The following is a 143,672-nucleotide window of genomic DNA, read 5'->3' on the forward strand; positions in this document are numbered from 1 at the left end:
CTCATTTTATTCAAAGAGCTACAGAACAAACCAGGCCAGAACCCCAGAGGAGCACATATGAGCCACTGCAACAACTGGTGAAGCACAGCCTCTCCAGCATGATACTGGTGAAATGGGGTCCCCACCTCAGGATAGAGGTCTGGAGAGTGACTCAGTTTCTGGTTTTCCAAGAGCATGATATTTGTTCCTGCCAGGCTGGAAGCAAAGGAGATCTCCTATTTTGCTGGGAGGAACATAGTGAATCACTTCTGAGCTATTCATTATCTCTAAATATGTGTCCGTGCACGTGTTGGCAGGTATTCACATCTCAGCGAGTGAAACCCACCACCTGTCTGTGCTTGCAGACAGAGAAAGCACCTATTTCAACCAAATTATACGAGGTGAGCATCCATAAAGTACGATGTACTGCTATGAAGGACGGGTAGATATAATTTGCCTAGTTATATTTTATAGTTGCAAATTTAATATGCAGGGTTGTTAATTATGGTATAATTAGAGCATTTTAAAATGCCATGCTAAATACTTAATCTTCTTCTGATCTATCCTCCAATCAGTTTGTGCCTTTTTTTGTGCAGATAGAGATGTTTGCCATTCTAGATGGGGATAACTAGCAAAGATCATGCCAGTGTCTCCAATCAAATGGTTAAGTTTTTCAAATGAATCCATATTATCTGAGTTTTTATTTTTAATCATACTTATACTTCAGTTTGAATGTGTGTTGATTAGTTAGTTGTCATCTTAGGGAAACAAGAAGTGCTTATATTTACCCAGATATATTATGCTAGTCATTATTCAGCACTGATTGGTTTGATGGAAAAATATACATTACCTCAGCAGATAAGCTGCTTAGTCTTATTCATCGTGTTAATTATATACTCAAACAGCTATTGCCATTTCATTTTTTTTTTTTTAGTTTATTAATAGTTGTTTATCTGTGCAGTGATTATGTAGTTTATTCTTCCTTGTCCCGTCGTCCCCCCCAAACGCCTGTTCTGAAAGTGGCAAACGTATGGCTGTAGTCATGCCTTGAGGGTAACTTCAGCCTGTAGTCACAGTTGTTTCCACAAGGTAGCTCTCCTCAACAGGAGGATGATGAATCCTCAAGAGTTAATTTAGGCTTTGCAGGGACTGATGGATGCCACTGCTTCAGAAGAGAACGCCCTCCTCTCCCAGGCAGAGGAGGTCCACTACTCCCTTCTTTGTCGTTTGTTGTTGGAGATGTTGGGGTTTTATTTACATGTGAGAGGTAAGATTGTCTCTGTGTCCATTAAAAGGTCCGAGTAACTTTTAGCCCAAATGAGGAATAGGAATCTGCACATTCTAGCATGGGAAACAACTGCACCGAATTTCTGATTGTAGTACCTATTTGATAAGGTACCACACTCTTCACTTCTCCGTGTAGTTATGTGCGGTGTTCTGTTAAATAGCTCATTTATGAGAAAACAATTTATATTCTATAAGGATGAATAGATAAGGTTCACAATCTACTGTCTCTAGATGATTCCAGGCCAAAATCATTCATTCACACAATAATTCATTTCAATTCCTAGCCCTTCACTCTAGAGTCTATGAATTTAGGAGTTATGGGAATAACCACTAGCATTTGCTTCAGTTTGTCATTCTGTGATATTTTCAACTTGCAAAGTCCATCTGTGTGAACACTCATCAAAGTCCCATCCAAGAGGAGAACAGGCATAAAGCATGTTTTTAACCATGAAAAAGAATTGCAAAAATGATATGCAAGCTAATTATTAGTAAGATTCTGCACAGGCACAACAGTCTCAGTTACACATACGTGTTAGGAACTGTTAATTTTCACCAGCTTCAAGCATTAGTGAAAACAGGAGGTGTCCAACATCTCACTACGGTCTATCCCAAGGGAAGACAAAGTAAGTTAAACCTCTCAGTATTTTTGTTTATCTTCCATTTTCTCTATAATTATCCTATTTTATACGGTTGCTGGCTACTGTGAAGTTGAGAATACCAGCCAGATTCCCATCCATTGCAGCTGTGAGTTCCCTGTTACTTGTTTTTCTCTGATGGTTTGATATGGCCCCAACTGCATGGTTCCCTTCATGCTGTCTGCTATGAGTATCTTTTCTTACCTCAGCATCTATTCCTGTAGTTATTAAAAAGGAATGTCTCCAGAGCAGAGCATGCAATGAAAACAATGATTCCTTCAATTTTTGGCTATTTTAGTAGCTCCTTAAAACTATGAACATTATACCCTGTGCACTGGTTATTCAACTGCAGATACGTTTAATGTGGATGGATGTGATTTTATAAAGATCTCTCACAAGACTGAAGCCACTCTAATACTAAATATTAATCTTAGGCAAATTCTGAATGCTTTGTGTGCTTTTTTTCCCCTTTGGCTTTTGTTCATCTTTATTATGTTTGTGAGTATACTGGAAACCTCTGGTCATAAAAAGTACAGGAATGCTACATAAGTTTTAACAAGCAATGTAATTTTCAACAAGTAACCAAGTATTTGTATTGTTTGTCTGCACACAGCTTAAACAGGTTGGGGGCAGCCCTAGTGAAAAGATATGCATACACATCTATTAAATACATCATCAGTAGGAACACGGTGGTAAAAAGCTGCAGTTGGCAAAATGGATATTTGGAGAAATTCCAAAGGATGGTGAGCAAATGCCTCCTGAAAAAAATGCCTCCAAAACCTAATAGTAGCAGAAAGAAATGATAAATCCCAAGCTACCTTGTGATTAGGAGAGTTCACGTACGGGCACAAAAGAAATTGCCTCTCCAGGAATGGCATCATCGTTTCAGAAGTACCCAGCTCTTTGGCACTGCCCCTCCTATTCTCTCTGGATATGAACATAGGACCTGGTTTGTTCTTAGATCAGCAGGGTCAGGGACAGGCTTGTGACTAGTCTTTTCGCAAGAGTTTGCAGCTTTCTTGCTTAACAGCTGCTCTTTTACTTGCATATTGGCACCAACTCTCCTTCTGGAAATCCTACGGAAGAACTGACCATACAAGTGCAGCGTAGCTGAGCCAGAGAGGCAAATGGAAGGACAGCAGCCACGTTTTGTTTCAAAGATAACACCTGGAGCCGCTGCCCTCCACTACTGTTGCTCAGGGATGCTGCCCTGGATGCTGCGCCTAGGTTGTGACCCTTCGTTTATCGGTGCCTCTCTCCATTCACTCCAGGAGCTGCGGAGCCGCGGCCATACCCCATTTCCACCGGTGAGCCTACACTGGCCTGTCCACAGCTCAGGAGCAGTAGATGCAAAGAATAAATCTGTCCTGCTGCAAGGAGAATAACAACAACAAAGGGGTTTGAACAAATGTGCCGGAGTGCTATTTCCAATAAAGCTTATAAACGTAATCATCTGTGAACAAAGGGGTGGGAGCAGAGATATGGGAAGACTGAATCATCCCTCAAAACACAGGGCTCTGCAAACCCTTCCAAGTATCTATCTGGTTTGCAGTACTGTGTTGAGAGATTCAGCAGGGAAGAGGTATTGCCATTCAGCTCTAGTTTTCTCTCCCATCCTTCTCAGAGGTTAGTCAGAGTCCATCACCAGCTCCTGGTATATGTGGACCTGCCTGGAGATACGAAATCGCCCACAAAGAGTTGGAAAGGTGGCAGGGCAGACCTCTTGTGAAGTTAGCTTTGCTGTGGATGATGGGAACCGGAGCACTGGGACTGGTACATTTGCTCTCAGTCCTGTCACCTACACAGATTATCAGAAGGGCAGACCCTCACGGGTCACCTAGACCTGTCAGAAACTTTTGAAGATTTCACCTTCCCTCTTCCCTGTAGCCTGTTCCAGTGCTTTCACTAATAAAACCTTTGTTAATACCTAACCTGTCTCCCCTCTTACAGTTTAAACCCTGCATTAATTCTCCAACCCAATGGTTACTGAGGACAGCTTATTAACAACTTTGTGATAGTCCTTAACTGATACCAAGACCTTCATTATTTTTTCCCTGGGTTTTCCCTACAGGAAACGATCCCCTCAAACACACCCTTTTTTCTTCTGGCGGGCCCAGGTTACATTTAGAACTGATCGCTCTCATCGCAGTCTCTCTGCAGACTCTCCGACAGGTCTCTGTTTCTATTTGACACGTGGTAGTTGGAGCGGGCATGCTATTCTGCCTGATGTCTCATCAGAGTCAAGCACAGCAGGAGGAAACAACAGTGTATCTTATGTACTTATACATATTCCAGATTTTGTCTTTTTTCACAGCCACATATTACCTTAATTTACTCAAACGTCCAGAAATGATGCACTTATTTTACTGATGCATTTGGTTATCACTGTTTCTATGTAGCATAACAGAGCATTGTGTAGAATGATGCCTAGTGTAAATCACTGCTCCACTTGGGCAAGAGCTGAATTCCAATCCCACTTTCTACAGTGCTTCTAGCCTTCCCCATCATGTCTTTCTTCCATCTTCCTACCAAGTATAACACATGATTCTCAAAACTTTGCACAGTCTGTGACAAAGCTATTCCTGGTCTTGGAAGAACAGGCACATATGGCCGGAACCTAAGGATGCAGTCAATCCATCCGAATTTTCGTCTCCAAAAGGACATGGATTATCCATCACATGTCATGTCCGGTAGAAAGTGACTCAATCCTTGATTTTTTTCCCAACACTGGTACTGACTCTCTACTGGACAAGTTTTCAGACACCTTTAGTCTTAGCTTTCCCATTTAACAAAGAAGAAATAGTATTCTTGAAATGCTATCACTAGAAACTGGTTATGTATGTTCAAAGTACAATGTTGCTTTTCTTTGACAGACGAAGCAACTGCTACCCAGTCCTTATTTAAACATTGTGAAATCCCTTGTCGGATGCTTGTATCACCTCCTCAGGCCTTTTGGTATCTTAGTGGTTTACAGCATCAGTTATCAAATCACTATGTAGACATTATATTACATAGAAATAGGCATTACAGACTAACTCTTATTTAAAATAACCCTGAAACAATGAACTGAATTCACGATCCAGGGAAACATTTCTGGGGATGTCAAATCCTTAAAGCATAGGGGGATCCGTAAGCAAATTCAGTAACGGAGTTAATTTCTCTGTTGTCTGCTAACTTAGAAAAAGAAAAGCAACACTTGATTAACAATTGCTTTATATCTTTGAGGAACAATGTTGTAGTGGCACCCATCCTACCACTGTAACCAAAAGGGACTGCAACGAGGATGTACTTGTTTTAAATGCTTACTTTTCAAGGTATTGTAACTTGATGTAGGTCTAAGTGAATAACAACAATAAGAACAATGAGGAAGGCACAATATAGAAATTATGGAAGGGAATTATTTTGACAGAGCTGTAACACTTTAATTTTAATAAATAAATAAAATAATGGAAGAATTGGCTTACTGTCTCTGCAGATATCAAAGAGATTTTATGCCCTGTTCTGGCTGTGTACAACAGACAGAACATTGTTGCAAGATGAAGATGTCCGGTGTCTTGGCACTGTGCAGGGGTAAGCAACCCTACAATGACTCTTTTGCAAATCCTGCTATTGGGCTGCATGAAAGAAGTTGGTTTGGAAATGGAGGGGGGTGATATCACCAGTGGGAAGAAGGGCTTGGAATGAGACCTGTGGATGAAGGGAAGCCAACAGGCAGCCCAAGAAAGGATGCTAAAAAGTAAAACACTGGCAAAACTGCTCTGACTTAAAGTGGGGGCTATTCAAAACAGAGGTCAGCCCAGAACTCTAAGGACCTAAATAGGACCTCTGTGTTCCTGCAAATGGAGGCATTTATTGATGTGTGTGACTTTATTTGTAGTTTTTACGTTCAGCTTCTGGTTACAGACACAGATTCTGGTTGACTCTTTTCCACTAGGCTGAAAAGCCCTCAAGTATTGAGGATTTTCTCCTGTGAAATTAACATAATCAAATAGTTTGTTTCCTTTTTGCTCAATTAAAAAGATCAAGGGTTTGAAGTCTCCCATTGCAAAGCACTCTCCTCAAAACTTAGGTAATTTTTTTTCTTGTGCTTTCTCTGCAAATGTCTCTGTACCATCTTTTGAAGAACTGGATACAGTAACTTTATTTTGGTCTTGTCAATGTCACAGAAGAAATTTTTTCCCTGCTGTCAGCGTACATCTCATTCTTTTGCTGCAGTACCTTACTGGCAGCACGTATGTAATTACTTGCACTTTGCCTCCCACTTCCTCTACAGAGCCTTTGTTTTCCAAGATAATTTCCCATTCTTTGCATATGACTCCACCTCTAGGAGCATGAATTTATAACTTTGCGTTCGGTACAGTTAAATGTGTTTTGTGCTGACTAGTTTAAAACAAGCTGACTAGCTTATGAACTTCCCCGTGTGGCCTCCTCTGCCTTACGTGAGCATACCATGCTTATGAGACACCAGTATAGCTCACATGGATCTCTTGGCTTCTTTCCAGGATGCTACACGTGTTATTAACTACCTCTAGGACAGATAATGCTGTAAAGTATCAATATGGGGTTTCTTCATGTTTTAAAGGTTTACTAGGTCAGGACGAGAAGACTAGAGGATGCAGTCTGGTAGGAAGGGAGGCAGGAGGACTGAGCAGCTCTTCGTAGTGAGGTTTTTTTCCTTTCCTTCCCAGATATTTCTAAGCAATGTTGCCACGTCCGCGGCAATGCTGTGTTTTCTGACCCGCCTGCCACGGTGAACGATGGGTGTTTGCCAAAGAAGGAGGGAGGGAGGTGTATGAATTGTACCTTTGCCCCTGCAAATGTACAGGTAGTTGCCACTCAGTTGACCGCTACTGAAGCTCAGCAAAAAACAAAGGCAGAAACAAATTCTGCAGTGCACTCGGTGTCGGCCTTGGGGTAAGCCAGGTAAGGAAACCATTTTAATAGAGAGATCATCACTGCATCCCATCCTTTTCCACACAGGGATCATCAGGGAACAGCAGAGAGAAGAACTGTGTTTTTCTGAGATGAACACGGCGGGGTCCCCGCCAAAGCCCTCCACCCTCGTGGTGCTCCAAGGTTGCGATGAAGTGCTGGACACTGGAACTGGCATGCGGTTGTTTCCCGCAGATCCTCACAAACAGTAACGCAACCCTCCAATTCTTTTTAAAAAAAAAACCCCTTTCTTCGCACCGCGGAACTCAAACCGCAGATTTACGTCCTCCCGCCACCCCTCTGGGCAGCGCACGGATCCCAAGTGGAAAACCTCCCCACGCAAATCCTGAGAAAGGGCTCATTAAAACCGCACGCACCCGCAGGCCCGCGGGGAGCGGTGCGGGAGGGCTCCTTCCCGGCTCACGGGGGACCCCCGTGGGAGACCCCCGCCCGGGGTCTGCAGGGAAAGGCGCCCACGGCCCCCCCGTGCCTGCCTGAGGGCGGCTGGCGCCCCGGCCACGCCGAGGGGGCTACGAGGACCCCCCTCTCCTCAGACCGGCGGCCTGTCGGCGGGGGCTTTTCCCCCCTTACCCCCTCGTTAATAACCAGAGCAGCCCCCCCCCCCCCCCCCCGCGAAGCCCTGCCCGGCCTGAGGAGCGGGCAGGCGGCAGCGCGGGAGCCCTGAGCCCGCGTCCGCGCCGGCTGCGCCTCAGCCCGTCAACCCGCCGGCGGGCCGGCCGAGGTGCCGCCGTGCCCGCACCCTCGCACATGCTCACTGGGGCGCCGCGGGAGTCTGGGCATGTGCAGAGCGGGCCGGGCCGCTCGCCGCGCCCGCCGCGCCCCGGGGCTCCGGCCGCCGCCGCCGCCCGCCCGCTGCCAGGTGAAGCCGCGCTAGGTGGGGGCGGAGCGGGGGCAGCCGCTGGCCGGTGGTGGTGGTGGCGGCGGCGGCGGCGGCGGGGCAGGATGAACAGCTCCGACGAGGAGAAGCAGCTGGAGCTCCTCGCCAGCCTGAAGGACCAAGGTACGGGCGGGCGGCGCCGTGGCCGCCGCCTCCGGCGTTGGAGAGAGCGGCTCCCCCTCCGCGGGCCCGGGCTCGGCCGGCGGGAGCGCGGCCGCCGCGGGGCGGCGTGAGGCGGCGTGAGGCGAGGGCTCGGCGCCCGGCGGACGGGGCGCGTCAGGGCGGGCGCGGCCTGCGCCGGCGGGGGGTGGGTGGGTGGGCGGGCGGGCTGCCGCGGCCTGGGCGTCCCCCAGCCCGGCCATCGGGTCCGCTCTCCTTCGCAGGCCCTTTTCTCTGTCCGCGCGGAGAAGAAAGAGCCTTAAAAAAAAACAACAAAAAAACAAAAAACCAGGGGAGTGAAACGTTTTGGCTGTTCCCCTTGCGGGTTCCCCCCCGGCAGCCGCCTCGCCTCCCCGCAGGTGCTCTCGGCTGAAGCGGGGTGAGCACGGGCGTCGCGGTGGCCGATGGTGGGTCGGGGTGAGGGCAGGAGGCTGAGGGGCCGTAGCACATGGGCTGTGGCTGCTGTCAACCCGGGCCTTCCCGCCCGGCGCCCGGCCTCGCCTGCGCGGCTAACGGCTGGCGTCGATCCCCCGGCCGGCGGTACCGGTGAGCCCGCATGTCTGGCCGGCTCCAGTGAAAGCCCGTCTGCCTTGCTGTCTCTCTCTGGAGCTGAGCTTCACGCGGAGTGCCTGGCCGTCGCGTCCCATCTCCCGCTCTGCATCACACGATCCGATGCTAACCCAACCCATCAAACACGCTCCGTCCCGCTCTCCGTCAGCGTGCAAACTTCGCGCTGATAGCTCGGGGCTCGCCCTGGTGTAAGTTTCTGTAGAGCCTTTGTAGTTCCAGTGTAAATAAAAGGAAGCCCTTGTCCTGTGCTGGTTTGGTTCCCTGAGTGGTTGACTTACGCACCCGGTGCTTTTGTAGAAAAGTTCAGTGCTTCAGCTTTGTAGGTGTTCAGCTTCGTGGGTGCGTAGTTTGCCTAGGAAACTAAAACATTGTAATATTACATCTTCTGCAAGAAGGGGTATGGAAAAGAGCTTGGATGCTCAAAAGGCAGCCCATTTTTTAACTTTCCTGGTCAGTCTATCCCTGAACCAGGTTGGCCCAGCAAAGTGTCTACCTTGGTCAGGTAGATAGGCAACATCTGAAGAACCACCATTACCATTTGAATTGTGGACATCTGCTTGCAAGCGTGCATCAAGTGATGGGCGTGCCTCCTGTCTCACAGCTTCATGAGCAGTAGGTGCAGAGTACCAGTGCTCTAATTCGCAGTTGGTAATTCCTGCAGCTGCGTTCTCCTGGTCTCCTGCAAGCCTGGGAGGAGCTGTGTGGAAAGGTCCTGTGGCATAAAGTTGTGTAAAAGAGTGAAATTATGGGGGTGTGATCAGCACCTCTTTTTCTGTCATTCATTCTGGCCATGCATGCGCTTGGTCACCTTTGCTGGATAGCAGAAGCTTTTCTTAATCTAATTTCAGCTGGATATTTAGGAACTACTTATGGCCTGCTTTGGCACTTCTTTTTTTGGTTGTTCCTGTACACTCAGCATTGTAAATTCATGATTACCAGCTGCACTGGCTAGATTCTCACTTACAAGGATTTCAATGGGTGTAAAATTCATGATAATCTTATAGCTGTGTGTTTTGATAATACAGGACCAAAAAATAAGGCTAAAAATCTGGGTTTTTTTGCTGACTGACTGTTTCCCTCCAGTACTGTTGGCTCTAGAGGAGCTGTCTGTGCCAAAAGGACAGTTGCTAAAATGACAATAATCAGTTTCAAAAAAAGGCAAGTTTGGGTTATTCTTTAGAAAAATCGTAGCCTCTTGAAATTGGTTAGATTGGGGCTTCAGTTCCGATGTCTGAAAGTCTTCTGCTCTAGTAGGCTGAGTATCCTTTAATGGCTAACGAAATTTTCCGGGACTGCAGGAATTAGTTCAAGGGAAAGTTACTGTAACTTGAGGACTGGCTGTCTCAGATCCACTTAAGCTGTTGAAATAGAAACTGTACTTGGCAGACCCTGTCCTGTAAGGCACTGTTCTTGGTGGATGTTCGTCCCCAAACGTAGGAGTTGTAGTATGTTGCTGTGAGGCTAACAAATGGTTTTTGTAATTGTATGGCTGGTGAGAAAGTTGTTTTATATGGGCAAAAAGTTGTCTAATGGAAGACTTCTGAAAATACTCTTCTGTATGCTGTTTTGCCCCTCAAACAATGCAAAAATATGGTAGCACACCGTACTTAAAATATGTTAACGGGCAAATCTGAGGTGCCCAAAGTAAAGAGTCCAAGTGATGAAAAGCTAACGAGGTACATAAAATTATCCTAACAGTAATGACCTAAATATTGTTATTGTAGGTAAGTAAGTTTGCTTCCTCTTTATATACTGTAAGTTTGAATATATAGTTTCCTCTCCATTCTTATTGATAACAAAAAAAGACTGTTTTAGATACTAACAACTTTCCTCAAGTAATTTTAGGATGCTCTGTTAAACAGAGACAGGATAGAAAGAGGAGGAAAAAAAGTCTCTTAATTTTTCCTCTTTACTGCTTCCAGGTGTAGATAGCAGTATTACTCTGGAAGTAAAAGCAGTCGGTAGAAGGATCTGCTGTCTCTGAATATTTGGGGTAATGGGTGTATGTACTTATCTTGTCTTACCTTCATTGCATTCAAAGTGGCATGTCGCTTCAGATCACCGTAGTATTGTGGTCTGTAGTCAGATTTCTGAAAAACACCCATTGATTTGGAGGGGTTTCAGAGAACAGGTGTTCAGTACCCCTTGTTTGGTTTCTCTTTCAGGATGTGTTTTTCTAGGCTTGAGAAACTTGCCTGACACCAGGTAACTGAACTGGCTGAGAAGTGATACAAAAGGTAGAGGGGAAGGCAAATAGCAGCATACATGGTTGGTTGCTGTCATATTTCAACTACTGCTTATACCTTTCCTAAACAAGGTCAGTAGACTGAACCTGAGGCAGGCATTTTGAGGCAGCTGTGACACTGACTGGTGTCTGGGCAAATTCACTTGGCTGTTTGGCAGAGCTCTGAACGGCGACAAGGACACTGAAGCTGTGTGCAAGTTATGCTTATCTTTCACCAATGCTGAATTTTCCAAGTCCTGTGTGTTAGACTCAGATACCTGATACTGATCATTCTTTGGCTTGCTCCATTACCAAGTTTAAGGTGAGCATCATGAAGAAACGTGATCTCTATATTGACAATATTTAGGACTTAAAAGTATTGTTTAATACTGTGACTAGCTTTCTGAGATGGCTTGGTTTGATAAAGCAGATCCACTATAAATATTACTATTACCTAACTGTACCCTAAGTGATACTTCCAGCAGGGCACATTTCAATTCAACTGGCCCTTATAATTCCTGTGGGTAAGACTTAAAATTGAAACAAAACCAAATCAAGTGGGCAAAACCTTGCGTTATTAATGGTTGGTTGTAGAACCTGAGGAACTGTAGCAAACTGACTAACAGCTACATCATAACAGTAGTTGATTCCAGTACCTGCCTGGAAGACTACCTTGTTTGGTTTTATTGGCACTGCTGGTACTTTGCCCTTAAAGACAGAGTCATCTTCTGCTGCGGTCACTTCTTTGTTCAGTTGAAAACAGGAGTCAGCAACCAAAATGCCTGGAGTTACAAACTAGGTAAAATTACACTTCATCTGCCACTGTCATAGTCACATTTCTGGTTACTTTGCTAAATTACAGTGGTTAACAACTACTGTTAACTGCATATATACTAAACATGTTTATATTGCTTGGATTTTCTTCATCGGTTTTAAAGGTCTTATCTTGCTCTGTGTTTGTTGGCTGAATTTAATGAAGTGTGATGATTTCCAGGCTGTAGACCCAAGCACTGTGGCTCTCTATGATTTTTTTTTTTTTTTTTTTTTTTTTAATAAAGGTCTATTTGAAAGTGCCAGAAATTTTGAATAAGGGAATACTGTGTATCTTCTAAAGAACAGACTGCCAATCTGGCATAAATATCTCATAGTAGTACTTTTTAAGTATATTGACAAGCTTTTAATGTGATTTGACAAATTTATTCTTCTTTGTGGTAGAGGAGTAATTTTTATGGCCAGAGGAATTCCTTTGTTTAGGGTAGGATATCTTGTTGGCTGCTGCATTCCCTTCTGTAGTCATCTGCTCTATAGGTTATTTCCGCCCCCCCATGTACGTGTGTATGTGGGTTTTCATACACAGGAATTGTCATTCCCCAGCAGAACCCATCCTGCTTGAACGTTTTCTTCATTCATTAGAGTTTAAAAGTGTTTCCCACTTCAACTTCTTGTGTTGAACCATATCTGTTTTTCAGAAACTTGTGAAAGCAAATCTTCTGGTGTAAGCTTAGTGGTTGGGCTTTATCAGGCAGTGGTATGTTTAATTTCTCTGTCCAGTTTCCAGGAAGCTGTAAGATTACAGGATGCAAATTTGAGGTCTCATTAAAAAAATTCTTCTTACACACTTTTACAGATTTGAGTAAAATCAAAGCATGTGGGAACACAGATGCAGTATCTGACTTACAGTATTTGTACTTAATGCTTACCTTTGTATACTTACATGAATGATTTTTATTTGTTTTTTTTTTTAAGAACTGTTTGGTAATTGAACCTTGTAGGTATCAGCTAGTGCAACTGATGTGTGACCAAAAGCTTGGTTTGGCCATGTAAGCTTTAGGCCTCATAATAGGTTTATATATTCTGACTCAAGATTTGGAGTCATTGTGAAGTGACAGGTATAATGCCATCACATACATTCACCTTTACACAAGCCCATAAGCGCCTGTTCCTCAGCTCCATCTCTCTTTCATGGAGGCTGAGGAGATATTAAAAATGCTGCCCAGGCATCAGTTAGAAGTAGTTTGCACATGGCTGGTGCTGCCGATGCCACACCGTGTCCTATTGAAATAGAGATCACCTGGGTTGACCAGAAGGGATCTTTGAGCCTACAACTGGGAACAAGAGAAAAATTGAGCCCTTTTGACCCTTCTTTATACTCTTGACAGCAATTCACAGGTCTTGTGCATGCTGTGCTTGTAGGGAGACTGTCGCTATTTGAGAGATGGTTTGTACAACAGACTTGGCCTGACTTCTTATTCCAGGTATGCTGGGATGAGGAGGGTGGTGGTAGCAGCTTCTGGTGCAGTGTTGCTGTCAGGGGTAATTCTCTCTCTAGTAATATATATCTGAACCTGCAAAAAGCCAGGTGTTAGTTTACTTCTACCAACAAGAAATGACTTCATTGGGATAGCTTGTTTCATCTGGAGCGAAGGACTTCTTGCACTGTAAGCTCTTTCTCTTGCCTGTACCAGCAAAGACATGCCTGGTCTGTAGTCTAGAAGAATAAATAGTGGAATGACACTTGCTTCCTTTGACAGCTCTACTTACTTTTTAATTAAATAAGTAGGTTTGAAATGCTGAAGTGGCATTACTCGTTGATTTGTCATGGAAGGGCTCCCAATGTACTTGAAGGCCACCCTGGTTTACAACATAAATGCTAAAGTATATGCATGTAGCATTTTTAAGGTTGGTTTTTAAATTTGTATTTTTTTAATACACAGCTTTAGAAAAGGGGTTGGTGAATTTTTTAATAAAAAGAGTAGGAAGAGTCTCACCACCTCACTGTGTAAATGAAGGTGTCTTTTCTGTTGTTCACTATGAATTATAGTTGTTACACACTTTTACCCTTTTGACCTTGTTTTACTAATAAGTGCTTTTTAGCCATAATAAGTACCTAATATATAAGCCATCTAATTTAGATAATACATATCTTCTGTTAGCAAATTCAGGTTCTTGACTAAAAATCAAAAGACTAAGATATAATTAAAGGAGCTTCTATATACAAAATAACCTGCTTAATTTAATACAGATAAAGTGCATTGATACATGTTGACAGGATAGTCTCTTCTGGCCAGTTGAGCTGAGGAGTGAGTAGTTGGTGAATGATCATGGTCATGTTATGAAGGAGCATGCTGCATTCACTCATGTTGGCTATTTTGTGGTTTGACTGTTTTACAGTAAGAACAGGGTGGGCTGGAAATATGTTTTAGGCAGGTTAAGAGCTATAGCCCAAAATGTTCTGTTCTTTTCTCCTTTTTCCAGCTTTTTTCTTTCCGTGGCCTTGAAATTAAGTTGTAGTATTGCTTTCAGGCTATGTGAAGGTAGCTCGAAGCAAAGCAACATGATTTGGATCCTGATAAATTGTTTATATAATGCTGCTGTATATTAGGAATAATTCTATTAAGGATAAACTTAAGTTAGTGTCAGACAATGACAGTATCTCAAGAGGTCTCTGATATGTATTTATTATACTTCTTCAGGATTCACCGGAGGCTAATGAGTACAACCTAGGCATTTTACTATTGATTCATTGAGAAAATGATGTATAGTTCTGGAATTTTAGTTGTACCTTTAGTAAAGCATCTTTAATTGTTTGTTTCATTCACCACTAATTTATTGGAAAGAAATATCTTTATTCCACAGTGAATTATATATAGCATAATCTGAATGAGTCAAGGTGAGGTGTAAGAAGTTTTGAGATGCTCAGGTGCTGTTGTCATGTATATTGTGTGAGCACCTTCATAGGTTAAGGCGAAAAAATAGTCCTGTTCTTCAGAGAAGGTTTAGGGAAGTCCTCATACAACAGGATTTATTGCTTGTCAACCTATAAATGAGTGATGATGATCTCTCCTAATCTACCAAAGAGGGTTTTAAGGCTAAATAATCTACTTGAGGTTTGGAACATGTAAAGTGTTGTCTAGTGCTGCTGGTAGTATTTGTTCTAGGGTAGTTTTAGAGCAAAGAGATCATTGTCACCTTTATGCCATTTAGTGCTTCAGTGAAGGTTATGTAGACTCTTGACTTTTTTTTTAGATAGCTTCAAAACTTTATTGTACATAAAACACTTGAAAAACTTGATATAAAAACTTCCCAATAACACTCCCAATGTTAAAAAAAAGAAAAAAATCCACCAGCTTTCATCTTCTGCCATTGCAGAGAATCAGATATACAGCAGAAAATGCGTGTCGTCATTTTTTAATTATTATTTCTGTTTCCAGGTCTGACGAAACCAGCAGTTTCTTCCTTAGTTTTAGCGTTTAGTAAATCCATACGCAGAAATCCAAATGATGGGATCTGTATGGGAGCATCATCTAGCGGTTGCCATCCACAAAGGACAATCTTATTTTAAGATATTGGATCCTTACAATGCATTAGCTGTATTCGAGGAAGAAGTAACAGTTTTGCAATGACAGTAAGGGGGTGGGCACTGTAAAAAGGTGCTGAAGAAAGTTGCTGCGTGAGTGCAGCATGAAGTAGCTGATGATTTTGTGTTTGCATTCCATGACAAACATGCTGTGGATTACCATCCACAGTAAAAGAGGAAAGGGCTACCCTGAACAGGCAGTTTATTTCCCAGTCTCACACAGGTGAGCCCTTACTGGGGATTGCTGGAGCGTTGTGTAAGTTCGTATCCTTGTTTTTGTTAACTTGTTCTTGTATCCATGCCTTAAAGGCTGATGATTCAGAGTTCTAGGTTCACAGAGCATGTGAGGAGAGCTGCAAGGGTGGGGCAAATCCGTATTTACATTTTTCAGTCATTTATAAAATACTGAATAGCAAGTATGAGTTTGCATTAAAGGTGAGCAAACACTAGCAAAAACTAGAAACTTGAACTAGTTTTCAAGTATGAAGAGGCTTGAATTGTGTCTAATGATATAGTCTTCATTTCTTTTCCTGCATATAGGATACTAGAAATCTCTTCCTTTGACTTCCTAAAGGGAATTTTCCTAAAGGGAACAGGGAGGTGGCTTAGAAGTGGAACAGTGATCAAGAAGCATAGCTTTTGTGTTCGTGATGTAGGAAATATGTTTCACTTTAGGTGCTCTTTCTTAGAGCAACTGCATCAGCGTGGTTTCTTCCCTGTTCATCTGCCTGTTGTTTTTTTCTGCTTCTTGAGTATGGGAGGTGGGTAGGGGTCTCAGGGGTGGGTAAGGAGAAGTGGGGACAAAGTAAAGGGGTGGATGGGAGACCTTGATTTTACTGGTGTGGGAATGCAGAGCACATTTTTAAGAAACCTGTTTTTGTTCATTCCACTCTTTAGATACACCTTTTTATTTGGATGAGCAGGAGTGAGGATTTTTTCCATCTGTTTAAATTATCAGATTTCCTGTGAGTTTGCATGTGGACTGTGACTTTGTTTTCAGTGATTTTATTTAACTTTTTTTCTTTGCGAGCCCTGGAACTTTTTCAACACTTGCTGGTCACAGCAGAGCTGAGATTCTGGCTAAGAGATTTCTAGCGTTCCTTCATTTCCCTTTCTAGGCAGCATGGTCTTGCCATTTCCCCATTGCTGGTCAGGGCACACAAGGAGCAGAGCCCTGTGTTTTGAGTTACTAGCCCAGGAGCTAATATTGTTGTCTGTACCCCAGACTTCATGTACCTCAGTCACGCATCTCTGAAATGAAGTGACCTTGGAGAAAAGAGGAATTAGGATAATTTGAGTTTTTTACATCTGAGGTACTTCTGTGCTGCTGCTGAGAGTAATAGCCATGCTGAAGGCAAGTAGAACAGTGATGCTGTGGACCTAGCTTTCAGGAGTGAGTTGAATTAGTTTTATTTCAACAGATTTTGAAATGCTGGGGAGCGGGAGAGAAGAGGGATGTCACAACAGTGTAAAGTGTAACTTTATTTGTAAGAGCTGCTTGTTTGAAAAAGTTTAACTATCTAAAGCTAGAAAGGGCTAGTAGGTTTTCAGGTGGCTAATCTACCAGACTGCATGTTCATGTCTTCAGACATAGGGTAAGACATGTTAAGTGTAAGATGAAATTCCAACATCTCTGCTATCATCAGCTGAAAACTATATATTCATACCCTTTATCCAGTTTTAATTAAGTTGGCTTGAAATGAAACCTGTATGCTAGTGTAGCTTCTCTTAGGAAGATACTGAGGGACTGGAATGAGATGCATAGTGATGACAACAGCCCTCATTTTATTCTTGCAGTATGCATCTTGAAGACTGAAGAGTGTTCCTTTCTAGCACGGTTTGTTTCTCTAAGCTTTGGAAGTGTATTCAGCTGCTTTCTAGTGACAATAAAATTTCTATGGTCTCAACAGCCAAACAGCCCACATGGGACAAACTGAAAGAACAACAGAATTGGGAAGTTGTGGCAGTGATGGCACGTCCCTAAGGTAGTAAAATAAAAGGTTTAAGAAGGGCACAGAAAAATACACAGTAAACTAGAAGTTTAATTGGTAGCTGATCGATTGGTTCTGCATATTATTTACTGGTTTGAAACAGTGGACCTCCAGCATCCTGGAGGTTTATCCCTTCCCTGCTGATCCCTGCAGCTGAGTTCTTCTGTGATCTTGGGTAAATCATACAATCTTTTCATGTCTCCACTGTGGAGTTCAAAGAAAAAAATCTCTCATAGGAGTCTTGTTGGAAGAAAATGTTAATAAATAAATAAATAAGGGTGCTCAGCTACTCTGGAGGTAACAGTATTGCATTAACCATGCTTTCTAGCATTGATCTGTAACCTGAGCCAGTGTGGGTTTAAAATGGTGACTGCAAGCCAGTACATTCACCTTGTAATTTTTGAACTCAATCAATAAGATTGTTTAACTCTCCATTGATCAAAAATTGATTGTTTTGGGAGCCACCAGCTTTTTCAGACACTTTCCAATTACTTGAATTCTAGAAGGATATCCAGTACATCCATAGGCTATTAATGAAGTTTATGACCCATGTTATTTAAGAAGTCTGTGTAGATAGCCAGAAGAGCTTTAAAATGAATGAAATGGAGAACTAATTTGGGTAAAGGAAGTGCTGCAATATTAACTTTTTTCTTTTATTTTTTTTTCTTGTATAGCTATTGGCGAATATGAAGAGCTTAGAGCAGAAAATAAGAAAACAAAAGAAGAGGTTTGTATCTGTTGATTACTTCTTTAATGCTAAAATGCTAAATATCAGAATACCTTATTGGCTATGGCAGGTTGTTGTCTGCTGTTGTAAGCTCAGCTGATTACTTACAAGTATTAAGTATTAGTTGTACCTGTATGTATTAAGGAGCAATGAATGCAACTGCCAGAAGCTATTCTAGCTGTCCCACTCCAGAAAAGTTGCTATAAATATATATTTTTTTTTTAAATGATTGCTGCTGTAGCCAGTTTGCCTATGATTACGATGTGAGCATAGACCAACTCAAGTGTTCAGATATTCTTAGGAAAACTTGTTTCTCTTGTAATAAAACAAGGCTTAGATCCAACTTAATTTGTACAGTGGAACTTACTGAAAAGAAAATAGAACAAATCCCCTCACCCAGCCCTTCTGAAAACTCAGAATGTAGGAATATGATTTCTGAAGGAATATGAAGTACCCCCCTGCCCCAAAAAAAACCAACCCAATTTTTAATAGGAGAGCAAGATGTGTTATCTCAACTTGCAGAATGGTACTGCAGCATAAAACAGAGTTGCAGCGTATCACACATACTTCTGTGAAATCTGTGTGCCTGTCCAACTTGAAAAGAAGCTTTGAATGTATGGGCTGAACTTCATACGTTACTGCAGACTTCTTTTTTAATGTTCATAGATACTGGAGTAAGGAGTAATGACCGCTTTCAAGCTTGTTCATTGATGAACTGTCTTTCTAGTAGTAAAATTAAGCACATTCCGTAAGGTATCCCTTCCCACCTAGGATTCTTGTTCATTCAACACACCTGCTTTCTGCAAGGAAGCCAATGGGAACAGAGAACTCTGAGAGAGATTTGATGGCAGTGTTGTGTTGCATAAATCCATGTCAATGTGCAAAAGGTTTTTAGCAGATATCTGCCAAAAGAAAGTGTGGCCACTAAAAGCCTCTTATCAGCTCTAGATAGTGAGGAAGGCAGAGGAGTCAATGCTACACTGTATTGTAAACAGAAAATTCTCCTTTCTCCATTATTAGTGAGCTGAAGATGCAAGAAACATGTTAGTTTTCAAATCCCTGTTAGCTGCCAAGGCATGTAGGTTTAATTTAGCTTTTTGTGAAGTCATTTCTGAAGGGTCACTTTTAGTCCAGTTGTTACAAACGTTGTAATTCAAGGCTGTATTGGGAAGACTGTGTCCCTAACTACTTTCTCATTATTAAAGAAAACTTGAAGCTTATCTTCACATTACACTTCAGCAATGATTATGTGTATTTTCACTGAGCTCAGCATATCGTGCTTCGCTTGCTCCTACCCACTGACCTCCTTGTCTTTTTTACTGTGCTTGTTGCTGCATTCCCATTCTGCTGTCCTACACCAGAGCCTCAGATATACTGGGAAATCTGTCCTCTATTTTCGCTGTTTGGAAGACTGTGGCAGTTCATCTCCTAGTGTTCAGAAGAAAAGTAGAATGAAACTGAGTTAGACCAAGAGTCTGTCTAGCCCAGTATCCTGTCTCTGACAGCACGTATAACACCTACAGAGAGTACTCTTCTAGTCTCCAAACCACTTGCAGCCTGGGGATGTCCTCAGCTGCATGTGGTTTCAGTGTGTTCTGCCCTCCACAGCTCTCTTCCTTGTATTTGTCCCATTACCCCCAAGCCCGTGCTGATTGTTGGCTTCCATCACATGTGAGGAGTTCAACACCAGGACTGCCCACTGCAGGAAAAATGGGCTCCCCAGCTTCGTCCTGAACCCAAGTCCTGCTAGCTTTGGTGTTTCTTCAACAAAGCTTTGTTGGGGGGTGGTGAGGAGGCTTTTCTTGAGTTGCATTTTTATGTAGAAATTTTTTTTCTTCAAAGTCAAGTCCAATGAAAAATTTTGTCACCAAAATTGAGATGAAATGAGATGCTCTGAGGTTGTTTCTTGCATTCTGCTCTTCTTTCTTCCTTGCTTCTCTCTCTCACAAGGCTTTTTTCCTATAACTGCATATCTCTAGCCACTCCTATGTGTTACTTCTGAAGGTTGGTATGATGTTTTTCAGAATACTTGTGTAACAACTGAAAATCTTCCAACCCTGAGCACATGGGGATTACATCCCCAGTCGGCAAATTAGTTAAGCACGTGCTCAGGGTTGGAGGATTTTCAGTTGTTACGCAAGTATTCTCCATCCGAGAACCTCCATCCTGCAAATTGGTGTGCTTGTGTAAGCAGTCCTGCTTAATTGTTTAAGTGCTTGGACTCAAGTGGTTAAGTGTGAGGCCCTAAGTGCATTTCTTCTACAAAAAAAAGAATCTACTGATACAGAGTTCATGGTTATGTTTGCTTACAGTGCCAATACTGGAAGAAACTATTCCTCGTGTTATTGCAGGGCTGGGTAATCCTGAAAGCTCTTCAGCGTGTCTCTAACTTTTTATCTTAGTTTATGCTTTGCAGGATCAAACCTGATATTGACAGGCTATCTCTGCCTGTGGGTCTGGGAAGTTGTGGGTGACTTCTGTTCCAGTTTCTGCCACTGTCTGTCAGTATGAGTGGAAGCACATGGCTTCCTCTGTATCAATTGTGGTCACATAATTGCGTTGAAAGGAGGAAGAGGAGAGAAAATTAATTTTTTTAGAAGAAGACTTGCAGACTATTTGTGGAAAGTAACCACACAGGACTTAGATAGCAGTCTGTATGTATGTGCTTTTGATGCACTTGGTGGAATTTTTTTCTAAGTCACCACTACACTTCTATGGCTCTGAAAGATGAGCTGTGTCATGGAGAAATGATCCTAGTTTATATTAGAAACATGGAACTTGGTGGATAATGGGCAGCTAACTTAAGATGTAATTTTAAATTTTGAAAATTTATTCTCTTTGTTCTTTATTTTTTCTTAAGATTAGAAAGTAAATTGACTTGTACGTAGGTTACTTTGTTCAAAGCACTGCTGCTTAAAAGGATGCTAATAACCATGAAAATTCAGGAGCAAAGTATAAGAACTTTGATCCACAGTGTCTGTTCCTCATTGCCTTGCTAAACTGCCAATTTGGAGACCTCTGGTGGGGTCTCTGACAAAATTGGTGCAGGCATTTTTTTTTATTAGTATTTTTAAATACTTTCAAAAATTGGAGCAAAAATGACATTGGCAGACTACTTCTTTTAGGTCATCCTTTTAATTAAGTAGCCGACTAAACATGCATACCAGTCACTCAGAAATAGATAACTAACGTTCAGTTGCACATAAATGCAGATAACTTAATATGCAGTTCTGACGTATTCAGAGTCAGATCATGAATAAATATTTGACTACTTGCTAATCAGACAGAAATGACTCTGAGCACTGGTTTTGACAGTGTTTTGTCATGCTGCCAGTAGGGGAAAAAAAAAAGCAAGACAGCTTTCCAAAACAGTAGGTGTAATACTGGATCTCTGATACATCATTCATGGTGTTTGCTCTGTTAAAGCACATGTATAGAGTGGATTATATGTTTTGTCACCAAATGGGAATGGAGAAGGGATTCTGCCTTGATGACATGCTCATTCTTTCTGAAAGTAGAGTATAGCAAATGTCATAGGATACTTTTGAGCACTGTACCAAACTCATAATTTTAGAACAAACATTAAATCTGCATAAATTTCACAATCTGTATAAATGGGAAAGAATGTATCTTGTGTTGCTTAGATGGCTTAATTGACTATATGGCTACTACGTGAACTTCTTGCATCTTAATATCTGGACTGAACAATCTCCTTCTTGTTTTTGCCCTTTGAAGGCCTTTTACTGAAGTCAGTAGGAGCTTATGTGCAAAATAGTTGGCGAAGAAGCCTGTTAGAAGAGAATAGACAAGAAACCCAGGCCTCCCTGGAATTATTGGCAAAGAGTCATTAGTCTGGTGGGAGTGGGAGTGTGGAGACTGTGTATCCATAGGCTTCCAGGTGGTTGTGTGCTTCGACTTCTCAACATGATGTTGTAGTGTCAAGTTCCCGTGATGGCATGGTACTATCCTGGTATTGTGCTAGCTCCAAGTACAAGCCAAGTTCATGTACTGCTATTCACCTTGCTATATATGCAGTATTTGGTTTGGACACCGATCTTTGGCATGTACATGATTTACTTGTAAGTAGTCAGCTTATCAGTTCTCCATGCTAGAAATGAAAGTATTGCCTCATATCTTGTGTACCTCGAAGGCAAAAATCTGAAATTGAGTGGGATTGGCACAGCTCCTGAACTTGTTCCTGTAAAGATGAAGAATTGTAAGGAGTTATTCACAAAATTAATTTTGGAAACTGAACTGTTAATTTATTTCTAAAAATACACATGCAATGGCTTTTTATTGCCAAGAAACTATTGTTGACTCCTATAGCTAGTTGACTGGAATGGGAATATTGTGTATTACCTTTGTTTTTTTATTGGGATAATGGTGCTATAAATATTAGATTAAAAATGTAGTAAATAAAGTGGTATAAATGCTTATTTTCCTCTGCAGAGAAGCTGGAACTCTTAACAAAATAAAGTTAAAAACAGAAGATTGACCGATAATCCAGAAGTTCTTGACTTTTTTTTATTATTATTTGAGGGTACTCTTGAGTATGGAGCTATCTCTTAATACTGACAAGGGGAGCCTTAGTAAATACTGGAAAGCTGTTTCCCCTCAACAGTTGCATGCACTTGAATGTGAAAAGTGAACAGTAGATCTTATAGTAGTGGTATGCTATTTGCCTTTTAACATTTAGGATTAGTGATATTCTTGTCAATTAACAATTCTACTCTATATGCCTCAAACTGCTTTTTTGAAAAATTAGGTGGTTGTGAATTTTGAAGGCTTCTGTGCAGCTTTTTGAGAGCAGCTAAGACTTCTAAATTTTGATGTTTTTAAACTTTACTGGTTTAAAGGTAAGGTCAATTTATTTTAAGGGGTGACAATATTTTTTATTATGAAATTTAATTACTTTTATAGGAATATTTTGTTTGCATAACTTTCCAGTTTGAAACAGTACAAGTAGTTAAAGACAAACTCAACTTTTTCTAATTCTTAGCTAAATTGGAGATAAACTAGGTTTTTTTGGTAGGACTTGTAACAGCTCTACTTGCACAGGTCTGATTGCAAGACAAAAGACAAAGTGCTTTCCATTGATCGTTTCAGCAAAGGCAAATCTCCCGCTCTCCTTTTCTTCCTGCTCTTTCATTCTGAAGCACAGTAGCAGCGAAAGGAAAATATTCAGAAAGCTGCAACTGAGAGCAGGAATTGCTCTGCAGAGACCCAAACCTACAGACTCTGATCGTGTAGAGAAACGTGTAGCTATCAGAATAGTCAGCTTGCCGTGGTCCAAATGGAGCTCTCCCTGCAAATAGCACTCAAGGTGAAGTGGAATAGGTCGTTTAACTTCCCCTTTGGCTGCACAGGGGAAGAAGTTATGTCTTACAGCTTGTTGCGGGAGGATTTCAAAAGGAGTTTTCCCTATCATTGGGATAGGGAGTATACCGCATCCTCTACATCAAGGTTTCCATCAGTAGGAAAGTGTCTTGTTGACTTCCACAGGCAACAGATCAGATCCTTAAAACGCTAATCTTCCTAGTTTTTAAACTGAGCATTAAAAGCGCTTGCTCACTTAATGTGCAGCGAGCTGAAAGCTTGCAGCGTGCAAAAAAATCCGTGGGTGAAGTATGCCAGTGTGGTTACAGTGTCTCTCTTGTAAAATACAAAGAGGCAGCAGCTCACACAGATCCTCGTTTTGCAGAGGAGCTGTGCTCTGCAGGAGCAATCAGAAATACTTTCTTTCTGCATCTTTTACTGCCTTCTGTTCTTAGACTGCACTTCTGCCGGTAAGGTAAGGCAAATTTTTGCTGAGGAAACTGAGAGGGAGGGCAGCAAGCAGCAAGACACATACACAGATTTCCCTTCCCCACCTCTCCTGTGCAAGATTCTCTAAACAGCTTCTTTGTTAACAGGGCCAGATGAAACGGTGAGTCCTCGTTCAGTGCCGCTTGCTCAGCACGTCTTGCTCCTTCTGCAGCTCTGCCTTGTTTCACAGACCTTTACAGCAGCTGGTGACTGACCTGTCCCCCTGCTCAGCCGCTGTCCCTTGCCTCATCAACCCAGTGCCATGAGAAGAGAGATTGCGTGTTGAGTGCGGCTCCTTTTGCTCCCACAGATAGCCATCGGCAGCAGCTTCCGAAGCCTGCATGGAGGCTGCCCCTGAGGTGACACCAGTGGCATCCTCTTCTTGCCCAAGAGCAGATCCTTCTTTGGATCCCATCCAATGTCCTCCAGAGCTGATAGAAGGGCTCTCTTGAATTTGGCTGCCTTTGAATCAGGCTCTCCCCCTTCTTGTTACTTAACAGCAGGCTCCTTTTCCAGCTAACTCAAAGTGGGTCCTCATGTGGAAAAACTGAAAATCGAGCAAAATAATTTCAGGGTTTTTTTTCCCAGTTCTGTTCCAATGACCAGTATCCTTGTAATTGAAGTTACACGGTAAGGAGCTCAGTCACACAGATCTCTTCCAGAAGTTAACTCATGGTCTTAGGTTGATTTATTACTGTGAACATACACAGCTGCATGTGAGGAAGGACGTCTGGTATGCTGTGTGTGTAAGACACGTTGTGTGCCAGTCATACTTCCCCCGGAGTCATGTGTTTTTCACAGTGTGGTTAATCACTGACTGTGTCTCTTGTGAAGTTTACTCATTTCTTTGACTTCTTTCATTTGCTTATAGAAGGCATTTTCTTAGAGAAGTCTATTTAATGTCTGTTTTATTCTTTCTATTTGAAGAAACCCTTCCATCATAAGATCAGTGCTTGCAGCCCTGTGTAGTATTAGCATTAACCCCAAAATTAATAAAATTGGGGTGATGGGAAATCCTCAAAGTATGAAAATGAGTGTCCTCCCCTCTTCAAGGCTGTAGCTTTGCTCATGATATTATGAAACTGAACAGCATGTTGCTGTTTATTGGCTTTGAGGTTTTCCTTGCGCATGGTAGGTATAGAAATGTAGGCCTCTTTTCCAAGTCTATTTGTGTTAAAGAAACTAGACTTAAAGCATATTCTTGACATGTAAAATATTGCTTTTACTGTTGTATGGAACATGGATGACTGTTTATATCAGTTTTGGATAATACGGCTCTTCTACAATATTTTCAGAGCAGCTCTGAATTGGAACCTAAAATCAAGTACAACTTGCCAGTTTCGTTAGGAAGTACTCTGGGTAATGAATTTTTTGGCATAGTTTCCATCGATCTTACATGACTGAGAGCAAAAAGAAACGATGCTTTGGTAGGCTTCTGTATGTTATTTTGCTGGCAATTGATCTTTCATTTTGCATGTTGTGACTGACTGCTAATTAAATAACTGGGATCAGTGTTTCATTTCAATTTTCTCTTCTCCTACAGTGTGACAAAATCAAGCAAGAACGAGATGAGGCTGTCAAAAAACTGGAGGAGTTTCAGAAAAGTAAGCTGATAATGTTAGTGGGGTTTTTTTGGTACAGAGTTATAAACATCACTCTGCATACTCTACAGCAGTGTTAAGAATGCTGAGATTTAGGTCCACTTGCTGTTTCTCCTTCAAAGCCTTGTTTTAAAGAGGTAATCCGGTGAGACTTTGACCATTGTCAGGCTAACTGCTGTCACAGCATTTATATGCTCTGACACAGGTAGCCATTCTTAATGGCTTAATTCAAATGTAGCACTTTCTCACGTGGATTCTGCAAGTGACTTTTGGAATGATATATGCTTGGATGAATGGGATTTGACCCTATTGCTGAGATTGCTGCTAATAATAATAGTAATGGTAATTTTTTTATGAAGGAGGAGTAAAATTACTTTAAGCACAGACACACCAATAAAAGTTTTTAGGATGAACTGCTGTCTCTTGATAATTTTTAGAGCAAGTTACGTCTTGCCTGGGCTGTGAGAATGTCAATATTCAGTTTTACACTTTTATGGTAATGGTTCTATTGAAACTGTATGGTGTCTGGAAGCAACAAAGCACATCTAATGGGAGTGGAAGTATCCTAGTGGAATAGCTCTTTAGAAGCGACAATTACAATAGGATTGTGGTCTGTTGTGTCTGGTTTGTGCCAGTATGGTGAACTGCACGGCGAAGCATCAGAAATGTGGATGAAGTTAATGCAGGAGAAGGAAATCACATGGTCTATACTTTTGTGTGACTGTGTTAATAGAGGAATTTGCTCACTTCTATTTTATAATTGTTCTTATGATACAATTATGGAAAATAATCTAAAATCAACAGGAATCATCTACTGCCTTAAATGATCTTAGATAACTGTTGTGTGAGGCAAGAATGTTTTCCAAGAAGTCTAATTCCTCTCGAAAAAACTGCAGCCTGTTTTGTTTTTGTTATGATATGAGGAATACCAGAGTGTGGCAGAAAATGTCAAGTAGTTAAGACTTAAAATTTGAAGTAATATTTGATGTTGTAAAATTTTATAGGTTTCTTTTATCTTCCTTTCACATTTTTAAAGGACATACCTTGTAAACATAGTGATAAAATGCCAGGAATATTAGGATTTTAAGGCAATAATAGAGCCCATTATTTAAACGACAATATAAAAGGCAATTATATTGATGAAGAGCTACATTGGCTTTGTGTCTGTGAATAAACTTGGCCTGTACTCAGCTTCTATTTGTTCTCCTGGCATAAACACATATTGTGTGTGATTCCAGTTTAATGGGGCCCCGTTTGTATGCCAAGCAGCTGCATTTTAGGCCCTATTGCGTGATTTCATAGCTCTCTGAAAATTGGTTCTATTGAGCACAAGAGATAGAAGGTGGTGGTGGGGGGGAAAGCTTCAACACACAATCATTCCTTTTCAATTGGAGCCAGCAAGGTTGATGACAACATGACCATTGTGTTATAATGATAAGACCACTAAGGATCTGTACCTCTCATCAAGGCTTTCACACAACAGCAGATACAATTTAATTCACTGCTCTGTCAGCAGTGCTGATACCATTATGCCGTCTGTCTCCACAGTTATAATCACTGTCCTCCGAGAAATGCAGTTGAAATGATCTTGAGCAGTCAAAGAAACTCTCAATTAAGGCTGCCACTTCCAATGTGTCAGATTGTGTCTTATGCACTTGGTACAATTTTCACTTCCAATCCTGTTTATTTACAATGTCTACCAGTAATTACGCTTAACATGTCATTTAGTGAGGGTGCCCCTGCCAAGGAGATTGTTGGGTGCTGCAGTACCATTGAGTGGGAGTTTCTCGCAGTCAATGCCATCAGCGGCTTTTAGTCCCTGATGGGATGCAGTAGTAATGTTGATAATGCAAGTATCGTGCTCATCAAGTCATAATTAGATGCCACTCAAATGTGCCACTTGTAATAACAGTGTTGATTCATGTTTTCTCGGTGACTGCAACTACTAATTAGTTAAGTGGTTTTTGGTTGGCCTGCATTTGCTGCGGATTATTATTACCCCTGAAAAAAACTGTCAAGGTTAGAGATGTTTCAGGCCACTTAGTGCTGCTTTATGAATTTTAATATTGACATAATAAGAACTTTGGACAGACTTAGGAAATAATATAAATTTTGTATTTAATTTGGAAAGATTTTTTTCCCCTGAGTTAATCATAATTGCAGGTTAATTAAGTTTAAATGAACCAAGAGTAATCCCTAGTTCTGCCATGTGAGCCCAACCCTTGTTTCCTAACTTTAGCCTTGCTTGAGGCTATTAGAATCCTATCTGTAAAATGGGAGCAGCTCCGTATCTCCACTGTTCCCTCATCCTGCCCAAAGCATTTCATTACTCCAAATTCCCAGAGCTAGGTAGAATAAAAACAGAAGAGGTATGGACATGTACTACCTGAAGCTTTTCCTCTCTCAAATTAAATGTAGCAGGTACGGCACACTTGGAGCAGATAATTTCTCCAAAGCTAGAAAAAATGGAAATAAAAAGACAACCAAAGAAAGAGGTGTGGTTGCTCTGCTGTTAGAAGACTTCATGTGAATATAGTTTTTGGACCAAGATTTCCCAATATTCTGCCCTGCTCTTTTTTTTTGGCTGCTCATATTTTGTAGAACTTGATTCTTGCATGCAGCTACTGATTTGACAGCAAACTCCAATGTATTGCTGGTTTCCTATGCTGTCAACGAAAATGTTAGTTAATATTAACTAAGTATCAATAAAGCTGCATAAATAACACTTGTTAACAGCCTGCTTTTTCCTATTCTAAAGTCCTGTTTTGTAGTCATTAAGATGACCTCTGGATATCAAAGAGAACTTAAGTATATCTCCTCAGTTTTTAGGCAAAAGTCTTGGAAGAGGGCAGGCAGGATCTTCTACCCAGTGGTATGAAATCACTAGTTTTTAAAGCCTATCTTCATGAAAATGAAAGGACATACTAGAAAAAGTCCTCCATATTTACATGATATTCTTCCAGCCTTGTTCCTACTCCAAAGTATTGTTCAACTGTGAACAGTCCTTTCTGCACATTGAAAATCTGACATTGGGCTAAAGAGGAATCTGTGCCATGAAATGACTTGGAGAATTAGGGTCCAGTCTGCTGCTTAGGACGGATAAGGGTGCCGGGAGCCAAGGAGGAGTTGCATTGATGAGCAAGGTGCTAGCCTGAGAAATGGGAAAATATTGTTGGGTTTTCTGCTTTGCTCCAGATTCCCTGTGCGACTTCAAGCTTGCCACTTAGAAGACGACTTTCAACACTAGTAAAGTAGCTATGTATTGCTGGAAGTTGAGGGGAATTACAAACCAGAATGTATCTGTGCTTTTATATTTCCTCTAACTCACATTGGTATCCTATGTTACAATATGAGATTTGTTCCATAACTTTTTGGTCACTCTAAGAATATTGTGTATCTTCGACACAGTGATGTGTACCCACTGCCGTAATAGGGATCCTGTAAGTGCAAAGGACAGATGTGTCTCTTGCTCTTTCAGCTGTGACATCAAATGTAGTAGCATAGCCATGTATTTCAGATGCAGTCAGACAGCTTGCTGTCGGCCCTGGTCTCATGGAAGATTGTGTGTGTCATGCTGGTGTCTGAATCTTTGTTGTGGACTGTGAAGGTTAGGTTGTGAGACCGTGGTGCTTATTTTAGGGCATGCTCAAGCACAGAGAGACTTCAAATAAGAACAAGTTCAGACACTACAGCCACATAGTAATACAGAACTTGGGTTGTTCAGCTGAGGCTGTCAAAAATCGGTCAGTGCAAGCAATGTTGAGTTTCCATCAGGATTGCATCCATTGGGGTGTAGCCCAGCTGCTGCAGGTAGCTTTGAAGCTGATGGGGCAGAACGAGATGAAGGAACTGTGCTGTAGTAATGATTTGACTTCATTGGAGCACGTGTTGTAGGAGGCACTGTGAATATGGAGGCTTCAGTCACTTAACCCCTTTCTCCATTTCCTAGTAAACTTGCCCCACGCCTATATGGGCTATATGTCCATCCTGCAGCTGCTCTTGTACAGTGTGTTTAGCAAGTGTGATGATACTTAGAATACCATAGAAACCCAAAGACTGGAAGGTGAAAGTAATCTTTGTAATACACCTGAGTTAATCTTGCTGTTTAAAAATATCGAGGTTCCAATCTCCTGAAAATGGCATCCATACCAAATTTTCAAGAGGATTATGATGGCAATCTTAAGGGACAATCTAATGATCTCACTCTGATTCCTCAAGTGTTAATGAAATAAAGATGATGAATGACGATGGTCAGGGAGGCTCCTGCTGGCCTTCTACTTCCATAAATTTATGCTCAGTTCTCCAGTTCCCCCTCTAATGCTGTAGACATGGCTTGAAAGCGTTGCTTAAAGCAATGAACCAAATATTCAATGTTCAAAATAGTTCCTATCCATGGAGATTATCTAAGTATGTACTTCCGTGTATTTGAACTGCTTACATAGAAAGTTAACAGAAAAATATGTAGTATTTCTGATCGTGGGATGCATGTGTCAAATGCATGTGTCAAATGCAGGAAAATACTGACTAATTTTTAAACTCTTCCCCTAGTTTCTCACATGGTTATTGAGGAAGTAAACTGTATTCAGAACCACCTTGAAATTGAGAAGACGTGCCGTGAAAGTGCTGAGGCTTTGGCTTCTAAGGTGAGAAGAATTATGGTGATTCTGTTTCATCCAATTTCTTTTTTCTTTTTTTTTTTTTTTTTAAACTTGAGATTATATGCATGTCCCATATGTGTTTTCGTATAATCTTGTGGATCTGTGAAATTGTTTTGAAGTGGCAAAAACTGTAAGCCATATGCAAGATGCAAAATACAATTCCTGCCTTTAAAGAAAAAAAAATACCCCATTTTAATTTAGTTTCTATTTTGGAACAGTAAGTCATGGACCAGCATCTTGATATCTAGGGGTTTTTATGCATTTAGGTTAAATGGAAAACAAATTTTAGAACTGTCCTGTGTGAGATATAAAACAATAATGAGCATTTCAGTGTCTAAATCAAATGGAAAAAGTCAACCACTGCATTACATTTCAGGTGATTGTTTATGAAAGCAAAGCGAGGGCAGGGGAAAGGTGACCTCCACTGCTCTGTTGATTGCGTCTAGTCTGATGAATTTAGCAAGTGTGTAATTTTCTATATTCCATCTCATCAGAAGTGCATTATTATTAAAGAATGTTTTTATCTCTCTTATATATTTTTGGTTGTGTAAAATGCATCTGAGCCACTTCATCAGAAAATGGATTACAGCAATTTTGAACCAAATTTCATTAGCAATGCTGACGGCCTTTTTTTTTTTCTCCCCCCCCCCCCCCATCCCCTGCCCAAAGTACATCCTTAGACGTGGTAAAAATCACACCAGCAAGAAATCACTTTAATTTAGATGCATTAGCAATGTACTTTCTGGAGGTATTTACTTAATTGTTTGCATAATGACACTATATTAGAATTCATAAGATAGACAATCAGCATATAAGTAAGAAAATGAACGTATTTATGCAACTTTTCTTCTTCTCTGCACTTTTCCTGTAACGCACGTACAGGGGCAGTCCAAAGACTAGCTTTACCCCGTGGGGCTGCTTTGCCAAAGCTGCTTTGTTTGTTGCTGTGAGCTGACTAAACCCTGTAAGATTCCTCACACCACCCTTCCCACTTGCTCAGTTTCGTTCTTTGGGAATGAGATGAGGAAGTTCTCTAGTAAATCTCCTGTAGTTGGGGGGCTGAGGAAAAGGGGGATCAAAGATGATTGCTCAGGTAAAAATTCAGGGTCAGCCTAACTGTACAGTATATGTTCTATTTGAAAGTAACTATCGGACTTCTGAAGTGCACGTTGACTTCGACATGTTGTACATCATTAGTAGAAAATCAAGTCTCATTCTTAGACCTGAATACAGGGAATGCTTGGCTGGTGGGTAGGCAGTTGCCCCAACATACGCCTGAACACCCTTGAGAGTGTGCTAAGCTTACTGAGAGCTGCTGGCACGGGGTGTCTAGATGCAAGACAGTGAAAGAAATGGTGAGAGTGAAACATTTGCAGCAATCCCTGTTGTGCAGTTTTTCCTGGCACCTTGATCAAGATGGAGATGCCTTACAGAACCTCTTCTGTATCATCCACCAACCAGTCATGTGTTTAAGCATCCAGCCCAGGGTGGTTTCTGATTTGTGGTTTGACCCATAAAGAGTTGGTTTATGATACGGCTTTCATCTTACATACGTTGACTTTACAGTAATAATTTCTGAGAATTGAAAATAATTCAAAAAAGTTTTGAGGTAATTCTGTCGTGACTGGGAGTATAGTAGTTGTGGTGTTTGTAGTTTATAAGCTAAATAGGGGCATAGGAGGAGGTAAGAGCTTTTAATTGACCAATTGATATAGCTGGCAAAATCGGATGAGCTTTCAGGAACACAAGCCCATCTTCAGGTCATTCAGTTAGGGCTCCTGTTGATGCTGGTACATGCTGAAGGGTAAGGAGCTGAAGCAGCTATCACAAAGAATGCGTAGCATTAAGAAAGCTTGATAGTTGATTTGATTTGATTTGAACCTACACAGGGTATTTATTAATCAGAAGTACCAGAGAGGAAAGAAAGGCATGGATGAAGGATCATGTTGAATACAAGCCTCCTCAGAGGAGAAAGTGGGCAAGCTTCCCATCTTCAGACCATTATAATGTTGAATGGAGCATTTAATCTAATGTTACTTTTTCTTCTTTGTTTGATAGATCTTTTAATGATAAGGGAGAAAAAAAATACAGTTGACTTTTTTTTTCCTTGTACAGCAGCTTAAAGACAGACTAACTAGCTTCTTACTGTTTGTGCTTCTCAATTTTCAGCTGAACAAAGAAAATAAGACCTTGAAAAGAATTAGTATGCTTTATATGGCAAAACTGGGCCCAGAAATTATCACTGAAGAGATTAACATTGATGAGGACGATTCATCCACAGATACGGAAGCTAACTCTGGATCATGCAATTCTGTGCATTGTCAGCAGCAAATAAAAGGTGAGCGTTGTTGCTGAGCCTACACTACCATACAAGGCAAAAGTTGTCTAAAGAATGGCTGTAGTGGTTTGGACCAGAGATCTCTCTGGCTCCGAGTCATGCTTCTGAGAGTGGTCATCAAAGGATTTCCAGGAAATACTGTAAGAACATGGTAGGCTTGTAGTGATACTGTGTAAGTTATATGGTGCATATACAGCCTGCAAAGTAAGTTACAATGCAATAAAAAAATGGGATCTACACAGCTAAGAGAGTTCAATGTTACTGAGTTGGTAAAAGAAATATTTCCTTGGATCCTTAACAAAGTAAAAATTAAGCAGAAGGACAAGGTCACCTTGCAATGCAAGGTCAACTGCATTGTTACTATTTCAAAGCTTGTAAGACAGGACTCTCCATTTCTATTTCCATTGTGTACCTTTGTATGCACTAACTTCATTCATATTCCAGAGCTATTACCAAACAAGCAAAGGGACCAGGTAAAACAGCAAGGCTTGGGAACATGGAAATACATTGATAAAAGAAATCTGTGCTTTATTAAGAAATTTCTAGTTCCCTTTTGAAAGGCAATTCATATTTCTATGACCCAAAATCTGCCTTCCTTTCTTGTCTAACTCTGTGATGAAGTAATTGTGATGCTGTATATTGTTATATCATAGTATCCCAAAAAGGGGAATGCCCACATTCTGCATTTGGTGACAGAGAAAGAAATTAAGTGGTCACTTTTTAAAAAAAAGCTTTCTTTTTTTTTTTTCTGATAAGTTACAATAGCAAATAATGTCTAAGTACAGCTGTCCTGAACTTTCAGCCTGACCTTGTTAATTGTTTTCTGTTTGAATGCAGCAGCCTCAATGAAGTGGTACAAAGTATCACTGAGAAAAAAGAATGATTGTTTTAAAAAAGCTTAAAAATATCGCCAACCCACGAAAAAAACCCACCAAAGAAATCGGATGTCACAGTACCCTTCTATAATAAGCAGTTTTCCAACCAATACATGTAGGAAAAGAGGCAGAGAACAGTATGATCCACACCATGCAACCCATCTGAATCAGAAATAAGACTGGAGTTCCTCCTATCTTTTATTGGAGAAAGATGTCAAGGATACATTTAAAGACAGCAAAGTCTCTGGCTGCAGATCAGAGAACGTGGTTAGGAGGAGGGTAGCAGGGTGAAATAGATATTTCAAGAAAGGTTCTGAAGTATATGCTTTCTGTCTTGCTGACGAATTCAGTAAAGAACGAAATGTGGCATGTTGTGGAGGATTTAGAACTTCTGGCTTCTGCTCCTCTCTGGCCTTAGTATTAAATCTTAATGACCTTACTTTTAACAAGTGCTGAGTATTTTAAAAACATTGGCATCCCATTTGCTAGAGGAAGATATTCCATCCCAGTGCCTCGAGAGAAGTGTTTGTGTGCATGGTAGCGGAGTGATCTGACAACATGCACCAAAAGGCAGCGTTAGGGCTGTGTCCCTAGCCTAAGCCAAGCTGCATGGCATTTGTCTTCAGGGAAAAATCTGAAGTTACATCTTGGATTACCTGCTAAGTGAAAGACCTTATGCAATGAAAGATGTGTTTTCAAGACTCCCCTCAATGCTTTGTGGTGTTGCCCAAGGTAAAATCTGCTCTTTTACGTATGTTTATTATTCCAAGCAGTTGTGTTTTGTGTTGGGAATCTTGGAAGTCTTTTAGCCTTCTCACCATTCAGTAAAATATTGGATGTTTCTTGGAATGATTCCTTCATTCCCACCACTTTTCTGTAAGGGTATACAAATAAGGTAGTACAGTCTGAGACTCTTTGATTAAAACCCTCTCATTTATTAAAGGGTTAAAATTTTGTCCCTCATATATCTGCCTCTATTTTTGCTATCTCATACATTAGGGAAAGGTGATAGTAAAGCTGTAGTTCCTAATGGAAGTGTAGAGTGGTCTCAGAGTAATACCTGAAATTCATTTATAGGTTTTGGATTTTCTTTTTCTTTTTAGCTGACCTTTCGGATATAACAAGTGAAAACTCAGCTGTGTGGGTCAAGCAGTTTAGTGCATACCCTGTATCTGAAAAGAAACATTTCTTGTACACATTTATAAAGGTTTAGTTATATGGATATGCTTTCTTCCCTGTATGAGATTGATATATGTATTGTAAGACCTCACTTAGTCCAGTTACCATAAATTTCAGTGAGACATTTTTTTCCATTAATTTCACTGGAAAGCACAAATCCATAAAACAGATGATTTGGTTCAAGAATCTTCTGGGAAAGCGAGTCTTTTTGTTTACTTGAGAATGTGTGTGCCTTTAATTTGGAGGAAAATAAATCTGAGGCTCCTGGATGGGAGGGAGGGGCTGGGGTAGAATCAACATTGCCAAGAGGTGAGACCAAACAGAATGACATCCAGCATGTCATCATCATCTGCAATTGATTAGCAACAATTTTCTCAACTCATGGCTGGTATTCAACGAATAGCAGTGCTATGAAATACTGGAAGCAGGTGGGGAATGAGAGCACTTACTGAAAGCTAATATATATCAATAAATTTATATTTTTGTGGTGTTTTTATGTTACCCTAAACCTTGATACATTATGTATGCAAACTGATCTCATGTTAAGAAGTGATTATAATCAAATGTTTTATTCCATTGTGAATTTAATTTATTTCATATTTTGATAATTAAGGAACAAAAATTCTGAGGGGAAAATTACAAGTATTAGCTCTTCCATCAGTAAAGGTTATATTCTGACTCCGTTCACACAATGTTACAAAGACTATAAATTGGCAGCTGTTCAGGACAATTTCTTCAGTGAAAACCTCCCAAGTATTAACTGCCTGTTGTTTTGTTTATTTCCCTTGTGACAAGAACTCATGATCCAAAAAGAATTGAAGTGCATTAATTTGTTTTAAAGGACACCTATTAAAAATTGCTTTCTGCTACCTCCGTACCAGAGTCTCTGTGATGTGACAGTCTCCTGAGTAGGACTGAGGACACTCTGTGGTGGCAGGATTGGCCCCATTATAGCAGGAAATGAATCATTCAGAATGCAAATAAAGACGGCAGTACTGAGCAAGGCAGCTTACCTCAATAGAGTAAATCTGAAACGGTGGCCTAGTTATAGATCTGTTACTTGACACTTACACAAAGTTCCTAAATTATTGAGGATGTACCTTGAATACAACTGGTGCTTTGTATGCAGGCAAGGTGTTTCATACTCCATTGTACTTGGATTGCTATGACATTTCCTTTGTTGTTTTCTTCCAAGAATAAAATATATTTTTCATTTCCTTCCTCAAACTGTAGAGCTGCGAGATCAAATCATATCTGTTCATGAGGAAAAGAAGACCTTAGCCATTGAACTGGAAAACCTGAGGTGCAAACTTGTAGAAGTAATTGAAGAAGTATGTATTGTACCATGGAAGGCGAGACCATGTTAGCGTGTAGTCAGTACTTTTTGTATCTAATTTTGCTAAAAATGCTCAGTTGTGAAGTTAATTGAATACTATCTAATCGCAGCCTTCCCATATGATGGACCACTTAGGGCATACGCCTAGAAGGGGCCTTCTATGTCAGAGTCCGGTCTGTTGCTATTGCTGGCACATGACTTTTCATGATCTGTTCTAATGCGCATATTATAACTCTCATCTCCCCTTCCTGACAGCCCCTCACCCATCACAGCCTGAGGGGATTTTTGGATTTCCTTAAACCTGTAGATGTGCAAGAAACACTTTTGGAGAATGTCCAGTTTAATCACTGGTGCTACTTCATTGAGCGTATCCTTGAGTTTAGCCATTGGCAGTGCCCTGTCATGGTAATTAGACCAGCAAATTGGCTTTTTGAGCCAGCAGAGTTTCATTCCTGCTTGAAAACTGGATAAGCCATGTACTGATGCAAATCAGGACATAGTGGCTCTTCCTGTCTATGCAACACTTGCATTCAGAAGGACACAGCTCACCGCTCTTGGACAATAAACAGAGCCCAGGAAAAAAAAACAAACCAGCAGCCTGACTGTATCAAACTGCAAACAGTCAAGGGCAAGCTAGTAACTTTTCAACAAGGTGCTATGGTGCCTCATCCTGAACGGTTCCAAAAATGTTATATTTGCAGCTGTGACTGGTACGTGCCATGCGACTGGGCCATGGGAGGATTAGTTCATAACTGTTTTATGACATCTGTTATGAGGTCTGTAAGTTGGGGTAAAAATGCTTTCCATCCCACTGGAAGCCCTAACATCAAGCCAAACCTAAGAAACAGAATTACTGAAAGCAAAATATTGCTTACATTATGTATGTGCTGTATGCCTTATGCCACTAACTAAAATACTCTTATTTTCATTTGTTCTTTGTACTTTTCTAGGTGAATAAAGTGAAAGAAGAAAAGGATGTTTTGACAACAGAAGTTAATAAGCAGCAAAAACTGTTGGAGAAATGTAACAGAGGTGTGTGGTCTAAGCAGGTTCTGTAACAGTTTGCTACATCCTTTGCAGAAGCTTCAGAGCTTTTATGTTGTAGTACAGAGTAGGTTAAAGAACAGTGACTGTGGTCCAGATCTGACAGTAGGCCTTATTGCTGCAGGTACTGCATAAACACATGGATTATTCTAGACTGTCTGTACTCCAGGAAAATGTGACAGGGTAAATAGCAAGTTATATGTGAGAACAGGAAAGCTTTTTGCTCTGTGGCACAAGCAGCAAACTAGGGCAGGAAGGCAGTCCTTCACAGAGATGGAGTTTGAGCCTTAATCTCCTGTTTTCCTAAACTGTTACATCAGCCTTCCTTTTAGTTGGGACACAGCTAATAATTTTGAGTATCTAAAGACCCGGGAGCAACTTGTTGTATGTTCAGAGGTTGATGAGGAAAAGGCAAGCGTGCTGCATTTTACTGAAGTGGAAGACAACAGGTCTGGGCAAGATATAGTAGGGCATATCCTGTAAGCTTCCACCAAATGTTCATCTCTTGCCAATTCCTTGTGTCCGCATTGCGTAAGCCTATGACAGGCAGTACTTGAAGACTCTTAAAACACCAAACTTCAGATAGGTTGATTAGACGGATCAGCCTGAAGAAGCTTTTGGTGGGATAGTGTGGCAGATGAAAAGTTTCTGAAATGTTTTGTTTTTTCTAAGCATGATCAAAAGAACAATCCCTTGTTTCATATTTGCCTGTTTTCTAGGAATTAGGAGTTATACAGGCTAGGTCCTAATGCACTGGCAACATAAAACAAGATTTTTTTTGTATGCTTGAAATGAGCTACCAAAGTATCTATTCAATACCTACTGTATTCCGTGTCTATGTGGCACTGTCTTGGAGCTGTGTAATCAATACATTTCAGTCAGAGTTGGTGAATTTATCTTAAATCTTTCTAAGTGTGTGGGTTGTCTGTTGGGGTTTTTTGCGTGGTTTGGTTTGGGGTTTTTTTAAGTTAACGTCATTTTGAGAGTCAGGTGGGCTGGGGTGTCTATCCCACTGTCTAAAATACCACTTACTGTATGTAGCTTTAAAAACTGTTACGCTCATCTCCAAAAAAGCAAGGAACTTGTGTACAACAGTGTTAGAAATCCAATGTTATCACCCTGCACGCTAGTCTTCAGCCAGTAAGAGCTAAAGCTTACCAAGATAATGTAAGTGGTCGGTGAGACATGTTAAGAATAAATGATGCTCGAGTACTAACAAATGATCCTTGCTGTCCTGGACTGAGGCCTGTTTAGAATGGTTTGGGGGAGCGTGCCCCATGGTTAGCTTTAGCCACCTGTATAAGCCTCACTTTTGTAAGCACAGTTTAAATACAGGCAACATAAAATTGCACTGCTTGCTTCTTGAGAGTCCTTTAAATCTCTATTGTAAGGGAACACATCAAGCCTCAGCCCAACCAGGTAGGCAAATACAGGTGCCTCCAAAATAACATAATAATCTTTGGTAGATTCAGCAAGGCTCTTTTGAGTCTTTGGTCGCTTCCACCCAAAGATGCAAAATATGATCTGTGCTACGTGATGGCTGTTACTGGAGATCTTGAGTCTGGATGGGAGGAGTATTACTCTATTCAGAAGATAAGTAATTGTGCATATATATAGTGAGGTTTAGAGCAAGCAGGACAAATATTGCAAAGCGGACTGTATATGGAAATGTAAAACTAGGTTACACCTTCATTTAAGGATTCATGGTACTAGGGAGTAACAGCTTATCTGGGTAAATCAAGCAGTAAGTACTTTCTTCTTATTTTGATTAATTCCACTTTTACTTCTGATCTTGTTTTATTCTTATAAACAGTGTCTGTGCTGGCAGTAGAGGAATATGAAGAGCTTCACGTAAACTTTGAACTGGAAAAGAACCTGCGGAAGAAAGCAGAGTCGTTTGCACAAGAGGTGAGTAGTCAAGAAAAAGAGATCTTGTAAAATGAAGACATTGTAACTGGGCAAAAACCTGCCAGCTTAGATGACTTGTTTTCAATTCCCAGCTCTCGTACAAAAGATGACTTTGAATGTCCACGTACTACTTAGCTAACATCTGTACTTCATCCGTAAAATGGGTTTACTGTTTCAACAGCATTTATAAAGCACTTCAGAATTATCCATGCAGTCTTACCTCTTTCCCCTTTTAAAGTGAGGCTTTAAATTGATAATGGGCTTAGTCAGCCACAACATTTCAACGTGGTATATGTAGGGGTTGGATCTGGGAAGGATTAGCTGCCTTTCTAGTGATATAATTTGAAGCACTGTGTTTTTCCTGAAAAATATGTGAACTCACAAAAAAAGCATTGCAAAATACAGTATTAGTTGAGTTTGTGCAAGTTTGGCTGCTATTTAACATATCCCTTTTGAATAACCTGTTGCAGGGAGCATTCCAGCTGAAAAATATTGTTTCCATGTTTTAGAAAAGGTATAAATGCCCAAAGAGGAAAATGAGTTACTGGGCAGTATTATAGAATGGCTGGTGGTTGCTCTGATGGCTTGTGACTGGCAATGTTTGCCTTAGAAAATGCTGACAAACTCTTTCATTTTCTTGATAGACTGAAGCCCTATAAAATCATGAGTTTGTTTTTTTTTTGGGGGGGTGGTTTTTTTTTTTTCTCGTGTGCTTTTTCTATTTGCAGTCTGGATTTTGAGAGCTCTGCACTTGAGTTATATTTTAAAGCTTTTCTATCCCAAGCTATGCATCAATATTTTCTTTAATAAATGCTGGCCTTCCTAAGTAATAATTTTTCAGGGAGCTCAGGTTTTAAAGAAAGCCATTATGTATCAAAATTACATGAGTCATCAGTACAGAGATATTGTAAATAAGGGAAACATCTAACATCTGATATGAAGTAGATTTTAGATTTTGAAACCATGGCTGCCAGGAAGCAGGTATTTAGCCTTCAGGAAGTCAGCTTTGTTTGAGTAGAGAGCTCTTTTGCTTTTTGTCTTTGCTGCTGCTGTTTTTCTCTCAAAAAAAATTAAAAAATGTATTTGATAGCTCTGCTACAGCTAACTGCATTCAGTCAGTGATTGTAAGTAAGGGCATGCATACATTTTGAACCCATACAGAAAACAGTGAATAGGCTTACTGTGTTCTGTTAATCTTGTGGGTTTTGCTGGGTATTTTGAGTGTTTTGGATATGAACAGAAATCATATAGCAAGATTTTAAACAAAACACATTTTGGGGGATTTGAGATGAACTGTAAGTAAATTCGGAAATCTGGAAGATGGGGTGAGGAAGTCAACCCTGATGTTGCTTGTACTCACTCGTGCCTGAGAGCTCTCTCTCTCTCTGTGCTGTGTACAAACATTTTAGAACTTCAGGGCACCTGGGCCAAGGGTACTGGTTCTCTTTCTCCTTATTCCACCTTTTGCCACTCTTCCCATTTCTTTCCTTTGCAAGGTCACTCCGTTGACCCTTTGGGAAACCCACTGAAGGAGCTAACTTGGCAGAAACCTAATAATTTCTAGGTACAGATCAATTTCTCTTTCTGTTAATAGGAAAATTTGCATTTGAGTAACAGGGTTGGGTGCTCGCCCTGGAGGAGAAAGGTATTTGCAAATTCACGTGTATTAAGCTTTGGCAGATTCTCTTTCATTCATATAGGTATATGGTATAACCTAGCTTTAGATATAAACTACTGCTTATCAATTCCACTACTGAAGTGTCAATCATTCAATGAGTCAACTTGTAATTGAAGTAAATTTAAATTTATGTAACTGGTATGTATACATATACCTGCAGTCTCCTGCCTATTGTCAGTATTTCTGCCACATGTTGAAAATGTAACAGGCAAAGCTAAAGCAGCTGACACATTTTCCCCTCAAGGGAGTAAGAAATGATAGAAATGAAAATTATTTACTGATTATTAAAATGCCCTGTTAACTCCCAAATCTTAAGTATAGAGATGGACTTTTCAGGATGCTCTTAGAGTCAAGAGATGTGGGAGAGAAATCACTCAAGAGGATTGATTTCAGAAATCAAAGAGACTGTACATGCAGCTTCCTCCAAACCACACTTTTACAGAGCTTTGTGGGATGAAGCCCAAATTCCTCTGCTGAGCAGAACTGGATACCTCCTTTTTGCCATGGCTTCAGTGCCATTGGGCCATTCACATTTTGATCAAAGGCTCACTATGGTTTTTCAGAAATAAAAATGAGATTTCAAATTCCATTCAAATTTATTAAAGATACAGGCATTTATTAGTGACCAAAAGTTGTTAAACAAAATATTACCTATGTTTATTAAATAGTCATTTGGATTTTTTTCAATATTCTTACCAGTCTTTGTTATAAAATGTTACCTTACTGCAACTATTTTTAAATTTTAGGAAACCTGGATTTGTTCATTACCCATGCTTTTATGATAACTATTTTTATAATGTCTTTTTTTTTTTTTTTTTTAAACCTCCTGAGATTGTGCAGGCATTATTGTTTTGTTAATGGTGTTTGTTGACTGTAATATCTGCAGAAGTGTTATTTTCAGAAAACAAATTTCTAAGAATGTTCATTTAGCATGCATTATTACAGTATCTATCTTGCATCTCCTGCTGTTGCTTTGCTTTATCATCTGAAGTAAAGAACAATTATGTGCTTCTGTTCGTTAACTGACAACAGAAGATTGTATGTAAAGGTCTTGCACCTCTCAGAAATGAGTAATATATAAATGCATACTTAGGCTGGTTTTCAGATCATAAAAAGAGTATAATCTGATACTCTGGGACCAGAATGTTGCTTCTGTTTAGATTCATAACTGTAACATTTAGACACCTATACTTTTTGAAAGATGATATTTAAAGTACTTTTTATATTTGACCGATAGGCAAGCTGTTAAGTACAATGCCAAAGAAATGCTGATTATCTGCAAACAAGTACTTCTTGGTTTTTGTCATTACTTAGTTGTTGTCTTTTCTGAAAATATGGGCCCCTGTTGTTACAGATGGACAGTGTAGCTCTTCACTTGAGGCTCTTCATTCCATGAAGTTCTCCAGTCCAAAATGGAGCCATTACAACAGTGAGCTTCAGGCCTGTGTTAGTCTTCCTTTTGTGTACCTACCGCTTTTCCTTTTGTATCATGCTATTCAGAAAGATTTTTGGAAAGTTTTTTAACATACAACAGCATGTGACAACAAAGGCATTGCTCAATTCTGTTTGGGGAACGAGTAGCATTTCAAATTACTTGAAAGTTCTATTATCATTGGCCTGGTTTCACACTTGATGGTGTCCTTTTGGTGACCTGAGACATTACAGAGACAGGCTCTGGCCCACAACTGTATCCACAACAGCAAAGCTTTATGCTCGGGTGAAGTTGTATGAGCGTCCTCTCGCATGGATCATGCCGCAAGGTCGCAGCTGTGTTTTGAGAGCTGAGGTTTCGATGATGTGCTTACAGGAGCTGTTTGGATTATGCAAAAGATGTGCAGGAATTTTCTGCTTGCTTTCATCAGCCACATGTTTTCTCTGTCCCTATAAAATGTTTCTTGAAAAAAACAAAAATCCTGCTGGATTTTTGCTTGGATTTTGCAGAAGCCGCAATAGTTGGTTGTGATAAGCTGTGCAATGTTGAGAGAAGGAATAGCTTTGGTAAAGGGCAACACTGCATCTTCAGTGCTTTGTGCTCGACTTGTTTGGAGCACTTTGAGAAAGGAAATAGGCTCCAAGTAGCGCAGGTGTCACCACAGCGCCATGGCATAGACTTCAGAATGGCACATCTTAGTGTTTCGTATTACTGTTTGTGACATCTCAAACAGCTTAGATGTGTCTTTTAGCTCACTGAAATACGGGCTTACTGCCTGTGGAGGGGCTTGCTTGGTGGTGGGCATGTTGCCTTTCTAAGGGGCGGAGGTATCTGAAGCTTGCCTTCACGGGGGGAGTTGGCCCATGTGTTCAGATTAACCCTTTTCTCCATAGCGTGGCTTCATCTTTTAGCTTTGCTCTCCTGGGGTTGCATCGCGGTTGCGATGGGAGGAGACCTGATGAGCGGCTGGTGCGGGCTCTTTTTGAAGGGATGCCCTTGGCGTCCTGCCCTTCTGACAAGTGAGGAGGATTTGCCACAGAACATGAGCAATTGGGAGTGCAGGTGTGATATATGGATAATGGGCGGGTGAGCGTGTGTGCAGAAGCGAACACAGATGGGGGAGAGGAAAGACAAGGAGCAAGAGAGGGAGGGAGCAAGCACATATAGGAGTGAGCGAACACTTGAAAATCAGAGCTTTTGATTTAAAAAAAAAATCCAATACGGCTTTAATTATAGTCATGCTGCTGGCACCACCATAATATATATTTAATTAATCAAAAATGATCCAACTTCAAACATTAGAATTCGTGCTCTTTAGAGGTTCTAAAGAAACTGAGTAAATATTGTCAGCCGTGGTGTGGAGAGGGGGAAGGAAAAAGAAAGAGGGTTTGAAGTGAGTCACAATCCATTGTGAAAGGTACAGGAATCTGCATAAAATAAATAGAGTGTGTAAGGGGTGGGGGCATGGAAAAATCTGTACCTACCTGAATAAAATGGGGTTGTTAACGGAGGAATCTTGGCAAGCTTTACCAGAATTCTAGTGTCATGTTTTAAGAGACACTTTAAGATCTCTCAGCTCTTTGTGGAGCAGTTTATAAGAAAACAAAGGAAGGCAGAGAGTATCTTGAAGGCCATCGCAATAATATAGAGGCTAGCCCTGAAAAGCACTCTTCCACAAAGATGAGCAAAATACAATACATACAGCCAAAGCAAGCCAAAAGGGGAGGAACACAGTGAGAGAAGTGAATTGAAAGTCTTAGCAATGTAAAAATCCCAGGAGTTTAACAAAATAATCTGGCATAAATGGTTTATTAAGCATACATCCTGCCTTGCAACAATATTTTGTAAAGTGAACAGTTTATTACTGTCGTGTGTGCTGGCATGGAGACAACCCCTGCACCTAAAGTTACTCTGGAAACCTCCCAGAGAAGAGGCAGTGTTCTCTCAAAGTTAGTACTGAGCTATTGTTTTCTATCCTCTGTATCCTGGATAAATAGAAATGAAGTGTCAAACTGCTGAGCAGGTTTGCTGGGGTTCCTCTCACTTCTGAGGCTAGCATAGGCTTTTTCTCAAAACACACAACTGGAAAAAAAACCAGAAGGGTTTCCCAAGTGTTTATGGTTATCTGTAGAATAGTTTGTGGTTTGAGAGTTTGAAAGGCTGCGTTCAAAGGAACTGTGATCCAGATGGATTAAAAAAATCTATGATATCTGTAATGTGCATCGTTCACCTTTTCCTTGACTTTCCCTCTAATTCTCCATACTTACAGATTCATTAAAACAGCATACTATACCTATGTCTGTGTTTCTAAGTAACTATTACACAATATCATCTTTGCATGTAACTTGTTTCCCTCAAAATGCCTGCATCCCGTGCCTGGGCCAGTGCACAGCTGATGTTACTTAATCTGGGACTGAATCTTCCCTTATTGAAAGATAAAGCGTGTCTAACATTTTATAAGACTTAAGAAAAATTATTGTCATTCTTAACAGATGTCTGCACTACTCATGAGGTTGTGTGCGATGGATTTGGTTATCTCGATGACATGAGCTCGCAAAGAACTCTTCCTCAGATGCATTTGTGACCTTTTGGGTTAATTTGTGAGGACTTTTGCATTAACATTCTACATCTGTGAGTGGATACTGCAAAACCAGCACTCATGCAGCAACTCTGTGCTTGCAAGTACCACACTCTGTGCATTACCAAGGATAGTTCAACAGCAACTGGTATCTGCAGATAATTAATTTGCAGTCCAGCTGACTGAACTGGACATAATAATTAAAGAGACATGATAAGCGGTTAGTACGTGAATTCTCCTGAGCTTGAATGTTACCACTTTTGAAGCATGATGTAACACTAATACGTTTCATCAAGCTTTTTCCCAAGAACAGGCTTCTGAAACAGTAACAGAGGTATGCTCTAGGAAACTATCCCTTTGGTCTCTCTCTCTTTTTTTTCCTTTCTCTTTTTTGTTCAGGCAATTAATCTATTGGGGAAAAAAAGTGAAGAGGTTTCCTTCTTTTTCATGTGGTATATGATCTATTTCTGAATATATTAGATGGTGTCTAAATACTGTAAGGCTGTGAGCGTTAGAGAATGTATCACTATATTTCTACCAAGAAAACAGTTAACTGCAGGAAATGAAGAAATAAGTAAAAATAGAGATTTTTTTTTTTTTTTTCCCTTTATTCTGGGCCTCGGGCAGTTATGCCTCATAAGTGAAGAATGAGTGCCACAGTTTGAAAAACCCTTTTGTACAGGACAGGCTGGTAAAATAAATAATACTGTGTTTTTAAGGAAGGCACAATGCTGATGGGGATTCAGTTTTCTCACACTCAAAATACATGGTCCAAGCACCTCTGTGGTGAGAAGCAAACGATGGACAAGAAGTAAGGTTACTCATCTACTCCAGCTCCCCCATTCTGAGTAAACTAGACCTCTTCTTTTGAGCCACAAAACTTCTGAATGCTACATCTTGTAGCTCTTTAGAAATAGTCCCTTTAGAAGTTGTCTGGCAGTTAGCAAAATAACTAAAGCAACTATTGTATCTTTATTAGTCTAAAATTGATGCAGGTCTTAACAAAAACTATTAACCATAAAATACTGTGAATCACCTAGAGAGAGAGGAGTGACTGTTGGCTGCCCATTACTATGCATATGTCCTTTTTCATGATCATGTTGCTCAGTTTTCTGTGGCAGTTTGAAAATCCAGCTAGGGTTAGTCTTTGAGTCTTTGGCTCCTCTGGAGGAGGAAGTCTATGAAGGTCATAGCACATTGTCAGAAATGCATCGCTCTGGTTTTCCATGCTTCACTTCGGGGTTGTTTTTTTTTTCTTTGTTAGAGTCTTGTCCTATGCCCTCCATACCCTTGATATTAGCCGTTTGGGTAATCTTCTCTTTCTGTCTGACATCACATGACAGTTACTTTCCATAGAAGCAGTTCCCAGGCGGGGAAGAATATAAGCACCAGATAAAAAATTTTCAGATCAAGAGTAATGCCACATGCACTTAGAATTCAGGTTGTGCTGAAGTAAGTTTTCTGGATTGTGTCCTAACTGCAGAACCCATTTATTTGTTGTAGCTTTTTTCCTGAGTAGTGCTTCAGACACCTATGAACCCACTAAACTGCAAGGGATTTGTAACTCATACGAGGCTGATACCACTGCTTGATGTGCAGCTTTGAGCCTGAGTGTAGAGAGAGCATTTCTAGTTCAATGTCCAAACTATGGGTGTGTTTCTTAATGTGTTTTAATAAGATACATCTGTTTCTCAACTCTTGTATCAAAAAAACCCCACTAGCCATTGTTTCCTGCTGTAATATTTATATGCAGTGAAGCTCAGAAGCCCAGGTGTACAGTAATAATACAGTACAGTTAAGTTAATATAAATTAATAAAATACAGTTCAGTACAGTTAAACAGTTACAAAGTTAGAGTTTATATATATTTTTCCTGATTAGTCATTGAACTAAAATCCACACCTGGATTTATATTTTAAACTGAGTACCTCCTGAATTTAGAGCCACTTAGTGCCCTGTCAAGCCATAATCAGACAAGATCACTCTGTCCTCCCCCCATCACATAAAATCCTTCAAACAGCCTGTTCTTTTGGGGAGATAAAAGTACCTTGACCCTACCTCTGTTGAGACTTATTTCAGGTCTGAACACAAGACTGTAATGCCTCAGGGTACACATAATGCAATAGATATCAGCTTCTGTAAACTATGACAAATGTAAATGAGTGAGTTACCACTCCATAACGATGACTTACTGATTTTTCACTAGGATGTGGAGGGGATGGACCAGTGCTGCCAAGGATTGAAATCAGGACCAACTGCTCAGTTGACTGAGCGTCTCTTTTCTGTTTGAGACTTCTGAAGTTTGACTCTGCCTTGCTACATACCGTTTCTTATTCTATTCATAGTGGGTAGCATTTGCCACTGATTTTTATTTTACTTTACGCAGCCAATGATTACCTCATTATAAGAGTGCTACTGTGTTGAGACATTCTTCCCCCTTCAAGCTGTAGCTAAGACAAAAAAGTTATTCTACAGAGTGAGTACCCAAATGATGTGTAGATGGAAATGTAGCAACATACGGACATTAAAGCATTTCCTTTGGCCTCATTTTGCTCCTGGGAGAGAAGTTAGTTGGAAAGCATCCAGTTATACCCTGAACGCTACTTGAACGACGATGGAAGTTCCCAGGGACTTGACACTAACAGAGTTGCTTTCTAAGTTTTTTAATGAGGAAGAATTCCTTTTTCAGCTCTGGTGTAAACAAAAAACAGCTGCAGCGAATGCTCTGTAGGGTAATGGTTAGAGCAAGGGTCTGAGAATGAGGTGTGGCCCCATTAAGGTCAAGGGAAAAACTTCTGTTATTTTCAGGATTTCGCCCCCTTCTCTTTCCCCCTCCCCAGTTCTTGTGCAAACTCTGCTGATGGAAAGTGGCCAAGTCCCAGATTTCCTGCACTTTGGAGCTTCTGTTTGTAAACTCAAGAGGAAAATAGACGTAGCTGGTTTGCACAACACTTGGAGATTTTCTAAATGAAAATGGTAGATGTAAGCAAACTATTGTCCTTTGTGATCTGCCTTTAGCTTCAGTCATGGTTTCAGTAGATTCCTACAGCATTGCCTTACGTTTCTAGCATTGATTGGGATACTCTGCAGATAATTGTCTAGCAGGTGGCAAAGTCGGAACTAATCCATCAATTGGTTAAATTCCACCTAGTCCAAATAATCCTGTTAGTAGCTGTTTTGCCCTTTCAGCAGTCACTTTAATTAATATTCAGGGTTGTGCAGGCAGCCAGGTTTCTGCCCTGCTGAAGCAGGAATTGTTTTTTAAATTTTAAATTAGAATTAATTTTGAAGGGTCTTTTTTGTCCCGTGTCAAACACACAGAGCAACCTCTCAAAAACTTGCAATCAGTTTATCACCAGCTTGCTTTCTGCTTTATCTACCACTACAGTCTTCTCTAGTTTTGTCCCTTCCATACATGTCCCTTTGGAATATGCTAGTACTTCAAGGACATGTATGAGTAACTTCTGAAATGGATGGGACTCCCCATGAGAAATTGATTCCCATGTGTCTAATTACAGCATTGTTATAAGCAACAAGATTTTTTTGTGGTGCAGAAGACACTTTCACATATATTGTAAGCAGGAACATATTTGCAATATCATGAAAGCATGATAATTGAAAATACGGGGCTTCATGTGGAAACTTCTGAACGAAAAGGTTTTCACCCAAGTCTTCAAAAGGATTTTTTTTCATTTTGTTGCAGAAGAGCATGAAACAAAGTGAATATGAATTTTCTACATTTGGTGAAGTATCTGCTCAAGTTGAAGAAATCAAGTTGCTCTACTTGATTTCTTCTTGTTTCGGCAGCTTTCTGCTCACTCAGGATGGAATAATTTGGTTCTGTTGGTTTTAGTGGCAAAAACTCAGGGAGCAAAAATCTGGAATTATCACCTCAAACTATTTTTCAGATTCCAAAAAAATGAAACCCAAGTTCTCACTTTGCTTTGAAGGTTCACAGTAGGTAAACTGCGATGTTTGCCAAAGGTGGCTTCTAGGGAGATGTTGTTTCTGTCAGGGTTAAATAACTTTTGACTGACTTAACAGGAAAGCAGGATGCTTTAAGACAGTATTGAGTTCTTTAGCAGTGATTTAGAGGCCTTTCTAAAGTATGATGTTTCAAAGATGCTGTTTCTTTTAAGAAGATAAAATGTTAAACAAGTAGATGATTTGCAGTACAAAGGCAAATCTTTATGGGTTGGGGTGGGTAGCTTTGATTCTGAACTTCTCTTGCCTTTGAATTGTTTTTGCCACAGCCCTACTAGTGTAAGGTAACACAAGCATAATTGGTTTGACTGGAAAAATTTTGGGACAGGGAGCTGATGTCCAGTACACATTTGCACCACGCCACAGTGGCCTGTGTATTGTCATAAATTTGTTTTTGTTTGTTTTATAACGAAGTATAGTCCTAGAGCCTGTATTCATCGTTTCCTCTTCATCGAATACTTCCAGTCCTTTATTGCCTACCCCCATGTCACAGCTTTACCCAATGAAGTGTTCATTGTAGGTTTTATTAGTTTAAGGCCGCATCAATTGACTCTTCTTGGCACGCAGGGTCAAGCAGGCTGCGTTGTGAGTTAAAAGTTCAGCACAGTCAGCAGGCTTCTCGGTCTGTATGTACAGCTAGAGAGAGAGTTGCTTGCTAGAAGACTCAGTTGAAGTGTCCGTGCAAAGTACTGGGTGGAATGCTTGCCATGAATCTGCAACAGCTGATATTTCTTTAAAATCCAATTGTATTAAAAAAAAAAATAAAAAAATTGCATAGCATTGCAGTAGCACCAGACAGGAAGAAACCATTTGTTGTATCTGTAATCTTGGTTTGTGAATAAATAGTGTGGGAACCTGAAAAGATCTCATGGAACTTTTGTATTTCTAATACTTTATTCTTAAAATATCTTTTTGCTTTTGCTGTTCTATACAACGGTGTTTTTACAGTCTGAGGGAGTGTCTGCATTCTCAGGCTGTTCTCTGTTCTCCTGCCATAAGTGGCATGCTTTGCTGACCTGTGCATACTCATCTGAAACCTCAGCATGACCCACTCCCTGTTTCTGCTGTAAGAATAGGCACAGCTGAGTTTGTCAAGAGTGGAAGCCTCTGTTGCCTGGGGGGCAACACTCTACCTGAAAGAGATGTCAAGATGCAGAATAAATTCACTAGGAATTTTTTTGGGCAGGAAGCAATCTTTTTTTTCTGCATTCTTAAACAGTCTGGAAGGAACATATCTCTCATGGAAACTGCATGTGCTGACATCCTCTGCACTTCTTAGGTGAATCCTAGAGAAATGTGTGATATTTTTATCAGTGTCAAGTCTCTAGAATTTTTGATTAATTTTTTTTATCCCCTAATGTATCCCTTCCCCACATCAAAAATATAACTGGGGAAGAGGAAAGAACACAAGGATCAGAACTAAAAGGCTGAAATTGCCCTGAAATGCCTTTTCCATGGGCAAGTGCATACACTGATTACACAAACATGAACTGAAATTCATTTCCTGAAGACTCTCCATCATTCACATATCCAGGTAACCCTCAAATAAGTGGGCTTTAAGCTAAGGTTTGCAGATGTGTTTGAAGAGGTAGCCTGTGAATTCATAGGCATTTTTTCCTCCACCTAGAGTTCTTTTAATCTCTCCAGAGCTCCCAGAATAGAGATCAGATTGTTCCCATTTACAGGAAACAAAATTCAGAGATGCATTCAAATTCTGAATGCCGCTAACATGTGGGTAATTGAGGTGTAGCAGTGGGTGATTCTCTTGGCAAACACCTGGTTCTTTTCAGAGTGAGCTTAGCTCTTGTAATTTTTACTCTCAAACTTCCTTTCCCTTTCATTCTCACCTTCTTCCTCACTATCCCTACCATATTAACATGATGTTAATTTCTTCATTTTCTTTCCAAGTGCTATTTTTTCCAGGATAGCATTAGACTGTGCTTAAGTATTGTTTTTGTTGTGGGTGGGTTTTGTTTTGGCAGATGTTTATTGAACAAAACAAGATGAAAAGGCAAAGTCAGTTGCTTCTGCAAAATTCTGCTCCTGATCAACAGCTTTTGAAGGCTTTGGATGACAATGCTAAGCTAACCCACACATTAGAAGAAGAGAGGCTTCAACACCAACGAAAGGTAAAACAGGATTACTTTTCATCTCATGCAGAAGTCTGAAAGCCTTGTGATTTTAAGGAGTATCATGTATTTGTTATGTTCAGAATTATTTGATATCTTGTCCCCCATAAGAGTTCGCAATCTAAAAACTAAACTTCAGAGAAGATTGTGAAGATTGTGATTTCCTTCTTCTGGGTCACTGGTAAGTACAAAACCTGAAGGTTTTTCAGCCTGAAGGCTCTGGTTTAGGTAAGTATTTTATTCCGGATGCCAGTAAAGTGCAATTACAAGCATTAAGTCAAGTTCCATTAAGTGAAGAACAGATGACAGGAGAATATTTTGGACGTTGAGTACTGTAAAGGGTATTTTGAGGGGATAAGCTAAGAAGACCAGGAGGTGAGAGGTAGGCAGTTCACATTAGTAGCCTGGTCACTTGTTAAAGAAATGCATGGGGAAGAGCCAGACACACTGGAGCAGGGAAATGTTAGGTGAATGCTGCAAAGTGGTGTAATAGGATCTAAAGTGCTAGGATCTAAACAAATACCTTCTTTGAAACTGGACTAGATCAATCTCTAACTGGGAGAAAACACCATTGCTTCACTTGAAAGCTTGAAAATGAGTTTTCCCTTAGCTGTGAGGCCTGTTCTTAAAACTCTGGTGATAGAGTAATGCTAGGAATAAGTAGACAGTTCCTGTATTTTCATCAATGCAGCCATACTAAGACTATATGTAATCTCACATGCTTCTGAATGAGTATTTTGGAAGAATAATTGCTGGTTCATAGAAAACCTTTGCATCTTCGGCTCCTTGAAGTCTAGAGCAAAATGTATATATTTAGGGAGTTGGGAAGTGATTGCCACTCTGCACCTCAATGCTGCCTCTAAACCTGATCTTCCGTAATTCACCCACTGGCATCTGCATGAGTTGAGACAAGGGGGTTTAAATAACCAACCTGTCAGTGGAAGCAGTCAGTAAGAGAACAAAAATGTCAATGTTCTTGTGCTTCAAATGAAGAAACGTTCTGAAATTAAATTCTAATTATGTGATAAAAACTCTATAAAAAGAAAAAAGGGAACATCTTATAGCTTAAGTACTTTGGAGCTAAAGATGTATTCTAAAGAAGAGATAAAACAAGTTAGGATCATAACAGAAAATTCTGACATCTCTCAGAAAAATCTGTCCACCTCTCATTCAAAAATTGTCCTCTTTCTGGGACCTGTAGTTCACTCCTATAGTATAACATCATGGTTTGGGGAATAACTGTGCCTAATGGGTTATTTGTCAAAAGAAAGGACAGAAAATACGTTTTATTGTAATGAATGCTGTTGTTTGCTAACTGCAGATCAAAGAATTGGAAGAGCAGCTAGAGAATCAAGCACTGCATAAGGAGATTAGTCGTCTTAAACAGCAACTAGAACTTTTGGAAGAAGATAAAAAAGAACTAGAGCTCAAGTGTCAGAACTCAGAAGAAAAAGCTAGAGACCTAAAGCATTCAGGTAAAATCATGTAATAACTTTCATTTTAGACGTGCAGTTGGGGGGATGTGAGTGGTGCACGTGTAATCGAATTATACATGTTATGTTTGAGACCCCAGAAGCAACAGCTTTTGTGTAGCTGAGATCCAGATCTGTGCTTCACAAGACAAAGTACAGCCACAGAACAGTCGTGTCCAGAATGTGTGTGAGAGAATAACCTTGTAAAACTTCCATAAGGTATAAAAATAATGTTGTTAGATTGCCCGGAGATGGATCGATACATGTGAATGGGTTTCTGTGTGAAAGACACAATCCTTCGTATTCAGTCAAAATGTATTCTTACCTAGTTTTAAAAATAAGTAAAATGGGATAACTCTGCTTTTTTTTTTTTTTTTGCAAAGATGCACAGTGATTTATCAGACTGTGGAGACTACATTGTATGAATTGTACAAAAACATCCCATAATTATCAAGCTACCTAACCATTTAATAGTCTTGCAATAGAAGACACCAGTGAAAATAAAGACATGATTTAGCCCTTCATATTGACATGTGAGAAAACAATTTCTGCTGATGTGAGAGGGTCTGGGGGATTGTTCCTTTTTTTTTTTTTTAAACAGATATTTAGAAGGGTAAGTACTGCCTTCAGAACCCTACAAAAGGAGTTAGCCAAACAAATCTGGTGAGCTTTTATGGCTCATATCCATAAGAATTACACATCTAAATCTCTTACTTGTAGTCAAATATTTTGTTCCATGTCAAGTGACTGAAAGGAAAGAAACAGTCTTGCTAGCTACTGTTTGTGTTTGTCTCGAAGATTTAAACTAAGGCCCAAAGAATTTGGGCAGAAAAGATTCACAGAGTATTTAGGAGGGATTTTGTTGCAGTGCAGGTGTTCATACAGTTATTGCTGTCAGGATGGTGCCTGGCTTGTCTGCATCCTATCTATTGAATGAGGAAATTTCTGACCTAATGCTCTTTATTTAAAATTGCCTTTAAAAAGGGCCACTGGTGTGTATGGCCTTGCTATAGAGAATGTTGGTTAAGTATTTGCATGTGCCTTTGCTTTCAGTCCTTGTTCAGCTCAAGGCCTAAGCAGGTGCTAGTTTTAAGTATGATACCTGGTCAGAGAAGCATCTGAGCCCCCCTCAGAGGAGGCCAAAGTCCCTATCCTTAGTTAAGGCTCCACGTATAGCCATGCTTTTCCAAAACATGTCCTTAAGAGCAGGATTATCTTTAAGCTTGTTAGCAGTCTTGCTTGGAACTGCTTTGTGTTAGAGTTTCACATTACCTAGCCTTCAAAATATGCCTAGGCAGCATATGAGTTCTCTTCAGCTGCCTTGTAAAAAAATCTAACCTTCACAGCAGATTCTTTCCTTCCAGGCTTGTTTGTCCTTCATAAGGAATTTATCAGCATAAGGATTGTACCTGGAATTTAAACTCACTCAGTTGATTTTTTTTTTTTTTTTCCTTTTTAAATTTAAAAATAAATGTTAAAGATTGTAATTTTAATTTGAATCCATCATTATGAGAACAAAGAACCAGATCCACTTTGGAAATCATATTCTGTACTTCTGCCATAATTCGCACTGTGTTCAGAACAATTGCTAAGAATTTTTGTAACTAAAAGACATTTAAGACTTTTTTTTCTTCTGTTTCTACCCTTCCCCAGTTAATTGCATTTGACAACATTTCAGGTGCAGGAAAGTAATTTCAACATTTTAGATCTGACACAAAAACAGGAGAGAAAGAATCCATTCTGCCCACTGCCTGGTTTTGACCATTTTTGTGGGGAAAACCCACACCATCAGCAAGACAGAGTTAAGTCTGGAAGCTGAAATTGTTCCATTTCTTTTATCTCTTGTTAGTTCATTCTCAAATGCAACCTCAAATAGACCGTTGCAGGAATGCGATAAACTTTTCACTGCTCTATCATTTTATATGAAGAATCCTGTAGGAGGGAGAGTGTCATTTTAGTTTCAAAAGTAACTTAGGTTGGAGATAAACTGATTTAATGAGAATCCTGTGCATCTAGGACATTGTTCTTGCTAGAAAATGTTGCCAAAAATAGGACTTCCTAGCAGCTGTGTGTTTTAGTCTTGTTTGTTTTTTAGTTAATTAGTAGCTGGTTTTGCTTAAACCATCAGAGTTGGTTTTCAGAGCAGATGTGAGAAACCAAGAACTCGCTCTAGTTTGTTTTATTGCTCTTGTGCAGTTGATGAACTTCAAAAACGAATACAGCAGTCTGAAAATCCTGCACCACCTCCTCCACCGCCGCCCCCTCCTCCTCTTCCTCCTCCCCCTCCTCCTAACCCTATACGGTAAGTGCTTAAATCAAGGGTCACAGCATTAATGCTTTGCTGAAGCAGAATACATTACATGAGCTTGCATCCAAGCAGGAAGAGTGTCTTTAAAGAAAAAAAGGCTTTCTCCATCTGTCTTGGGCTCTTTACCAGCAGGACGCGCTCTGTGCCCCACCTGCCAACAGACTAACACCCTGACCAATTTTGAACAGTGTCTGCCTTGCCAAGCCTAACAAATTGTCTAGATTGTGACTTTGGAGGAGGAGGGATACCTGTCTCCTCTAAATTTAGGAGATTATTTTTTTCTATTCACCTGATAGCTGTAATTACAGACTTGTGAAATGCTTGTCTGAATCTACTGCTAAGAAAACCCCTTTGAACTAAAGGATATGTTGGATTACAGTGTGTCCCTTCCTGTCGGGTACTGGTGATGAAAATGCAGACTCCATTGAGTTCCCACAATTGCTTTCATAAGTTAAAAAGAAAAAAAAAAAAAAACAACCACCAGAAAATCACCACCCCATCATCAAGCAGTTTTGGGCGAAATTATCAAAATTAAGCCTGATTTTTGCAAAGGACTGTGAAAGAGGCTGACCAATATATGATGTATCAGGCATTAGATCCAAATTAATTAACTGAGCCCTAAAGTGTGCTTAGTAAATTTTAGGAACTCAGCTAATCTTCATGTTGTTTGGTTGGTTTTAAAAATAAATGGACTTTGATGACACTTCCTAGCCTTCTGTAATAGATACTACATACAGGCGTCTTGTTAACTGCTGTGTTAAATATGAGAATAGAGACGATTAGTAGAGAGAATTCATCCCTTTGTGCATCTTGCTTTGTTTTTAGAGATCTATACTAAACATGTTCTGAAAAACTGTGTTTGGTCTTTTGCTCCTTTTACGTCCGTTAACTTGTTTGGCTTGCTCGCTTCTTTCTCACTAACGTGTAGCATGAACTAACTGTGTGCGGGTGTTGTGAGGTTTTTTTGTTTGGTTTGTTTAAATTTGTGCCCTTTACTATTTGGAATAGATAACACTGTTCCTTTTAAGCCCTGTAGTAGCTAAATCAGAGTATTTCCTTCATGCACTATGATGTTTATGTGCGTAGAGGTTCTTTCAGAGCCTAGGCACTGGATGCTGCTCTTTTCTGAAGCAGAGTTTTGACCCTTTATGTCAGGTGGGTCACTCTACTCTGTAAGGAGCAATGTTCAGTAGGGAGTGATAGGCCCCACTGACACATCAGATGTGCATAGGAGCTTGTACTTGGGCTTTAAGATGAATCATTTCCTTGTCTGGACTTCTACGTTTTGACTATAGTGAAGGGATAATTATTTGACACTGTAAAAAGATTACAAACTTGGAGTTGGTGAGGAGATACTGATCACCATATTTAAGTGTCCTCTGGAGAATAATACTTCAATATCTACAGCTCTTCTTTCCTTTTATTATGCCAGAGCAGCTTCAATTTGTCATGTGTCACAATGAGACACTGTCTTTTAATATTCAAATCTGGAGTGTTTTGATTTGTGCCTAATGTCTGTTAAAAAGAAATAAATTTCTCTGGTGCATTTTGATGGGAGGCATTGTGGGGGGTAATTCAGTACATACATCTGCATTCAAGAACTGTTAAATGAGTCTTTTGTAAGTAGCTGTATAATCAGGTATAAGCAAGCTGTTTGTGTGTCATGTTCAAGTTCATTCTAACAGTGTGTAATACAGGACAGAATGACAATCTGCAGTTTCATTTTCCTCAAAGGTCTCTCATGTCAATGATTCGCAAGAGATCTCACTCCAACACCAATGTGAGCAAGAAGGAGAAACCTCCTCAGCAGGAGTCAGGTATGGCTCATCCTTTCTCCAGTCTTGCGGGTTATTCACTAGGTACTGCAAATAAAGCTAGTGAAAATGAACTGTGGGTACAGATAATGATGCAAATGCTTATAATTGTCAACATTAACTGTTCCTATCCATGTCCCAGTGTATTCATCTACCTTGCAGTCCAGAAATGTGATTCCGGCTCAGGTATATGTGCTCTGAGATAGGAAGTGGTATCTTTGGTACTGTAGCTTTGGTACTCCTATGAGGAGCAGCTAAGGAGTTTGGATTTGTCTAGTTTGGAGAAAAGGAGGCTGAGGGGCAACCTCATTGCTCTCTACAGCTTCCTGAGGAGGGGAAGTGGAGAGGGAGGTGCTGACCTCTTCTCCCTGCTATCCGGTGATAGGACCCATGGGAATGGTTCAAAGCTGCGCTAGGGCAGGTTTAGACTGGACATTAGGAAGCATTTCTTTACTGAGAGGTTGGTCAGACACTGGAACAGGCTTCCTAGAGAGGTGGTCGATGCCCCAAGCCTGTCAGTGTTTAAGAGGCATTTGGACAATGCCCTAATAACATGCTTTAACTTTTGGTCAGCCCTGAAGTGGTCAGGCAGTTGGACTAGATGATTGTTGTAGGTCCTTTCCAACAGAAATACTCTATTCTATTCTATTCTGTTCTACTGCAAGCTTCCTCGAGATCCCAAGCAAATTTGTGTAGCCCTCGTAGCTGTCTATGCCTCTACAACTGAGCTGGTGATGAGCATCCAATTTACTTTTTCCAGTGGATTTTAGTATGAATAGTCTTAGAGGCTGCAGATCAAAAACCTTTAGGGAAGACCTAGCACTTGCTGTAACTGAAGAAAAGTTCTAATCTTCCTATTTCTGGCTCTAATACTTATCAGATATGTCACTGAGCTGATTTCATTCACTGATGTGGCAGAAAAAGTAATCTTTCTTTTTTTTCCCTTGGGAAGAGGGTGGTCAAGTTTCTTAGAGGCTCACAGAAGGACCTGACAAGATAAGTACTTAGCTGGGTATGGTGATGTGCTGGATGAGAGGGATGGGAAGAACAGGATGGTTCAATTTAGGCCCCATGCTGTTACATTGACTCCATGCAGCTTGTTGAGTTCCACCCTGGCAGTTTGGTACTGCCTGTAGTAGTTGCACTATAGCAGGGTTGAGAGGCTCAGCCTGTGCCTCCAAACTGGAGACACTACAGCATGTAGCTGCAGCTACAGTGTGTGCAGGGCTTTGCACTTCCACAGGTTATCTGGAAGAGGCAAAAGAACAAACCCAACAAGCATTAAGCGGAGAGCAGATTATATACAGCATAATACAGGGAAGTTTCCAATTTCCAAATGGCTTCTTGTTTCTGATTTCTTCTGTCCAGAGCCTTTCTGCAGAGCTAGTTTGTTAAATGCTTCAGTTTTCATCCCTCAATTCATATCTTGCGAAATTACCACTCGGAGTTGACTGTAATGCTAATCCTTTAACAATACTGAAAACCTAAACCAAAACAAAATCTTGCACTAAGGTGACTGCATGCAAAGTAACAGCTGAAATTGCATTTTATTGTTGTTAATGGAAGCTCAAAACTTAGTAGGTTGAGAACAGGATTTAAGCACAGATCATGAGTGCCTGAAGAGTCAGAGCTAGTTAGACAAGCATTGCCACTTAAATAACCAAGGTTTTTCTCGCTGTTTCTATCTTCCTTCTGAAACAGCAGGAGTTTGTAGTGAATTGCTTAACCTATTTGCTGCCACTTAAACAAAGAAGGGGGCTGCAGAAGGGAACCTGACTGAAATTCTAGGTATAGGATATAACTGTTAAAGAAAAAAATCGCTGTTAGCAGACTGTAATGGTATGTAAGCATGGCTGGCTTGTTGGATGGGACCAACAGGCAGAAAGTGGGGGAAGGAAGTATTACCCCTCCCATTTTTCAGGTGAGGAACTGAGGAATGGGGTGACTTGGGCAGGTCCCTGGGGGAATCTCTGGGACCTGGTTACCAGTCTGAGAGAAGTAAGGTTGTTGGTCTGGGTGAAATAATTAGAGAAGTGACCTTGTACCAAGATCTCTGATGAAGAGTCAATCTTATCTTTCAGTAAAAGTTCAATTATGTTGCCTTCATTTATCAGGTTTCCTTACCTTGAAGTGTCCTAGATGTTTTGATTACACCTTTTTGTTGAGACTGTTACAAACAGTGATTGCGGGAAATACTATGAAATTCACTATAAGTTCTCTACACCCCATTCTTTCATTATTTATTAGCAAACTTTAACAGTTCTGACCTTTCCTCAATCACATATAAACTGCTTCTTCTCTTAATAGTTGAGCTGTTCTTAAAATAAAAATAAAAAAAGGGGGAAAGTTCTCTCTTGATCTAGTTATTATATCCAACTTGAGGCTTGTTTTGACCCTTGTTAAGGACTTAGAATGAGTGGTTTCTATCCCGTACCACCAATTAAGCTTTTATATTTGAAACAGCCTGTTTGTGAAATTAAAGCCTGACATTAAATCAGCTTACAATACAGAAACTGCATTTCTATGAATCATCAATAGTACCCTGACAAGTGAGAGAGCGAAAGTCTATTTAAAATTCCTGTTATATAAGGTACAACATTGCAGCTTTGAATAGTGTCAACCATATTTCTCCATGTGTTTGCTTTAAGTACTCTTTTTTTTCCCTTTTGGCATGGCATGTTAAGTGTCTTTTGTTAATGTTATCCAGGACACTGATAAGTTAACAGGTATTGTTTAGGTTCATCACACAGCTTCCCGTTTCATCTGAACACTTTGCAGTCCTGATACTGAATCTCTTGAAGAAGCAACCATTTCCTTTCATGGTATTTAAGTTTTGCCCTTTAACTAGATGCAGTGTTCTTCAGATGTGTGTTTTTAGTTCAGTCTGAAATGTTGGTGTATCGTTCCAGCAAGGTTCTTAAACCCATGTGAAATATAAGACACATTTGGTAGTCTTGTGACGGGCTGCATACAGTCCTCGCCATGGGGCATTATGAACTTGGCCTGTGTTGATGAAGCTGTGGAAATTTCTGCTGAGCCACAGTGAAGAGATACAGTGGAATCGGGGCCGTATTATTCAGTGCTTCGTGCTTCAGCCTGTAGCACTGAGCTTTTGCAATTCCCAAGTTCCAATTATAGGAGCTTTTCATTTTTCGGGATCTGGGCCCTGCTTCTGTCCAAACTTCTGCAGGCACTGCGGTTTGGTGTTTGTGAAGTCCACAGCTGGATCCTCAGTTTGTGTAGATTGGCATTTTATCCTTGAAGAGCTTGTGACAGTTTAGCTGATAGCAAAGATCACTAATAGCGCTGTATCCAGAAACCAGAATTCCTCTTAACAAGACATGAGGTTGCTGGTTTCTGCTACCATATAGTCGTATGCAGTGTAAGGTAAAGTGCTTCTTTGTGGTGGGGAAAATTAAGAGTAAGACAGTGGTCCTGTAAGAAAGACCCTGTGAACAGCCAACTTATGGGGAGAAAAATAAGCCTGTATATTTATGCTTATCATTTTCATTTTTAATAAAACTGAGAAAACCCATGCATTTGGGTAGTACATGAGCAATATGCATGACACATACAGGCAGGAAGACCTACTGCATGGAGTATAACTAAGTACATTGTATATGTAAATGCTGTTTCATCATTAAAACTAATTTATGATTATGGTAACTGGCTGTATGTGGCAAGCAAGCTGTTTAGGAGGCCATCTGTTTAACATGTTTTTTTTCTTTGTACTATTTCTCTGTTGTTCATATCTGGAATGTGATATGCTCTTTGATTTTTGGAACAGGTGAAGAAGTTACGGATCTGAAGAGACAAGCTGTTGAAGAAATGATGGACAGAATTAAAAAGGGAGTTCATCTGCGACCAGTCAACCAGTCAAGCAGGCCTAAAACAAAGGTTTGGAATAAACAGCAGAGCAATATTAGCGAAGTACAGTAATTTACACTGAAAATAAATCAGGCTTTCTGTAAAATTCATTCAAAAGAATACATTTGCTTCACTTACCTCATTTGCTTTGCTCAGAATTAGAGCAGTGTACATCTGAAGAACAGAAACAGAAGTGAAGCCAACAGTAAGTAAATAGAAGTCCAGTTTCTTTGACACAGAAAGGAACTTAAAGCAAACATCTTGTAAACAAACAGCTACTGAGCAACGAAAAGCACAGAGAGAATAACTGAACTGGGTAAAGGGGTGATCAAGAAGTAGACTGTATTTAGCAGTATTTCTTCCTTTATGCAGCACTTAGCACTATTACCTGAATTTGGCTTCTATGAGGTATTGCTTACCATCTTCACAAAAGCATACTCTTTCTTTATGTATAGGCTGTGATTCACTGTGTTAAGAGCTAAGGCTTTTCCCTTCATCTGTATAAGAAAACAGATCGAATGTTAGACCTGTGCCCATGAGAGGAGAGAGCAGAGGAACATAATACAACTGCATGCCTGTGCAGCAGACCCTTGTGCGATGTCCGTCTTCAAGTACAAAGTCTGTCACGGTCCATTTCACGTGTTTTTTAACATGCATGTGTTGTGTTTGTTTACAGCCAGAAACACCAAAGCCCTCTGAAAGTGCAATGAAAGAATTAAAAGGGATTCTGGTAAGAAAACTCATATTTTATATTTCAGTTTTTTTCTTCTCATTGAGTTGACGGGGCCTTCTGTGCAAAATAGCTGAGTATTTGAAACTTCTGCATTAGTGTTTTGGTTTGAAGCTGTAGAGCAGTTTCGGAGTGAATCGCCGATTCCACTTTTGACTTTGGTCTGACTGAAAGTTTGGTTCTGGTCTTGCTAACAGAATATATTTTGGAGGAAACGAGCCTGTTAACTCTGCTCTGGGTTTGTATGTTCCTGCCACTAGAGGGGATGTTATGGTCTGCATCTGCCATAGATCCTTTGGAAACTTTCCAAGTACTCACAGTGAGGATGCTTAGGGAGGGAGAAGCAGCTGAATATATCTAGTCCAAAGTAAAGCCCCTGGACTGCACATACAGTAGATGTAGGGTTCTCCTCATCAACTGTTCTGATCTCCTGCTCTCTCCTGAGGCACTGAATTTCTTGTTAGTGTAGACGTACCCTAAATAAAGCAGGAGCTCTCTAGTCTGTCTGCATTTATATGTAGACAAAATTGATTCTGAATAGCTGTCCACATACCCATTTATCACTAAATAAAAACTTCAGGCATGTATTTGGTCCTGCTCAGAGCAACGTGCTAAGTTTGCTCTTGTTCTGTCCTTTACTCATACATTGCATTGCTTATTTAACTGGTTGCTTCTTCTGCATGAGTGCTAAAATTGTATCAAACAGTCAGAAGGAGCTGTAGTTCTTGCTCCCTGACTTCTGTGACCCTGAAGCTTTTAAAGTTGAAGTGCAGCTTTGGCACACGAGCTGAAATTTTGCCTTTGTAAGGTGAAATATGGTGAAATTCTGCCCATATTGAAGCAATGAACTTCACATCCACTCCACAGAAGGTAAGGCTAATTATTCTAATCATCCATGATAGCACCTAAACAGCCCTTATAAAAATAACTTCAGTATTGTGTTGGGTGATGCAAGGCAGTACAGCAGAGGGGGTAGCCACAGCCTGTGCTGTGATTTAAAATCACGAGTGTGGCACCGATGACGTGTTAAACTTACTGTTCTCCAGTCACATGAAAGCAGGGGAAGAAGGGAGGAAATGATCTAGAGAGCCACCAGACCTTAATGCCGAGCTCTAATTAGAGGGACACATAATTAAATGTGGAGGTAAATAGAAAATGCAACACAGCGATTATGTTTTAAATTGAACTCTAATTATAGGAATAGTTTGATATGGTGTGCTGTTTGGACCAGTGAGGGTTGGGCTGAATGATCCTGCCGAAGGTCCTTTCGTTTTCTAATAGCTGTTTTATTTCTTTGACACTGTATCACTGCCATTAGGGGAGACTTGATTATGTACTCAGGGGAAGCAGAGAGAAACCTACAGTCACTGTACTTCTGTATCTAGCTTGTTGCTTTTGAGCCCTTCAGGATATTTGCAGTATAAGACAAACTGTGTAAAATCCAATTCCAGTCTATTCTTGAGACCAATCATTATGCACAGTCAGACAACAAACATGGGGGTGGGATGTGATGGAGTAAACGTTTGTTGTTACTATGCTAATTATGCATTTCATGTAGACCTCCATATAGTTGTTACAAACAAAACACATTTATGTTCTGCAAATTGCAGAGTTTGAGTGACTCGTTGCTCAAGTTGCTTTCGTACATGTACATTTGTGCAGATCCGGAGCATACTACTAATTAATAATGTACCTTCTCAGTTAAATTTCAAATAGTTGGTAAAGAAAATATTTTAATTTTGGGGCAGGGGTGAAGAATTAGAATTAGAGTTACTTTGCTGGGATCCTGAAAGTAGAACAGCTTTTGCAACTTGTGAAGCCATTTCCTTTTGTCATTTGCTATTTCTGCTCAGAAGTTATGTGCTTGTCAACAAAAGATGTTAAGAATATGTTATTTAAGCTCTGGAAAATGCTATACAAGTCTGACGTGTTTTGGAAGGCTGAATAAACAGGATTCCTGCGCATTGCTAAAGATGGCAAGACTCAGAGGGAGAATGAAATAGCATATGGGTCCCAAATTTTCAGTTGCATTGTAAACATTTTGGGGAAATTTTACAGTCAAGTGGGTGCTGATCCAGTAACTGACTCTTGTCAGTTGGGAAATGCATGCAATATGCACTATGTGCATGTTAAAATTCCTGTGGGCACATTTGGGAGGTTTCAGGCTTTGATTAAAGCCTTTGCCCCCTCCCCCCCTTTAAGAAAAAGTGCTGCTGGACTTGCAGCTTCACTGATACAAAATACTAACCTTGGCATAAGGCAGCAGTAGCATGCGTTTCTATTTTGTATGTATAAAAAACTGTTTCAACTTGAGATCTAACTCTCTGCATAAGAGAAACCATGAAGTATGTGGACATAGGGTCAGGTTTACGACAGATCGGCTGGATTATAGGATATAATGACATGCTGCAGTTGCAGCTAGTACATACTGACTTCTAGCAGCAACACAGGACCATGCTAAAATATAAAACATGCTGGAGCAGTAAAATATGGATCTTTGGCTTTTTGCTAATAGAGGTTAATTATGGGCATGATAACACTGTAGCAGTTTTTTAAGATCCTTTAAATGTTAAGATGGAGGAAGTTGGCAGTTCCCTGCAAACATCAGAATTTGTTCAGTAGTGATCCAGAGCATCTTTCTCGAGCCTGATATCAACCCTCTAATGTGTAGGTAAGTATGGTTAATCTCTAAAGTGGGAAATCCAAGTAAGGGGAGGGAAGAGTGGTGAGCCAATCCCCAGATGCTCGCTGTTGTACTAATGGAAGAGCTTTGCACACTGGTCTAGAACTGCAGTTGCTTTTCGGCAGTTTAAAAGGTTCTTGCGTTGTGCACGTGAGATGTTTGGCGAGGCATAATAGGTCCTCAGAGGGCTTTTCATGCCTATTTCTTGCTGTAGGAAACATTGAATAAATCCACTAGTTCCCGAAGCTTGAAGTCCCTTGAAACAGACAGCAGTGAAACAGAGCTGGAACGAGTTCTGCGACGCCGGAAAGTAACCACTGACCAGGACAGTGGCAGTAAGTGCCTGGACTCCTTTGTAGTCCTCTTCCTCTCCCTGCATTAAGTGACTCTTGAAGCTTTACTTTCTTTTCCAGACCATTGCCATTTCAGCCATTATGGAGAACCCTGCTTACTTCTACAGTGACTCACTTCCCCATCACACCTGTCGCTTTTCATCCCCATTTTCTCCAAGAGATGCCTCTGTCAGGATTTTCTGCGCACACAGCCGTATATACACAGGTTCCTCTGTCCTGCCTGGAGCTCAGACATTGTTATTGGAGCTAATAGTGTGAGCCTACTGTGAAAATGCTCTTGAAAGTAATGGTAACCAGAGAAATGAGGATTTAGGACTAATGTTTTGAATTAACCTCTTCTGCAGAGCAAGGGCCTGCAGTTTTTAAGCTATGCTTTACTATCATCATCGGTAAGAACCCGTTAATGTTCTGCCTGGCTAGAAACACAGTCTGTGCAAGTGTAAGTGCATGCCATAGTCGATGCAGATGCGGCTGGTTTTAATGTCACTGTATGGTTTTAGCTTGGACTTTGTAGATAGACAGTTCACTGACTACTCATTAGTATGAGAACAGGCTTTTTTGTCATTGGGCTGGCTCTTGCTCCAGTTGCACTTCAGGCTGAGAGAGCACTGGCAAGTTGTGACTTGGTAGCGCTGTGTGGGCAGCAGGACTTAACCGTCCCAGAAGGCAAGGGGACTGAGTGCATGACTGTGTCAATATAGCAAGCCCTGCTTGTGGTACAAGAAAGGGTTAATCCTGGTGGGGAGAACAGAAGCTGCAAATACGGTATTTTGATACTCTGCATGCACTGGATGCTGTTCGTTAAAATTCCAAGCAGTTAGCTTGAATTCTGCTGTGCTTATTTGTTGTTTCTAGACCAGTCAATCCGGATAACAGAAGCATTAAACTTTCTTTGGGTTTTAGGTCCCACTGGAACCTTGGCCACATCAGAATCAAAATCTCTGCCTGTGCTAGGTTTGGGAGCCAGTGCCGCACAAACAGCGTTGAACAAGAAAGACCTGGAGACGGAATTCAGTTCCAAAGTACCTGACTCAGGTCCTGTCTCTAACCAGCTTAAGGGCGTCACGGGCTTCAAGCCTACATTACAGTAAGTAGAATATGGATTTCTAGATATATTTTAGTACCAGATCTGTTTAGCTGGTGCATTTTGAAAGTGATTTAATAGCAAATTTGATTAACAGGATAAATGTACAGTCTGCAGCTGTTTAGCACTGACTCCTTAAATAATTTGCAGTCTCATGTGGAGGTAGAAATCGAACTCTCTGTAATAAAGTTCTTTTCCTATAAAATCTGTGAACATTCTTCAAAAAAAAAGTACATCTTCTCTGCCAAAAAAAAGAACTCAAAGAGTTTTTAAGAAATAGCAAGGTTGAGGGTTTTTTTGCATATCCTGAAGAGAAGAGGGATGATAATTATACAGTTAAGTCTTGATTTAAAAAAAAAGTTGTTCTAGGACAATATGGTGAAAAATAGAATCATGTAAGTCATATTGGTCTATATACAGGTGTGTGGGGCAGTTTCTGTTGGACCAAAACAAGTCCTGACTATTACTTTTAAATGTTTGTTGATAAAAATTCTGAATTACCTTGAAATCTCAAGATTAAGATTCTTCAAAAACAAAAAATACAGTTAGTGCTGCATTTGCACAGGTGGCAGAATAATCTTTCGTCACAACAGATTGAAGACCCAAGGTGCCGGTTGGGCATCAAAGAGTTAAACCTGCTTCAGAAATATTTATTTCTGACAGATCCACGGAGGATTGGTTTGTTTTACAGTACCAAGCTCCTTTTGAACTTAGGCTGTGCACTTGCTTCAGTTGCCTTGCCAGGTTGTTTGTCGGTTTGTCACTTCAAGAAAAGGAAATAGATGAGACAAATCAGATCAGCAGAATATTGTAATCATGGCTAATTAAACCACTGATTTCCTGCTCTATCAGTTAAAACATACCACCAGTACCAATTCTAGCAAGTGTCCGTTGCTTGGTTCAAAAGAGTAAGTCACAACAAATGAGCTGGAAATTCAGTTCACATCTCTTCTTATGGACTGATATTTACTTCACTCTCCGCAGGTACTTTTATCATTTATTTTTGAATGGATAAAGAGCCCGATTTCCTGTTATGCTCTACAATTTTCTTTAATTTGCACCAAGTTTTAAAAGCAGAATGCCTTTTCCAGTCATATGTATTTTCCCCTTTTATTTCATTTAAGTATCCTTAGAAGAAAGATGATCTTCATTTTAATTTAATCAGAAAGATGAAGATTTGTTAAACAGTTAATTTGACATGAATAATGCCATTGCATTTTCTTGAACTGCTACCCTGACAGAAAAGTGAGGTTCTTCTTGAAAAATACTGTGTTTGTAGTTTGTGGATTTCTACAATGTTGAACAGATAACCTTAATCGGAAAATACAGCAACTCCTACCACCTTTTGCCTACCTTCATTCCACCAAACTAAGTGGAAATTGCATTTACAAGAAAGGAAATGAAATAATTGCAGGCCCCAAGGTCTCACAGAATGCATGGTGAATTGACAGTGAAAAGGATCTTGTGTTGACAGTCACAGTTGTTATGTGTTATAAAAGCATATGTGAAGCTCAATTTATTTCTCAGCTTGCCTATACAGTGACATCCTAAAAGACACATTTCACTTTAATTTATCTGTTTAAAGCCTTAAAACAAATGTGCTGGGCCGGATTCCTTAGTGCTGCAGGGCTGCTTTGCACGAGTCACTGGTGTAAACCTGCTTAATGGGAAAGGCTGATTGTTGAGGATGGTTTTCCAGCGAGAGAGAAGGTGCTGGGGCTCTCATACTCTTCTGCTGCTGGGCTGGCAGGGAGGAGCAGAAATAACCTAGATGCTTCGTACCATGTCGAAGTGCAGTTACTTTTCTTTTTTCTCCTGGGTACTGTTTGCAGCAAAGGTTAGTAGAAGCAGCCTCCAGACTCCCAAGGCGTGCAAGCGCTGTTTTGAAACAGGGCTTGTTTGAAGCAGATATCAGAAGGAAGTTCATTTGTCTTAACATGTCTGACAACTTGGCTCTGTAATTAGGCAGTTTTCTGGGCTTCCCTGGGTACAGCTATACTAGCAGTTTAGTTTGGATCAGCAGAGCACTTCTGAAGCAAATCTCCCTATTGTCCCCATTTGCTATGCTTTGATTTGTATCCTGGAGTGGTCTTAGTGCATAAACTGGATCCCTGGATTCATTAGGTGAGTGAAACTAAACCAGAAGACGTGATCCAGCCTTTAATGACTGGCCCAGGGCCACAAGAGAGCTAGCTCAGTGAATAACCCCCCTGAAACGTGTGTTATGAGGACATCGGTCTGAAACACAGGCTGTTTCCCCTCTACGCATCTGCTCCAGTTGCACCACACTATTTCCTAAAGTAGGCTGTGTTAACTAAACAAACAGTACGCTGCTTTGACCAGGTACCCTAAATGACAAAGGCATACAAAAGATTTATTGTGGCTCTTCTTCTCCGTATTCACACCTGAGGTAAAAGGATGCAGCTGTCTCATCATTTGCAATTCCTTGAGATCTGACAAAGGTGTGACCTGCTTCAACTGCTTGCAGCAGCTAAGCAAACCTTTTATAGCACAGTAGAGGATTACATGTCTAATAATTACCAGATGTCTCTTGCAGTGCAGTGTTTATTCTTTTTTCTTCACCTAGATTTTAATGTACAGCTTCCTATAGAAAACCTTAGGAATAGTTGTGCACGAGATATTTCTCTTTGCTGCAACATCCATTTATTAAGTCTTGTAATCTGAAGGAGGAGGTAATACAGACATTTAAATGCGAACAGCCCTATTCATCATTCTTTATTCACATTGAGTAACAGTTCAGCACACCCGTTCTCATGGAGAAAGAAGGTGACGCCTTTGAAAAAGACCCAGTCTTGAAAATATACCTGTGAACAACATGTAGACAGAAGCCAGCTCATTGAGTAAACTCCTGGATCCTCCCCACCCCCGAGTCAGTGACAATCCAACCTAAATACACACAGGGTAAGGAATTTCAGTCTTTGGTTGCGGTAGGCCTCCACACCTAACGTGGTTACTCCTGTGGTTAAGCGTTACCAAAGCGCTGGACTCCAGCTGAATCAGCTGGGCCGCTCGTGTCAGTAGCCAAAGGAGGGGTTGTGGAAAAGGGTTGTAACATCGACAAATACCGGTTGATTCTGAAACTTTCCTGTAACCACACAAAGTCATGATAGCTCGGAGAACTTAATTCAGAAGAAAAATTTGGGTTTCGAACCACTAGGTGAGGTGTTATGACAGCGCAGGAGATTGTTAGAAGAAGGTTTTGAAGCCATTAAGCAGGTGATTTGGAATGTGTGGTTTTGCTGAGGTGGTGCTGAGGGGGAAGACATCAATAATGTGTGTCCTATAGGGAAATTGAGGCCTTACCTCAGTATTCAGGTAACTTCCTCTGCAAATCTCTTCCCAAATGTTTAACCCAGCATGAGTGTAATTCTGTGACAATTGCTCAGAAGAGAATAGGTGACAATTTAGTTCCCTTGGGAGCAAAGAGAGTTCCCCTGACTCCCTGCGGTGTGTAGACACAGAAGGGAAAGGTGTGTCTGGCTCTGCCCCTGGATTTTGGGTTTGGTTTTTTTTTCCAGCACTTTGTAAACATTTTTTTTCTGGGCAGCAGAGTTCTCTGCTAACACAGTGAACCACAGAGAGGGTTAGTCTTAATCTGATGATTTTATACAATTAAAGGATTTGTCCTCCTTCTCCTGGCTGTAATCTTAGTACCTCTGAATCATCTACCAGCTCTGCGGGAAGCAGCTCAGCCTCAGCTAGACAGAACTGCAAAGGTTTTCCAGTGCAGCTTGAACATGGGCAATTTAGTTTGAACAACAAATGAAGAAAACAATGGGATGTTCTGTAAGTTTGAGGTCTCCTCAGTTTTAACTGTTTTAAAAGCTACTGTCACGCGTTTTTCTTAGAGTGTACTTTTTGTGTGCTCTCTCAGTGCAGGTAGAAGCTCTCCAAGATCCTTCATTTAAATGAATTTGCCAATCTTTTTGAGCACTTTCAAAAAAGCACCTAAAAATGGGAACAATTTCCATACTAAAGATTGCAGTTCCGTTCTACTCGCTGCAATGTTGACCACCTTTCTACTCAGCTAGATTTAGCAGGGGCATTCCTGAAACGGAGAAGGTTTCTTGCACTTTCTTCACAGATGCCCGGTGTTATAGACAGTACTGGTACTATCAGAGGGGGGGACCAACAGACTAATTCACTAGTGTCACTGTTTGTATTCCCTGTAATTTCCTTTTGACAAATACTGTAGTGTGATGGAATTTTCTATTCATTGAAGACTTTCAAGACTTGGAATTGGTGTTATTTTTTACTGTTGTTCGGTATTAGCCTTTGGTCCTGTCAGTTGTATTCCCCTGCCTTGTTAAGAATTCTGAAATATTTAATAAACACATCTGCAGCTTAGCTTTTATTCTCAATAAAGGTTTTTGACTGAGGATAAAATTGACTCGCCTCCTGTGGTCTGGCATGCCCCGGACAGACCACGATGGCACTCTGCTGAGCTGAGACCCACTCTCCTGTACAGCCTGACACCGTGGGCTGGTTGGTCCAGGTCTGACACAGGACAGCCGAGCTGTTGTTACTTGGCAAACCCTCCTAGTGTGGTAGTTTGGAAAGGACATACAGATTGGAGTGTGAGCTTCATTGCACAAGTGATGTTTGTCCTCAGTTATGGGGATCTTGTAGGAAAATGGGAATGCTGGGGTCAGGGTGGGAGGTAGTTAGGCAAATAGGAAGCTATAATTGACATGGAGGCGTGGTTTTTAAATGATATAAAGAAGCAACTGGTGGTGAGCAACTGTCAAATTAGCTTAATGCTTCAAATCTCATCTTTTGGCGAGTAAGGAATAGCACCGGTTGAGTTTTATTTTGGTTTTGAAAGCAATTTGGCTTTGAAGATGGATGATGGCACTAGATTAGGGAGCTCACTGAAAGACAAAGTGTACTAATTTGATGCCATGTTAGTGTCGGCTTTTGTAGCAGAAATGAATTCATTCGTACCATCTCAGATTCCAGGCAGAGTATCTACATGGAGTCTTCCATGCCTATACTATGTACTTGCAAAACCAGTCTTTGTTGGAACAGATTTTTGACAGTATTTTCTAAATATGCTGCAAACCCCACAGATTTTCCTACAGTGTTTTCCTTGAATGGTTTCCTTTAGCCTTCTGCTTTTACATATAGTTAGAAAATTGGATGGGACTTCATCCAATAAAATTTTCCATGATATTTACATAAACTTCTGGTTTCTAATGGAAACATATTACAATGATTTCACGAATAGAGCACCAAGCAAGGTTAAATAATACCAAGATTATAATATTAACCAGAGGAAACAAAGAAAATCCAAGTCTCAGTGGACAATCCAATCCTTAGTTTGTCCTTCTGTACTCCTACTGTAAATTATTTACAAAGGGCATGGCAGTACTGGTTCACAGATGGCCCGTCAGGCGTAACCCTTTATTTTTACACCTTCTGTAGCTTCTGTAACTATATAAATAGAATATATCGCTTTTGATACTCTTATATCACAAGCAGCCCTCAGTACTGCATGGGACTTTACACATCCCTTACAATTAATCTAAAATGCATTTATCATCTAAATCTGGATTTCACAGTACGAATTTTATGTGTTTAGTCATAAAAATATACACAGACTTATGAACAATTACGTATGAATGAGTACAACAGAACTAGCTTTTCAATTTCTGGCTTAAATATATAGTTGGACAAATAACAAGAATACTGATAACAACATTAACAATCTTAATGAGGGAAGAGCTTTGCATAGAGCTAAATGCAAATACTTTGGCTGGACAAATTTGTAATTGTTCAAAACTGTGGCTAACTGTATCTGTACTAATTGCTTTTCCCAGCTTTATTTGTAGCAGTAAAACCTGTTTTTTGAAAGGGAGCACCAAAATTATGTTCATTCTTGCACTGAAACTTTATTATGTCTGCATTCTGCTCTTGACAAACTATTGAAAATGAGCCATGAATACCTGATAAACAGGGTTAATAATTTTTAACAATGCCTCAGCTGTAACAGCAGCACAGTCAGGCTGGTGCTGCAACAGTGTAAAGGATTTGAAGAAGGGAATGCTAGTACAACGAAGTCTGAATAGTAATTCTTATTTTTATGCTCGAAACGCTGATTTAATCACTGGTTTTCTCCATTAAACTACTTCATATCGACATCTTTCATTTTTCTGTCCTTTGAAGGTAGTAAATATGATTGCCATTTTATCCATTTTTGTTATAAATGAAACAGACTTCAGAGCGTTTGGCTGTGCATCAGTTGTTGGAATGCTGCCATACACTAATGCAGACTCCCCACTGTGAGCCCAGTGAAGAATTATACTTTGATTCACCAGATTGTATTAAATAGTCCAGCTGTTGGGATTTGAAAGATAGTTACCTCCAAAGTGAAATAAAAATGAACTTGGCATTTATGGCTGTGACCATTTTTATAGTGTTGGGCAATCAGCTTTTCAGAGGTAGCACTTTTTAAAATAACCCTCTTCTGGTTACACTGCTTTAAAAAGTTTAATTTGCTGTAACATTCAAAATACCGCACCTTGTATTTTCTGGAATGATTGGCAACTTTTGCATAAAATAAGCATTATTTTCCTTATGAAATCACTGGCTTCTGATGATAATCAAATGAGTCTGAAACTGTATCTATTAGCACCAATTTCTGCATTAATTAACTTACACCAAAGTTCTAATGTTAGAGACAATTCCTGTAATTAAAGCTTGAACATGGAATTTCATTTGCTATATCCAGTGCTTCAGTAGCAAGCTGAGTAAATTCTTCCTGAAATGGAAAGTGCAACAATTGTTGTTTCTATGATTATTTATTTGTTTTTAACCTGTACATTTACTCTCTCCCCGTCAGGTGGGAGCCAGTACATTCTCCACCCTGTGCTCTAATTGTTGAGTGGGGTGACCTCTTTTTTCTTTGTCATTTTCTCCAGGACAAAGACTGTCACAATAAAGGGCAGTTCATAGCAGATGGATCCAGTAGCTGAATTTGTTTTGCTGGCCTCCAGTTGATTCTACTTTTTCCTTTCAAGGGTGTTATCTTAGCAGTATGGAAGGCTGTTCCTTATGAGTAAGCATGAAAAATTTAAAAAAAAAAAAAAATTAAAAAAATAAAAGGCTCTGGACTAGCAAATGCAGTTGCCTTCAGCAGCTCTACATTCAGCCTTCCCAGGAGAGCGGAGCCACACACCCACGGGTGCGCGTGGGACCTCGCTGCACTAGGGTTTTTTGCGCTTGCCCAGTTTGGTGGTCGTAGCTGTGTTGGCGTGGACATCTATACGGTGTTCATGCTGCTGCGTAAGGCCCTGCCTAAAGATGGGCCCAGCAGGGACGCGTGAGTGCCCTCTCTAAGCGCGCCTGGTGCCGGGCGCCGGGCGCACGGGGCCGGCGGGGTCTGGGCAGCACGGTGGAGGAGGTGTGAGCCCACGCTCGCAAGCTGCCCGTCTGCCCGTGCAGCAGCGTTACACGGCAGATGAGGTACCCCCATCTGCGACTTGTTCAGGTCGTGCTTTCCCGGTGTTTGCCTCGTTCTCTGCTGGTGCGTTCTAGCTAATCTAAGGATTTGCCTGCACGTTTTCAACAGTAGTACAAAGCTTTTGAATATAGACGAGTACTTTTACTGTTTATAGCACGATGCCAGCCTCTACAAATAACCCTGGTGTCTCTGACCTTTCCTTCCTCTTTCCCCACTCGGAGGGCTTTTTATCTGCAAGAATCCCTGCACTGCAAGCAATCAAGACGTAACCCCATTTCTGCAGTACAGAATGTAGGTCTAACGCCCTCTGTATTTCAGAAAATCCAGTAGGTGAATTTTCAGAAATCATTTGCACTTGCTCCCAGTGAGACCATGAGCAGCCCGTTGGTGCCGAGCCACAGCGGAAAATCTGGTTACGCTGCCTCTACCTCCCTGCCATGGTGCAGAGTGTAGTACAGGGAAAGCCCCGCGCAAGCTGCTCTGGGACGGAGGTGTGGAGAAGTCACGTTCTCCTTTCAGGCTGCAGGACTGTTAGCCTACAGACTACAGGAACTGGCAGCATTTTCTCTGAGTGCAACTGCTCTGTTGGACATGGGGGAACCTAAATCCAGCTCTGAGATGAGCAGAGAGAAAATAAATTCCTGAGACTATCTTTAAACTGATTCTTTCATAGTCTAAGGATTTTTTCAGTGCTTTGTGAGTTCATTTTTCCTGTTAAGTATGTTCCATGGCTAGCTTAACAAATGATTCAGGAGGAGTAAAGTGACTGTTGCACTTTGTGTGCTACTACCTGTATGTAACTGCTGTCAAATGTATGAATCTATTTACTAGTGTAGTAGACCTGTCCTGGTCTTATGTGCTACTAATAATAGAAATGCTTTTCTGTATATTTATATTCTTTCTCCTAAATATGTGAACTGTTACCTGTATTCATATACTTTATTCTTTTTCCTTTAGATCAACTAGTCATACAGAATTGACAAGAAAAGCTTCTAGCAGTGAAAAAGAGACAGAATCCGTTGTAGTTTTAGATCCTGTTTCTACCAGTGGGGATCAGACGTCTGAAAACACGCTGAATCAGAATAAAATGAAAGAAGAAAAAAGGAAGCTGCCACATAAAGAAACTAATGTTGAGAAAATAAAAGAAACAGACAGTTCTAACTGTTAATTGTTATTCTGAAAGGCTGTAACTTTTGGGAGTCATTATCTGGACATGTAAATTGCTTAGGTGTGTTACTAGGGGCTACGGTCTGTACTCCAAACAGTTTTCAATAATATAGATTGAAATGGTCTTTTGTATGCAGTTTTGTTATATGCATTAAAGTATTAAATAACTATGTATCACTCAGAATCCCTTTCCCATTTTAATTTAGCAGGTATGGTTATTATTTTCTTAGATAAGAGTCAGTTACCTTTACTTTAAAACTGTATTTGAAAAGGCTTTTAAAGTTATCCTTTTATTGAGAAGCTGCCTTGTTAAAGGTCTGTTCTAAAGCTTGCCAGAAGCCCCTTGCATCCCTCTTGAATTGGACACATTTGGGTTAGACCCTATGAAGGTGATTACACACACATCAGCTTTAGTATGAGGGGTATTATTAATTATTAAAAAAATCAGCGTTTAGACACATTGCTTTAAAAATATTTTGATATCTACTTAAACCAAGATCTTGTAGGTCTCCTTACTGCTGTCTCCACACACGCCTTTGTGAGGAAATTAAAAGCACAAGCATAACATTTCTGTTTCAGATTCCTCAGCGGACAGCTAGCCCAAAGACTGAAAAGCAGAGGCAGTGCAGCATGTCATTTGGTACCAAGACTTTGATAACGATAGCCAAAGTCAGAAGTTTGCGGGTTGAGATTGGTGCTCTCATTTGGATGAAAAGCTTTTCAAAGGAGGACTTACCTCCTGGTTTTTGTTTCAGTGTTACATAGCAAAGTTTGGAACCGCTGCAACCGGAGTTTGCGTTTACTGCTGCTGCAAAAAAAACCTTATGCTAGGCTCCCGTGAGTATGGATCAGATTTGGGATTCAGTCATTGTAGGATTGCAAGTTATTTGGAATCACCATTTTGAGAACTCCCAGCTGAAAGCTCGCAGCACTAACAAATAAGCCTTTGCTTTGAGCCTGGTACACACTGGTGGCATTAATTTCTTTACTAGGTAACACTTTAGATGTCTGTATTTGATGACACAAATCCCAGTTTCCCTCAGCCCTTATTTCCTATGAAGACAGTGAGATAGGTACGTAATTGATTTGCTCCACTGCCAATTCGCATTCCATTGTAGTCTCTTTTTAAATTCAACACAGTATCTCGTTCTTTTATAATGAATGAACAAATGTAATCAGGGATTTACCTAAAGATTGGTGTAACTGAAATTGGGTGGTAAGGTACTTGAATGCACTTGGAATATTTTTTATTTAATGATTTGAAACAGTAATAGCACTGAAGGATGAATGTTCTGAGTTTGTTGATTTGGCTCTGCATGCAACTGTCTGGTGCTTTTCCTAAAAATAAAAGTATAGTAACGAGTGTGGTAGTTTCACATCTTTTTTGGTGTTTTTTGCATGTTTGCTAAGAAAATCTTGGACTTGATCTCATTACTGAACTACATTATAATTCCTAAACTTGGGGAAATTTGTCTCTCATTGATATCTTCGTTTCTGGGGGGGTGGTTGGTTCTCGTGGTTTTTTTCACTTAGGTATCTGTTACACTGAATTTAAAATGCAACGTTTTATATATGTATTTTTCCTCCAATTATTGCTGCTGTATTATATGTTCAAATTTTCAAATTATACAAAACCCAGAAGTTTTCTAAGAAGTATTTCTTTTACTTAAACTGTTTGTTACCTAGGACATAAATTATTTATCTTTTCACTGTTGCTTATTAAAAAGACTCCTGACAAGTTTCCCAGACCTTGTGAAATTGACTTGTTATTCCCTGCCTCCGACTGAAGCAAGCTTCCTAGTGATGCCAATTACAGCTTTGTGTCCTACATTTGGGGTTTGCACTGATGCGCTTGTATTGATAGCTAGCTAGAACTGGAGCAAAATTTCCCTCGTAGGCTAGATCTAAGAGCAGCATTGAGGGTGTGTGGGGGGATGGAGCAGCATAACAGTCAAGGCCTTTGTTTTTTGTAAAATGTTTTTTTTACTGTTTGTCAATAGCTTGCTCTTTGTATGGAGAGAGATTTCAGCTTTCCCAAAACAAACATTTAGGTTTGGACTGAACACAGAGATATTTGTTTTGTCAATTTGTAAATACAGCACAGAATTTTGTGGTGTTTTCAAACTAAAGCCACTGCTCAGTTAACTTGGTTTCAGCTGAAAGCAGTGGTCTCCTGGGAAAAGAGAAGCTAGTATCTGAATGCTTTTAAAAATGTTTGGCTAAAGTGCTCAAAAATAAATGGATTAAGGAATAGTTAACATACGAATTTCTTACTAGAATTTATTTTAATTTTTTTTTTAGAAATTTACCCAAAAGTTAATGTTGACAACCTAGGTCAGTGTGCTGTTCTCTGGGAGCTGAGCAGGCAGGCTGCGAACCTGCAGGGCTGGCTGAGAGAGCTGTGGAGGCAACGAATCCTGCTTTGGGGGAGGAAGTACATCGGAAAGTTGTTTTTCTGGCTGTGGTTCTTCAGCAAAAGCAATAAATTCAAGATTTGCCTCACCTGAAATAGAAGAGAAAAAAGAAACTCATTCTTATGTTTGCTGTAAACCCGTTTCTTGTAATGTTCTCTGGTGCACTTGGATTTTTTTAAAATGCCACGTGATGCTTACAAGAGTCTCTAAACACATTTAAAAGTCTGGTCCTTAGAAACAAAGGAGCGACAGTCCTGCACTTTGATTACAGGATTAGGGCGTGGCGCACAGCAGCCTGAGCTGGGATATTTATTGCATTCCCTTCTTCACTAATCATCTCACCTTGCTGCCCGTTTTTCGAACACCCATCTCCCTCTGCACTGGTGCTCTTGCAAAAGTTCCCATCAGCTGACTGTGCTGCTTCTCTACCCCAGCCTTTAACAACTTTATGTCAGCCCACGTTCGCGTGTCGCTCCTGTAACTTACCGCTTCAGCTCTCGTCTCGCTGCTATTTTTCCCAGTGCTGTGACGCTCTTTCCTCCCTAAGCTCGCCACCTAACTCCCCGTTTTGCCACCTACACAATGCCCACCCCATCACTGACTACGTCTCAGCTATACGCGTTACTTTTCAGTAACGGGCTGGCGGGTCTGTGCTTCAGCTGGCAAGCAGTTCACACGCACCCTCCGGATGAATCCGGCGGCTGAAACACAGCATCGGCACCGGGGCTGCCGCTTAGGCCGAGGCTCCTGCGCAACCCGAATTACTCGTGGGGAGAGGGGGCAAGGCAGCAGGCGAGCCGAGGGCGCCGGTTGTCACCGTGCTGCTGGGCCCAGCTGCGTGCCCCGTTCAGTCACTCCTGGGGGGGCACTCCTGATGGGTCAGTGTCACCTCCCGTCGATGAGCCACTTACAGAGCCCTCTACTTCTCAGCTCTCCAGTGTATTCCGTAGCTCGCGGCCCGGCCAAATGAAGAGTTTGGTATGCAGCTCAGACATGCTATCTCAGTATTTCCCTGCTGTTGATTTAGTTATTGGATTTTATTTCTGCCAAACGATTAATGGCTTCGGGAATTGTTGCTATTTCATTTTATGAGATACAGGTCTAAATATTTGTCAAACTGGAGCTCTTTTGTTTAGACTATGCCATTTGAATAAGGAATATATTAATACTGCTGAGGCAGTTAAAATTCATAGTTCTATAATTATCCGTCTTGTTTTTGAAAAGTGCATTCTGTGAAACTACTTTCTTAGCAAAAGAACAATTTCTGTCTATTTTACAATGATTATATATGAGCAAGGAGGAGATTTTGAAAACTCAGAATATTTTCACTAAAAAAAAAATTTAAATAAAACATTTGTTCTACAGTATGCATGTCAAGTGCTGCTCTCCTATGTACAGAACACTGAAAATTATTAGAAACAAAAGGGTAAAATGACTTAGTTCTCCTTGATGTTTCTTTTTCTTAGGCATAACAAATTCTTGCAAACCCTTTCCTTCCTTTCTTCCTCTCCTTGTCTCTCTGCCTCCCCTTCAGACTGTATGCCTTTATTCTGTCTTGATTGATACCTGAGCAAGTGAGAAGTGGCTCTAATGAACTGTCAAGCATTTAACAGTGTAGCATATAGCGTAAAAAGAAGATGCAGATCCTGAAATGCAGGCAGATGCATACAAGTGGCTAAGGCTGAACGTGCATCCTCGACTTCGGTTTTATTTAGTGCTTACCCGTGCAATTGTAGCTTTCCAAACACATTTTGCTGGGAAGGTAACGCACAAAGGAGGGTTGTGAAATGAAGTTTTGTTAGCAATATATGTTTAGGGGCTCGAGGGAGGTGGGGTATTTGGCCTAAAATTCCGTTTTGGCAGCTTTTCGGCATGTTATATGCATGGTTTTTGTTTTGTTCCTTTTGCACTGTGGTCTTCAAGACTCCAACCAATTAATTCTGGAAAAAAAGCTTAATGTAGGCTACTCCTCAAGAAGGGGTCTATTTTAACATTCAGTAAACAGATAATCCATTAGGACAACAATATACATTGTGGCAAGTGCTATCCTAGGTTTTTTTTGTCAGCACTTATTTATAGTCTTTTGATTTCGCTTCCCTCCTGTGGTGCAGTTTCAATCATTCTCCCTCCAATCTTTGTTCTCGTATTCATTGCAAGCTGAAAACAAAGTAAGAAAGAAGCTCATACGTAGCGTTCTATTCTTGGCCAGTTCTTCCTCTATAGCAAGAAGGCGGTTGTATTTGGTCACCCTTTCTCCGCGGGAAAGACCTCCCAACTTGATAAACCTGGCACCCAGTCCAACAGCCTTAAACGAGAAAGTGCATATTTTAAAACTACACGGTTTGGGAAGTGAAGTCATTCTTAATTATTAAGCATGCTATCCTACTTCTAATTTAACACTCTTATCTTTCTACAGATAAAAACCCTCCTCTAAGTAGAAATAAAATCTCTTAATGAAAGATTTGTGGATGCAAACAGTAATTTTCACTGGCGTATGAAGTGAAATTTTATTTGCAAATGTAGCTTTAATACAAAAAGACTAAATATATTAGTGTTCAGAATTTTTGCCTAAAATATTATTACTACTCAGAAATGTTTTAAGTAACTCAGATTTTTTTATAACCTAATGCAACCAAATAGATCATACACACTTTTGAATATACTCCCGGCTTTGGCAAATTTCCTGTGTGTTCTCTTTAAACTCCAAGATTAACTCTCTGTGGGGAAAAAAGGCAACTCTCTAGAAAAAGCCCATTTTGTAAAGCGTTATTTCTTTCTCAAGCAGAAACAGGCTTTCTCCTTAAAAAAGAGTTCATGTTAAAAGCAGTGTTTTGGCAATTCTGCAATTGAACAGCTTTCAATACTTACCAGATCCACAAGGCTATCATCAGAAGATTCTCCATCTGGACTTCCTAATATGGTAATATGTCTTTGACCTATATATAACGGGAGTGTAAAACCTTCATTAGTGTATATTTTATATATTCAGCACAGAAATTGTTTGGACTTTTCATTTTTTTCTTTACCCTTGAGCTATCTAAGCTTAAATACAAACAGGAGTAAAAGCAACAAAACCCATCTCATAGCAATGTAAACTGTATTAGTTTGTTACATTAACATTACATATTATTTTCAGCATGGATAAGGGAATATCTAACAACCTATCCTAATTTCTGTCTCTCGCTGATCTGTCTGGTAACGTATTCTACAGGCTGGGAAGCTGTTCTATTTATTTTAAATGTGCTCCTTCTTACCAGAGTAATGATTTTTCTTCACTACAAAAAAGAGTTTACCATCCTGACTGAATTAAATCTTTACATTGCTATTTACTTGCTTCGATACAGTGATTCTGGGCTTTTTGAAGGAATAAGGAAGGAACTTGGATATATTAGATCTGTCCATCTATTCCTTGGGTATAAAAATGAATAAGGAAAAACTGATACAAAGAGAAATCTTACATATGAAACTGCACAAGTTCTTAGTACTGTTACCACAAAGGCTCAATAATATGTAGTCAATAATCTACATAAACTGCAATTTTAAACTTTTGGACTTGGTTGGATTTCTTAATTATTAATACTAGTATTAGTCAAAATTCAGATTACTCAGCTACATCTTTTTTTATTTTGTCTTATTCTGATATCTAACTGTATGACACTGAGCTGCAATGTCAAAGGGCACCCACATTCAAAGCATCCACAGTGTATTAATTTACTATAGTTGAAGCCTTGAATGCTGTTTTAAGCTCCCGAACAGAGATTTGTGAATGAAAACATGAATTCTAGTTTCTTCTGACAAGCGCTTCCTAAATTAGATGTAGCAATAATTAAATAAAAAGATGTAAGATTTACAGGTGTAGCAACACTATTTATTGAGTTGCAGGGTTTGAAAGTCAGCCTTTTCCCCTCTCTACTCACCGTCTAGAAGTCCAGTAAGTTCTATGAGGTCTGATACCTTAGTTTGGTTAATATATTTTAGGACAACACCACTGCACATTGGTATGTTTATGTTTTCATCAATTTTAGGTTGGGAAATATATTTGGCAGCATCTTCAGCAATCAGGTAACATTTGGAACCAAGAGCACAACATATGTTATTCCATTGCTGTCTGTCCTGCATAAACAATCAATAATAACTGGAGTTTAAAAAAGTAAACTGAATGAAAAGCCTAACTGAGGAGATTAAAAAAAAAAAAAAAAAAAAAAAAAAATATATATTTGGATTTAATCCTAAAGGTACCTTTCATATAAATATATTATATTTTATACTGTATTTTAAATCTGTCCACCTAAGAAAAACATACCACTGGAATTTTGCTTGGCTTTTAAGATTTTGCTAGAAAACATAAATTCTAATCTGGAATTAATCCAAGCTAGTTGCATACAAGTATAGTTTAAAATATTTCAAATTAAATTAACTAGGAGTTTGCTATTTTGATTTCCTTCCTGCAATGTATTTAATTTAATGGAATATTCAGAGTACTCATTCTTGTGTTAATATTTTAAGTGTCATAATATTTGTTTGAATATAAAATAATGAAACAGGAGGCAGTCATAGACTCAATGACACGTATCAAGACAGGATGATCAGAGCTGTAAGACTGACCCATAGGGAACAGGAAACTACAATGCTCTCTTTCCAGCAAAGCTCCATTTTTTTAGGGTCTTTGTTTCTTGATTTTAATGCACTGTCCACATGGTACTGAGATTTAAGGATAAATAAAGGACAAGGATATGTAAATAATTTGAAAGAAGAAATTTATGAATTAATTTGCTTTCTTTGTGTCCACAGAATGCAAAGTTCTCACATTAAAAAAATTACTTTTCTAGTTAATAATTCTGCCAGTAATAATTCTTGGTCTGCAGATCAGAGAGACTTTTGTATCTATATAGTTGCAAACTGTTTAAGGGTCCATTCCTATAAGGATTTCAAGCCCACATGTAAGTGAAAATGAAGTTTTTGACACCTGAACAAATGTTAAAACTTAAGCACTAAAGTGGTCTGCTGTCTGGCAATGAATTGTTGAATTGGTACCAGGGCTAATCCTTAAGAACCTAATTATCTGTGGCAAAGATGTGGCATGGGTAAACTGTAGATTTGCGAGGGGGGGAGGAGGAGGAAAGGCATCTCCCTTAATAGTGTTCTATTTCAAACTGTACTTCACTACCTGTTGTAATTCTCCTGCAGATTTTCGTATTGCAAATATGTTTCTTCATAAGAATTCTCAAGGATTCTCAGGCCTGGCAGGAGTGGGGAATAATCTGATGTTTTGGAACATGGGTAATTCAGAGAGTCAGACTGAAACAGTGCAGGGAGGCAAGGCTAACCAGAGTGAGGTAACAGTAAACACAGATATTAGAAAAATGAACTTTTAAAGTTCCAGTTAAGAACAAAATCAGATGGATTTTGCAGTTCATCTGTTTTCGAATTATTGATTCAGGCACTGGGCAGATGCACAAAGACAACATCACTTTGCATCCCCCTTCAATCACAGTCTTCATGTTTTGTTCATGAAAACAAACCCCATGTACTTATTTTAAAGAAGATAAAGTGTGTGATTTGACAGCAAAAGCAAATTTTTATGAAGTTGTGCAACTGCAGAATCTAGGTCTACAGTTGTAGGTTCTGCTACAATTAAGTTTTTATCTTTTTTGTAATAGATGGAAACTTAATCTTTTATGTATAAATGCTAATATTTAAGGTTATGCAATTTGTTTCTTTCATCCATCTATAACGTGATAGCATGCTTAATAGTATTCTACTTTATCGTTGTAATCTATTGGCCACACTAAATTAACTCCTCTAACTTTGATCACAGTGGTAAATACACAGTATCTTACTACCATGTTAAAAATTCTGCTGAGCATTGCTGCCAGTGACAGGTTTGTTCTGGCTTTGGGTATAAATCTCAATCATAAAGAATAGCAGCTATAATTTTTTTAAGTGATTCTAAGGCATATACAATTATGTCCAATTTTTAGTTCCTCCCATATAATATAATATAATACAATAATATAATTTATATATCACTTGAATTTTATAATTTTGTTTTATAATTTGAATTATTTGTTTACATATGAAAGAAAATGTAATAAAAATGACAGTGGTTTAGCAAGTAGAATCAGAAAAAAAAACCCAATGCTTGTAATTCTTTAAAATATTTGTACTGACCATATTCTGTTCATGCCAGTATTATTTTCTGTCAGGAATTATGTCAAAAGTATAGAAAAATTTAGAGTTACTGTCAATTACAGATATGCAAATGAATTGTTAAATACATTTTTATAGTGATATTTTTGTGCTTAAAGACTCTGAAAACAGAAGCTTCATATTTTATATGTTTTGTAAAAATGTGAAAAGTTCAGTGATATGCCACTTAACAGTATTATCAATTTTTCAAGGACTGCGCTGTGGTATCTTACCTCTTTTCTTAAGGGATCTATTAATGCAATAATAAAAGGAAATTTATTGATCAGTTCCACATACATGTCAACCATTTCGTCAGGACTTTTGAACATTCCAGTGAGTACTTCATATTTTCCTTTAACCTAGAAAGTAAAGTAAAAAGCATAAAAGATAAGGAAGGTAATACTTTAAAACCCAGAGTACTAACGTAAGTATAAAGATCTTGTGACACTAGTATCTCTATTAAGGCAGTGAATTGTGTGTTCTTCAATAAGCACACATTCACTTGTCTACTTTACTCTATGTCTAAGTGGTCAGCACATTGTTATAGAAAACTCTGCCTAAAGTAACAGTGGGTTCCAGTGGGCTCATGCCGAAGTCTCTGAAAGATGCCACTCCCAAAACAAGGGAGATCTATTTCAGCATTTTCTAGGCAACACTGACAGTTTTACAGTACTTTATCACAAAGTTAGCAATATTTGACATTTTTATTGAATCTTGCATGAAAAATCTCACTTTTCAAAAAAAAGTTAATTTTTTGTCCTCATTTTCATTAAGAAAACACTGCTAGGGGAAAGGAGTGCACCCTCAGTGCTCAAAAACAAGACACTGCCTTTCTTTGCTTCTTTCCCCTTTCAAAAAAAAGACTAGTTTAAAACTAGTCTCATCATTATGGGAAGCACAAACCGCAGCATGTGAGGATTATTAAGGGCACACTGTCAAACTGTGCCAGAATACCCACTGCTTTAGTGACTTTAACAGTTCAATAACAGAAAGTTACAGAATTACTGATAATTCATTGTTTAAGATTTTGCTCATTCTGATATCACAGACTGTTAGGAAAGCAACTGCTTTCACAAAAGATATTAGTAATGGAAGGTTTGTCACTGTAGTACACCCAAATACACAAAATCTCATGAGATATTAAATGGAACAGGAAGTTTCTCTTTCTGCTTAGAGAGAAACCTGATTGATCTTGGAACAAGAGGCAAGAACCTTAAGACTTCAGCTGGAGATAAATAAACTTTGTCAAATAAAAATATTGAAAAATAAGAATTAAAAAATGAATGTTGATACACAATGAGATGAATGTTAGTGGATGTACAAACATTCCATGGTAAAAATACACAAAAAGGTCAAGGTAGTTTGAAGTACACACATGTAGTATAATATAATGGAGAAATAAGCATCTAGTGGTGTGAAGGAATTACAGAAGTATACTTGTGTAAGTAATTTTGTGTTCTTCATCCTTGAAAGCAAGGTGGATAGAAGATAATTATTTCATTTATACCTTGTGGTGAAAGGAAAAAAAAACAAAACAAGACAGGATTTGCCACTTAATACTTTAATTCAAAATTGTCTCAGATGTAATGTGAAATGAAGCTGGTTTGTTAAATAGAGTATGTAGTAGATGGTTGCCCATTAAAACAGTTCACTGTATTTGACACAGACTGATCTGAAAAATCTTACTGAATAAATAGAGAAAAGGAATAAACCTGGCTGATGCATGCAGGCTTATACCATTTGAATGATTAAAGTTGAATTATGGAAGTAACAGAGTTGCTGTAGGCAGGACACAAGCTGTAACGGAGGTCTGCCTTGGTCCAGTGAGCCTTATTCCACACAAGGTGCACCACCAGTATTCTGGTACAGCTGGGGAGGAAGAATACATGCATTCTCTCTGCTCCCACTGCATCAAGCTACCAGAATGGTGTCTGCATGTCTTGTCCCCTTGCTCTCACAGTCCAGTACATATCCGCTACACTTGTAGGACTGATTCAACCATAATTTATAAATGCAGAGACAATTCTTTTGCTTTGCTTGATTGCTACCTTAAAAAAAAGAGTTAGAAGCAATGTAATAACAAATGAAGTTAACAAATAGCTACATTCCTTTTAAAAAACAAAAAAAAATAGTTATAGAAAGTAACTTACGTAATCCATTACTTCATGAGCAGCACAATTTATTGCTAAGTGCATGTCTGTTCCTAGCTCCAGACCTATATTGTTGCAAGCTGTTTGCATTAGGAGTAGCGGTTGTTCTAGATTATCACATCCTGTTATTAGGCAACCTAAGTGTGATATTCTTTTTAAGGCTTGTGGCTGAAAGTCAAACAAAAGTAATCACTTTATTTACATACATGTATATATATAATATTTATATTTATATTTTTCACTGTCATTTCAGTCTGCATTCAGTCATCAAAATATAAATCTGTTCTCAGAAATTGCATTGGCAACTTTAAGGACAATTCTCTATGAATGAGGGGTAATCAAGTGCTAATGAATAGTCCTTGCAAATACATCTAGTCATGTAGTTCCCTCTCTTATATGGCCAGTATTGCTTTACAAAAAGATTTTAAAAGCACTCTTAACAACCACCGAGTTGTCATGGATGCTATGTAAAAGACCATCCCTTTGCCACAAAAACATATTCTCCACTTTTAAACAGCTTTTACTCATTTATCCTCAACTACAACTTTGATATTGCCTCTATGGAGTGTTAAGAAACACTAGAATCTTCCAAGACGTCTAGAAGGAACAAATTTCATAGAGGGGGGAAATACCTCCAGCAAACTGCATGTAGTTGTCTGCCTCAGGAACAGTGTTCCTGGACACGAGCCACAAGCAGAGTTGCATTGAGCAAATATTTCACGTGTCCTTCTGTTGTCAGGTTTTTTGTAGGTTTTTCAAACACTGATTTTTAATTTTAAAGTCTGTGAATTTGGGATTATAAAGAATGACACTAAATTGCCCAGAAAGCAGCAGGATATAATCCTGAGTTAGACTGGAGAAGTTAATTGGAAGGCATTGGTTTTGACAAGAGTTAGAGAACTAACTACAGCAGACAGAACAGAGGCCTAGCTACAGAGGATATATGAATGTTCCTTCACATAAAAAGTTAGGAAAAAAATGCAGGTCAAATTGTTATGAGATTATTTTGTAGCAATCTGCAAGGAGAGACGATCTATTTGACTTGTTGCTTTTGGAACACTAAGCTGCAGCAATAGACAGCAAGAAATGCTGCAGTTTCCCTGCATTTAATGTGAGATAGAGGTTAAGTCTACATTTTCATGTAATTTTCAAGGCATCCATATGTTGTGCCTTGTTACATTTTATTAAAAGCATTGTCTATCTTTATAAAAACATTTTTTTCTGTCTAGTCTTTACTTCTATAACCTAAACAAGTTGTTCTTCTTCACTGCCTAGTTTGTCATTTTTCCTTTTTTTTTGTCCCAGAAAGTTCAAACTAACATGGTGCTTTTATCAGTTTAAAATTCAGTCTCATTCCTATCTCCTTTAGTTTTCTCCTATTGAAATAAATGGAACTTTTTCAGAGAATCTAGTGCATTGTTTCCTTGTGCATATCTTAAGAGTTATTTTAACTTGCAACTGCAGTACATATTCTGATAAGAACATGGAAATTACCCACCAGGAAAACATTGGCCAGCTGCTTAATGATGATGAATTTTGTGTTGTTTAAGCAACAAAAAAATAGGAAAACTTTCATTCATCCTCTCTTTTGTGTACTCCATAACAGCAAAGATTCTCACCTGAATATTTTAGTCATCTCGGAATGGAGAGCAAAACCAGCATGGCACTTCCCTCCCACTATTTGGAAAACTCATCTATAAACAACAGGTTTTGAAGTGATAAAAAAGATCATTTGAGTCATATAAAATAATGCCCTGTGCACTATTGCAATTGCTGCCCTTTAGCTACTGGTTTGTATCTGCCATTATCTATAACCTCAAACAGGAACTGGGAGCTTAATGCAGCATGATTAAGAGGGGAGTTATGCTCCCAGAGTTAGGAAACAGCACAATATGCAAGTCTTACAGGTAATTGTTTTATGGCCTACATGATCAAAAGGGCATGTTCTCTGCTGGTGCTACAGGCCTGCAAAATGCTTATCTGGATAATTTACCAGGATTGATTTCTATATGAGAAAAATGACCAGATTCCAGAAGAATTTCCCCTTTCTGTTATTGTTCCACAGGAAGGGAGGGTATAGTCAGAAGAATCCAAATTATTACGTAAAATATAAGTATTTGGAATATTTAAAAGTCTTGCCTTGACCTTTCCAAAATGGTAATGTAGATTAATGTTTCATGTCTTGAGAACATTTTGGTTCCCTGCTGTTGTTAATACCTCGCTGAAGGCTTAAAATGAAAATCTCTTTTCTTACCGGAGCTTTCTTCCCTGTGTTATGTGCTTTGCCTTTCTTACTGTCTGCTAGTTGAGGACTGGGCTGTTGGGAGTGAAAGAAGACATCAATCAATTCCATGGAAAAGTCCAAAAATGACAGAGACACCTCAGAATTAAAAAAAAAAAAAAATTGACTGAATTTTGTTCTAAAGAGATTCCAAATATTTAAGTTAGGAACTAGCTTCTGTTTTGCCTTGAATACTATCAGCAACTATCCAGTTTTATTTTGTGGTGGTAACTCATTTCAAATGTTTATTTCTATGTGGGCATCACACCAACCATCATTCGTTTTTCAAAAGACTCTCACCTAGCCTATCAAAAATACAGGGGATCTCAGAAATTAGAATCTAGACTCTGTTCTTGGAGAAACCCAACAACCTCGCTTTGCAAAAAGCACGTGCACATACTGAGATTGATATACTACTACAGTAATAGTAGCTTGAGTAATACATCAAGTGTGTGTGAGACTTAGCAAGATCAGAACCATATATTATATATTCACTGTGATACGATTCACTCACTTCAGGCAAACTGAAAGTCTTACTATGCTTCGAACAATTTTTTATTCTGTCTTTGTTAATTTAACATCACCAAATGGCCAGAGAAACACATCTATTCCGTGCCATAAGACTAAGCCTTATAACAGGCTAAATGTTCCACGTTTAAGGTTAAAAAGACAATAGTAGTAGAAAAACCAAATGAAGTACATCACATTATTACACATTTTTACTGTACCACTTTGCCTGGAGGGTCCAACAGTCTCATAATTTCTTTCTGAATAACCAGAACTCTTTCTATGCCCTGAAATTAAACAACAGTGATCTTCAAAAGAAAGATAAACTATTTCATTTCAGCAGCTTAAATCAGAAGAGAGAGAACACTTATTCTAAATGCAGATCTTCATATAAAGTCATTTTAAAAATAACTATAATAGACTTCCTTAACACAGTCCCCCCACCCACAAAATGCAGTCAAGTGTCCAGTGATAAAGGGCTAGTAGCAGTGGAATGAACAGAAGTATTTGATTGTGCTGCTGAATGGGATGGCAAGAAAAGTAGTCTTCTTCCCCAAAAGGAACCCTTCCCAAATCTAACAAGTAAGCAATATCTGGGTCTGTGCAATATCTGAAAAGTGGGAAGATGATAATCACTGTTCACAATTGTGACTCTATCTACAACTTTCTAACTGAAAACTCTGACAAAATTGAATGTATTTACCTTCAGAACATTTCGAGGAAGCAGGGAAAAAATTGCTGTCTTCATTTTAAACATTGGGGAATGGAGGAACACTCCAATCAAATGAATCCATTGCTTTTAACGCAAGACTCTATCCTTTTCAGCTGAGTTAGTAAAAGTTTAACGCTAACTTAGTAAATTACATTTCAGATTTTTTTAAACTGTGCCAGTAAAGGAATACTGAAGGGGGCAGAAGTCAGTCACAGCTGGCAACACATCAACACAAGACAAATGGGTTTTTGCACTGCAGCAAACAGCTTGCTCCTCTCCCATGAGCACTAGGAGGCATTATGTCTTTGAAAGATACAGAATTAGCAACCTTATTAAAAGCTCTTGGTGACAATTCTAAAAAGTTAAAGGAAAAGGAAAAAGAAAGAGGATCAAGCTCAGCTATTTGTTCAGGTCACCAGCATACAAAGTAGAAATCGCAGCCCTACTGTAGGCATCTTGTGCAGATACATTCTTTAATGCAACACATGGCTAAACAAAAAGAGAGGGTTGATCCAGTCTGTCTCATCCATCCTTCCTGCTCCTTGAATAGATTTTCTTCTGCTTTGTATTCCCTTCTATCGTCACAGTTTCATTTTTTAAAGCAATTTATTCCCAAAGATTTCATGCTTTCCTGTGAATGTTACAAGTATTGTTTTGTATGCTCTATAAATCAACTGATACTATTTCTAATCTACTAATGTAAAATCATATTCTAAACAAAACTAAAATCTCTTACTGGTGTGTAACACAATTCCCTTACATCTTCTTCGATGTACTGATTTTTTCCTCTATACTAACACATTATTTTTAACTTGAAATCTTCATGTATCTTCTTTTAAATCTTCATCTATTTACTTCTTTTAATGTTCCTTGTGTTAGAATTCTGCACTAACGTTTGTTAAAACTTGGGCCTTGCAAGCAAACAAGAAATGAAAAACACAGTTTTTAAGGACTATATTGAAAAGATCTATATATTTACGTACATATGTAGTTTATACTAAGTCTATAGAATACATTTATAAAAATGAAAACGAAACAGTACCTGTTTGAGTGATAACTGAACTGGTGGTATAAGCATAACTTCTTTCACTAATTTCAGTTTTGCAGGTGAAATTTTTTCACAGTTCAACAGAGTAACCATTGGGAGTGGTAGTGTCATTTCTTTAGGTGAATCCTGTAATTGGGAGTACCATGTGAAAATAAAAATGTTAAAAATCAGAATAATTTCTTATATATTTTAATTATGGCACAGGGTTCAAAGACTGCTACAGGCAACAGTTTTAAGGGTGTATTCTATGAGGTATATTTAATACTACTGTCACAAGGGACTACTGGCTTCAGAATTCTAGAATAATTGTGATAACTGGGATAAAATAAAATTACAACAGTCATGTGTATCTACCTGATCATGTTTCAGCAGTGCAATATGTAAGTACAAGGGGATATGGCTAATGGTGGAACCAGCCTTAGCTATGGCAAGTGATGTTCCCCCAATGGCTAAGCTGCCACAAAGCACGGATTCAACGGGTTCTGCAGGTGGGATCATTCTCTCTGCAACTGCCACCTTCTTTCCTACAAGACAGAGACCAGTAGCTAAGTATTTTCTTGTTTAAAACATATGCTTATGTATCACAGTTATATGAGTAAATATGATATTGCCATTTCAGTATGTACTCAATGTATTACAAAACAATCAGTTCTTATTTTAAACTTAATCTTGTCAGTTGTTTTATACGAAATGACCTTACAAGTAAGCAAAGTATCTGTCTTCGCTCTGGTGTCAAATGTATTTCAAATCTATTTCTTTTGGAGACCTTTCAGCAACTGAAATCTGTATTTTTATTTACCTAGGTTTATATCCAGTAACGTTACATCATTTTTAAGGTTCCTTTCATAAGCATGATTTCAGTATTCTTTATCGTCCTCCCTGTCTGCTCAGCTTTTGCATAAACAGCTTGGAAGATTACATTATTAACCTGATTGGGAGTACACATACCTGATTTCTTCTAATAATGACTGTGAAAAAAATTTATGCCTATTACAGTTGGATTTTCCAATGAGAAAACAGGTCTTTTAAACGTTCCACATGCCTAGTCTTGTTACATTTTCAAAATAACTTATTTCCCTTTCAAATACAGTGGAGTAACTTTTGCCAAAATGCTTGAAACCCAGCAGTTCCCACTATCATATTTATTGCCTACAGTGCTTACATAAACATGTACAGTAAGCACCTATGTGAAACTGAAATAAGCAGTCTGATTCTCAAGAATCATATGCATTGGGGACTTTATAAAGGTGATCAACTACTTTGGTTCCTAATAGGAGTGCCGTACAAGTTTTGATTTCAATAAAATATAAATACTACAGGATACAACTGCTATTTTATGATAAAATGTTCTTAATAGGACCTTAATTGGATATGCAGATTAGATTATATGTAAGTTGCATACTATACACAGATCCTATACCTCTTACATTGAGGATGAAGAGCTACACACATAGACACTAGTAATCAAGTACTCAGCAACCGTGACAAACTGTGGTGTTTTGCACAGATCCTTTACACTACACTACTTTGTAACCTGCATAAATTAGAACATAGATGCTACCTCTGAAAGCACCTGCTACTGGAAGTCACTATCTGTTAGCGGTCTCCTGTAACAACCAGTAGCTTTATAATCATTGGCTCCTAATAGTCAGGTATTGATTCTAACAGTAATATTACAGTCACTGTCACAAACAAGTATAAAGAAAACACAATTAGTGAAAACAAGTAATATATGTATCAGCAGAAGCTTGACTAAAAGTATAATATACAACATGATGGTATCTACATAGACCTGACAACTGCAGATGTTACATTTCAGGTCAAAGGTGAATTTACTGTGCACACATCTAACATTAACTGGTTACTGATAGTATGTAACAGTTGAAACTAAACTGACAAGAATAATTTGCCAAAATTTTCTGCCCTTCCAATAAATGATAAACCTTTTTTTTCTGAGGCTAATACATATATGGAGGTAACATATGGTGCTTTTTTCCTTTGGGGGTTTTTTTTGGCTTGTATACTTGCCCTATTTCTCTACTCTCACACCATTTTTTCCTTTAGTAGGATAGTTTGCTTACTTCTTTTTACTCTATACTGCCCATCATTCCCACCTCATCCCCTTCTTTCTCTTTTGCTCTTCACCTTATTTCCTCCTTTTCTCAGTGTTAGCAAGAAACTTCCCTTCCTCCCTCTTTCCATTCTTTTCAACTTCTATCTTAATTCTATTTCCATTTTCCTGTTCAGTTCTGTGATTCCCTTTTCTTTCCTTATCATTTTCATTTTTGTTCTTCATTTGCATCCTCCTCCATTCTTATTCCTCACTCTGAAGAGTAATAACCTCCTGTCTAAGCCAACTGTAAAACAAAGGCAAAAACTCTGTTCAACCAATGCATGTGAATGATGAGAAAACTCTATTTTCCTCTCTCTTATTTCTGCAGTAGAAACTGCTGTGATCAGAAAGAAGATTTAGGAGAGTAACCAAACCCTTTGAACATGACTGTGTCGTGTTCTGAAGCATTCTGTGTCCACAGAATACTTCAGAAAGTATTTTAGCACCTTTATCAATATCTGTATTGCAGAAAATATTAAAATCAAATAAACTAAAACCTGGTTTTGCTGCTTTTTTTTTGCCAGATAGTGCTGTTGCTGATGCAGTGCTTGAAGTAAGGGCAAGAGTGGCTTCTGCTTCTTCTCCTTCTTGATTTTGAATTTCTTTTTTTTCTTCTACCTTTTTTCTAAAGTATTCACTGAGAGGGGAAGAGGCATAAAGATTACTGGCTCAAATTATTGTTAGACATGTGACAAGTAGACAGAGGATACAGACTAAAGAACATGCGAAGAGGTAGATTAAGGGCACCTATCTGATCTTCTGCCAGAGAAGCTGGAGAAGTCAATAAATGACATTATTTTTGTGGTAGTCATCTGCAGTGCTGATTAAACAAAAAGAACCACAAGCAAGTATTATAAACCTTAACATGCACTTTTCAAATCACACCAGTTTGAAAGTCAGCTCTGGGCAGACAATCTTAGTGTGAAGGTTGTATTTGCTTTGCATGGGTAGTAACGGATCCTGTCATAACTTCATGACATACAACAGCTTGGCCTAAGTTGCTAATCCAATAGGTCAGTCGTATACTGGTTATCTAAGTGGCTGCAAGATCATAAGTGGCTTGTCCTTGTTTTGGCTGGGATAGAGTTAATTTTCTTTCTAGTAGCTGGTACAGTGTTATGTTTTGGATTTAGTATGAGAAGAATGTTAGTAACACCCGGATGTTTTCAGTTGTTGCTAAGTAGTGCTTATACTAAGTCAATGATTTTTCAGCTTCTCATGCCCAGCCAGCAAGAAGGTTGGAGGGGCACAAGAAGTTGGGAGGGGACACAGCCAGGGCAGCTGACCCAAACTGGCCAATGGAGTATTCCATACCATATAACGTCATGCCAAGTATATAAACTGGGGGGAGTTGGCCTGGGGGGTGGATCGCTGCTCAGGAACTAACTGGGCATCAGTTGGTGAGTGGTGAGCAATTGCATTGTGCATAATTTGTTTTGTATATTCCAATTATTTTTTAATTATTATTGTAATTTTATTATTGTTATTATCCTTATTATTTTCTTCCTTTCTGTCCTATTAAACTGTTCTTATTTCAACCCACCAGTTTAATTTTTTTTTTTCCCGATTCTCTCCCCCATCCCACTGGGTGGGGGGGAAGTGAGTGAGTGGCTGCGTGGTGCTTAGTTGCTGGCTGGGGTTAAACCACGACAGGCTGGATTTCAATTACATGCACGAAGTGGAAACTGCATACATGGGTCACAGTCACCCAATTCAGGCAACCTGAGTATGTAAGATATATAAAGTAGTGTAAACAATACATTAAAATCTTATTTAGACTCACTTCATTTGGAAGAATTTCTTTCCAATTGAGTCCTTATTCCCTTCATCAAGGTTTCCCCAAAAGCTAATCCATGTGGAAGGTAATTAGATCTGTTTGCTACAGTCTGTGTTAAGTGCAGCAGCCCAACCGCTACCCCTACAGCAAAGTGTCATTCCCCTCAGTGACGCAGCTGAAAGAGATACTTCCAACTACACAAGAGGATGACAGGCCATATTACTGCTTCCAGGGTGAAGAAAGCCATAATGTTGCCAGGTAACTCCTCTAATGTTACGGTACAAATACATTCAGATACATCTGTTATACTTTTACCTTACACCTTTTTTTCTTATTAAAACAAGACACATTTCTTTGAATGGAAGAATATAGCCATTCTTTTTTACTTTGGGATGCTCCAAAGAAGAAATATTTATATGAAAACATAAACACGGATGTTTACTAAAGAAACTATGTTTCCAAAGAAACTAACTGTCCCAAGTAAGAAACCTTTTGAAGTAGCCTGCTCAGAAAGAAGACTCCACCAGAACCTGAAAACTGTATGTATATACATGTTTTCTGTGGATTAGCTCAATGCAGAAGACACACACACACAGGCCTTTCATACCACTTCCGCTCTGCAGTGCAATGAACAGAAGAAGTGGAGTCGCAGTCTGAAAAAACATCCCCACTGAATTAAACTGGCACTGAATGAGTTTCTTAAAGTATTTGACTGATGAATGTATTTAGGCTTTTTTTTCTTAAAGACCCTTATTTTTGTATCCCATGTATAAAACCTTGTAAAAAAGAGCATGATTTTCATATCATAATTATGAAACAAGCAGGAAAAAATATAGTGCAATGTATCAGATATAGAAATCACCTCTTAAAAATATATAAAAAGTAGAAAACACTGAATATTCTATATGTTTTTCATTTACAATATAAATTAATGGTGTATATTTCAAATGCAATGATTTGCATAATATGCAAGACCTACCCAAGAACCTTATCAACTTTACACTGGTCAGTAGGCTTCAAGCCTCTTAACATTGTGTTCAGCGATTCATTGACCCATTCCACAGCAGTGTTAACAGAGTCATTTCTTTCTCTCTCATCAGCTTCAGCTGTGTCAGGTAAAGCATTTTCAGATATTTGAGAATGAGAAGACATTACAGTGGAACAAATCCTCTGAAAAAAAAATTTAAAAAGGCTTAAAACACTATTTAATTTCTAACTTGGAAATGTCATTTGAAAGACTAAGAAGTCTATGTCCTTACCAACTCTACAAGTACCTATCTCCAAATTTACTGTTTGCTCCACTTACTTACCTTTTTTCATCCAGCACCTTCTTCCTAGTCTCTCATACTTTGGTAATCACAGATGTTATTCAAGTTCCTTGACCTAAATTATAACTACTTAGGTAAAAACCTCCTGACAGATCTGCTTTACACTTATATTTTGTTATCAGAATAGAATGGAGCTATTTTAAAGACCATACAGTCATTAGGACATCTTTTACTGCAGCTGTTGGTAGCCTGTCATAGCATGACTCATCTGCATTCATGCTTAATGCCATCCCTCATGATCAGTTACATTTTGTCTTACTTAGGTAATTTAAACTTGTCTTTCTGTGCTGCTGAAGAATAAACAATACTTAAGAAAATTCACTTAATGAAGACATCATTTACAAACATCACAGAGTTGCCTGCATTAATAGTATTAACTTTACATACTGTGAATATCTATGAAATTATATTTAATTCAAGAATGAAGTGAACCATAGTTTAACTGAGGGAAAGTAGAAATAATTACTCCACAACAGCTAGAGTTGCAAAGACAGTATCTTGAACATTTCAGGTTGGGGGAGACATGACAATGCACCATCAATTTTGCATTGCAGGTGCTAGATGGATATGTTTGACTGAACTATCATGCACATCAGCCCATTAGCTCAGTCTAAAAAAGTACCTTTACCGATACTGTGTTTTTCACCTGTACTATATTTTTCTGAAACAGTCATACAAATAGAAATATAAGGATCTGGAAAAAAAAAAAAGTAAAAGGAAAATGAACTTACAGGGCTAGAAATGGGGTGTAAGGAAAAGCTACATGATCATTAAGACAGACAAAAATTTAAAATACAAAGATGCACTGTCACATCCCACTCATAAAATAAAAGATAAGTATTGTCTAATTCATGGAAAATACATTTTTTATAGTTGCTGCAACTGTCTAACTTTTCATGACAGTTTTTTTTCTAAGTTACAACACTCAACTATTGAGTCACAAGGATTCATATCCTTTCATTAAAGACGGAAAATAAAATGTTCCTTAGGATGTAAGTGGAATGGTACCTCTCCCTGATACTGTCTTATTAAAATAAATAAAACAGGAAGCAGCAGCTCATACCTTCTCATAGTTTTTAACTGTACAGTATATTTCCACTTCTAATGTTGGCTGACCAACTCCATCAAGAACTTTTCTTCCAACTAATTTGCATATTACTGGAACTTTTGAAAATTTAGAAAAGTAGTTAGCCTTAAATGAAAAAGAAAGAACTTCATTAAAAGTCAATTTCTATGCAAAGAGGTTTTTATTCCATTAAATATATTTCAACCAAATCCACTACTGAGCAAATCCATTTATACATTCCGGTATTCAAAATACTCCTGTTACACTACACATTTACTTCTATATTATCTGCTTAAGAATGAGATTCCAGGGAACAGATCCGACTCATATCTAAGCATGGAAGTCCAAAGCCACATCCAAGTTAGATGAAAGTGTGTTTTATTTGGGAAAGTTAGTGATGAGTATCAGAATCTCCTTAACCCTCCTAGAAAACAGGTATTTGTCCGAAGCTTACTTGGCTTTACACCGAAAACCAAAAATAGTCATTGTGCTACTCATGAAACTCATTTCCATTAGAATTCACATAGCCTCCACCTCCTCTGTGCAGTGAGCTGCTATAAAATAATAATTTTGTCTGTGGATAAGATCTTGAAAAAATATATGTCTCTTCTCTCTCATAAGAGAGAAAAAAGATCCTGGACAAGAGAAACTCTTAGAAATCCATAAAAAACCTCTACTAGATCCTAATGTTATACTAAAATTCCTGTAGCATGCTTTCATTTATTGATCTATTAACAAGGAGTTATTAAGCTTTAAAATAATATTGTAAATTTTTTTCCCTAACAAAAATACTAGAAACAATCTTTAACCAAAATCCTCCTGCTCAGGAAAAGTTCTTATGTGAAATGCTATGCATAAAATTTTGTATGTGCTGCAGACGGGGAAAAACAAGGAGCATTTTCCGAATAAACTTCTTGCTTATAGAAAGTACTTAATGTCCTAGATACCTAATAATGTTTCAAGGTTGGTTCATCAAAGACATATGTACAGTGGCTCACGTGTCTTAACACTCAACCAATGCAATAGTAAAGATCTTCATAGTAGAACATTTAATCTGGAAGGAAGAGAAGCTTGTCAGCAAGCTCCTGAATAACAATAACCACTCCTTTTGTAGACTCCTCTCTTACAGAACATACTTGGTGTAAGGTTATTTAACACAATGACCAAACTCTCTTAATTAGAAGTGTTTTTTTGGTTGGACAGAACTTGAGCTAACGAGGCTGGCACAGTTTTAAGGAGTTGTCTGTATGCCATACCTAGTAACAGGACACAAGACAAGTGACATAGCTAGGGATCACTACCCCATGGGAAATCTGGGATTTTAGGTTAGCAAGCTTTGAGCCCTGCGAGAAAGGTGAAAACCCAGACTTCTGGCAGGCAGAGTTCTCCTACTTCTTCCAACGTGGTCTTTAATGGGCCTGTTGAACTGTCATCATCCAACTATGAGAATATATTCGTGGCTCCGTCCATATTCAGTGAACACTGATGTTGCTTTAAAAAAAGGCATTAAGTTGCTACCTGAGGTTTATTACATATTTCCTTACTGGTTTCATTCTTTTGTGTGGTATTGGAGACGGTCACCAAACCATGACTTACCAAATGGGAAAACTAGGAAACACTTATAGCTACATAGAAGAGGAACACACCAAATACCAAGCAAAGCAAGTACAGGTGTTGCCAGTTCTAGTCCCTTCCACTGGTGATGGCAAAACATCTGGGAGATGGGAAACGGTGTAAGACATAATGAAATGTTTCATTTCCACAGCCACTTTCACATCAACGAACAAACTAGAAATTTTTTTTTTTTCAGGAGTTGCTCACTATTGTAGTGTTGGCAATGCCTGTATCACCACTAATAGATTTTTCATTAGGACTACTGTCTATAGTACTTTGCCAGCTGGGAACAGATAAAATTGTTCCAATTCTTGACACTTCCACTAAGGCCCATTTGCTTTTCAGGAACTGCTGCAGTGTGAATAGCACCCAGCCTCTTGTTGCCACTGGCCCAAGACATCACGGTGCTGAGCAGCACTTTTATTCGGGACGTCCACCTGTGCCCTCCTAAGGCAACATACTTCGGTTTTGTGTCGAGATGAGCAGCCAGCACAGGACAAAAAGCCCCACTGCTGCAGAAACGTATTCAGCCCAGCGTCAAAGTGCCACTGGCCACAAACACAAAACCGTCGCGGGCCTTGCCTGAGTCAACGGGAAATTAGTTAAGCTTAATTGCAATCACAGAGGCGTCGAGCTTCTCGCAACAACCTCTTGGTTTATCAAACCCTTGGGGCCGGCAGCCAGCACCCCCCCCCCCTTGCCCGAGGGCAAGTACGGAGCCCGGCGCCCACGCCGGGTACCTGGGAGGGGGCTACGGGAAGGCCCGGTACGGCGAGCACCCGCGGGTGCCTGGGGGAGCGCCACACAGCCGCCTCCCCCTCCACGCCGTTCCTCGCCCCCTCTGAAGCGGGGCCAGGAAGGCTCCTGCTCGCCGAGGAGAGCCCCCTCCGGCCCCGCTCACCCCGCCGAGGGGCGGCGGCCCCTCAGGAGGAGCCGGGGCGGGCGGCGGCCGCCCGCCCGCCTGCTGCTTCCCTTCCCCGCGCTAACCAGCTCCCCGTAGAGATCCGCGGGGCGCAGGGTGAAGAGAGAATTGAGCGCTTCCTCCATCCTCTGCGGCACTCGGTGGCCTCGGTAATACTCCGCCGCTTCCCGCCGCAGCCCCTGGAGCCTCCGCTGCTGCTGGTGCTGCTGCCGCCGCCGCTGCCCGCCGGGCTCCATGGCGGGGCTGCGGGCCGGGCTGGCTGCTAGGCGACGGCGGCGGCCGCCCGAGCTCTCGCGAGAGCCGCGCGCCTGCCCCCCCCCCTTCCCGCCTCGCCGGTACCCTTGGGCGGGAAAGCCGTCCCCTCAGGGTGCCGCCGTCCCCTCAGGGTGCCGCCGGCCCGGCCCGGCCCGCGGGCTCCTTGGTAAACGGCGCTTGGCTCCCAGGGAGCCGCTAACGAACACCCTGCTCCTGCTGCGTGGCCGGGCCGGGCGTGGTTGGAGAGCCGGGGGGGGGGTTTAGGGTTGGTTTGGTTTTCTTAATGCCGTGCGGTGTTCGCGCTTCCCTCGGAGGCTGGTTATGGTCTTCCGAGCCAGAATGCCTCGAGCAGGTACTCTTTAGTTTTAAAAGTCTCTGAACAACAAAATTGTGTAAGATTATCGTCCTGAAAGAGAGACAGATTATGGTTTGTGAAACGTCTAGTGAGGATAACGCTGCAAAATGCCCCAGTAACTCCACTTCTGCGTTTAAAAGCCCTTTACTTTCAATGAAAAGAAACGTTTCACAACCTAAATGATCGTTTTTAGTCTGCAATTTCCTACAAAAACTTTCACTTTGTTACACTGTTCATTGGTAATTTTGTTGAAGTAACTGAAAATGGAGATACTTAAAAAGCTGTTAGCTGCACACTTCCTCAGCGCTAAAATCAATATGTGTAGACCTTTGCTCATTGTGTGTTCACTTCTGTAGGTGGGGTGATAATGAAGAAAAATCCCTACTGAATCATTTTCTTTTCCTTTCACATCCTTCAGAAATAGTATGGTACCTCTCCGGAGAGTTAAACCCTCTTTTTTAAAGCCATTTCCTCAGAAGAAGTTTCTAAACTGACACTACCCATTCCTTGAGGAGAGCGGGCAGTGAATATCTCATTAGATTTTCGTCGTTCAGAGGAGGTTAGCGTGGTGGGCAACTGCTCAGGAGGGGCTTGTGTGGTTGGTGGGCTGGGTGGCAGTAGTGGAGTAGTCCCAGATCTGCGTCGCATGCACGTGCTTGGCCCAGAAAGCTCTGGTTTAATTAAATATTCCTGGAAGAACAGACTTCTGGAGGTAACGGTGCTGGTGTGGTGCTCCGAGAGGTTCATCGTATGCTAGATAATAGAACCCAATACGAGAGCTGTACCTTCTGATACGTTTCAAGTGCCCCTATATCGGTTTCCCACCTTCTGCCATTAAAAGGGCTCTAAATGAAATGCATCGTGGAGAAACAGCTTCATGTATTGCTCTATGGGTATTGATCAACCATCTGGGAAAAGAAACTTGTCAGCTTTGCCTTTGGGAAAGCAATAAGCTGGAGCAGATTGATACTCAGTTTATTTAACAACCTTGAACTCTTTTTTTAAATAAACCCTTTGAAATACTAGTAAGGATTCCCCTCAAGTATTTATCATTTTTGGTTCATGATCAAGTGAATGTTACATGAATTATCTGTATGGCCATGTAATTTCCATTAACAGTAATAGTAATTGTAAGCATGTAGAAAGAGGATGGCTTATCCTATGATCCTACCTATTATGAAGTAGTTAACTGATTAAGGTTAGGATACTGCAAGCCACTTCATACTGGTGGTGAACTCTCTGCAACCCCATTATCTTCATTAGGCTTGTGTGGGTGTAATTAATTGGTGTTTAGTTAACAGTTGTGTTGAATGAAAAGAATTTAGTTCTATTTCTCTTAGTTTTATTGGCCCCATGGTGCTAACAGGCTAAAGTGTAATTAAAAACTCTCTAATCAAAGTATATGTAGCAAGCCCCAAGAAACAAACCCAGTGAAGAAAAGCCTATGATTGGCATGACTCTGGCCTTTGAGAAATAACCAGGTACAAATGATACCCTGTAGTAGTTCTTTTTTGATTTTAAACAATGAAAATGCTTCACTTATATCAACATGTACATTTAAAATGTACAAAACCAGCAGTATAAGCTTGCAACTTTTTCTGTCCTAAGGATGTCCACTAACACCGTATTTTAATGTCTTCTCAACAGATTTTCTCCCCAAATCTTTTAGATTGTATAGGATTTTGGGTGGATAGAGAAATGGGTCTTTTATTTCTTTTGAGAGCAGCCGTACATAATTTTTTATCACCTCTTGCCTTTACTATAACTCTTATGCCAGGAAATAAATTATCGCCAGCTATTCCTCATTTATGATATTGTATTGTGTGCATTCCTTTTTTTGTAAGATACTTTGTACCTCACTTAACTGTTTATATGTGGTGCTAATCTGGGGCACTCTAAACCCAAGTATAATATGGCATGCTTAAGTGTTGCATAAAGGGTTTACTTTTTTCTGTTCTAAAATGTTGCTTTAAAGATATAAACTAGACCCTTAAATCAATTAAGATCATGGTCTCACTGCCATCTGTGTTCTTGTAGGATTTCACAGAAGAGTAATGTGCGCTCATTCCACTGACAGGGTCTTCTTTGAAGTCAAGTCTTGAGCACATAAAAACTGCATGACATTCCCAATAAAATCAGGATTGCCTTTTAGTTAGCTTGGCGATACAAATACTCTTGTATAAGTACATTACTGGTTTTGAGACATTTTAATTTCTTAAATAAAAAAGGCTTTCCAATTTTTTTCTTTTACACCTAAAATACTTCTATAGTGTTTCTTTTAATTCTTAATATTCTGTATTCTATGAAGGATAAACTCCAGTAACAAAGCTAAATATAACTTTATGTACAAGAGTAAACAAAAGCTTTGGTCCTAGGATGTGGCCGAACATAACTTTTAGACTGGGCTTCGAGTCTAGATAAAAAACTTCTAAGAACTTGAGTAATATGTACTGGATATTTGGAAATTTCTAATAATTTTTTAGGTGTCGTGTCCCCCCCCCCCCCCCCCAGCATTATTATTTTAATTTCCAGAGTACTTGTATAAGAGTTCATTTGCCTTGAGTAATTATTCTTCGCTCCAATGGTTACTTCAAGTTGAGTGGGTTTTAGTACTAATTTCTTTCTAAAGTTTGAGGATTCTTCCTGTGGGTCTGTTCAGCTCCTGCTGTGCGAGGGTGAGCCTAGCCTTCTCCAAAGGAGCCTGCTGAACTAAAATGTGAGACCTGATAGGCTTTGATTTATCATTCTAACTCTAAAGGTGATTTGGAACTCACAGTATTTAAAGACGAGTTTTTGAGCTGATTTTTGAGCTTGCAGATTGTCCTTAAATTTCTGTGATATAACTGGTTTTTGTAGTGTGTAGATTTTTTTAATGTAATGCACAGGTTATTGATGAATGCTATGTTTATTCTGGATATTGGGAGTTTACTACATGATTTCTTTGTGTGTGCATTTTGAAGTAACTTTATGGGCTTTAAGGCATTATTGAAGCCTATCTATCTAGTTCAGGGACCCTGACATGATGGCTTATAGGGATTTTTGTCAGTATATTGTCAATAGCATACTCTGAAATGTTAATACACTTACAAATATATACAGAGTCTGAATATTGTCAGGCTTTGTGAAATTCATATTAAATATTTTCTATGGCATGAAAATAAAAATGTGTGCTCATACACCAGTTACTGCATAAAAGATACTGATAAAATTTCAAAGTTGATGTGGCAATGTGGCCATAATACATTTGCAACTTATACAAACCAGCGATCAAACTCAGAAATGAACAGAGAGTTTGAAAAGCGGGACCATGTACTTAAGTTTTCTAGTTCTGAGGCTGTGTAATTACTGCTAAAGAAAAACTTACTTTTACATAAATCAGCAGAATTTATTCTTGTTCATCATCTCTTTTTTTTATGGTCAGAATGGTTTTCTTGATGTTCTAGTTTGATTCTGCAGTTCAGATAGCAGACAGAAAAAGTAATGTATTTGTTAGAAGGGATTACTCTTCTACTTTTCTGACCTCTTGAAATGAGATACCTTTCTGAAAAGAATTATTTGATACCTTTTTAAAGGTTCTGAGCACTAAAGCACTTTTTTTTTTTTTTTTTTTGGTAAATCTTTCCATTCATTACTCTCACTATGAAGAATTTTGCAGAAGAATTTTTTTAATTTGATTTTTTTTTTAGCTGCATCCTTCAGGCTTAGTGTTTTCTTCTTTCCTTTTATATTGCATTAGAAACCCCCTAAATTTGCTCAACTATATGAGAAGCAGTAATTGCAGTTCCAAATACAGCAACTTTTGGGGTGGTTGGAAGCAATCTGTAGGTTATCTGTTACTGGTTAGCAGATCAAAGGCTTACATGACTGAGAAGTGAAACCTGCCTAGTGCAGATGAACTGGTGATCTGTGGGATACATGAAAACTGAAGTTTGAAATGAGAGTTACTTACAAGTATGTAATAGTTGAAGTGAATATTACAATGAGTGAGAAATGGCATTAGCTGAGTTCTCAAGTCCTGTAACTTGCTGACAGATTTTAAGAGAAGCTTTTCTGTTTCTTTCCAGGAAAAGTGAAGCTGGTAGCAAAGGTGTTTAAGGAGTTCAAATAAAAAGGTAGGGTTTACTTTACTATTGAGAATTGGGGCTTTTCTGCATCCTGTGATTTGATTAAACACATTTTTGGGGACAAACTGAGTATGGAAGAAAAGGAAGAATGGCATTTTTTTTCCCCATGGTATATCTCCTGATTTTTACAACCTTAATCACTTGGGGCATGTCTTGAACTTTTAACCTTCTCTCCCCAGCACTGATGCTGTGAATAATGGACTCTCCTGCTTGACACATAACTAGATTGCAGTTCAAAGTGGATGTCACAAACACTATTGCACCATCTGGAGCAAAAGCTTGACTATCATTTTGGGATAAGCCCATAAGATCATATGAATTTATAACTGACTTCGTTTTTTTCATTGTGCTAATTTAGGTTTCTTTAAATCACAAATGTTATTTTTTCAAAAGACTTGCCTCCTATTGCCGGTATTTTTTGCACAAACCCCCAGAATTTTCAGATCTTGTATGAAAGTTATATTACATTTATAACCATTTTGATCCTACTTTTTGCTATAAACAAGATTTAAATAGTTCCCGTGAGGCTAGGGAAAAGCTGTGTGAATTGTGGATATAAAATTCTCTATTTTCTCCTATTTCCATTGTTATGTTTAATAGTTTTCTTCAGTTCAAGACTCATTTAGTTAAAAAAAAAAAAAAATATTGCCCCTACATATTCTTAAAAAAAATGCACATTTTTGAAGCTAGATGTGATTGTAAGCTGAAAAGCTTTTCATTGTATGACTTCTGAAGAATACATAATATTCACAGTTCCATATAAGATATTCATACATTTGTTTGAATAACATCCAGCTGATGCAGTGAAACATACCTTATTTTGAAGGAAAAGAATTTATTGACTGGCATTACTGCTTGGGGGTGTATTCATCCACAAAATCCTGGTTTTATAAGTTCTGTGTACTGATAAAATTTTATTAAAAGCTAGTTGTGTAGCTTGTCTCAAAGCAGCAGATTTTGAGTGAGCTTGAACACCTTTGAATTCCATTGAAAGTCGATGAGAATTTTAAATCCATTTCTTACAGAATGGCTTGAAATTAAAGACATCTATGAACATCAGAGCAGTCTGGTGGGTTTGCAGTGTTTTGGAAAGGATGCCACTCTTGGACAAAGTCAGGCATGGTGCATTTGCACAGAGGGGATTAGTTCAGATTTCAAATATCCCTATTTTCTAAAATTAAGGAGTGGCTGATACAGAGAGATAGTGACTGTTTCTAATACAAAACCTCACCTCCATTTTCTTCTTTAAACATTGAGACATTGAGATAAACATGTTTCCAGAATCAAATACATATGGGCAAATGTAGAAATATTCTCCTTCTGAATGTGACTTTTTTTTTGAAAGTATTTTTGGTTCTACAGAATGATTGAGAACTATACCAAATAGGTAAGGTAATTAACATGATGATGTTTGGAAGAAAATGCTGTTTAATATTAACCCAGTATTTCATATTCCTAGAGCACATGGGTACAGATCTCAAACGAGTTTTCACAAAACTTGATCTTTCTTTCTTGAAGCTATACTATGATGTAAATTACAGAATCACAATCATTTAGGTTGGAAGGGACCTCCTGAGATCATCTACTCCATCTCCCCTGCTCAAGCAGGGTCAGCTTGACCAGGTTGCTCAGGACCATGTCCAGCCAGGTTTTGAGTATCTTGCCAGAGGGAGACTCCATAACCTCTCTGGGCCATCTGCTCCAGTGTTTGACCACACTCACAGGAAAAATTATATTCTTGTTTTACATTGAATGTGCCATTTTTTAATTTGTGCCCATTGCCTCTTGTTTTGCCAGCAGCCACTACTGAGTGGAGTCTGGTTTCCACCTCTTCATTCCCTCCTATCAGGTATTTATACACATTAATGAGAATCCCCTGAGCCTTCTCTTCTCCAGGCTGAAGAGTTCCAGCTGTCTCAGATTCTCCTATTATGAAAGACACTCCAGTCCCTTAATCACCTTTGTGCCCTGTGCAGGACTGACTCCAATAAGTCCATCTCTTTCTTGCATTAATTGCACTGATGGAATTGCATAACTGTGTTTGGTTATGGTGTATTGATATGGTGTATTTGATTATGTTAGTGCAAGAAAGATTATGGTTTGATGAAGCATAAATGGAATTGTGCTTAAGAATAGAATTCAGTGTCAGCCTCTCAACTTCTGCCAGGACTCGTATATTTATTAAAAACCATGCATGTTATCCACTGAAAATACTGCCTACTCACTGTGTATTGCACTGTACCTTTAACTGTGATACAGGACTGCTGCTTTCTAGTCTCTGTTTCTTACAAATAGCTAATGAAAGCAACATGAGGGGAGGAACTGATAGAATTTTTTGACAGAAAACCCTCTAGAACTGGAGGAAGATACTGCATCTGCAATTGTATGTTTTGTGAAATGTACCTAAAGCAATGAGAAGGATAGTATGTGAAACTCATAAGGCTTCAACCAGAAAGCAATGAGTATACCTGTTGTGTCCAAACATCCATCATAAAAATCACCACTTTCCTCAGCAAAGGAGGAGGCTCTATTTATTGTCAACTGCTGATGTCTAGTGATCAAGCTGAGAATAGTACCAAATGTACACAACTGTATTTGTCAGAGTGTAAAACCTTTGTGTTTTTTGACTGTTCCAGTTTATTAATTCTCAGTTACCTGCTCCATTCACAGGGAGGGAAGCAGTCCATCACACACAACCTAGAACATTCTGGCAGTGCAAGCTGTGTATAAGTAAATAACACCATGAAATTATTTTGAGAAGTGCTTACTATCACTCTGTTTTAAAGCTAAATAGTATCCTAGCACTTACAAGCTTAAATCCAGAAAGAACTATTGGATCATCAACTCTTGACCTCCTGTGTATATCAAGCACTGAGCTGTTTTTTGCATATGATCTACAAGTTGAAAGGTTTTTAGGCTTTAATTTGAGATTAATTGCTGCCTGCTTGCAGTAAAATATCTTAATAAACAGCATAGCTCTTAATTAGTAATTTTGTGTTTTAATTCTACCCATATTCTGTGAACATTGACTATAACAAGCAAGCAAGAGAGCACAGGAACATCTTAAATTCCCTGGCTACTTGTCAGAAGATAGTAAAGCTTTTCTTTTGTGTTTCCTGCTTATAAATGGTCACTTTTTCAGGACTGCCATGAAGTGTTTGTGAAGCTACTGCACTAGTCTGCCCTGTAATGGGAGTTCATTCAAAGGCCATGTTGTTTCAGGACAAGCATCAGTAGCAATTACCACTTCCAGCTTTTCTCTAGAAGTGTGAGTTTGTGTCAAGGGCTCCAGAGTCAGACTGCTAGCCTAAGCTTCAGACACAAAGAGAGATCAGTTATTCTCAGTTTCCTGTGTCACAGTTCTTGGTGTTGAAGTTTTAGATAGAATTTCCACTCTATTTTTGACAAGCAAGTTGTGGGACTGTCTATTTGAAAAAGTTGAGGCTATTGCATTTATCGAGTTTTCAGACTATACTTGTGGAAAGAGTAAAACGAATTGATATTTCACATGTCTGCTGAATCCTTTTACTTCACTGCTGTAAAACATTGTATCATCCAGCAAGAGCTTTAAAGTAATTCTGAGTTAAGTTATATAATGGACTTTAGAAATCACTGCTTAGTTTAATTGGATACCTATAGTATAATTCATTTAGATTATCAGGGAGCAAGCCTTACTGCATGTAGCTCTATATAATGAAACGTAACCATGAAATTAGTTTTAAGATAGTACAGTTTCTGAAATATTTAATTTATAAACAAGTTGTGCATCTGGTTCTTTACTTCATGTAGTTAAACTAGTGTAAGTCTGGTTCAATTTTATTGCAAGATTGGAGCCTGGATCTCTCCAGATATCAGTCACACTGATTTGGGTGCTTGTAATCTTGTGATACTACATAAAACAACCATCATATAAATTGCCAATGGTGGAGTTCCTTACCAAAGAATAAGGAATTTTGCTGTGGTGGTTCCTCAGCAGCTCAGCATATGAATAGCCTGTAGTGATCCAGCTGCTGATCCAGCTCTCCATCATTTTTGCAAAACTTTAAGAAGCTTCCAAAAGCTATTTATTCTTTATGGAATTTATGGTAAAAAGATTTGATGGTTATGACTTTGTGATGGTGTATTATTGGTGACAGTGCATATGTAGTATAGAAAAAATGTGATTTGGAAAATGATAAAGGATGAAGTTTTGTGCAGTTTTTCTGATTTTGCTCTGAGTAAATTTTTACAAGTGTGGACTTTTTCTTGCTTATTTGTACTGTCAGTCAAACAAATGGAGATCTTGATTTCGTACAAAATCTCTATAGTCTACATACTTCAGTGATAAAAAGCATGATGTCTTTGGGTCCGCTCTTGAATTGTTCATCAGTGCATAACATCACGTGTTTGTTAGCAGTGACAGCATGTGTTTCAGATGAAGAAATGAATTAAATACTGGCCTGAACTATTTCTGTTATTTTAATTATACTTAGATTCAGAATGTGATATTTACATGACCTTTTCTTGGTATAGCATTTTTCTATCAGCTATCAATTCATAAAGCTACAGAGCAGAGCTGCACAAAACATGGTCTTGTTTGAATATTTAGCAAGTCACTGTTGCTAGCAAGTGACTAAATCAGAAGGGCATTAAACTCACAGCACTATTCGATAACTCCACCCACTTCTTCAAGCCATTCCAGGCTTTCCCTCAGCATCTTCTCTATACAGACAATCTTTTAAGATTAAAGAGAAATTGCAATAATGTGGTTTCTAAGAAATGGAATAGGAAGTGGGGAAAATGCAAACCAGGCGATTATATAATACTGTCTTCCAAATCTGAAGTAAATGACGTAGAAATCCAAAGTAAATGAGAGAAATCCTTCCTTATGTGAATTGGTGTGTGTATGTTTATGTTGTTTAGCTTCTTAAAAAAGTCATGAAAATGTAAAATATGGTGAAAGTGTTGCTTATAAAGCAAGATCATCCAGGAGAGCTGACCACTGCAAACTTGCTATATATACACAGATACATCCATATATAGGAGCTGCTTCTTTTTTGCCTCCTTGTTCTTGAACTTCACTAAGAGCTTTCAATTGCTCTGACATTTTCAGCCAAGGAAGTAATAGTTGTTGCTGAGCAGTATTCTACAGGCAATTATCTTATCTGATCGTTGGAGCAATCCTCAGTAGAAAGGAACCAATACGATCAAGTTAAATCATTACAGAAAGGCAAAAGAAACAGAGGGAGGAACAAATAGAGGAAAAGGGGCTCATCTCATTAGCGGGTGCCTGTGCTGCAGGGTTCAGAAGAGCAGACAATGAAGTTAGCCTGTAAGACAAAGCTGTGGAGTTGCCTCCTGTAGCTGTTGACAGGTCTGAATCCTCTCTTCCAGAGCCTATTGTGGCTATAGAGTGAGGCACCTGCAGAAAATGTGCCAAAACTAGGCAGGGAGCATGAGCTTTTTCAATAAGCTGTCATCTCTTTCTCCCTTCACCCACCCCTCTAGTTCCCAGCAGGAGAGGAGAAGCCATACTGAAGAACTAGACTGGAAAATAGTCATGTGATGGGAAAAGGGGTCAGAAATAGACACCTTCCTGTTACCAACTTTCTGAGCCGTGTATGATCCAGCTTTTTGGGCAATTCCTAAAGAGCATTTATTCTTTTTGCTAATACTGCTTTTAAGCTAATGACCTCTAAAAAACTGCATCATTGGGATAGGCAAGTCACCATGTGATTGTTGTCAGCAAATAGATTTTTTAAAATGTTTATTGCTTCCTTTTTCTGCTCTAGAAAGATATGGATTTTGTTTTTGTTAATTCACTGGTAAACAATGATTTGAATACTGCCAAAATTAGCTGCTCACTTGCTCTCACAAATGAGTTGAAAGATCAAGCCAGGCTTCCTACATGCATTTCTAGACTTGGTATTGTGCTTTAAAAATCTATATTTAGAAGTCCATGTTGTTTTAATGTTTCTAGAGCGTCCTCAAAGGCTACATGTAATTGTTTAAAAAGAGAATGAAAGCAGTTGTTTGTGTATACACAGACACACACAGAGGAAGAACTTACATGGCATAATCTATAGATTTACAAAGGAGAGGGTTTTACCCATCCTGTGAACAGACAGTCCTTGTGTGTGTGAACATATTCACGTGTAACATGTATGTGTGTAACATTCTTCTTGTTTTCTCTGCATGTGTGAATCTTGTTATTGTGTATGCTTATTATTATTAGGGCAGAGGTCCTGGAGTCCCAATCAGACCTTTTTTAACTAGGCATAGCACAAACGCAAGAGAGAAGTTTCCTGAAAAGAAATTAAACAGGTTAACAATGGTTACATCTGCACTGTGGGGTAGAGGTATGTCCTGGTGTAGCCTTATTCTGGCTTTTTGCATACAAACTTTGCTGTGTCTCAGTCACAGAACGGGAGATTTGTGAGGGATCTGATGTAGTCTGAAGGTATGGTCTTCTGGTTTTCCCTGTCAGGTGACATAGAGAAGTGCAGTGTTTCTCCCTTTGTAGTGAGGTCAAGGTTGAGGGGGAAGGTTGGCTTATTTAACAAACTGAACAAACAGGGATAAGGTGCATAGCCAAGGTGGGTTGTGAGGTTTTTTTGTTGTTTTGGGTTTTTTTTCCCCCTGATATTGCACTTACTTGGAAACAGTCAGGGACCAAAACCTCTGGGTATGCCAATGTGTGAGAAAATGACCATACTGTTATTTCAGTTTCTAATAAGTGGATCTGAGAAAGAGATAACCTTCCATTGGCTGCAGAGCAGGTCTGATGGGTTGGATATTGAACCAATACCTTCAGCACCTTCATCCCAAGCACCTTATGTGGAAGATCTATTTTAATCTCTTATTACTTTTGTACTTTATTTTAGAAGGCATAAGTGATAGTCTGTGCAGCTACATTGTAATGGAACGATTTCCTAACAAATGAAAAAATCTTTTCTTTGGTGGAACAAAAGTGTTGCTGGTAACATATGGCTGTTACAGATTGGGGGAGCAAATTCCAAACCCTAAGGTAATACAGTCTTTATCTGGCCTAAGGAAACAGCCCCAGTACTATATTTTGTAGCTTCCACTGGAAGAAGAAAGAGATAATGGGTTCAAAGGAAATAAAAGGAGCATGGATTGGGGCATGTTCATGGGAAGTAGACGTAAAATATCTGAGGACTGGACACCCTTCCAAGTCCTGTCCAGTTCTTTATTTAAAAGTGTGTTTAATTATTTCATTTTCTTGTGTCTCTTATCTCCAAAAAACTGTGCCAGGATTTTGGTCAAGTATTGATAAATTACGGAAACTCTTCAGTTAAAGAACCTGCAGAAAAAAATTGAGTACTAATAAACTGACTCAAGGCTGCATACTCTTCTGTATGAATAAGTAACTTTTTGCACATAAATTGCTGCCAGTGGAGACTTAATTAAGGTAGCTTGTTAATATGCCTGAGTGGTATTTTTTGATAATCTTCTGTCAAAGTTAATGTGCAACAATTAAAGAAATTGTAAGGGAAGAGGAGGACAGTATGTTCTTAGGCGTGCATCCTTTTACATTGCTGTAGCATTTGATAGCTCCAGCAAAGGTTTGCAGGCTTACTGGATTAGGTACCTATTCTTGGATGTAACAGAAAAGAACAAAAATACAATGAATACACTTAGAACAATCAGATGCATATGTGATTGTGTATCTCTCTGTTCCAGTGTGGGTTATGCATACTTTCCTTTTCAGATGTCCCCTTAGGCATGTTGCAGGTAAGATTGCATTTAGTTGTTTGTTCACTCACCAACACACTCCCCAAAAGGCAAGAGTTTGTGTCTGATTGTTTAAGACCTTGCTTCTGCTTTGAACATGTCTAGTTCCCTTGGAAAAACATTCTCTACATCCCCATCCCCCTTTAGAGAAAACAAGTGAACTATTCATGCAAAAAAGTGTGTGTGTGGTTGGGAGAGTGGGGGGGCGTGCAATGCCACCGACAAACCCTATTGAAATGCATTGGCTGTTCATTTACATTCACACTTTTTTTAATAAAAATGTTAACTAATGATGTTAAATGCTTTGCCAAAGGTCCTGGCGGGTCAGTTGCCGAAGTGCCATTTCTGCCTAATTAGGGCTCTTGTGGCAGCCCAGGGGCCTCCTGATGCAGTGGGTGACAAGCCGGGAGCTGACAGCTTCAATCGGCTCCAACAGGAAGGTTGGGCTGGTCATGTTTTCTAACTCAGCCAGGTGTTAGCTGAATGTAGGGGGGGTCTTGGCCAGACCTGAGCATTCGTTTGATCTTCCTTTCTTTCACTTGCTCTATTTTGAGCTCTTCCCTTTGCCTGTCCCGTCTTGTGTCAAGGTCAAGAATGAGCTTGACTAAATCAGCAATTTCATTTATCTCTGGGAGATCATTAGCAGTCCTTCTCCCTCCCCTCCCCAAATAAACCTTAGGCACTGGTGCAGAAACAGCACTGGTTCCAGAAACCAGACACTGGGCAGTCCAGATATGAAAAGGAGGAGGAATAAATGCAGATCCTTCCATTAGTAAAATCTTCTCTACTGCTCTGCTGCAAACCTGTTCCTTATTATTAATGTGTATTAAATATCTCCATCAAAACATCCTGAGTAACCCTCAAAAACATAAAATGCTTCCACAACCACAAAAAAACGCCTAGAACATGTTTAAAATTTTATTTCATCACTACTGTAGTAAATGTATTTTCTTAAAAACAACAAGAAAACCAGAATAAATAAAGGTTTCGTTTGACCTCACCTGTTTCTTAGTAGCACACTGACCATATTCATATGTGGCCACATGCTTTTGGTAGTTTTTCCAGTTTTAGGTGTCCTGACAGCTGACGACTGTAAAATCGGATCATCAATGTATTGGGGAATCGGCTTTTTTAAATGGATATCTTCACTTGGTTAATCAGTAGCACTTTGACTTCAGCTGAGTTATGCTAGCTTATGTTAACTGAGAAAATAGCCCTTAAAACATAAACACATAGCTGACCATTGTATAAATAACTCAGGATTCCAAGATGCTTTACCAAGAAATGGCACAAAACATCAGACTGATCAAGGTTGAAATAATTTACTAGATTTCTTTAATCTAAGATGAATCTAATTTTCAGAAGTTGTTCTGGTTTTCAGGTCTTACAACTAGATTTCAGACTTCTCAGTTTAAGCTGATGAATTTAACTGTTCCCTATTTACATAAAAGTCACTATGTGTGGGAATTGCTTTGGCCTCTATGGAATGAAACCACTGCTGAAGTAAAAGGTAGCAGCTGGATAATAACAGACAACTGATTAATAATACTCAATAATATTAAGGACAGGAAACAATAAAGGAAATTATATCACTTGAGAGCTGTAGTCATAACGTAATGATAAGGCGTGGTTTGTTTTTTTTAAACAGGAAGACTATAATAAACAGTTGTATCCTTTCTTATTACTGATGATAAACACTTTTTTATTATTATTTTTTAATTTGCCCTTATCTCTGATCCAAAAGACAACTCAAAAGAAATTCAGCTCTGGGGAAAACAAATACTCTTCTGTTGTATTCAGCAAAATTGTAGCTATGAAACAGTAGAAAATTGGAATTGACAGCTGAGAAGCAGTTATACTTTATGAGAGCAAGAACAATTGAAGTGTAATTCCATTCCAATATTTTAATAAAAAATTAATTTTCAGTGAGGACTACTATTGTAGCAGCAAGAAATTCCAAATAGGGAGACCTAAAAGCTGTGTTACGTAGTTTCTTAAGACAATATTCCTATCTCTTTTGAGAGATTAATATTAAAATAGGAAGGTAATGGTGGGACATGAATTTCTTTCAGGAGAAGATTTAACTAGAAAATATAATGAATCACATTAGTCAATATCTTGCCTGATCTACATTCTGGCTCTGTAGTGAACATCTGATTTTCATTACATTGTCTAAAAAGAACTTGGCATGCAGTACAGTTGCTGGCTAGGTAGCAAGCCCACAGGGTAGTTTCAAGAGGGGATGTTTTTTTCTTTTGATACAATTTTTTTGCAAAAGTAGTTTTCCTTTTATTATGAATGTAGAGCTATTTCATTGATACTTGGAGACAAAGAGCATGAAGCGGAGTGCTTGCTGTTTCTGTATTACTAATTTCCTGTAGTCTAAAAGAATTTTAGCGTTCTTTTAGTAATGACTGGTTTTGGAAAGTTGGTGACAATGCCAGTACACAGACTTTTTGCCAGATAGGCCCAATGGGAGTGTTATGATTATGCAAATGTGCACTGGTAATACCAAAAATACCAATTACCAATTTGATAATATCAAATCATAATTTTCTGCATTCTGTCTTCATATGTAGTTTGACTTGATGTCTACTGTCATAAAATATGCAGATCCTCAGAAATGCATGTATGTCTGAAAGAGTAGGTAATTGGTTTCTGCTGCACACTGAAAAATTTTATTTGCTGTTCATGTGATAACATACAAATCAGTTATTGAAAAAACGTACACATCAAACATACATTTTTAACATCTTAAAGTGCAGTTCCTGGAAATGTGAAGCTGTGATGAGAAGTTATTCAAATGATGAAAACAGTAATAAAATGCAGAACACTGTGAAGGTGATGCTGCTTTTTTTAAAGACAGTTATTGAAATCTGGTTTTGTCTCACTATTTTATTGTATCCACATTTTGCAGCACATCCAATAGCATAAAATGTACAATTCATGAATCCTAGGATAGGTGTGTGGGGAGGACGAGGCTGCTCTACAAGCACATTTCCTCTGCTCTGTACTGTTCTGGGAATATGCCCAGAAACTCATGCTACTGTAGCCTACTCCAGACTATGTAGGGTTATATTAACCTGCAGCATACATCAATCCAAGCATCCTGCCTTGCAGTTTATCTTCATAAAGTAGACAAAGTTAATTGAACCAAGGACAGAGAATCAGGTTCGCTCTGAATTTCCTCTCCATTTATAAGATTCAGAATTATTTCTTCACCAGTTGACTCCTTAAGCATAAAATGCATGCCCAAGCTGAATATTCCTGTTGCAAAAGTGTAGTTGCTTCCTTTCTTTGTGACTAGCTAGTGTGTATTGTTCTGAGAAGTTTTTTCATTATTTCTTATTGATTGTTGCAATTTTTCTAGGTTTTTGGTTTGGGTTTTTTTGATGGAGGAAGAATAAACCCCTTTATTGAAGTGTTTTGTATACGAATCTGCAAGAAAGTTATGGTTGATTTACTCAACCTGACCAACAACAGGAAGAAGAGATATGCACAGATAGGAAGAATTCTGCTCTTCTGCAGAAATCTGCCCTGCTCAGAGTCAGACCAATTGCTCTTGCTCCCACAAGGTAGATCTGAGTGTTGTTCAGAACTGGTGCTTATTTTAGACTGTAGCTGTCTGTTAGGAGTAGTCATGACCTTGGAGATACAGTGTGTGTTAGGAGTCTTTCCTGCTCTCACCAACATGCATTAGAGGAAGGTAGTGCCAGTCACCTTCTTAATAGTCTTTTTAATTCTTTTGCAGTTTAGGGCAGGAACAAACTGTGAGGCCTGATCAATGACCCATGAATCCAGTGAAGATTCACCCACTGACCTGCAGTTAGCAATGATTCAAAGCTTTAATGATTCTGTATTTTCCCACTCTTTTCATGTTTTCAATCTTTTATTTCTATCTTCATATCAGATCAGTAGAATCCATCTGTTAAAGCTAAATACAGTGACATGAGGTCTGAAAAGGTCAGGAGCAGAACAGATTTCTTTCCTCCAGATGGAAGCTTTAAAACAACAGGGAATAATTATATATAAATGCGAGAATGCTCAGGTAACTGATCGGATTTTATCTGCCTGATCCTTGCATGATGCGAATAGAAGATCGACCTGTCCCTGAACTCTCTTGGCAGCCTCACGGAATGACTTAAACAAGATCAGCTAAAACGATTATACTAGATGGGTTTTAATGATCAGTCAAACCAATTTATCAGCTTGTTTCTCATTGGTACTTTCATTCCACCACAATACACAGGGTGACTTTACAGACTGGCTGCATCTTGTTGACAAAACAGTTTAAAATTTTGGAGGTACAGCTTTTGAGCTTAATTGATAAGTTGCTTCATAAAACACCTATGCACGTGACATGCATGTTGTGATACATCGGCAGTAGGCAGTCATTGAGTTAAGCTGCTGGAATTCTTCTTGACTTCTTAAGAATGATTTTTTGGCAACGTTAGGTTAAAATGTTAGAACACTAACACTGAAACAGGCTGAAGCTGTCCAAGCTCACAAAAACATCCATTGTACTAAAGACAGAGTTAAATAGGGAAAATCTGTAATAAAATCAGTCTAAATATTCCCACCCTGATCTTGAGTATCTGGAAAGATGAGAATGAGAAACCTGGAGTGCTTTACTGTCTTCATCTAAACTTTAGGGAGTCTGTTGAGGAAAGAGGATATTCCAGCTGAACATAATAGAGCAAATTCCAGAATGATTAGACACTGTGATGTCTAATTAATTAGCTTTTGTGGTAGTTAATTAAGTGGTTAAGAGTAGTATATGAGGCAATAAAGTCTACTTCTAGTATTTAGCAGAGCGAAAGGTTATTTATAGAGTTCTGATAGTGATGTAATTCTATTATACTGCAAAACTTACATAGAAACACGTTCATTAATATGGTTTAAGATTTGTAACATTTTTAAACATGAGGATAACAGTTAAGCCCATGGAAAAATCTTGTAGTGAATACTTGGGCACAATTATTATCTATAGACCCATGTTCTGAATTACTCTCACAGATATCTGTCCTTGGGATCTAAAATTCTTCTTCCCATTAGTAAAATGAGCAGGACTTAGCCCAGAGGCAGAAAAACTTTTGCCTCGTAAGTAACAAAGATGGGAATTTTCTGCTATTTTTAGTAGCTTTCACCTTATATATAAGAATAATAATAAAAAATAGTGAACAGGCTGATCTCTAGGATTGCTTCTTACATTTCTGAATCTAAAATTCTGTGGTTTTTTAGTGAGTCCCTAATGTTTAAAGTTGCAAAGGCAATAAGCCTTGTGAATATAAACCAACATAGTATCTCCAGGACTTCTGTAAGATTGCTTGGGATATCACTGTAAAATCCTTGATACAAGTTTTAAATTTCTTGCATGTATTCAGTAAGCTGAAAACACTGAATATTACTGATAGCTATTTAGATGTCAATGTTGACTATTCACTGTTGATTAGCTGTCTTTCAGTTTTTATTTTTGTGGGATGGTAGCATGAAGACTGTGTAACTTCCTGCGAGTGCCATCTTATTTGACAGCAGGATTGGGTACAGGTAAACAGTCCTGGCATCTTTCAGTCTCCTTATGAATAAACGGAAAGAGGGAGATTCTGACTTGGGTGTTCTTCATCCTTAACCTTCCTGAGGACAGCCAGGTCAGATACCTAATGCCCCCTCCTCTCTCCAGAAGGGTCTCTTGCATGTAGAACAAGAGATTGCACCAGTGTTTAGTGTCTTCATGTTTGAACCTGTATGAAGTGTGCAGCCATCATGTTGCTAGGACCCAATCGTGAGTGGGCTGAGTACACACACTTTGCCAGCCCACATATGATGCTATAATACTAGCTTGCTTAATAGGGTTGCACATCAGATGGCACACTTGGGTCCTGCAGGGACAGAAGGCAGAGGTCTACAGGGAGAAAAAACAGGAAGAAATGAAGTGGGTGGAAAGAGCAAATCAGGTGTCCATCACCCTACAATGACTTGTATGGAATGGGTAAGTGCTAATAGGTGATACCAATCCTGTACCTTTTCCACACAAACACTTTTCCAAATATGTGTGGTTTTTCCATTTCTCTATCCAATACAGAAACTGCACAATGTTCCCTTTTCACTTATCTTTTTATTGAGATCTTCTGCAGCTTGTGGTAATACATTTCTTTTCTTTCTTCTTTTTCTTTTATTCACAGTTAAAGACTTGTACTGTATCTCCAAACCTTTCTGATAGATTCCATAGAGAAGAAAATGATTCAGGGGAAAAATGTTTGAATGCATTTTTTTGAAAAATATTAGGACTAAAGCTACCTTAAAACTCCCTGCAGGTTTAATGAGAGTGCCTGTTAAATTTTCTGGGTATAGAAGAATAATTTGCTAAACAAAATCCCTGCAATCTTACCTTGGTTGCCTATCTTTTTTTTCTTTTAAACTTCAGAATAAATGAAAAATTGATCTGTATGGTCACTGAAACATTAAATTGTCTTATCTGTCACTTGTTCAACATTGGCTTCTTAAAAGGGAAAACAACAATCACAATCAGCAGTTTCTCAGTGCCTAGAAGAAAATAGAAGCTATAAATGGACAGATGAATTATGTGCTTCCAGTGGTTTTCAAGGGAAGCATTTACTGAGGGAGAAAATTGTTTTAATCTTATAACAACTAAGGAGTGTAGAGTTTGTAAAAACATGGAACACCTACACATAAACTTAATTTTTGTTGCATAGGAACATATACAAAGTAGCTTTCAACAAAAATGGTTGGGGAAACAAGCTCTTTCATTGTTTGGTATGCTATTTTATATCTTTAACAAATCTCTGTGAAGCACTCAGGGAAACCTAAACACAGTGGGTTAGTTGAGTGTTCAGCCTTTACAGTATTAAAAAAAAAATTATAGGAGTGAATCTTCTTTTAAGATGGAAATAAGTATAAATTTTGGTCATGTGGTATGTATCTTTTCTTTCCTTATTTTGAAAAAGTGGAGGAAAAGAATAGGAGGAAGGTAGAATCAAACCCAAACAAAGAGCAGCCTCTGCATTCTTGTTTTTCATTTCCCTGTCTTGTGTCTATTTCTAGATTTTGCTAAGGATCCACTGAAGCAAAATACAGAGTTGCAAACCTGCCAGTAGGAGGCATGGATATCCTCTTTCTTTGATTAATTAATCCTGGCCATTAGAGCACCCTCTCCCTCTTTTTTCTTCTCTTGTCCAGCTGTTTTACATTCAATAGCAGAATGAAACCAAATAGATTCTGAGGAGGGAAAAAATCAGAAAGCTTTCAAGAATGAAACTTTTCATTCTCTCTTGGAGAAACTAAGTAAATAAAGTACTGGACATCCAAAATAACATAGATTATAAAGACAGAAATTTAATATCTGAATCCTTTGTTATGATGGGAAGGTAATAAGAATCATAATCTGATCCTTTAAAATTAAGCTGTTTTTTCATTGCAAATCTAGAAGCCAGGTAAGGTTAAATAGAGTTACTCCTTTTATCACCATTGTAATGTACTGCCCAGTGTAATAATAAGATTTTCTTATGGCTGCCCTCTTTGCTGGTGTGGGAGAACTGCTTAATCTACTAGAAATACTGGGGGGACAGCAGAGGAAGTGGACAGAAGATTGCTGAGGACTGGAAAGTGAGGGTGTTCCTTTTTTTAGTTCCAATGTGTGCAGAGCAGGGGACACAAAGGCAACCTGATATGTAAAACATTGATTTTTGCACAAGAAGGCTAATCTGCCAAACATTTCCAGGAACATTTTCCCTTCTAAGTGGAAGCATATGGATGCATTACTCAAAGGTGGACTGGAAATGTAGATTCCATTCCTTCTTCCACTGATGTTAAAGTAGATACGTAAGATCAACTATTGGTAGAGCTGTGAGCAAAACCTAAGAAAGGAAAATTGAACTGGTGGGAATGTTTTTAGAAGGGGAGTTTTGTTCTGGAGAACTCGTTAGGGTTTCCTATGCCCTTCTTGAATGCAGGGTACAACTTTCTGTACAGCCAAAACACCAAGCTAGTTCCCATCTGTTTTGTTTTGGTGAAGCCACATTGTGGGAGGTAGGTACAGCCTAAGGCTCCACTAGTACAATCACTTTGAAGATGGAGTTCATTTCCTTTAGGGTTAGTGAAATAACTGTAGCAAAAGCTGCTTACAGCTGGTGGTAGCACATGTGAAAGTATTTGCATTGTTCCAAAGACAGTGAGTGGAAAATAATGGGTGAAATGTGGCAAATAAAATCAAGGAGTTATGGGAACAGGAAAGCTCAAGTTCTTGGGTGGAAACTGATAACTATGGATTCAGACCTCATGTGGAATTTTGACAGCTGTTTTTATTCATGAATGCCTAGGTTCATTTGACCATAGGAAAAAAGAAAGGGTGAACAATATCTGCAGGGCCTAATTTCACTTCGATCAGAAATAGCAGTCAACAGCAGTGGCTGCAAATGCTGTAACTAGAGGGGAAAATACTTAGAGAAAGCAGGTACATGTTATGTTTTGCAGAACAGTATTGCTGATAGACTGCTATAGAAGGTTAAGCATGAGGTTAATTCATGACTTCTCTGAATATTCATACAGTTTTCTCACACACATTGGGGGGGGGGGGGTATTGATACACCTACCTGTCTTTGAAACATACTTTGAATTCTTGAAGTATTTGACTGTTCATTTCATATCTTTTCTACAAGACATTGCCACTGTTTAGTACTTTGTATGATGGATAGCAAAACTTACACATTCCATTTAAAAGGTTTTAGCATGAATTAGTACTTTAAGTTTTAAACAGAATGTCTGCTTGGGATTTATCCACTGTCACATACTAAATAACATTATTATTTTAATTGTAGTTGATTATTTGGGATAGGGTATATTGTTTATGGTTTTTGTGTTTGCACCTCTAGATGTAATGAAATAAAAAAAATGCACAAAGAAGATTTTCCAGCCTAGCAGATGTTTAGGGTTCAGTACATAAAGAATAAATGCAATTGCACATTACTAATAGAGAGCCAAGCAATGTAAAAGGAATGACCGATCTTTAAGATCAGAAGTCCTCCTTACATGTAAGGACTATGGTTTTCATGTGTAGTGAAAGATTTAATGCCTTAAAGAACAGATGTCTGTGTTCCAACAAATATGATACTGCAAACAAATTGTGGTTGTCAGTAGAGATTCTGCCAAAGGGAGTTCTTCTGTCAAATAAACCGTAAGATACTAATTATTGTAAAGGCACAGCCTATCTAATTTTTCCCCTCCCTCAGCCTTATTTTACTGGATTTTTTTTGGCTATATTTGTGAGGAGAATTGTTAAAATGTGCTAATTTATTATGCCTCTGTTTATGCAGTGCTATTCCTGGTTTTATGGGAATCCCACAGAGGATCACGTGCATCGGTGGAAGCCTGCTGCATCCATCAGCGTGGAATAAATGGTACACAAGACCATATGGAAGCTCTCTGCATAGAGGTATTTCTCAGTTCTTGGTCTTCCTTGGCATAGTTCTAAAGGTGATGAAAAATCAGGACAGAGAAAGAAATGTTAGGAATAACCAAAATTTTTGTTAACATGCCTGGCAATGAAATGTTGTCAGAAGATTGACAATGAGGAAGGGAATTAAACATGTGGAAGAATCTAGAAAATCAAAGTTTGTAAATAACTGCAGCCATGAGGCTTTTAATATGTCAGTCACTGGCCTTCTCTACAGAGAGTAGCTAAAATGTTTACAGTGCTTTTTTTGGGATGGATGACATTTAAAACCTCAGCAATGAAATACTCACCTTTTTCATTTTGAGTAACTGCATACAAACATGTATTTATGAAATGTAATTTTTGATTGCCACAAAGAGAGACTCATACATAGGCATAAATCAATTCACAAGTGTTACCTTCACCATAAGTACTTCCTTATTGCCTTTATATTCTGTAAATCAAGGAGGAAAAAAAAAATCAGAATTCATGTTGTTGTTTCTATGTCTTCAAGAGCTGACCAATAGTAGCATAAGGGAAAAGGTAGGGTCAACAAAAGGTTTCTTGAGGAAATATCAGCCAGATCTCCGAGTTCTTATCATATCTCTTGCAGAAATTTCATGAGAAACCTAAGCCTATAAATACAGACCTCTTCAATCTCTGGTCTTCAGACATGAGATTCCATGTGCTGGGGCACACATTTCTGTGCAACGTTAGGTGATAAGCATATGACCAGTTATTAAAGAGCTGAATCCTACAGCACATAGCCTTAAGAGGGGAGCATGACTTCTAGGAGGGCTCCTGTCAGCACTGGGTCCTGCTAAACAGCACATTCCCCAGCTGCAATGCCAGTACCATGACCTTTCTTTTGCTCCTTGACCCACACATCAGATGCAGCTGGTCAGATAATCACAGAGCAGACTGACCACCTGCATCTGATGTGTGGGATCCAAAAGTGGAAGAGAAGCCACGGTACTGCCATATAAAAATGTGTAATGCTGGCAGTGACAGAGTGTGATACAAAAGAATGAGTCAGTGCATGAGACTTGACAGGTCTGCTTTATAGCACAGCTGGGGATTCACCAGATCCCACAGCACAGAGAGTGGGAAGTGCTCTGTGTGCTGCCAATTCCCCCTCTTTGCAGAACAATCCTTAGAAGTCTGTTTCTGCGTGCATAACTTACCAGCCTACCTAATGAGATTTGCACCACAAACGCCACAGCTAAATTTGTCTTACAGATAGTGTGGAAAGCACTTTAGCCTAAGAAAACATGATTTTTAGCCTCTTCCCCATTTATTTCATAGAGTGCTCTTGTTAAGCGTTCAGATTTTGAGTCAATGTTATCAAAGCTACATGTTTTGACAGGTTCTCTCCTGTGTGTGTATATGGAAAGGTTCTTCATGTACCTCCTAAGTTGAGAGATATAATTTGAACAGAGAAAATTATGGTTCATAAAGTGCTCTTGTTAGGTGACATGACTATGCTTAGTCCACTGCAGGACAGCCTACACAGAGAAACGCATATTTCCATACAAATTACAGTATACTGCAGCCAAGAGATCAATTAGAATGTCTGCGACCAAGAACTCTCAAGTGTCTCCATTCAGTCTGCCATTCAAACCAGACGAGAAATGCGTTCAATTGGTGTAAAGAATTTGAACTCTTTCAGGGAATGTGTAGAGACTGCTGGAAAGTGGCATTCCCTGCAGGGTGGGACTTGCAGATTCTGTGAGATCCAGCAGGGATTTTTAAGGGTTCTGTAACCTAACATTTTGTCTCCTGTTGAGAGAAAAATTGCAGAACCTGCTGAATATTGTGGAAAAAATGAGGATTTTTCATTGGTCAAATATAACTGACTATGCTGGCTCTATCATGTGTTACATCGGTCAACTTGATCGTCTTAAATCTATGCTATATTTCATTTGAAAGGAACTCAAAGCACTTTCAAGCTATGCTGCAGATACAGCACCAGCATCCCTGGTGTTGAAATGCAGGTCTTCTGGAATGAAACATTACAGGAATGAAATGTCATAACTGTTTAACTATGTATAGTAACAGTTCACAGATCAAGACAGGAAATTCAGGTTTAAAAAACTTTGAAAATGTAGAATTGTGTATTTTCAGGGCAGCAGAGTATGATATCCTCTACTCTTTTGATAACTGCCTCAAGATACTCATTTGACCAGAAGTTGTCAAAAACTGTGTTTAGCAATTCAAAATGCCTACCTTTCATCAAGATGATCTAAGATCCCTCCCTTTGACTAGAGCTGTAAAGTTCAATTCTTACTCAAGTCAATGAAAAAACTCCCTTTGACTTCAGTAATACAGCAACAGAATGCAATAGAAGACATGAAAGCTATCCCAGCTTTCACTCAATAAAAATCCTTACCAAATGAAGTCATTGAAATGTAATAGAATTTTGATGTTAAAAATGCCTCTAATAGTTATTTCTGTATAATATAGTTATATGGCAGTTATTAACATTATAAATAGTTTATACTTAAAATAGGGTGACATTCGTATACATTATAATTTTCTTTAAATATACCATTCCTACAGTATTTTTTTATTTTCAACACTGAATGACTTGAAATATTTTTGCTCCATTTTACGCAAACATGCTCCTCCCAGCAGTTAGTGAAGCATTTTTTTCATGGCTAGCTTTTCCCCTTTAAAAATATTCTTTGACTGTAGGAAAGATGTTAAACTTTAATAGAACAATTTCTTGTTATAAAGGTACTGATTAAAAGAAAACTTCTATTCAGAGGCAGGATTTCTTTCATTCATGATTTATGAAGGATTTCCCCAGGCACAGTATCGGTAAAGGAAGTCTCATAAATTGTTGAGAAGGGGCAGAGTTTGTAGGTGTTTCCTTTGGAACTGGGAGATCCAAATTCCCTGATAAGCTTTTTATGTTGGTTGCTGTCCTAAAAGTTTTGTAATATTTTAGGATGCCTCTTCTTGCTCATTTTGGCATCTGCTTACAAAAGAGCTATTTTTAATGATGGCATGACCTGCTGGGTGTCCAATTTTGAACAGTTTTTTCGTAAGGGATATGGGAGCTCTTTTCTGGGGGAACTGGCGCAGGTTCAATATTAAATATGGTTTTGCAGCGAGTTCGGCCTAAAATTCTCAGAAGCAATTGGTGTTTAGCAGCTCAGACAATTGACCACGGTCAAAATCTTCACCTTTCACTCCAGACCTTTCATGCTGCAAAAACCTCCTGATATCTTAGAAGAGCTGTGGGATGATTTTCTTGGAGAAGTCAGGGGAAGAGCGAGTGAAAGACTGCTGAGTGCAGTCTGTGGTGAGCTGGGAGACAGGGTGTAGGAGCAGGCTGCGGTGTGCTGGAGAGCTTAGCAGCAGGCTGCAGGCAGAGTTAGAGAGCACCCAGATTCCAGGGAGCCGGAGGTCCAGGCGGACAGCCGTCTCCCAGAGTTAAGGTATATAGTGAGCACTCAGATTTCCCCAGGAGGTGGTGGATGCAGGATGTCTTAGCTTAGTGTGCTCACCCGTCTCCTGTTACATGTATGTGGTACATCCACTGCTGATTTTACGCTGTTGTACAGTGCCCTGGTTCTTTGCCACCCCCTCCCCGCGGCTATCTGGACTCGGGTCCGGGAGACCGGGTCATTATACAAAGCAATAGGACGCCCTCCTCTGGATTGCTGTGTCCAGCTGCATGTACTTCATACAAAAAGTGATACAGAAACATCAAAATAAGGGAGATGGGAAGGATGAGGGTCTTTGGAAGACTGCTTTATAGATTGTATTTTGTGGAAGATAATAGAAAGTGATGTAATACAGTATATGGCACAATGTATTGAACAACCTGTGGGATATTCCAGTGTAGCTATCCTCCCAGTATGACAGATAAAAAAAGGAAACTGAATATATAAAGGTAATATAAATGTAAGTTTGTATATATATAAATTTATGCATATAAATTATATAAATTTATCAATATAAATGACTTTTACAAGTTTATATATAGGTGTATATATAAGTGAAGGAAAGCAGATTTGGGTTTTTATTAACTTTAGATCAGAAAAATATTTATTACTACATGCCAGGACATAATGTAATTGCATTAACGATTGTCAGGAAGACCTTTTTCCATGGACATGTGATAATGAATACCTGGTATGAGCTTTGAATGCTGTCTTCTCAAGCAAGTTGCTTATTTGAACGTAACAAGAGTGTCCCTTAGAGATGCTGCTGCAATCCTTGTGAATAAAAATGAAGACAGCCTTTTAAAGCAAGCTGTTGCTTGCTTACTGTGCAGTAACAGCTATGACTCTGTACCTGCGACAGCCTGCTATGTCAGAGTCAAATTCTTAAAAAGTACAACACCAGTGTGAAACAGCACACCAGCAGTGTTCCTCGGGGAGGGACTGTTCAATTCTAGGGCCTGTTCTGTTCAATATATTTATCAACGATCTGGATGCAGGTGTGGAATGCACCATTAGCAAGTTTGCTGATGATACCAAACTGGGAGGTGCTGTTGACTCTCTTGAGGCACAAGATGCCTTGCAGAGGGATCTAGATAGATTGGAGCATTGGGCAATCATTAATGGGATGAAATTTAACAAGTCCAAATACTGGATTCTGCATCTAGGATGGAGTAATGTGGGGCACAGGTGTAAACTGGGAAAGGAGTGGCTGGAGACCAGCTCTGCAGAAAGGGATCTGGGGGTGCTGGCCAGCAGCAGGCTCAATAGGAGTCAGCAGTGTGCCCTGGCAGCCAAGAGGGCAAACTGCATCCTGGGGGGCATCAAACACAGTATAACCAGCTGGTCAAAAGAGGCGATTATCCTGCTGTATTCAGCATTGGTGTGGCCTCACCTTGAATACTATGTGCAGTTCTGAGCCTCACAATTTAAGAAGGATGTTCAGGTCCTTGAATGCGTCCACGGGAGGGCAACAAAGCTCGTGAAAGGGCTGGAAGGCATATTCTGTGAGGAGTGGCTAAGGACTTTGGGCTTGTCTAGTTTGGAGAAAGGGAGCCTGAGGGGTGACCTGATTGCTCTCTACAGCTTCCTGAGGAGGGGAAGTGGAGAGGGAGGTGCTGACCTCTTCTCCCTGGTATCCGGTGATAGGACCCATGGGAATGGCTCAAAGCTGCGCTAGGGCAGGTTTAGACTGGACATTAGGAAGCATTTCTTTACTGAGAGGTTGGTCAGACACTGGAACAGGCTTCCTAGAGAGGTGGTCGATGCCCCAAGCCTGTCAGTGTTTAAGAGGCATTTGGGCAATGCCCTAATAACATGCTTTAACTTTTGGTCAGCCTTGAAGTGGTCAGGCAGTTGGACTAGATGATTGTTGTAGGTCCTTTCCAACAGAAATTATTCTATCCTATCCTATCCTATCCTACCATGCTAGATAAAGTGCTACCTACAACTCTTGACTTTCCTGGACAGCATTGACTTCCTAGCACTATGAAGCCAGATGGATTTTTTTAAAAGCAGGATTAGCTATTCAAAACAAGATTCCAGGCAAGAAAAAGAAATAGTGAGTTTCTTCTGCCAACTGCTTATCATTGGGTTAGCCAGGACCTTGCGTGACTGTTTCAAAGAGAGGAAATGACAGGCCCCATGTGAATGTTATGCTCGTGGTAATCATAATGCTTTTTTTTTTTTTTTTTTCCTGGAGTAGAGTAGAGAAGACGAGGCATGGTCTCACTGTTCTGTATGTTGGAAGATCAATCAGTAGATGCACTAAGAAGTGTTTCCTTTGCACTACTTTCCCCTAAATTCAAGATTCTGGAGAGCTTACCTTTTCTAGTGCAGCTCTGTCCAAGACCAGAGCTCTGAGCAAAGCAACAGAAGTTCATGACAGGCTTTCAGTGGGTTGGCTCATTGAGATCCATAACTGAATACTTAGGGTTAAGACAGCAAGTTATTATTATAAGATAAAGGATTAAGGGAACGACTAGAGAGCCATTTGCTCTTTCTCAGAGAAGCAACTGAACATGAGATCAATAAAGTTATGTGCATAAACACACATATATATAAAATAATACAGTTATTCCAAGAACTCATCCCTTTTGGATTAATTAAAGAAAATGGAAGGATGGCAGTGGTCTGCATTACAAACAGTCCACTATTAAAGTAAAGCAAAAAAAATACTGTTCATTTCAAATAATGTTAGTGAACATTTTTTAACTCTTCTAATTTGAAGAGGGACTCGCATTATTTGTTTCCCTTTTTAAAAAAAACTTTCAATAAATACCCTGAAAGCATAAAGTTGGTACATCATTAGCATAACAGAAATTAAAGCTATGAATGATCTGTGAAAGCATCCTAGGAGTGTTGTGTCAGTGTATCTTAATAAATACTGTCGTTGATACACTGCACCACACGATGGCAGTGTATTGTTGGATAAAGACGAGTCTACTGAACTAGTCTGAAAAACAACTTCGCAGATTATACTTTTACCTAGTGTTACAGAAACTTTTGTCTTTTAGGGTCATCGAATCCTAATTTTAGCACAAGAAGGATTTTCCCAAGGATCTGGTTAAATATATCTACAAAGAAGCCCTTTGAAAAACAACACAAGCTTCTTTCCAATAAAGCCTAGAGCATGAGAATAACTTGAAGAAGTTGCAGTTTCTTCTTGATTCCAGACTCCATGACCTTGTGGACAGTAGATCATCTTTGAATGCCAAATATAACTCCATGTTTCCACTCCTGCTGAAGCCAATATTAAAACCGTTGTTGTATTTAGTGAGAATTGGCTTAGCCTTAGAATTAGGGACAGCAAACAAAGATCACAATTCTAATGTGTTTTGTAAGAAGCACCACAGAATGGCCTTTGAAAGGTCACTTGGAAAAGTCTGGGTCAATGCATGTGTCTCTTTCAAAAGTTGGGCACTCTGGTTTCATCAGTGGCGGGTGCCTCTCTTGAGGTAGAGAAAGAGGCAGCAATTAACTCACTGACAGATAAGGAGAAATGGAGTGTCTGAGTGCTTGGAGTCTGATCTTTCCTCAGTGTCAATTAGTGATAACTGCTAAATGGAGTGTTTCCTGGAAGTTAAGTTTTTGTACATGGCCTTTTGCCTTGGTCATTAACTGCCAAGTCAAGCACCCTCTGCATTGGTCCTCCAGAGCGAAAGCGGGGGGGAGAATGATACTGCAGAATTGCTCAGTCCCATTTATTTATTTGTTCTAAAATATTCCTATCCATAATCCACAGCACAGTTTTAAAACAATTGCAAAACAAAGTAAGCAAAAAGTGTGACAGGGTTTTAAATGGGAGACAGGTCACCCCTCCCAGCTCACATTTATTGAAATTTAACTTTCTTCCAATGTGTAAAGAAGGAGGGTCACAGTGTGGTTTGAGTCACTTGAGTTCTGGTAGATTAGGGGCAAAACAAATTCCGGAATTAGGACTCCTTCCCTTCCCCCTTCTGAATGGAGAGCTAGCTGTTAGCTTAAGGCCTGCTCAGTCTTAGCTGTTACACAGCTAGGTGAGAGGGGCTGTTTCTGAAGAAACCAAACTGGTCCTTTTGGCCGAGATTTTCAAAGGTGGGTAAAGTGTTTGAGCTTTATACCCTGCTGGGTTTTGGAGCCTAGCTTTCTTTAGGAGCCATAGAAAAATCCCAGTTTTGTGGTTTTACAGTTATGTTAACACAGACATTAATCAAAGAACTTGCACAGGTGCAGTCAATATTAGCTGTATCTGCAATATCTTACAGTGAACACCGGCTGCTGATTCTCAGCCAGTGGGAAGCAGAGCAGTTCATAAATTTGATGAGCTGCTTGGGCCATGCCTTTTCCTGAAAGTGTCTTAGGGACAGGCTGCAGGCTGGGTGAAGAGTTGACAGCAACAGCCCACTTCTATCTGCTGTTATTTCCTAGGTGACACCCCACTATTTCATAAGATGCTTGACAGGCAAGCTCAGGGTCTTCCAGAAAAAATGGTTTCAGGAGTGAACTGCCACACTGAAACAATTCGTGTGTGCCACAATTCTGTGCTGGAGCTTGAGAAACCTAACAGCCAGAAACAGGCTGTGTGATGTGCACAGGGAGTGTCACCAGTGCCCTGCCACCATCCGTCCCAAACTCTGTAAATACAGACATAGAGCACCTTCAGGCAGGCTCAGTTCCCATGGACAATTACAGATCTATGCAGGTGCAGTGAAATCAGAACTTCTTAGAAGCATGGACATGCTGTATGATTAGCTACAATGCGCCAGGAGAAAGGTCACAGCACATGGCATTCTCCTGCCATGTGATATAGGCAGAAGGTATGGGATCTATTCAGCTGGAAAAACTGGACACTTTAAGCTATCAGAAGAGGTTGTCATGGAGCTCTTCTCTAAGCCCGGAAAGTTATTTCCTGCCTATCTGTTATCTCCCTTGATGCTTGCCCATTATTTTAGGACCTTTTACAAACATACCGAGCAGAGGTTTATCCTTAAAATTTAACAGTAAATATCCTTTAATTTTTCCAAACATTGTCATTTGGCCTCAACGTTTAGGAGTTATCTGCCAAGAAGTGATTTTGGTTGGTGGAGTTAAGCATCAGAAAACTGTAATGTGGTTGCATTCAGTAGCAATGAGGCTGGGGCCCCTTTTTACATCTAGTAATAATACTAAATTTATGCCTTCCCTCATATCACTCCTAAAGGACTTTTTCTCATGTTTCTAGTGTGTCCGATGCCCACAAGGTCATCTTCTCCAAAGGACTCAGTTCCCTGTCTGCACACCACAACAGCTGACCAAATTTTGTAAAAAGATTATCATTCCAGCTGTAGAACCCTCTGGACACTGTTGCCTATTTTCTCATCAAAAACTAGCTTAGGACATGGGACATGATTAGGAAACTTCCACAAAAATCAAAGTATGGTCCTTTTGTGTTCTGAAAAACACAATTTCATTTAGAACCTTGTAAATAAATAGATTTAGGACTGTATTTAAACAGCTCCTGAATTCTTGATTGCTTTCTCCTTTTCATAAGAATGACTCTCAGATTCATGAGAATTGGCTTACACTGACACAAAAAAAGAGAATAGTCTGATAAAATTCTAGAAGAACACACAAAAGCAATAGTTCATGAGGTAATTTCCTTCCCTCTGCCAATATCATATAATCCTTTACAGAATATTTTTGCTCTTTTCCCCTAAATTTTCCCACCTGATGTCTTCAGAATTTCAAATTTACAATTTTAATATACTTTCTGGTATTTAATATAAACATTCCTTTTCACCCTTTCATCCCGTTACAGTTTTTTTAACAGTGAAAAATTATCTCCTACTAATGTGAGTCTGACCCCATATTCCTCAGATTCTTGTCAAAGGTTAGGTAACACTGGTTACACCCATGTTAGTTAGCCACTGCCTTCTGAAAGTAATGACATATATACTACTCCAGCACCTTAGTCATTTTCACTCTTCTCTGAATTCCCTCCAATTTCCCATTAGGCTTTGTTACAGTCATAAAGATTAATAACACGGATTTAATCCTGTTTCTCAATTTCCAAGTCATCTTAATGTAGCTCAAGACGTAACATAGTAACACAGAGAACAGCAGGTCCAGCAAGGGATTAAAACAGCAGCATGTTTCTGAATAAGCTGTAAACTTTAAAAAAAAATAAACCAGAAGGGCAGCTAAGAAACCATTAAAGGAGCCATCCAGGGAAAACATCAGTGCTAGTGTGTTTCACAGCAGAAAAATGACATTAAGAGTTTTCAACAGACTAAATCTATGGGATAGTTAATAAGAAATGCAAAACATATATGTGATAAAAGTAAGGACAAGGTATATTTAACTGTGGATTCCAGTGATAATATTTCAACAGAGATTTTGCAAAAGAAGGCGAGAATTTGGGGCTCATCTGTCCTTATGCTTCTAAAAAACTTTTCTATACAAAGAGGCAACAAGGAGCTGTTGATGTAGGTTTTAACTGATGTTTGTTTATACACATATTTATATATTAGACACAGGGGATCTTTTGGGTCGATTTAGGAAAGGTCAGATTTTTCCCACTGATGTGCAGCTGGAGACTATTCATTCACTACTGTTATTTGAGAGCTCTTTGCTCATTGTCTCTGACTGGCAAGAGTTTGCAAGTGGCAAAAACGGTGGACACCCTTCTGGTGCATTTCTGAACTGACACTAGCGTTTCAAGTGGGAAGGTGAATAGTTTCAGTAACATGACGCAGCTATGTCCCTTTTATTACTCCCCAAGGTCCTAGAAACTACTGGAAACTACTGGAGTGTGTAATTAGGACATTAGATTTGGATTATTATCAGAAACAAAGGAAACAATCAAGATTTAGCACAGTAAACACACATATACAAGATTAAATATAAACTGTAATAGAAGTATGTCACAAGGTAGCAATTCTATATTTTGTGGTAGCACTTCAACTTAAGTTTCAACCATATTATGCCTTCTATGATGTCTTCTATGTCTGTCTTCTTTGATGTGTTTGTACTGCTCATCCTAATTCCAGTCTCTCGACACAGTTGCAACACATAGCTGTTGTGCATCCTAATTTTGAAAATAAAAAAAAGAAGAAAAATTATAGTAAAAGCTGTATAATTTAAAATGAAAACTTTAAGCTAGTCAATAAAATCCAGAAATGAAGATGTCAGGGCAGATGCCTGTCTTTGTGATTGCTACCCCTGAATCCCAGACATTTTTGGTTCGCACGCCTGGCTGCTTTTTGTTTGCAAAGCTTTCTGCAAGAGTTGTTCAGCTGCTGCAATGGACCTGTTAGTTGGAGTGTGGGAACTCACTGTTATTTGCTTGCGCCTAAATAAAGGTGTCTCCTGCCTGCACAAAAGTACTTCCAGAAATACCTAGGACATCCTCAAGGAACAAGGATGTTACTAGTATCATCCTTGATTTTGTTTACACACCTGAGCCTCTTCTTGTGGTTACTTGTTCATGGCTGTGAAGTGTGATTCTGGTGTATATGCTAGCATTGTAGGGCAGATGATTATTTTAGCAGTTTACTAGCCATCTTCTATTTGGGAATGTTCTGTCTCACCATTTGATACTCTTGCAGCATGTCTTTTCTTCTAGTTTCTTGGCTTACATGGCATGTTCATAACCATTCAGGATTCTTTGGAATTAAAGACATTTGGTAGATGTTGGAATTAAGGTTCTCCTGCCTTTGAACACTACCTGGTGAGTCTAATTAGGCAGAGTTGTGTGTCAAGAGAGCTTTGTCCTACAGTTGTCTGTCCTCTGTGTCCAATCCCAATCTTAACAATTTCTTGATGTATGGAAAAATGTCTCTAAATCACTCTTATAATGCACTTTGAACCCTACTTGGTTCTTATACACCTCACATGACAGTATGAACTGAATACAGTATTCCAGGTAAGAGCCTCGTGTTTAGCATAGCTTTGTATTTCAGATATAATTTTTTAATACTGTTTCTCTGTACTTCTTAAACTTTTGCTCATTTCTTGATAGCTGCTGAATGGTGTATTCACCAATGACAGCAAGCTTTTTTGTTGGGACACTGTTGCTAATCTAAAATGTAATCTTTCTGCATTACTAGTGTCTGATTTTAGATATGCATCACATTTCACCGTGCTGTTGGTCTAAAATACTGTCTTTGTGTTTCTGTAACATTGGGAATAGAACAATGAGCTTGCTTCAGATTTACACTATTGGAATTGTAAGCAGAACTTGATTGATTTCCTCAGCAAAGTTAAGTTTGCATATTAACTTGGCTGAAGAAAAAGGTCACATCAAAGCGCACAAATTAATCAGCTGGGACAGTGTCATTAGCTATGCAGTAAGCACTGACTGTGTGTTTCTGGAGCTCCTGTCATAACATTTTTTTTGTACATTGTATGCCATGCATGGGGATGCTAAAAAAAGCAGGTACAGTGAGAATAACACTGAAAAGGTATGAATATTTTGTCAGTGATTGAGTGCTTATAGGTTTTGTAGAGAGCACTGAATGAAGCCTCCAGGCTACTTCATTTATGCCTAAGAAGAAAAGGTAAGCTAAGGATACAAATTTATTGTAAAATTCAGGTCTTGGGACAAACAGGGTTCAGTCTGAGCAGCACGGCATCTTTTGTTGCTTTTGTGAAATGTATGGGGCTGATCACAGACTTATGTTCTCTCAGATCGGTTTAGCTTTTATTTTAGATTTTTGTTGATTGCTCTTGCATTTGGGTTTTGTGTGTGGTTTTGCTTCTGTTTTTAAGATGTGTTCAGTTCCTCGCCAATATGTTGGCAATTGTGTTTTTGGTTCCTGACTGGATCTATGTTACGTGTTTGGGTCTGAAGGGGCAAATCAAAGTGATATTTATTCAAACATGTGACTGGGTTCAGGCTTTTCTGTCAGCTCAAAACCTATGTATGGTTGTTTTGTAAGGAGTTGATTTCCATTTTGTTCTTGCCTGACTCTGTTTAACTTCCACCAGCTTTAAAGAGGGTCAAGCAATGCTGTTAAGGGACAAAACAAGCACTGCACAAACAAAATAGATAATGAGAGTGGAGTTTCTGAAGATGATATTCTGCCATTCTGAAGATGTCCTTGGCTGTTCCAGAATGCTTAGATAGCAACAACTGCCAGGAATGCTTTTATCATCTGTGTTTGCCCAAGAGTCTGCAACCTTTCCTTTCAGATGCTGGCCTTACACAGTTTTCTGTGCCTCCGTCACCTCTTGAGTAGATTAGTGTAGTACATGGGCTGTTGAGTAATATGCTGCAATCATTGGAAACTTTGGCTGTTGTGTACAGTGGTTGTTGCCTTATTTAGAAAATGATTCAAATGTTCAAAGTCCTGAACAGTTTGGATCCAGTTTGATTTTGAAATCATCTGTCTCGATGACTTCTAACTGCAGAAGTTGATGTAACAGCAAGAGTACTGACTTACAGCCTCACATTCCTTCCTTCCCTACTTTAAACCTTGAGGGAGTTGGATACAAGGAGTTAGGGAACCTTGAGCTAATGGACATGTCTTTAACTTGCATGTTTGGCACCTTTTGAGCTTTTGATTAGAGTGTAATATTTTTCTGTTCTCTTAGATTTTCCTGCAGAAATGAATGATTTCAGTAGGAAGGAGTGAGGAACCTCTACTGGGGAAATTCTGCAAATAATTTAATTTGGGCCTTTTTAGCAGAGTTTTGTAAGTTTGTAGTTTTGTGGAGGTGGCATGCCTGCTGGTTTGTGGGGATGGCTGTGCAACAAACAAGCATGAAGTTGTGGTCAACCTTTTTGTCTTGTACTGCAAAAGTACATGTCTTGGGTTCCCCTTGGTTACTTTCAAACATAAATCTACATTTGGCTTCAGCTTTGCATCATAAGTCTATTTAATTTAGGCATATAAATTAAATCTGGCATCTGTGCAGTACTGTGGTGTATATTTCAGATTATGTTACACTGCAAAACCAAGCAGTGGAGACAGCCTGGCTACCAGTTTACCTGAAAACAAAGATGCTAGGCAGATATGCATCCCTCAGTGGATTCATACTATTACATCCCTCTCTTTCCAGATTCAAGGTGGGTGTCTCACATGGCCACTAACAAACTCTTCTGAATTCTCAATAGATCTTGTATTTTAGAGAGAGTTTAGGAGATCTTTCCCTTAAAGATTTACAATTTTAAATGCTTTCCAGGCTTATCGTTTTGCTCTTTTGTGACAAATGACATTACTCACATTAAAGTATTTAAAAGACCTCTTGCTGTGATAAAAAGAAATCCAGCTGGCTCAGGCCTAGACCTCTAAAGGTATTTGAACACTTCAGTGCCTGGCACTGCCTGTCTCCAATGAGCCTTGTAGTTAAATGGAGTCCTCAGCTCCAGGACTCCCTCAACCAATTTATAGGGAAGAGCTGGGTAACCCAGAACAGCCCCATGGATGTCAGCTGTGTGGAGAGAAAATCTTACTAGCCAAGACAGGAACATCAAGAACTGTGATGGGACTAAAATGGTCTTTGAGCAAGCATGCACTTCCTTTGGGATTCCTAAAAATGAAATTTCTTGTGGTGTTAGAGGCACGTCTAAATTGTCACCATGAGTTTGTGAACAAGAGACATGAAGAAAGTGGTAGATATGCCTGCAGAATGCTGATACCTCCTTAGTATGATTTGGAAAGATCCTGAACCTCCATATCTTGATTGCAAGAGAAAGTTCAAGTCTCCTTGTTAGAACACCAAAACAGCTGTTTGCTTGAAAGCAGGGAAAGACAGGCACCTCTCTCTTCCACTATATATATCTGGACAGCTAGTGACCTTTTGGCTTAGGTACACTCAAAGCATCTGAAAGGATCAGAAAGCACTAGCAGTGAAAACATGGAAAGCCATACTTCAAAAATCCTGCTCCAGATCCCAAGGCATCAGCTGGAGCTAAAGCTGCAGGCATCTTATTAGCTATGAAAGAATATCTGCATCTGCCAGTTGGCAGTAATTCAAGTACCTACAGGCTTAGAAATATGCTACAGTAGGACTTTGAGACAGCAGTGGTCCCTCACTGGTGAACAAAGGCCTAGAAAGAGGCCAGTCCATAACTATTCTCTAGTGCCCCTGCTCAGCTGTACCAGTTGTGAAGGGCCAGCCAAATACAGAAGCATTACAAACAGAAGAGCCTATAATGAGGAGATTTAGCAGTGAATTGAAAGGAATTATGATTGTAATTACTCATCTAAAATTGTGTTTTTGTCTATAAACTGTACCACATCAAGAGGAAATTATGGTATGTATCCACATAAAACTTGTCCATACATAATACACAGGAAGATTTCACATATAAGTACAACAGCTACCCTTCTTTGTCTGTGATTATGTATCCAGTCATTCAAAGTCCTTGAAATTTCACATACCTGTAGGAAGTCACAGTTTTAAGAGAACTACCTCAAGGCAAACTTAATTTTCTTTCCAGCAAAAATCCTCCTTGCAAACAGAGTATAAAATCTTGCAAACACATGGATATGCAGATACATCTGTTACAGGCGAAAATACTTGTGCCAGTGAGGTTGTCAAAGGACCTGGAAATGGAGATAGCTTTCCAGCTAGCTTTGAAAAGCAATTTTACAATTATTTCCTGTGATTTTCACTGAGGATTAGGTTCCTCTGTGAGTTTGAAGATCAAGATAGGCATCTAGCTATCTCTGAGTGCTCTAAATGCTGGACATTTGCTCTTTCTGATGTTGAGCGGCTGCATCTCAGAGAAAGCAGCAATAAGTTAGACTCTGAAAATCTAAAATTAACCATTCAGAATTAGCGAGTGCTTCTGAACTATTGTTTTCCCTGCCTTAAGTCTTGAGAGATCCTGAGCCCTCACAATACCCATGCAGTGCTATGGAAAATAAATTATGGGTGCCTGTGAAAAACTGACTTTAAAACCTCTTGTTTGAGTTACCTCAAGTGCAAAATCGAGATTATTAGAGTTAAGTGTGCTGCTTTTGTATTGATTAAATATCCAGCATTGAAAAGTTTGAAGAAGGAAGGCTGGCTATAAATAATTATTCATGGTAACGTTTGGATTGCTTACATGTCCATTGTCTGCATGGTCTGTTTATGACTGGGAATACAATTTTAAATTAATGTCATTCCAAACCCACTTATCTGTAGAAAGTGCCCCTCAGATCTTGCATCAGTGAACAGGAAGATGTATTTGATACAAGCACCCTATTTTCCCTGTAGCTATATACAGTATTTCATGTCTTATTAACATAATCTATCTACAGTGAAGTTTATAGGCCTTGACAGATAGCACCTCGGGTGAGAAAAAGGATGACAGAGAAAATTTGCTTTTACAAAGTCAATCTTTCTGGATCTCTTCTTGGACAGCTTGACACCAAAGGCTATAAACATAGACTGGAATCTGAAACCTTTTCTGCAGTGACCTTGTTTTAGAAAATACTATTCTTATCTCCTCGTGCTTATTCTTCTCTTGGCAGTCACTCCTCACTGTGCATTCCTCACCATGTGCTCCTTCTGTTTCTTGAGCAGTACCTTCATATTTATTTTTTGTTTACTACCTGTTTTTATTTAAGTCATGCAATCTGAAGACTTACTGTATGCTAGCACCAAAATTATGTTAGTGAACCATTTGATTTGATATAGGCTTGTCGTCTCTGACTGTTTCTTTTCCATTTCTTTGGAAGAAGGCTTTTCCAGGAGGAGGACTGCTCCTGCATTGAGCACTGGATTAAATTATACTTTAATGGAAGTAGTTTTGTACATTCAAATTTAAAATTGCCCATTTTTTATATTAGTAAAAGAAGGTGGCTACTTTCTAAATAACAGAGCAGTCATATGCAAGCTTAAGGCAAAGGATTGAAAATACGGGCTCAGCCAAAAATACAGTCCTTTGGAAGAGAGGTGTCAAATGGATTTGATCAGTATTTTTACACATATTTCACTATTTATAAACAGTGTCAAGCACTTCTTTTCATATAAAATGTTATGCTGCCGTTCTAAAGAAACCAAATGCAGTTTCCTGTGGTGATGGCTTTTTTTATTGTTCTTGCACCCTGCCCATATGACACAGATTTTTTGCAGAACTGATTTTAAAGAAGCACCTACATTTACTTTCACTGCCCTGTGTTTCAAAGCCAGGAGACCTTGAATGAACAAAGATCATCTGAGGTGTGGACACATTAATCTCTGTGCATTTGCTCTATTTGGGTTTCCAAACATCCTTGCTGAGTTCTGCTGATGGTGCAAGATCCTGTAAGCAATCTAGACTCCTTTTCAGCTTGTTCTGGCCTCCTCGGAAAAAAACCCAAACAAACCAGCCCCAAACTCCTGTTGTGTAGCAGACTTCTTAAAACATCTGAATCCAAATTCTGTGATAGTCATTCTGGTGATGTAGACAATCACAATTTCTGTGTAACAGCACAGGTTAATGAAGTGCTAGGTAAAGAATATCTGTATTAGAAACACTGGCGTACATTACATCCTCTATTATACAGTTCGCAGATACCAAGGCAGCTATCACCTAAACTCAGTGTTTCAGGGCCTGATTTAAAAGTGTTGAAAGCAACGGGAGTTTTTCCATTGGTTTGAATAGACTTTGAATCCAGCTGAAAGAATCTGTAACCAGAGTTTGCCATTATGTCTTAAGTACAAAAAGGCATGGAATACTTTTGTGGTCAGTGAAAATCCTGGTTTTATAAGACACACATGCATACGTAGTATACTAAAATAATCAGCTGTGTCTTTTTCTAAATGGTAATCTTCACCAAGAAATAAAAATTGGATCTTTTATTGCAACTAATGGGATCAATGTTATGTGATTCTTCTTTTGTCAATGAAAAAGCAAATTAATATGAATTCATTACGTTTCTTCAAGGGATTAAAGCATCATCTTTATGGTAGTTAAGTTTAAGAAAGTGGAAACATTTAAAGGAGTATTAGTTTTTTTCCTGAACAAATTCTTGTTTTATTGAATTACCAGACTTCAGCAGTTTAGTAATAATTTAGGCTAAACACTTAAAGGAATGTCAACAACATTCTCTTCTGCTGGCAAAGACGACTAAAATAATAAATCATTATTGAAAATACCACAGGCAAATCCAACAGATTTAATAAGAGGAAGGATGTTTCTTGCATTGTATGTGCCAGTTTAAAGATTGTGGTGCAGTTTGTTGTATTTAAATGACAATAACAGACTTCTCCAAGATTTGAATTATGGTTTCTGTTTTCAATTACATTTTAAGTCAGTAGAGCTCTGCCATCTTCTTTTTATTTTTTTTCTTTATCTATTATTGACTTCTGAAGTCAGGGACAAACTGTATTCTCATTTACATTTGTGTAAATACAGGAAATAGCTTATTTTTCTTCTATTTTTTATGTAGCTGTCGTAATTAATTCAGTAGTCATTTACAGAAGCTAAATATATTATGTATTTCAGTGATGATAATCTTGTATAAGATGAACTACTTTTCTTAAAAATAGACATGTCTTTGTTAGATGACTGTTGGATTGTTACTCATTATATAATTTGACTTTTTAATTACTTGCTACTGCTTGTGGTAATTCCTCACCTTTGTGGGAATAATATGATTTACTGATTCATAGTCTTTATTTTAGCATACTGTACTCCATGTTTAGAAATCTTCGAAAACTGGTATTGATGTCTTTCTTCAGAAAGATTTTACAGCAAGTGATAAAGTGGTATAATCTTACGGAATTAACATCCCTTTAGTGATTAGGGAGAAAAAAAATGATCAGAAGTCTCATGTAACCTGTGGTGAGATAAATTAGCTATTGAGCAGAAAACCTCACTCTTTTAATTTGGGATATACATAATATTCCATTTATATGTGTGTGTCCTCATTAAAGATTCCAAAAATAGAAGTACATGGTAGTTAACAAAGAATGTACAGAGAGGGGTGACACATCAGGATTTTGAGAAAATGTTAGTGATACTCAAGACACCATTCATTTCAGACATTTTAACCAAAAGTAAATAAATGACTCATAGTGATTGACTGATGATTTAGCCTTTTAATTTTTACAAATTATTTTATTAAATTATAAAATTATATAAAATTTTACAAATTTTTACAAATATTGGAATTTTCTTAAATGTTTTGTAAGAACATATTTCAACCAGTGGATTCATGCTAAAATATCCACTTCCACTATGTCTAGGAGTATTTCTATTTTTTTCTTCATCTGTGTGATTTACTATGCTTTATCTACCCATGATTGAATAAATGGTACCATTTGATGTTCTAAATATAATTTTCTATCAAATATTCTTTTTAAAAAAAGATGCTCTGAAAAAAAATCCAACATCACTTATATTTGCAGATTATGTTTCATGAGCATTTCTAAGGCATATCTTTGTAAAACATCTTTTACAACAGTTTAGCCTTTTCTTTTTGGGTAATATTCTTAGAAGGAAAAATCAAATCATATAATGTTCATATAAATGAAATGTTGAAGGTTGTAAAACCTATCAAAATATGTTTATAATGGTAAAAACATTTTCAATATTCACCAGGCACTTCTTAAGAGTGTCAGAGGGTTATTTTTCATTTCCCTTCAAAATCTAAAATGTCCCAGTCCTATTGCAGTGTTAAATGTCAGGTGAAAGTTGGAGGTCAGTGGAATTCATTAAGATTTACTCCAGTAAGTAACCAGTTTGTTCAACATTATGTGGAGCTATAGATTCCTCTGTATACTGCAAATAGTTTCTTGTAAAACTGATCATGTTATTTCTCTTGTTTACTCTGTGACTTTCCTAGCCTGCATTTCTTCAGTTGGCCTGTAAGCTTCTTTTATTCCTCTGTACAGGTGTGTGTCTCAGTGTGACCTCTTCTACCTCCTACATACAGAATGAGGTGGATGAAATCTAATGTGCATTATAGTGCCCACTCTTCCCATTCATTCCATACTGATCTGGAGGATCTGGGTTGACATTTTTATTATATTTGTATATTCTCCACACAGTTTCTCAAATGTCTTAGGAAAAAAACCCAAACCCTTAAGCTGACATGTACCTACATGAAACCTAAATGTCTGTTTCCTATGAGTAATCAATCTGTGGAAACTGCATGTAATTCTAGTTTCAGATTTTCCCCTTGCATGCAATTTGTTTTGAGTATCATGTCAATCGTGTTGCTTATCTTTCAGCATGCTGCCTTTCCTTTCTAGTTTTTAATTGGACCACAGGAAGCTTCATAAAGCAGTTAGGTAGGATCCTGGTAACTGTCAGATGTTCTATGTATTTCTGTGATGACATTTTTATGTAGCACAGGTGCACAGTGAGAGAGTGCATTCCTATGTCACTTGTTGAGTCCAATAATTTTCTGAGTCCTTTCCCCTTTACGTTGTCAAATTCAGTATACTCAGGCTAGTACGGGATATTTTTAAGGGACAGAGTTATTACTTGCACTGCGAATTAACGTTGCAATTTTGGTAATGCTATTTAATTCAGTGAAACAGTCTGCAAAGCAAGGGTATGAACAATAATACCTAAACATGCCACCTGGGTGGTACAATGTATTTTCTGAAACAGGGGCCCTAAGAAATAAGGTAGGCAGATTTTTGTCTCACTCAACTGTACTTCCTTGGTTTTAGAGGTGGCTGAGCCATCTGCCACTTGTATTTGACTTCAGTGGGAGCCAAGATGCTCATCACTTACTTAAGCAGTGTACATGTTCACAGGAACCACGTAACAAAACTAAGTTTATTGTTTGGTAACAAAACTAAGTTTATTGTTTGATGCATATGAAGCTTAATTCCTTTTGGAGGGATAAGAAATGTGTGGTAAAACAAGCCACTATGGATACACAATCTGGTTGATATTTTAAAAATGCCTTGAGAGAATATAATTTTTTATTCTATATAGAGGGTGCATATATGAAGAGTGATACTCAGATGATAGTATGATCACAGTAAGTTATATAATAAATCTGTTTCTTCTGTTTTTTTTTGTTTGGTTGGTTTGGTTTTTTGGGCTTTTTTTGTTTCTAATAAATCCAGGGCCGAGAAAGGGCAGTGAATTTAAGGAAAAAAGGAGTTCAGGACATACAGTATGCGTGGAAACTTTCTGGGACTGAACCCATCTTTTGGTTTTGTGCTCACAACACCTAGCACAGTCCATTCAGATCCACAAGAAGACTCTTGAACATTACTATGATGGGACTGTTGGACACACTGTTCAGTGTTCAACATATCTATATGGTACAGTCTGTAAAAGAAGTGAAAACAACCAAACAGTGTAAGCAGTGGTGAGCACTGGGCTGCCATTTCTGCATTCGAAAGTACTCTCCAAATGAGTAAGTGTGTTGGCAGAGATTTGTGAGCACCAGAACCGCACTTTCAATGTCCACAGCCTAGCAGTTTTGCTGAAAAAATATCCTGCTGTGAAATGCTGGAGAATTCTATGCAGGCTCTGTTTCCAGTGTGATGCACTTCCAACAGATGCCAGGATACTGGGAATGAGAAATGTATAAAAGACAGGTGAAAACTGTATAATCTGTTCCTTTTGAAGAAACCCTTTATATTCTTATGTGCTCAGTAACCTGCTTCATTGAAAGGCTGTGACAGCGATGCATAGTTTTTCATTCTTCTTGTCTTTACAGAGATTTCTTGAAAATTAATATAAAAGGCTGTTTTTAGGAAAGGGGAAGATAGCAACTGCATCTAGGGAAACAGACCACCAGTTGACTCTGTAATAAAAATAATTTCTAAGGTTTTAGTACATGAACCAATAAGCAGAACTGGAGAGGTTAAAGTGCTGTAAGCTGGAAAGCTATACAGCTGGAATAAAGGAGGAGACTGCGCAATAACAATTGTGCAGGTGACAAACAAAAATCAGGTATTGTATGTTTAATGGTGCTCCAGAAAGTACATAAAAGGAAACTTTGAAACATGAAACCATTACCCTAGGAATTTTAATTGAGCAGATGGACATAGTGCTTCATGCGGGATTCCTGAGCTGCCAAGATACAAGGCCATGCTTACCTGCTTTCTACTATTTTGTTTTAAATGTGGTGTGGTTTTTAAAGATAAACTCTCCCTGGTACCAGTATTGGGCTGGGTGTTGGGCTTCACCGGCACACTGATCTCTGTGTCTGTAACGATGTCTGTACATCTTGCTGTCAGGTGCATTGAAAGCAATATTCAAAAGCCTATATTCCTTCCAGATCTCTGTGCCTAGTGTTTGCACTGATTCTCGGTGCTACCCCATCAGTGTCTCACTTAGACCCTCATAATCATGTGTGAGAAGCACATAGCTCTTTTCACTGATTAGCCACAGTTTTGTGTGGTGCTCACCACATGTGAATATGGCCCTGAAAGGGCACTGTGGTGATCTCCAGTTTCCTCATGAAATTTTGATTGATGCTAATGGATAACATATATGTGGTAGCTCTGCTAAAATCAAAGCTAGGTTAGGCAGCTATTATTCTTGTACTGTCAGTTTATCCCAGTATATCTGAACCCCTTGTGTGATGAATTGAATGATTTGAGGCTGCAGCTTTCTGGGGATCACCTAGGATAAGAAGTGCTCTGCAGATGCAAAATACAGGATATTAAATCACTGTTCTTGATTGTGCTTGAGAGGTGTTCAGTTCCAAGTAGATGTTTGAGAGGGAACTTAAAGTAGACACCTGCCCCAAGCTACTGCAGAAATCATGCTTCTCCCCAGAGTCAGAGTAATACTATATCAAGCACTGGGTTTGGTGCTTGAATTTAACACTGATGGGTGCCTTGGTTGTCTGATGGAGTAACACTTTGATGTTTCAGAGTCAAAAAAAGGTTCTTCCTTTCTACTACTACTCCCCTGCAATGTACTAAGCCAGCTGATGTTAGTTCAGTGAGAAGGAAAAAAAATTCTTTCCAGACCCACACAAAAATTGAATCTCGTGTAAGGGTCCAGCTAATTAGCTCACCTGGGTGTTTGTAAGAACAGGCGTTCAGAGAATGTACATGATCTTACTTGTGCCATCCTTTTCAAAATCTATCCATCCACAGTATTTTTACATTTTGATCATTATATTTAGGCTAATTTACTGTTATGCTTATAAAATAATAAACCATTAAAAGCACAGATTCCAAACAACCTGTCAAAATGACCGTAAAAATGACAAACTTCCTATGGAATAAGTAACAAAAATGTAGTCTCTTCAGTCCCAGAGCAGGCTCATTTCATACAGTGACCTTTTCAAAAAGTTTATTTGCTTTCATATGAAATGTACTTTTTTATTTGTTTCCAAGGGAAAGAGATGGCAAGGGAAAAATAATGCATTATTTTATTTTTCTGTAATTTATTTTTATCCATATAATTAATTTTGATCTATATAAAACAAAACAAAGGGGGCCTTAGTTCTTCATTTTATGTTTCAGATTGATAATCTCATTTTACTTCAAATGCTTTTTTTTTTTTTTACTTGGTTCCTCTCATTAGATTTTAAAAGGAGACACTAACCTCTCTGGGAAAGGGTCTTATTTCTTAAACTAGCAGTCACATGCCTTCAAATATTCTCCTTCTGCATTATTCAAAACACCTACAGCTGAGTGTGTAACTTAGGCAACCTGGCTTGATATTGAATAATGTAGTCACTGCCTTGACATTCAGAAAGATGTCTGTACCCAGCAAATGCTATTTTTATGTGTGTTGTCTTGTTGCTTGAGGGATCATGGAAAATTAGCCTGCATACAATGTTTTTTCCTGAAAGTATACAATTTGGATATGTGTTTATGTGTTCCTTGTTTGTTTCTTTTCTTTTCCCTCTGCCTTTGTTAATTATCTCAATACGTTTTAAAGCCTACGATTAATTGCTATTGAAGTGCATTTAATTTGAAGCAAAAGTTTCTGCTATTTAAATCTCTTGTCAGGAAACCAAGTATTAGAGTTGTTTGGTTTCTTATTTCCGAGGCTGTTTAGTGACAGCATAAATATTCAGCCTGACTCTAAATACGTAATTAAAGCCGACTATTGGCCAGATGTTCCCCTTTGTTGCCTGGCGTGGAGTGGAGGGAAGAACAGGAAACGGCAATCCCAACGCACGCTGTCCTCGGGTTTTGGCGGATTGTGCGAGTGATCCCCGTGTTGCTGAGTGTCCTCAAGAATAAGCTTACAGCTGATGTGAACGGTGGAGTGAGCTGCTGTTCTACCTTCCCTGCGTGCTCCTTCCCTCTCTTCTCTGCAGTTTATAAAATCCCTTTGTGCAGCTGATTTTGGGAGGTGAAGAACTGAGTTCAGCTTTTTCCCTGGACAAGACAGTGGATTTCAGGAAGAGGTCATTTTTTAGTGCGTACAGGATTGGTGAAGGCCTTTGAGATGAGTCAGGTGTGTAGATGTGAAGCAGTTTACTGCTTTAATTTTAACTTTTGTGCCACACCTTCTGTCCTCAGAGGCAATAAAACTTGCAGGGAACAGAGGAGGAAATCAGGGAACAAATAGAGGGAGGTGCTGAGTAAGCACCTGCAGTCTGGAGGGTTTTGCTTCAAAACTCCCTAGTCCTCAGGGGTTTTGCAGGAATCCTACCTTGTGCGAGTGACAGCTTTGGTGAGAGGACTCAGGAGAAATTTTGGTGGATTTCACATTGTGATGAATGTCGGTGACATCCAGGGCCTAGGAGCTGGCAAGGAACTGAGGCTGTGCTTGGAGTTAATGCCCTTATTTATTCCATGTGAACTGTGGGCAGTGCTTTCAAAATGTGAATGGCCGCTGAGGCTGGAAAGCAAAGGAGAATTAGACCATGAAGCATGGAAGGGAAACAGGAAAACATTTTCTCTGGCTCCAGGATTGTTCATGGGAGGATACCAGCCTTATTTTTATTCTTGCGTTTGTAATGGCTTCTTAGTTTGGAAAACTCTTAAAGCTTAATCATGGATCAAGTGACAATAGGGTGTCTCTCTCCCAGGTCCTGGAGACAAGTTAATTCGCTAAAAATCCCCGGCAAAAAAGAGATTATGGCCCTGATGGCA

At 39.1% G+C, this 143,672-nt stretch overlaps 2 protein-coding genes across 6 annotated transcripts; one reads left to right on the plus strand and one right to left on the minus strand.

Moving 5' to 3' along the window:
• Positions 1-7,622: 7,622 nt before the first annotated feature.
• SHTN1 (shootin 1) lies at positions 7,623-74,627 on the plus strand. Of its 5 annotated transcripts, XR_003925799.2 has the most exons (18): positions 7,623-7,854; positions 17,707-17,759; positions 25,108-25,168; positions 29,714-29,808; positions 31,993-32,161; positions 35,449-35,546; positions 36,502-36,583; positions 38,409-38,503; positions 50,157-50,303; positions 51,625-51,778; positions 53,972-54,077; positions 55,818-55,900; positions 59,685-59,794; positions 60,441-60,494; positions 63,392-63,512; positions 63,591-63,784; positions 64,485-64,617; positions 73,055-73,180. XR_003925799.2 is itself a non-coding variant. In XM_030030864.2 (17 exons), the coding sequence occupies exons 1-17, from the start codon at positions 7,797-7,799 to the stop codon at positions 73,263-73,265; spliced, it is 1,830 nt and encodes a 609-aa protein (XP_029886724.1). In that variant the 5' UTR covers positions 7,623-7,796; the 3' UTR covers positions 73,266-74,627. The 5 variants fall into 5 exon arrangements, 4 of the variants coding, with proteins under 4 accessions (XP_029886724.1, XP_029886723.1, XP_029886725.1 ...); XM_030030864.2 differs by lacking the exon at positions 63,591-63,784 and having other exon boundaries at positions 73,055-74,627; XM_030030863.2 differs by lacking the exon at positions 63,591-63,784 and having other exon boundaries at positions 7,624-7,854; positions 64,434-64,617; positions 73,055-74,627.
• A 642-nt stretch (positions 74,628-75,269) lies between these two features.
• ENO4 (enolase 4) lies at positions 75,270-97,621 on the minus strand. The gene is made up of 14 exons (XM_030030868.1): positions 97,451-97,621; positions 94,847-94,975; positions 93,435-93,625; positions 91,176-91,315; positions 88,920-89,089; positions 88,560-88,691; positions 87,027-87,092; positions 86,272-86,334; positions 84,018-84,185; positions 82,101-82,226; positions 79,596-79,791; positions 78,547-78,614; positions 77,866-77,983; positions 75,270-75,767 (listed from the first exon to the last, which is right to left on the minus strand). Exons 1-14 carry the CDS (start codon positions 97,619-97,621, stop codon positions 75,595-75,597), a joined length of 1,911 nt encoding a protein of 636 aa, XP_029886728.1. The 3' UTR covers positions 75,270-75,594.
• Positions 97,622-143,672: the final 46,051 nt, after the last annotated feature.

This window comes from Aquila chrysaetos, chromosome 11 (genome assembly GCF_900496995.4).
Source record: "Aquila chrysaetos chrysaetos chromosome 11, bAquChr1.4, whole genome shotgun sequence".
In the NCBI taxonomy this organism is placed as follows: domain Eukaryota; kingdom Metazoa; phylum Chordata; class Aves; order Accipitriformes; family Accipitridae; genus Aquila; species Aquila chrysaetos.

What these genes read in the sequence shown, in the direction of transcription:
- SHTN1 (XM_030030863.2), top strand. Translation starts at nt 7,797, where the DNA reads ATGAACAGCTCCGACGAGGAGAAGCAGCTGGAGCTCCTCGCCAGCCTG. An exon ending in CAGAGTCGTTTGCACAAGAG is followed by an intron (nt 38,504 to 50,156) that starts GTGAGTAGTCAA and finishes TTGTTTTGGCAG; the next exon opens with ATGTTTATTGAACAAAACAA. An exon ending in AAGAATTAAAAGGGATTCTG is followed by an intron (nt 60,495 to 63,391) that starts GTAAGAAAACTC and finishes TTCTTGCTGTAG; the next exon opens with GAAACATTGAATAAATCCAC.
- ENO4 (XM_030030868.1), bottom strand. Translation starts at nt 97,621, where the DNA reads ATGGAGCCCGGCGGGCAGCGGCGGCGGCAGCAGCACCAGCAGCAGCGG. An exon ending in TTCAGTTATCACTCAAACAG is followed by an intron (nt 87,093 to 88,559) that starts GTACTGTTTCGT and finishes GTTTAATTTCAG; the next exon opens with GGCATAGAAAGAGTTCTGGT. An exon ending in CTCATGAAGTAATGGATTAC is followed by an intron (nt 82,227 to 84,017) that starts GTAAGTTACTTT and finishes TTTACTTTCTAG; the next exon opens with GTTAAAGGAAAATATGAAGT.